The sequence below is a fragment of the Struthio camelus genome, chromosome 3 (assembly GCF_040807025.1).
Source record: "Struthio camelus isolate bStrCam1 chromosome 3, bStrCam1.hap1, whole genome shotgun sequence".
In the NCBI taxonomy this organism is placed as follows: Eukaryota; Metazoa; Chordata; class Aves; order Struthioniformes; family Struthionidae; genus Struthio; species Struthio camelus.
In genome coordinates this window covers 99,006,924-99,145,907 of record NC_090944.1, presented here as the reverse complement: position 1 = coordinate 99,145,907, position 138,984 = coordinate 99,006,924, and the positions used below count along the sequence as shown (strand labels likewise).

General features: G+C 43.0%; 2 protein-coding genes across 2 annotated transcripts; one reads left to right on the top strand and one right to left on the bottom strand.

Annotated features, from left to right (window-relative positions):
- Window positions 1-21,791: 21,791 nt before the first annotated feature.
- On the bottom strand, window positions 21,792-46,576 carry CATSPERE (catsper channel auxiliary subunit epsilon). The gene is made up of 12 exons (XM_068936511.1): window positions 46,416-46,576; window positions 45,764-45,812; window positions 43,032-43,105; window positions 41,120-41,189; window positions 39,353-39,441; window positions 36,658-36,688; window positions 35,282-35,359; window positions 34,042-34,148; window positions 28,448-28,940; window positions 27,570-28,041; window positions 23,206-23,645; window positions 21,792-21,977 (listed from the first exon to the last, which is right to left on the bottom strand). The coding sequence occupies exons 1-12, from the start codon at window positions 46,436-46,438 to the stop codon at window positions 21,792-21,794; spliced, it is 2,112 nt and encodes a 703-aa protein (XP_068792612.1). The 5' UTR covers window positions 46,439-46,576.
- A 1,641-nt stretch (window positions 46,577-48,217) lies between these two features.
- Window positions 48,218-85,984, top strand: ADSS2 (adenylosuccinate synthase 2). Its single transcript, XM_068939314.1, has 13 exons — window positions 48,218-48,752; window positions 65,437-65,539; window positions 66,776-66,844; window positions 67,599-67,649; window positions 69,937-70,003; window positions 73,860-73,967; window positions 74,193-74,274; window positions 76,049-76,175; window positions 77,395-77,549; window positions 78,004-78,128; window positions 79,626-79,723; window positions 84,520-84,669; window positions 85,426-85,984. The coding sequence occupies exons 1-13, from the start codon at window positions 48,585-48,587 to the stop codon at window positions 85,476-85,478; spliced, it is 1,356 nt and encodes a 451-aa protein (XP_068795415.1). The 5' UTR covers window positions 48,218-48,584; the 3' UTR covers window positions 85,479-85,984.
- Window positions 85,985-138,984: the final 53,000 nt, after the last annotated feature.

Below are 138,984 nucleotides of genomic sequence, written 5' to 3'. Positions count from 1 at the left end.
GCACCCTGGACTTTTGCCTGCAGAACAGCTCCATCCCTCCAGTACTACATCACAGCTGATTCAGACAGTTGGGAAAGCGTCAGCTTATTTCCTATTTCACAGAGTGAGTTTTGTTTAGAGGAAACTAGTGTTGTTGCAAAAACCTCTCAAAGGTTTAGCTGCTAGTTGTCAGAACTCGAAACTCAAGTGCCAAAGAGTCAGGTTTGTAAGCCTCAGGTCCATCTGAGCTATATGAGGACTGTTGGCAATAATGTCTTATTTCACCTTTGAACCAATAAACATGCGGACAGAATTTCTGTGACTCCTTTGGGTTGTATTTTTCATGTGATTGCTCCTTCAGCTGGCAGCTAGGAAACAAGCTGGTAGTTACTAAACCAGAAAGTTTTGTGAGAAGAAGCTGCTTCTGCATCAGAGAATACTAAAGAAAATGATATCCTTAAAACTGCATGGGACAAAAACCCTCATCTGAAAAAGGAGGAGCTCCATTTCCAATTAACACTATGCATTAACTGGAAAGGAGGAAAACAAAGTGCTGCAATGACTTCTAATGAATCACTTTCATCACTTCATTCTCTCCTGCTGGTTACCTGTCTAGAAGATGCACTGGGAAGAAAAAGAAGAAAAGGAGAGGAAAATAAAACTTTTAGCCTGTAGTGACAGAAGAGAGAGATAAATTCATATTTACATCAATATAGCTGAAGAAGAAAGCCCCAAAGTGTCATTTATTTGACTTAAAAATTGAATTTTGGTATCTTAATATTAAAATGACTACATGGAGTAGTAACACAATAGGTATGTCTTGCTCAGCGATGCAGTTTATCTCTTCATGCAGTTACCTGTGAAAGACAGGAAAAGCCTTCCTTTGAGTAAAAAGACTCAAGATAAGATTAGCTAGATATCAGATGCAACATTAAGCATGTTTTAATGCTGCAGAAAGTTATGCCTGACACTGGTATATCTCACAGCAGTTTGCATTTATCTTAGTAATTTGGAGAGTGAGAAATTACGGTATGGGGATATTCTAAGATGCCCACGAGGACCATTTGGATTTTCAAATAGTATCAGAGGTCAGCGACATGACTTTCGAGGAGATCTGGCTCCAGAGCTGTATCAGATATCTATATCTTGCCTCTCTAGCAGTGGAGATGATGAAACCCTCGGCTTAGTATGGGCATAAACAAGGACATTATTATGGATCCCACAAGAGTGGAAACTGCGTGGATGTGCACCAGTGAGGATGATAAAAGATGCCTTGATCTATGACACTACTGTATGTGCCACTAAAGAATATAAAAAATCTCTTGCCACCATGTAAATCTCTAGCACACTTAGTACCAAAGTGGAGGTGCCAAGGAAGGGGCTGGCAGTTTGGAAGTCACAGATGAGGAATCAGAAGTAGGTCGTTGATACAGCAGTAGGTACCAGCAAGGTCCTGGAACAGGAGCTGACTATATCAGGTCCTGTCTTTGTGCGGATGGCACAGAGGAGCTGAAGCTCTTGCTTTTACCTTGACATGCACAGAATCAGCAACATCTCTTCTTAGTAACTGTGATGCCCAAAGTCCGTGAGCTTCAGGGATTTCTTTGTTCCTTGAAGATGACTTCTGATCCTAAGTGGTTACAGTTTAAAAAGTCTTTCGAGAAGGACACGGAGAGGAGTCACGCCAACTCAGCTCTGTGGCAATAGTCACGTCTAAAGCCAAAGCTAAAGGGGGACTTGTGGCTCCTGCTACATCAGAGTGGCCAGTCAAAAGGCAGCAGAGAGTGCTCATGATAACTCTCCTGGAAGGCATAATTTGCAGGACATCTGAGACTTAAAAAAAAAAATGTGCAAGTACTACATTTTTCCTTGGTTTACCCCATTTTTGACATCTTAGGTAAGGGGGTAGTGAGCACTAGAAAGCACTGTTACCTCTAAAGGAGTTGAATGTGTGGACCCAGGGGCTTCTAGATTGTAAAACTGAAAGCCAACCCGCTTCAGCCCCAGGTAAGAACACAGAAAATCTTTTCAGAGAAAGAAAACAAACCAAAATCACTATCTGATTGCTAATTTATACTATATATACTGTATGTCATGAAGTTTTCCTATCTATGTTTGGGAGGAACATGGTTTCTTGTCTTTTTAGAAAATGCCATTGCCTTTTTAGTTTTCAAAAGTATAGAAATGGTGAAGAGTAGAGGAGCACCAATTTTCAGCAATAAGAGGGAACTGAGAGAAGACTAAGGCAGCTCAGATTCACAGAGAGATGGAGAGCATCCCAGGCAGCTGTTGCTACAAAACCAGCTCTATGGCCAGCGTACTGAGCATAAGCACAGCTCAGGTAGGATAAAGATCAAAGAACGAACTGGGGACTTCTTGGCTCTCATCTGTGCCCATGAGACCATTCTGTCTTAAGGGAATACTGATGTACTGCTCAGTAGGAACAGACTGCTTTCATTTCAGGTGAAATTTCAAAATTGATTTTTGATTTTTCTGATTTCTGCCTTGGTACAAAATGTACTGAAATATATGGGATATGAATCATGCAAAATGAATCAGTAACAAAGGTATAAAATGTTCATATATTCTTCATGCCAAATTTCCACAGCTTTTATAGTCTTCACAATTTGCATAAACTATGAACGTCAAATAAAATGATTATAAGAAGTTCAACCATTTATTTAAATGTAGAGCTTAATTAAACTTCTAGTTTTAGGACAAATAGAACAATTGCCATTAACAACATAAACTTTGCAAGGTAAGGTATCTTATCTTGACAATAAGAAAATTCTGGCTACAGGTATAAAACTCTCTTCATTTAGAATAAGAAGACAGATTTAAATAAAATTTTGAACTATTATAACAAACACTACAACCCTTACATTTATATATTAAAGTAGAGAATAAGCTTCTGAGAATATATAATGACCCAAATACGTATTTTTAATATAGCATTTATAGAATTAACATTTATTAAACAGAAATAAAACATGGACTGTCAAAAAAATGTCTTCAAGAATGTCTAATATTCCTTTTGTGGACTGTGCTACTCATTATGGGAAATGAGTTTGCTGGTTGCATCCCTTGGATAGAGTGGAAATTTGCAGTGTTCTGTCAGATTTTACATTGAAAAAATGTTCTAATACCTTAGGTGAGTGAGTCAGTGAAAGCCATAAAAGGTGAAGCTAACTCAAGCATGAGGGTCACAGCTGTAGCTTAGCTTAGTTTGGCTTGAAAGGTGTCTATTAAAAACTGTAAGCCACCACTGACCTGTTCTCACAAATGAAATCAATTACAGTTGTACTGAATAGCATATCCTTTATGTTCAAAACCAAATACTTGAAACAGTATTATAGAGATATAAAAGCTACCTATGAAAACAGACCTTAATAAACAATATTTCAGTTGTCGAAAATGCCACCATATTCTGACAATGTGTCATCTAGGATATCATCAGTGTAACAGTAAGACACTGGTCTTTAAGTCTTGCATTAGTCCTCTTGCAGGTCAAGTGACTGTGAGTCAGTATAACTGAGCTCTTGAAAAATTTTTTTATACCTGAAATAGCTTAAGATGAGGAAGCCCCAAAAAATGCTGAGTATGAGGAATGAATAAAACATAACTGTAGATAGATCTGACCTGAAATGCAAATGAAATTGGATTAAAATATAATTACTTTTTAGATTCCTGCCTTAGTCAGTAATATATCAGATTTCAAACTAGCAGTACATTCACATGGTACTATAATTCATGACAATGTAACTGACTAATCATTAGGTATTTCTTTTAAAACTTACGGTCATAATAGGAAAATCTAAATTATTTGCTTTTTCAGTCCGTGGCAGGATTCCTTTGATTAGGGATGAAGAATAAAATGTGACTTTACTGGGGATACTTAGAAGTTAATTTTGGTTTTAAGAAGCTTCTTGGTTCCAGGTATCTTGTGTACTCAACACAGAAAATAAAATGCCACAAAAATTGGAATGAAAAGCAGGTATTATGCAGGTTTACCCTCAGCCTGCAGGTGGATCAGGGATCTGAGCAATATCTCAACACTTTTCTCCTGGCTGAGTAAGTCTGGAAGCCTAGCCAAAGCAATTCTCTGACGTTTCCAGGTATCACCGATGTAAAATATGTTTATTCTAGACTATGGTAATGGCTAGCTTAAGAAGTGCTAAGGGATAGTGTCCAAGTTTCATTTTCATTTCCATCAAAGCAAATGTATTTTTCCTGTATTTTACCAGAAGTGCCTGGAAACTTATTTCTGTAAGAACAATACTAATGGGTGGAAATGAATCCAAGCAGTTGCAAGAGAAGCGTCCAGTTCTGTGGATCTTGTAAAAGCACTTGCATTACATCATGGAAAACCAAGCTAGGTTTGGCAGGCTGGCACACTTTCTGTTTGCTTTCAGATAAGAGGTTTTGGAAAAACTACATCAACTAAAAATGTGTGGATGAAGCCTTCTGTCTTTATCTGCAAATCACGTGCTTAGAAGAAGAACATAAAATCTTGTACCTTCGTAATTTTTTTTTTGCAATTACCTCTGTAATTTTAAGTATATTTTCATACAAATACTGAATAATAAAATAACGTAAGAACATAAGGAGAATTTAATATATTAAATAACAATTAAGTTTAGAAATATCTACTAGCTTTTACCTTTCAATTATGCCATATGTACGGACCGCAAAGAATGCTTTTAAATCACAAAAACTGAAATACATAAAAAAGCCCTGTTAGGTATTTTCACATCTGTAAAGACTTGAGAGCAAAAAAAGAGAATCATATGAAACTGTCCAGTGCCCAGCATCACCCACCCTTGCGTATTTATTTAAAAAATTAAGTTATTGATAAGCAGATTAGAATTATTGAAACCCTCTATATTCATAAGTAACACTCAAAATGAACTACCTTGTCAATTTTTAATATTGGCGATGACAATTAATAATTGTGCAGTACAGTCAACTTAAGTGAGCATTCAGGCATGTACGTATAGGTTTTTACAGGTCCTCTTCTCTGGAAAATTAACATTCTGCAAAGAGTGTTCCCAGCAGTATCAGTAAGATTTGTGTAGGGCTGAAAAGGAGGTAAGGTGTCTCTACAAAGTTGAGGCTGCAAGGGGTAAATTATGGCTTTGAGACAGGCTAGAAATAATGTGAAAACTCTTGTTTTATTTACTATAGAATTTGTGTAAGCAGGGACTATTGCAGAAACTGCAATGCATTAAGCAGCCCTCGCTGTTTTCGGTCTCATCTCTGTGCCCTCTGTGCTGGTGTTTCAAGCAAGAAGAGGCAGAATCTCTCCCATGGCAGGACCTTTTTTTTCAGTGTAAAGTTGGCTAGCCCAAGTAACCTACTGGGATATATCCGTTCTTTTCATTGATTTGTTATTGGTATGTACTGGTCTGTCTGTGTTCCCAAAATATATGGGACATGTGGTACTACACTGAATATTTTATGGGTCAATTTCTTTTTTAAATTTTTGGATAAAAATGTTGAAATTCTGAAATTGTTAATTTGAAGGAAAGGGAAAACAAATATTCTTGGATAGAAGCTATACTCTCAAAAGTTTTTTTTTAAAATATAACAAGATGCTACATTTTCAAAGGTTTTCAGATAACCTATACTCATTTACAAATAGTATGGTTCTTTTTTTTGCAAATGCCTCACTGTCTTGAGATTACGTACTCAGTATTTCTGCTGTTGATTAGTTTGAAAAATGGAAAAGTCAAGAATTTTGAGAATTACCTCTGAATTGCTTTTATGTCAGAGCTAGGCAGAAGGGCAAAATACACGTAATAGCAATGTCAAAGGAAATCCTGAGCAAAAATATTTTTAAAATATCAGTGGTAGGCATTTTATCCATTTTTACCCAACATTGCATTTTTTCACATTAAAAAAGAAAATAACCTGTAATTTGGGTCTAATATCCTCACTCTGAACACATAAATGCCACTGTGACTAGTAGCCCAAACAATGGAATTTGTAGAGGTCATGTTTAAAATCTGATACTGCTCATATAGCCCTTCATCTGTACTGTTCTGATGAAACACAAAACAGGATCTGTAATTCTGAACAGAAACAGTAAATGAGATATTTATTGTTGAACTAGCTTTGAAAAGCAATCAATCAGACACAAACACAAATTTTTTTTTAATGTGTATATAGTGGCTAAAAATGATAAATAGATTCTGCTGTGTATAGGTTCAATTAAGTACAAATTAAATGTTCATATGAACATAAATTATATAATTCAGTCCCTTGATAATGCTATTAAGAAACTGCCTGTAATTTACCAAACACAATTATCAGTCCTTGAAATAAGAATATTTCTCCTAGAGGCATCATGTTATTAGGGAACTTGCTGATCTTACAGTGGTAAGTCAGTCTGTATTCAGTCTGTATTGTATTCAGTTTCTAAATACAAGGCTACCACTAGACAGAAGAGACAGAATATAAAATATATACAGAAGTTTGAATATGCCTCAGAATTTATTTCTGATACCTCAGAAAATATTTTTATCTGTGCGAAAGGGGCAGGAAGATGCTTCATAATTATGACTTAGGTCCAGACAAAAAATTCTGGACAGACAGGACAAAGCTCTGTGGACATTATGTAACATATTCTGTCTCTACCCACTCAGCTTGGCTATTTGAAGGTAAAAAAAAAAAAATAGATGTTATGGTTCATAGATTCTTTTTACATTCTTTCAAACTCATAACACTTGTGGGTTCCTGGCATAGCTTCCAACAGGAATTTGATAATCAAAGAGCAAAAAATAAAAACAACTTATGTATCTGTAAGTGCTATCTCAAGATGTATTGTCTATGTATATGTCTACATTCACGCTATCAGTATGTATATGCAAGCTCTGTTAGTCAGAAAATTGTCCTGTTAATGTAGATAGATAAGTCACGCTAGTATCTAGGATGTAAAGGGTTGCTTCTGCAAAAGAAGAGTGAACTTTAGGAAAAAAAAGATGCATGCACGGATTTCCTGGGCTAAATAAAAGTCAAAAACCATCTTGGTTAAGAATTTTGTGTGTGTTCTAAAGGTCACGTTATATTCATAAAAAACTGTAAAAAGGTCAGCCGTGAGGGACTGACTCTTTCACCTACACCAAAGGGCCAAATTTAATCGTTACTGAAGAGGCTGTATTAGTGGACAAATTGAGAAAAGACTTGCAGTCACATATTCAAAGGATTTTCTTATTAAAAGGGGCAGAAATTAAATTAAGGTTCCATCAAGAGAACAGGATGCTGGCAGGAGAGTCAAGTCTGCTTCACTCCCTCAAAAGTGTACCAGAAAGAGGGTGGGAAAAGCAGATTAATCTTCAGATAGAATAATCTTTAACCTAGTTGTGCAAGGCTAAAAGCTGGCATGAAATTAGCTGTTACAGCTATTAGAGCTCTAACAGAGCTAATAGACCAAAATTCTTCAACTTGAATAGACAGTAAAGAGAAACTGCTTGGGGAAGTGGAGGACATTACCTTCATGAATAGGAAGCTAAAAGCCTTTTCAGCTCGTCTGTGCAGCCAGATCTGGATTCCTTTCTCCTGTTTACAATAATGTATTAACCCCAGGAGCATCCACATCCGAGTGGTTAGATGAAAAAGCATTTTGGAGGACAAATTTATTGAAAGTTGGTATAATAATGATGAAAGTATCCTGGTATTTTGGACTGAAAGCCTCATAAGATACTGAAGCCAAAGTTGATGAGGCAAAGTTAGCCTGCTGAGTCCAGCAACACTGCTTGCTCTTCATCCTACCCTACCCTGAGAATCTCCTGTGAAAAGCAGGGAAGTGGGGGAAGTGTGTACATCAGCCCTTCTACAATCAGGAATGTGTCAGATGCTGACCTGGAAACCAAGCCTCCCCTAGGGCAGACTGGACGCATATTATTGATACCTAAGGCAAAAAGATCAATATTGAGGAAACGTAAGTTCTGAAAAAGTGATACTGGTACATCTCCAGTCTTTCAGTTATGATCTAACAGTTTGGCATGATTGAGATTGTCTGATAGAGCATTCAGAGTCTCTGGTAGATGGACTGCAGACAATTTGATGGGATGATTTGGTCAGCACTTCTGAAGGATTCACGAGGTCGGGGAAAAGCTGAAAGGTCCTTGCACTACTGCTCTGATAGTCAGTGTAAAAGCTGGGGATCTGCACACAACAACCAGGGATAGGAGGAAGGCCTAACAGCCGTACCTGGCAGCTCTGAGCTCCTGCACATTAATGTGTAATTTGCAGTCATAGTCCATAGACACAGTGCTGCGTCACACTCCTACCTCCTCAGCTGAGAAGAGCTGCAGCTGAGATTACCATTCTGGATGGAAGGGGAAAACTGGAAGGTTTTTCTTTGCAAATATTAATCAAGATTCTCCATCAATATAGGCAGTTGCAGACACAATCTGCAGACATTTGCACTGAGTGAACGTTTGGTTGCTGGCTGTAAAGTCAGGTCATTGGCATCTTGTCTGGAGCTTGAAGTAAGGGCTCACAGACGTGGGTGTTCCTTTCTGCCCCTGAAGGATCAGGAGAGTTCTGGCAATATACCATGGTAAAATTCTGTATTCAACAGTTTTTCTGTGAGGGCATGGAAACAAAGGAATGCTTTGGTGGCACTTTAGCCAATACTACTCTTATGCAGTCCTAGTACTAACTGTAATTAGTAGATGTGGTTTGTTAATATTATCCTAAAATTTATTTTCATATTGTAGATATGCTTCATGCTCTAACGTATAGAAGTAGCATATTTGCCTTCTCATGTACTTCCAGCAGCTGTTGTATAAAAAATTTCCATAGGTATGACGTTTCGATAAATATAAGGAAAATATGTTGCTGAACGGACAGTTGTTTTGCATAAGGATTTTATGCTGTATTCATAACATGAAATCCCCTAACAAAAAGATAATATGAAGTTGTGAAATGTGAATAGAAAAATCTGCCAAATGCTCTGTGGCACAAAGTCAAGTTTTATAAAGCAGTGTCAGGTAAAAAGAAGGAACTCAGTACAATACTGAATGTCAGTCTCCCTCGTGAAGGTCCCCAACAGGTAAATCATCCTCCAGCATCACTCTTGGAGGTGACAGACAGACAGACAAATCTAGATTTATTGTAGCTGGACATTAGCTTCAAAAATCTTGGATCCAAGATTGAAAATCCTGCTTATACAAGACTGAAGAGGGGGTTTCAGGGCAAAACCAGCCACAATTGGCAGTCTTTGCTGAATTACTTTGTTGATATTAACTTAGTTACGAATGAGCAAAAAAAAGGTTTTGCCCTTAAAGGAGAGGTCATTCCCTAGGACCTCTTTAAAGAAACCTGCATCTGAACCTAAGTGACTTCGCGAAACAACTGCAGTAGCTGCAGACGGGGGTGTGGTACTGGAGGCAAAACAGTACCTTGGAGTGTAACTAACGGATTCTCTGTGAGGGTGCTATCAAGGTCCTTTCTCAATTCAGATAGAGGGAGGCCAGGAAAGGACTTCAGAGGGTCAATAGTTTGTGGATGTTCTTATCCAGAAGTGCTGTGTAACTAATTATATGAAACTGGATAGAGGTAGTAGACAATTCATTTACTTAAGGTCCTCATTAGCATTAAGGCTCTGGCCCAAGTGTTCCTATGCCGCTAATGAGGCAACTAACGCATAAAGAAAAACTTTGGATAAAACTTTCTTTGCATAAAGAAAAACTTATGTCTCATATGAACAGCTATGTGTAGGGGTCTTAACTGCTGGGCTGTTGTACCTCCACGAGGTAAGTGTTCTACAGAACAGTTGACCTGAGTAGGCACAGGCCTGAGCTCTGCTGTACATGCCATTTGACCACTGGATGAACTTACTAATTGTAATGGAGAAGGCTATACATGGCTCCTACTTGGCACCTGGCAATTACAACATGTGCATGTCTCATCTTATCTTGAAGTGAAGCAGCATGTTTACATATACATCCTTTTGCTTGACAGTAGAAATGACGAACAGAGTTGTTTACTTCTAAGAAAATCCTGTAATAGCTCTAAAGACTACAATGCTGGCAAACCTCACCATGGATGCAGTCTGGGCAGTGTGCTGTGCCCTGACTAGAGGTCTGTCCAGTGCTGCACAGCTTGGGATTCCCAGCATCTGAAGGGACATAAGATTATCTCTGCTACCTCCTCCTGCCTTCTTGTGTTATCTCCAATAAATGGTATTTTAAACAATACCTTTCTTTCTGGGATCCGTAACAAACCCCTGCACTAGAGCATTACAAAACTTCCTTTCTGTGTCTTCAGACATATACATGACACTAGGCTTTGCCAGATCGGATGGGCAGAATCCCAAAGAATAGGATTAACTGGCAATAACTCTGAAGTCAAAGCCTAGTGAAAGTTGTCCATTAAAGATTAAGATGCCTCCAAAAAGAGGTCCAAAGGACTATTCAGTGAAGATGCCCGCTTCTTCATTAAGAATTTATAGTCATCCTTTGCCTACTGGGAGATAAAAAAATCTGTCAATACTGAAGGAAGTTCTCTTGAAAAGAGAAATCAGAAAGTCATGAAGACAGAGAAGTCAGAAGAGAAGGTTCCCTCTGTTCGGACTTCACATTGGATGTCATAACGTCGAACTTTTGGTTGTATGGGAAAATGCAAAGAATCCACTTCATATATAGTAACATATATAGTAACATCTGTCTGGATGGTCAGAAGTAGATGGCTGATAGCCAATAAATCAGCAACTGAGGAGTTTCAAGTTGCATACCCTACTGGTGATGCAAGTTTTTGGTATTCAGATAAGCTTTTTTCTCTGTGGTTTCCTTTCATGGTGACTCAGCAGATTATGAGAAGGATCAGGAATATAAATTATTGGAGCCCGAATCAGATGGCTCAGATGTTTCTTTTTCTTTCCAAAAGGCAGAGGCTGTGGCTTTTCCAAAGATGAAGGATTTGGTTGTTGGGCTGGGTGAAATGTAATGGTCTCCTGGGAAGAGATTCGTCAAAGTGGAGAAGAATAGAGCAGACAGTGTGCCTAGTCATAACTGCAGGTCTCCTGACTTGGGAGTTTGATGCAAACGTCTGCCCAAGTAAAGCACCCCAAGGAAGCTGCAGCCTTTTCTGGCTCTGGGTTTAAATGCCAAATACTTGGCTGTGAAATGTTCTAGCTAGCATTACATATAGCTACATGACAATAATTAGCATTTAAAGTGTCCTTTTCTACTTAAAACAGCTGTGTTTAAAGTACGGCATGAAGATTTAAAAATATTTTACAAAGATAATTTCATTTATCGACAGTTGTATTTATGATAAAAAATAGATTATAGCAACGAGAAGGGTACAAATAGGTCAGATTTCTTAAATATAAGTTGATGTGTAAAAATAGCATTTTTTGGTTATAAATATATACTAATAGTAAAAGTATTTTGAATAGATAAATGTAACTGGTGTCAAATAAGACAGGTGTCAAAAGATTCACCCTAAATTTAACTATAGTTGAGTTTCTACTATCAAGACCACAGATGGACTACTAAAAATGCTTACCAAATCATAATTGCATTATGAGCAGAAGCCCAAATTTGGGGTTCTGTGCAACAGTTTTGTTGAGATGGGAAATAAACACTGTAAAGTTGATCAAACTTTCAATTAAACTATTCCTAAATAAGATATCCTAGTGAAGTCCTATCCAAATTGGCATCAGCAATAAAAGGATCTCTAGCTTTGATGGGGAGAGGCTTTCAACCAAATTTCTTTTTCTCCGAACAACACAGACAACAAGATTTTGCAGAAATTTCAAGCCATATACTCCAGCCCTGTGCACAAGAAATAAACCGATTTTTACTTTTTTTTTTTTTTGAAAGCTGTACACAATTGTTGCTGATTATTCTAGTTCCACTGGCTTCAACATGTTGTTCTTCTGACACATTCCTGCTGTGTGTTTGCATCTGAGGAAATTTTTTTTGGTTCTGTGCTCCCTTTCTGGCCTCCTGTCTAGCACTCTTCTTTGTGTTCAATTATTTTGTATTACAAAGTACTTTCGATTATTCCTACTGTTGACCACAACGAATGCTTTCGTGAGTTTTAAAATGACACCTTTGCCTTTCTTGCAATATAATAATTGATAATACTAATTAGGTATTTTCAGCATAAAATATCCTTTCAGCATGCTATACTGTGATATGAGTTTTATTCAAATGTCGATATCAATGCTTCGCTATGCCCCTCTCCTCCAGGGATATTAGTAACGTAAAAATATGATGTAAGATAACTATAGATTTTACTCAAGCTATCATCAGCTATTTCTAAACATATGTTTTCATACCTGTGGTCCCCATATTTCATCCAGTGTAGAGTTTTTACTTTCATTAAGCATCATGGGCCAAGACTGTGCTTTATACAGGCAACCTTCCTTTTAAAAATACAAATTTAAAACAACAGATTAAAATGTAGATTAAAAATGTGGACTTCAAATGTGTATCATTTGAAAATATGACACACAAGAATACAGAGATAATTGTCTTTGTCAGGGTTGCATATAAATAAGAAGAGTCGCATCCAAACCTCTGGCACAGATGCATATGTATACATAGAGGGGTACGAAAGACTTGAAAGAGTTCTTTCATAAATGGTGCCGTCAGAGGATGCTACTAAAGTTCCCATAACACTATGTGTAGATGAGGAGTCTTCACAAATATCCTTTGTCATTCTACTGAAAAAGGAAGTTATGTTCTTGTTTTAGTTATAAAGAAATTGGGCAGAATTTGTTCTGACAGGACCATGTGGATAAGAGGGATATATATATTTTTTCTTTTTGGACAGAAGGCAGTCTGAAATTTCAAAGTGATTTTGAAAATTCATTTCCCAAACCATATTCTAATGGGCAGATTTCTTTTTCTTCTCTTTGTTTACTGTATTGTTTTGATGCTTCTCACATGCTTAATTTTGAACAGTGTATGATCTTAAGACCAATACATGAAATGTTAAAATGTTATGCAATTACATACATCCATTCAGACTAAAGAGGACCAAGCAGGCATAAAAACAGCTGTACTTCATGTAGACCGTTGTGCATAAAACATATTTAAGTTACATTCTCAGCTGGCTTACTTCTTTCATGGATGAAGTGTACCCATAGTCAGTTCTGCCTTTAATCTCCCATAATATGAAATTTGTTTCAACCCTTCTAACATATTTATTGCCATCATACCTGTAAAATATATGGAATGTGTCATCTCAACAAAACAGCACAAGCATACAAACAGTATTAGGGTTCAGAGTTGTGCAGTAAGCACGCAGAGCTGCCACTGCTGCAGCTGTGGGGGAGGGTGAAACAAGTAGGCTGCTTTAAGGTATCCTGGAATTACAGCATTGGTGTGGTGCAGCAATACCCACTGGGACAAAAGCATATGTGAAAAGGACCGTAAAGACTTGATAATGTTACTCTTGCCATTGGGCTGTAATACTTTCTGCAGCTTCACATCTCTACACAACTGTGGGGGAAGAAGTATTCCTCGTGCCTCACAACGTATCAGCAATTTACTTACATAGAAATAACAGGTTGGAAATACTGTTCATAGTGAAGTTCCATTAGGCAACCATACTTATCCCAGTCATAATAGGCTATCTAAAAAAGGAGAAGTTTTATTCATGTATTGAATAGCGCACTCTGCTTCTCTTTTTACATGTAGCCCCACTAGAATGAAAACTATAATGCTCACCTGGTCCTCAGCTGTTGGAAGCCACAGAAATTTCCTAACGTAAGGAAAAATCAACAGTCATTTTGTTGAACCTCCTAAAACCTCTCTTAAAAAATTTCTTTTCTTGATAAAACATAGTTTCAGTTGTTTAGATAGAAAGATTTCAACCTGCCACTCTTCTTCCTGACTTAAAAAAATAAGAAAGCCTTTCTTTCAACTACACAGTTTTAAACTTCCTTACGTTATTAACTTTTTTAAAAAGTCAACTTATAAGTAACACTAGTTTCTAAAAATTTGTAGCCAGCTATTGCTATAAGCAGCACCCAGAACTTGTAACTAAGAATTCAGAGACCAGAACAATTACAGCCCTGAGTTCCTTTCACTGTTAATTTAACAGCACTTCGGGTGAAATCCTGAACTATAGCAAACTTCCATTAACCTATTGGGATCAGGTGCAGATATTTTGCCTTTATGGATATTTCAGACAGGAATCTGATAGAAGGAAAAATATTTAAATAGTTTCTGCCTTGATTCAATCACACTATCCTGGTAGAGAATTCTTAGAATACTAGTTTGCTTTAAATTTGTAGGTACTGTGAGTCTGTGCTGTAACAGAAAAGTAAAAGATGATAGGAACATCAGCATCAGAAAAGCCTCATTTTATATTAAGTGGTGTATGTTAAAAAAGAGCACTTGACCTTCATATGACAATATGTCCAAAATGCCTAGTCTTCTTTGGACTATTAATACAGTTTCTTACCCAGGTATTCTGTAAGTAGTAAAATTATGTTTATAACAGACTATTCCTGAAGGTCTAAAAGACAAAAAAAAAAAAAAAAAGATGATCTATATAATTTAGCTCCATTTAATCCTTGAACAGTGCAACACATGTACATGATTTTTCATTATTCTATGCTATGAGAATTATCATTATTTGTACAATATTTTTGGTTCCATCATTTTGGTACTCTTAAGCCTGTTCTTGAAAAAAAACTTTCCCAGTAACTTCAGTACGTTACCAAATTACTTTTATTATGAATTACGTCACTCATCTATTTAACCCTTCTTATCAGAAAATGCAAACTACTATAGCTCCATCCAAACTAGCAAAGGTAAAATCGTGTTATAACAGATTTTCCTCAAGCCTCAGGTTTTAAATTTTTGGAAAGCTGTTAAATATACAACTATATGTATTATATAAATGTCTAAATATTGATCTCCTCCAGAAATTGTCCTTCAATTACATGTAAATATAGCTCCAGTGTGCTGTTGTTACTTAAACGAGTAGAACAGAGTTCCTAAGGGCTCCATTCTTGGACTATTTAAGAAACTACCTTATTTTTGCTTAGTTTGATAGAAAACACATTTTTTCCTTCACTTATTTTTGATAAGAATTTTTTAAGGATATGAATTTTTAAAGAAAATATGAATAACGAGCTTTTTGGGGTGAACGTTAGGCTAGTTCCTATTTGAGTCTAAAGACATGAGAGATCTTTTGCATACGCTTTTATTTTCCTAAACTCTCTGATATAGCAGGAATCAGTGTATGAGAAAGAAGCTGAGTCAATAATGCTCTACGTTCCATCCTGGATGTAAAACGTTTTCAGAGTTAGAGTAAAATAAAGTTGAAAGAACTGTAAAAGATCATCTTGTCCATCCCGCTGCCCTAAGACAGGGTCAACTGTATCTACATAATTCTGGCTGTCCTCAGGAAGATAATGAGAACTGATAATATTATGGAAAGTGAGGTATTTTATTTTTAAATTTTTTTGCTGGTTATCTTTCTCAGAAATTATAAGCTGCATAAATCTGTGCATACTTTACAATCTGTACATACATTTTCAAAGAAAAACCTTTTAATTATTGTTTATACATTTATGCAGAGAAAAAATTTTATAAATGTAATAAATGATAAATATGAGGCTAACATATCACTACATTAGCATTTATTTCAACTACTACTCTAAAATTGCATAATCCAGAAGTAAATAAATGATTTAAACTTGCCTCTCAACAATAATATGCCTTCCTGGAGGGCAGCCAACAAAAAAGTGAGATACCTGAAAGTAAATACAAACTTTAGTGTTCCCAGGAAACCTTCCAGAGATGAACCTCATGCATGGCCTTTTGAGATGAGAGCATCTCAAAAGTCTGGTCACTTACTAACGGGAGGAATAGCTACAGTAACTGTAGCAGCAGTTTTGCATCATGGTTTATTACTATGGCTCCCTTCTTGTCCACAACCTGTTCCACATCTCATTCACCTTGGACACTTTCTGCTCAGTATGGTACTGTGAACTTTCTCTTCTCTGCCTTTCTACTTAAGCAGTTATATGTATTATATACTATACATTATATTATATATATATGATATAATTTATAATATACTATATAATTTATAATATAATATATAATTATAATTATGAAATGTATAACTTTATAATTTTACATGATTAATTTTGCATTAGTTAATTGGAATGACATGCACCAGAGTGAAATCTTGGCTGTCTTGACCCTGGCTGCCAGTGGGCCAGGATTTCCTCATAAGAATCTGAGAAGCATTGTTACTGTATTTTATCCAAATTACCATATCTCTGCATACCAAGCTACAGTGCCTACCTGACAGTGTAATTTACACGAAGTTTCAAAGACACTAGGCTGGAGTTCAACTGACATAACGCCGCTAGTTAATTCCCTACAAAAGAACCCCCCCGCCCCCCAAAAAAGAATTTGTGTTAGGATTTATTTCAAAATAAATCAGTATCACCAAACTATTGAACTGCAACCATATCAAGGTAATTTCATTTAGAGGCAAGAAGCACAGGTTATTATTATTTATTACTATTTTTTTTATTAGCATATCATCTAAAAGTCAGGTCAGTGTTTATTCCCACTGTGCAAATATAGGTAATTGTTATGATATCACAGGTGGATGTTTGAGAGACTAAGATAGTAAGTCCCAGCAGTGTGTGTTTTTTAAATGTCTATTGATTTCAGAGGGCCAAATTTGACATTATTAGACCTGCCGGTTACTTTATGAATAATATAGCAACTATCCAAGGACAGGCTACATTTTTCAATATCAGCTTCAGAACTACTCAGCTTTTGAAATTCTCAAACACATATTGCTTTGGAAGGCAAATATCACACAGATCCTATCTGATTTCACCTTTTGCAGAACTCTGGTTTGTGCTGAGACAAGATGAAAGGCATAAGACAACCTGCTGTGGCACTGAATCAGAAATCTATGAGACAGAGACTGTTGATTCACGCAGCCCTAAAACAGAATACTTAGCTGGCCTTTTCTATTGTAGCTTTTCATAAAGAAATCATTTTCAAAATATCTTCAGTCCTGAAAAAGAGTGTTGAAGACGCTTGATTGTATTTCCCATCTGTGATCTGAGATTCTGAAATGGCAAGGATTGCTCACCAGCATATTTAGCACTCCTGGAAGGAGAATACCGGAGCTGAATTGGAAGCTTGATTCAAAACTTTGAAAGATCAACCACTTCTGACAAAGGAGAAATCAGGCTACCTTGTGCTTGGATGCAGAGTACAGTGTTGATATCACCAGATGTGCATGGAGGTCTTTATGGCTCTATGCTTTGGCATATTAATGTCAAGACATCTGTCCTTGAATGTTGGACCAAAATCAACTGCATGAATTCTCTAACTCGCCAAGAAGGAATCCATTATGACTGATTTGGATGGAGGAAAACAGGGTAGAATGATATAGTCACACACACACTTTTAGGATCCTGCCACCGTTACAGGTAAGAGGTGATACTGAAAGAGAAGCTGAACAATGTGTTGGTGGGTGGGAGCAGGGAAGAGGAAATTTGAAGGAATAAAACACCCTTTTAGGAAGGGCTCAAAGATAGATTCACATCACAAAAGTGACTACAGAAGTCACATGCCTGAAAGCTACCAGATTTGACTGCACAGGGGCTCTTGAGCAAGACACACGGAGAACTGTCTCAAAAGCCACAACTAATTTCTGCTTATACTTTGCACTGTTGGCTTGAAAAATGTGCTAACCTGAGTTGGAAGGAGACAGAGAAGCATGTGTACTAACTCAAGGCATCCAGTCCCTTACAGTCCTTCTCCCTAAGTGCAGGGATCAACCTGAAAACCTCTTCAACTGCTTGCTTTCTTATGCATCACTGTTACTACCAATGGCATAGGTGACTACCATTGTAGCTAAGAGAAATTTGGTATTCTCCGCCAAGTCCTCATATTTCTGGAGAGGGAGATGAAAGATGCAGACGCCTGCAATTTAAGATTGCTTCATTCATTGACAGTGAGGGCCTCATGGGTGATGGTTGGTGGAAGAATCCAGAAGAATATAGGACAGCTTTCCAAAGTATAAAATCTGTGCTAATTGCTGAAGAAGATTTAAAGATTTTATCCTCTCTGGTATCATACTCATCTATGGTCAAACTATGATGCTTCAAAGGAGAGCTGAAAACAAATACACCCTCATGTCACAGAAAACATTTTGGCCATTGTGTACTGGGGAAAACCATACCTTTCTAATTCCTAGAAATGTTATTCCTTGATGGAACACTTAAGCCTGTCACTAAATTATATTCATTTTCTTAATGCAGAGTTGCAAACATTATGTTGAGGTCAATGACCTCTTTCTGTTATTAAAATAAGGAAAACAAACTGATGTTCTTAGGCCTCACACTGTAAAACTTTTGTTCCACTCATTGCATCCCTTTTGTGATCTTCAAGTCCTTCTCAGTATTTTAATTTAAGAGTTAAGATTCCTCTTGATCAGGGAACATCAGAACTGGACAGAATATATTAGTCTCAGCTTTATCAACACTATATACCAAAGCAAATATATCACAGAATGACAGAATGGTTTAGGTTGGAAGGGACCTCTGGAGATCATCTAGTCCAACCGCCCTGCTCCAGCAGGGTCCTCTAGAGCACATTGCCCAGGATCACATCCAGACAGGTTTTGAATATCTCCAGGGAAGGAGACTCCACCACCTCTCTGGGCAACCTGTGCCAGGGCTCAGTCACCCTCACAGGAAAGAAGTTTTTCCTCAGGTTCAGACGGAACTTCCTGTGTTTCAGTTTCTGCCCGTTGCCTCTTGTCCTGTTGCTGGGCACCCTGGAGAAGAGATTGGCCTCATCCTCTCGACACTCCCCTTCAGATACTTGTACACGTTGATGAGATCAACGATATCTTCTTAGCTCTCATTTATATTCCCTTTCTTATACATACAAAAATCCCATTAGCTCCTTTGCCAGAGAACTGTATTAAGGCTACATGTTGCAGTGGTTATTATGAGAGTTGTTGAAGTCATGCCCCATAAAGAATGAAGTGGCTTAGCAATTACAGGCTAGTAATGCGCCACACTCGCTAATCTTTTGTACATCTTTGTATGAAGAGCTCTTGGTATATATATGTAGCTCTTGGTTATATATCTTTACGGAATAAATGGTTCCGAGTCTGGAAAGGTTCTACACTGATACTTGCAAATAGGCTTACCACATGAGAAAAAAACGTTTTTTAGTGTTCTGTAGACTATTAATTTGCTATTAATTCACTCATGTACAAAAGACAACAGCATCTTGCTTGTCAAAGGGACATCTGCATTTCTAAAGAAGGTGGTTAATAGTCTGGAAGAAGGTCAGAACTGTCTCCTGAGTAACCTGAGGATCAATAACACCTTTAGAGGTGGTGAGAGGATTTGAATAAAGCTGTAGGCAAATCCAAAACGAAAGTGAGGGTGGGAGAGTTAGGATTGGTCTCCAACCCAAGATCCTCTTCGGTTAATATAACCTGGGGATGTAGATTTGTTCAACAGCTGGATGCTCATTCAGGAAACTGTGAATTCAGAAAAGCCTGTCAGCTGGAACATAAAGAATGAAAAGAAATGTTGGAATGAATCTGAGCATTACGTAAAATGTGTGTGGTTTTCTATCAGCTGGACCTTTATAAACTCTTGCAAGTGGGTCTCTGATTTACATTTTATAAATACTTTTATTTGCTTTTCCTCATCTGACTCATGTCTACTTGTATGTAAGAGAGCTGCATGGCCCTTGAAATATTGCAGCAAGAAGTAGTATTTTCCCATTAACAACTATATTATTTAATTTATGTAATAACTTTCAGGGCAGTTATAGTCCTCATGACACTTACAATTCATACTTATCAAAACTACATTATCAAGTTTATCTTATCTTTATCTTATAAATTTCATGATACTTACAATGCTTTTGTATAATTGGATTCTACAGTATAGTCAATTTCATGATAAAATGTAAATGTCTAAAAGAGACAGAATAAAGAAACTAATGAGTAAAAATCTTTAAACCACAATACCTCTACTGAGATGAAGGGTATCTTCATGATATCTGAAGCACCTGAAAAAACGTCTAATTCAACTTCTGGAGTTTATTTTTTATGCATCCACCACAATATCTATGTTAAGTGAGAGGTTGACTCTTTTCTCTACTCATGTGGTTCTGAGTTGCCCAAACAGCATAGCTGGGATTCGTCTACCCTAATTTAGATATGTAAACTATAGGTGGATACATCTGACAAACCAGGAGCCTGCATTTAGTTGAGATAAATGCCCTAGCATAAAAGGTACAGCACAAGGGAAGGAACAGCACCTAAAAACATCACAAGAAGTTTCCTTCAATAACATTCCCAAACACAGTAAAAATACACTCTGCACTTCATGACCAGGGATGAAGAGCAGGTCTGACTTTCCGCACTGGCAAACTACATGTGCCTTGTTGATCCAGACCAGTTGCATCTATGACAGGGAGAAACATCCTATAACGAAAGGCTCATTGAACCGCTAGTGGAACTGGTTAACACATTGAAGAATGCAAATGTGAAGAACACCAGCATTAGACATGCATACAGGAAGAGAACCAGAGTCAACATTTACAATTTTCTGTGGCCAAATAAACTTCACCGGGTGAAACATGCCAACTCTCTTTTCACTTTCAAATAAGGAAAAATAATTTTTCACTCCAAATGTACCCAGTTCTTTCCACATCACAGAAATGTTAAAATAGGGAGATTCCGGCTCAATTCACAGGCAGATGGGGGACACTTCTGCCCAATACAGGTGGCAAGTATAGTCAGCTCTGCATATAGTTCCTGTTCCTCAAGCAGATATTATGTAATACTAGAAAATACTCCAGAATTCTCCGAAACACTGGAAGAAGTCCCATAACAAAGAAAACATCTTTTTCTGAGACTGGAGGGGATGAAGAAAACAGAAGTGTCTTTGTCATATAGAGCCATCCCATACAGCATTACATGTAGTAAAACCAGCAGTAACTCCTGAATGGTTTTCATTATTTTTTGCCTCACCATGACTTTCTCAAATTTTCTATCATAATAAATCTCTTATTTATTGAGTACTGCCTACCTATGTGATTTTTGATTGATGTGAATTTTGATTACCAATACCATTCTCCTTGGCTTCAGTCCTCGTCTAGATGGCTGAAAATGCAGTATACAACCATATGACCTATTTGTTGAGTTCAGGATATTACTTTCTACAGAGCGTCTTCTTGTCACCTGCGTCTATGCTGCATTGTTCCAAGGCTGTCAGTGGCGAATGGTCTCATCCAGTCCCTGGGTCTGTCTGGCTCTCCCACTTTAGGAGGTTGTCTCTTCTCCTTCTGTTTGAGAGGTTGCCCGTTTTATTCTTTCAGATAGTGACAGATCATGCTTGAGGGACACATTTTGGAGGATGTCACATGCCATGACGACAGTGTTAATCCAAACTGCATGCTATCCTCAAGCTGACAAAGCCAGCACTATCATAGTTTTGGAATACTGAAAATCCACCACAGTTGCAACACTTGTCAGCATGGGCTCTTAAGTTCTCAAAAAGGGGGAGGAGCTAAAGGTGGAGAAGATAGAAGTGTTTTTTATGGAGATGGTAGAGAAGAAAACTTATTAGAATTCAATGCTCTCTGTGGCTGCAGAAGCAAGCCAGATAAGGTACAGCATCTTGTAAAGAGTCTGTCCATGCTGTCTTGGTTCAGGTGGAAGTGGGGTTTGTCAGTGCTTACCAAAGCAGTTAGGTCTTGCCAAAGTTGCCGAAACTGAAGAGGATGTTGTGGCCTGATGGGATGTTTGCATCATGAACAGACTCAGCCACTTGCAAAGATGTCTATCAAGAGGTGATGCTGAGGATGGTTGTTGCAGAAAGCCATTGCCTTCATGGAGCTGTTTTGCAGGCTAGAAACATATATGCTGGAACTGTTCGGTGATTTGCAGATGTTGAAGTTTGTCTCATAATCTGCAGCATCCTCCATTGATCTTGGAACTTGTGTGAACTGATTTTAAGGTGAAAGGTCCATAAGGAACTTATGAAGGACTCAATAAATTTGCCAAAGGCATCAACAAGCTTCTTCAGGATCAACTAGGGATGACAATAGACAGTCCGGAACTGAAAGCTCACAATGGTTAAGGCATTCTCGTGTTTATCTTGAGGAAGACAGTGATGCCTGTGACATGACTGGAAATAAATCTGTCTCAAGGAAGGCTGCAAAGGTACATCGTAGCGTTGAGCTAGAGCTGGAAACACTCTATCCACTGCTCTTCATCAGAGAGGACCACAATGCTGCATCTAGGAGGATGTTCAGGAGTGTGCTATCTGAACAGCAAACAGCAACTGCTGATTCTGCCTCCAGCCTCCTCTCATATCATCCTCTTCATCTATACCGTCCACTTCTGGTATTTTCTAGCTCTTTAAGACCAGGACCTGCCCTGAGCCTTGCCAAAACAAGCCTGCATAGCTCAGCATTTTTATACCAGTGGCTGGGCCTCAATTTCAGCCTTAACAAGGGAGTCTTGTTTCTGAGATGCCTGGGAGATAGTGAGCCTGCAGAGGGTGACGGAAGGACTTAAACCTTTACAAAACAGAAGCTGCCTCACAGCACGGTATGACTATGGTGTAGACATCTAAATTAGCAGATTAGTGCACAAGAGAGACACTATGAGTATCCATAGATCATTAGACATCCAAATGTTGACACTCATGAAACATAGCAGCAGTAGAATGGAAGGGGGCAGATAAATGAGATGAAATGCTGACAAACACTTAAAATGCCTAAAACAATTCTTATGCCTAAATTAGGGCAGATGATTTTCGGCTTATTGTGACTAATGGTTCATGTTTATTAAATTTGCATTCTTAGTGTTGCAAAATTGTGTAGCTAATTTCCAGACTTACAGTGCAGACCTGGGATGATGCAACTTAGTTAATGTGCTATTTTAATTCATAGTTAGAAGTACTGGTTTCTCTTATTGAATTATAATCCAGGAAATATATTTAAATAATAGTTCTTTTGGCAGAAAATTAATCTGTATGGATCTACCTGGGCTGCAAAGTCTTAATAGTAGTGAATGCATGTGGAAAAAAGCCTTTCCCCACTCCTTCAATGTACACATAAAGACTGTCCCAAATACCACACAAACACCACAGAATATGAAAATGTATGGCAAAATATGGCGGAAAGAAACTTAAAACTGCACAGAAATACACTTTTAAATAAAATTTACCTCGTTTTTAGTACAGATTCCACGAGCAACTTCATATTTGCTGCTTTCTTTATGTAGTAATAAGTCTGGCCTGTAGACTTTCAGATATGTACTTACATCCACATTTTCCTCAAAAACTATCTGAGACCAAAACGTCAGTTGATCTCCCATGTCCAGATAGTAGACATTGAAATCCATGTTGTGTTGAAAAGCTATAATTGAGCAAGAAATTTCAGAGCTAATTGTAGAGCTAAGTACTTCAATTTCCAAAGGATAGGTCTGGCGGTATATTCTAGAACCATCAATTAATAATATGTATACACTGGCAGATGGATTCAAATAAAGGACCATCTTTTTATTTCTATTTATCCATACAGGAAGCCGAATTAATTCTCTCAAGTCAGTTTTTGTAGAAAAGAAGATGTTGTTTTTCATTTTTATCAAAATATTTCCAAAGTAGTCTGTAAAAAGAAAAATAGAAACAATACATCTTTATTTGTGTAATTTAAATGTACAAAAGATGATGACTATATTTATTTAGAGCTCCTTTTTCTTACAACTAGCATCCTTCTCATATGGTATCTACATGTACTCCCTTCATATACATCCCAAGTTAGAGAGAAATCTTTTGAGAAGCAGTCCCCAGTGGCTGGCAGACATATCTCTTGTCCTCTAATCTCACTCCCACAGAAAAAAGAAAAACCCGCGGGACCTTGCAGGATCATTTCCTTTGTCAACTGGCATCATTTTGCTTTAGAATTTCAATGTCGCGGGGACAGAAGAGGGATCTTGGCATAGGTAGAAGCAGCACGCTTTGAAGAACGAAGGTAAACTCCTTAATTTGCTTTTAATGATTGTACAATTTTTAATCTAGTGACTCTAGCAGTATTAGCATGTGTGATCTCACATGGGGAAGGGAGAGACCAGCCTCTTTAATAAAACAGTCACTGAACAAACCAGTCTGTCAAACGATCAGTTTTTCCAAATACTTCCCATACTGCACAATATTTTGTGTAATAATGGAATATCATGTGATAATTACACAGATTTCAAATACAGGAATGTTTCTGAGAAAACACAAAGTTATTTAGCACTAACTAGTTTTCTGAGATGTACTGCCCATAGGGACATTGCCATTATGGATGCATGTGCTGTTAGTACCTGAAGCCATATAATTTGAGCAGTACTCATAAAGCATGCTTATGCCTCATCTCTTTGCATGTAGGGACATAAAGGAGAAACCACACCATATGTTCTGTAGTCCCTAAAACCCCATAATTCTAGATCTAAACAATTCAATTATGTCCTCTTCAAGAGGTATGCAAAAGGCATACACATCTCAGAGAAGTTGATTAGCAGTAAGTAGCCCTCTTTCTTACTTTTCTTTGAGTAGTACTTATAAACAACCATACCAATGGTGACTACAAGAAGTACCTCCTTCATATCCAGAGATAATATGCAGTCAACATATGTTAAGAAAAAGGACTATCCCAGGACTACTCTTAAGAAATACTGTTACCATTCACAGATGCTTTTACAATGGCATTATAAAAGGAACTCCAGATGGCTGTTTGCAGATGTCTGGGAAAGAGACATTCTTCAGTTCTGATTAGTATACCTTAATCTTTGACATCACTTCTATTTAAATAACTCTGTAAAAGGGCTTGATTCAGCTGAATAGGCTTTGTAAGGAGATTGCTGTGCTTTTGAGTCCTCTGACAACAGAAAGAATGAAAATGAAATTTATCTAAAAAATTTGGTCCTATTCAGATGAAGATAGCCCTGCTGTCCAGCTTAGCCCTGAAACAACAGAGGTTGGAAAAGAACACAGATTACATAATTTCCTAATTCACATGAAATTCAGATATAATGTCAGAAATTTGGAATGAATTCCAAAGACCACTCCACATGCAGTCATCTCATCACTGAAAGTGAGCAGATTGGTAAAGCCTGATTTTCCTTGGTAAATCCATGCTGGCTGTTTCCAGTTACTTTCTCATCCCTCCTGTGACAACAAATTTATTCCAGGAGATTTGATCAATAATCTTCCTGGGCACTGAGGCTAGGCTGACCGTCCTGTAGTTCTTCTAGTCCTCCTTCTCTCTTTCTTGGGGATGGGCGAGATGTTTGCCTTTTTCCCCTAATCACCACAACTGTACAAAGGCAATCGGAGAGTGGCCCTGCAATGAGATCAGCCAGCTCTCTCAGCGCTCTTAGATGTATCCTGTCTGATCCCATGGACTGTGTAAGTCCAGCTAGTTTAAACAGTTCCTAATTAAATCCTCCTACACTGTGGATAGCAACTCTCTCCCACAAAATTTGCTAAGAGGAATGGAGACCTGGTAGGCCTGAAAACAGTTTGTCAATAAAGACTGGGGGAGGGTGGGGAAGCACGGATTGCTTCAGCCTTTTCTGTATCCCCAGTCACTAGGTCTGCTGCTCAATTGAGCAACAGGCCCACATTTTCCTTATTCTACCTTTTGCTGCTGATGCACCTACAGAAGCCTTTCTTGTTATCCTTCATATCCCTTGCCAGCTACAATGCCAGCCAAGCTTTAGCTTTCCCAGTTCTGTCCCTTCACATCCAGGCAATGTTTCTGTATTGGTAGCCCGTCCCTGCTTCCGTCTCCTGTAGACTTAGTCTGTTTTTGAGCTCAGTCATGATCTCATGCAGAGAATATTGCTGGGCCTGATTTTGAATCATGTAGATCTGTGTAACTATAGTCTATTAAAGTAGGCTCCTGTTTTAAATGTCCCACAGTCTGCCAAGAAAAAGGCCAGAGGCTCAGGCTGTCTCACCATTTGGAGAGAGTTGCCTGTAGCCTATGCCAGTGAGAGCAGCACAACCTTTTTCAGGATCAGCTCTAGTCAGAGGCAAGGAAAGTTGCAGTGGCCATGAGGCAGAAACTCTTTCTCAACAAAGAGTGCTAGAAGCTTGATTAACAGGGTTCCCTCTCATACTTTTCCCTCCTGAGCCAGCAGGGAAATGGTACTCAGGTATAATCTTCTGTGAGTCTCCATAAACCGGACTTACACTTATGAATCCAGGCACTTTCTTTAAAAAGGACCACTAAGAAAAATCACTTCAGTACTATCAATGGGCCTCCTCTCCTGGCACTGTCAATAGACATAGCCCCTCTATAGACAACTACAGGCTATTTTAGCAGAAATATGTAGCACGTCCTCTTCAGAAGTCTTCCTGCCAGTACCCTTGGCCTGCCACCTGCACTGTGCCACAGTTGGCTAGCTCTGCCATAATCTGCCTAGCTTCTTCCTGTTCTTTGTAAGTATTCTCTCAGCTGTTACTATATTTGCATTGACGAGCTTGGCTCTCAAACCATCACTGCACAACCTTGTTAGGATCCATCTTCTTCATCACATTAGCTGCATAAAGAGGTAGGATTCTGGGCATCCCAGGAGCCTGCGGGCTTCATGTTGTAAGCCTAGTCCCAATAAGTACTTATTATGGCTTTTGGAGGTAGCCATTTTTGCCTGAGAGGGCTTTCCCGTATGATCCTGCACTCACGAAAGGGTTTTGTTTGGAACAATAGCTCATAGCTGTAGGATCAGATCTTCCAAGTTTCAGGAACAATTTTGTAGGATATGGCTGTGGTAGCGTGCAGCATGGATCTACTGAACTCTAAACTTTGCAGAGACAGATTCAGATTCGACTTTCATACAGTCACGGGGTGACTCAAGTAATCCAACAGACAGTCTGTAGAATGAATGGCACCTGCTTCGTTGAATTCCTCTTTAACTGCCCATTAAAGCTGAGCAGCTACCATGAGAGGAGACTTGATGAAGTTTCTCGAGGCTGGAATAACAAATGGAAGGACTATGCCTTAATAACAGTCATGGCCTACTTGGGAATTCCAGATATTGTCAATACGATGCCGTGATTACAGTGTGAAAGTGGGTGCCTTAAAAAGTCAGAAGGTTGCCAAATAATCTCTTTGATGTAGTGAAAAAGTTTTTGCTGTCATGCCATTTTAGTCACCTTCTCTTTAGAAACAGCACAGATTTCATGCCATTAAACTTCGAATCAAGCAGAATAGGACAAAAATAATAATCCCCCTGAAGAGTCAGAGAGCAGATACAGCTATCCTGCTGAAACAAATGCTAAGGCCAAAAGCTGTCGAGTTTTCTTAGTAGAATCATACCGAATGATAGTTAACATTACATGAAGAATAAAAAATTGCTTGATACGTCTGCCCATCTAAGTAATAATTTTTAGTCTTAAAAGGCCAATAAAATTAATAACTATTATTCTATGACTATCATTTACAATAAGAAACTCAGTAATCCCTTCGTGAAATTCCTCTTCTACTTTATCACTTAATTAATTAAAAATACTTAATAACTACTTAAAATATAATATACTTAACCAAGAATAATCTGGTGAATAGTGCTCCCATTAGACATTTCTGATAGTGACAGATTTGATCCAGATACTTGAAATAATCCATTAGTTGTGTTGTTTCTATAGGTGTAGTAAACGCTCCCACTGTCCCACAGCAGACCAGATGATAATGCTGAATTCAAATATATCATCCTCATACCAGAACTGTGAGGAGCAGGTAAGTAAAACTCTCTTAAGCCCCAAAATTGTCTGTCTTCACTATAAAACGCCAGATAAAACAGTCTGGAGGAGCTGCAGCCATTGCAGATCAGCAACACTGAAATTTCAGATGGGATTGAGTCATAGCTAACAGTCTCTATAGATAAAGAAGCTTTGTCTGGAAAATGTAAGGACTTCGCTAAGTTTGTTGTATCTGCTATTTTATTAAATATTTCATTATATGCAAGATACAGCTCACGAGATGTCCACGCTGCCAAAGTGCTTATTTGTTTTCCATTCTGTTTAAAAAAAAAAAAAAAAAAAAAGAAGAAGACCACAGTGATTAGGTAAACAATATCTTCCCTTAAAATTTATATCAAAATTTATATACATTAGGAAACGAAAATGTTATGGGATATATCTTCAGCTAATGTCATCAGCAGAGCTCCATCAGAATGAATTGACAAATTTAAGCTGTGATCCTAAAAATGGTTCCATATGGCTACATGAGCTCATGCAGAGCCACTCAGGGTATCCAGATCTCATTTCGAAACGTCCTGGAAGTAAACCTGCTGCTGTCTGGTCATTTCTAATTCCAAACCTAGCATTACCTCAGTGAAAAGTAAATCTAAAATAGATTCATCCAGACATTCAGTGAAGAGCATCTGTAGTTCAAGAGTTAAATGAGAACTAAAGATAACTTACTTGCAGTGGATAGATAGATGAACACCAGTATCTTGAATGTATTCCAGTTATTTCTGTTTCAGGAAGCTTGTGTTCTGCCCCAAGTTTAAAAAAAATAGCAGATTCTCTTTTATAAATACTTCCATTTATTAAAAATAAGATTCCATTAACGGTTAGAGCCACATCAGTTACATGATTATTTAGGTCTTGGGTCAAAGCATCTGAAGGAACTTTGATTTCTCCGTAAGTTTTGAATCCATCATTTGTATAGAAAGTTCCAAAATTTGATAATAAAACAGCTGTTGTTGGAAAACATGCAGACCATGTAATGGAGATGTCTCTATTACTGGAGGAACAGAGCGAGATGGCATTTTTCTTGCTAGGAAATGATTGTTTAGGCCTTGGAATTACAAAGGGAGTATCTAGAACAAAGCATTCCTGAAATGCTATTGCCTTTCCATGTATATTTATTATGATGTCTTCTGGTACTGCAGGTACATTGACTGTCCATAATCTGAAAATGGAAGAAACAACAGATAAACTTGCAAGATGAAACCTTACCATTGAGGTCACTGAAACAAATTCAGCTACGTGATTTGACTTATGTCACATTCTTAGAAGAACTGCACCTACAATCAAGGTCCTGAATTAGCTATTTGGGTAGTGCAGCTGTCTTCAGGATAGAGACGCTGTGTATCCACAAAAGCTCCATCTTCCAGCTACAGTGGTACAAAATTATATCCTAACTTTCTTCTAACTCCACAAGATAGAAGACGAACGGGGAGACAAAGACAAGAATTTGCCTGCAGTTAGATTTTAACTTCTAAACTTACAAAAGCAGGTATATTCTGTATCTCAGTGTTGTCTGGAAACTGCGCATTTCTGAAAGATGTGACTGAGAAAAACAAGAATATCTGGAGTTAAAAATGAATGGTTATAATGTTACAACTCCACGCAATAATACAGCATTCACTATTACGGAGGCCACCTTCTTCCTCACCTTCCCCACAACCTCCTGCACATTCTGCATAGCTCAAAGAACAAAGCTGATCAACAAGAACTAACATCAGACCCATACATGTTGCAGACGGTGATCAGGGCCACTGATAATCAGCAAGAGCTGTGTTGATAAGCAATAAGATAAAACATGGCTTAAAAAAGATAACCTACTTGTAGGATTAGGCTCTTTATAAATCCTGCAGACTGGCAAACCTGACAGCCGAAATAGTCATGAATTTTGAGAATTTCTAAGTCTTTGTGAAGAAGACCTGTTTTGGAGTCATGCAACATAAATTGCATTTCATCACCTTTATCTTTCTCCAAAGGGAAATGGAACAAGTCATCCCAACAGAAAAAAAAAAAAAAACTTAATTTTTTACAGACTGAGTGTGTGAGAATGTATGCATCACATTGGCAGTTACACAAGCATCCCTGATGCAGAAGTTCAAGCACTGACAGCAGAAAATTTAAGCAGGCTGCTTGGTAAACAACTAGCTTACAGAATCAGATAAAAAAACCCAAATCATACCCAAATCATCAATTCATGTAAATCTAGATCCTTACACTTAGATGCTTCACTTTTCCATGGTCAGTGTATTCCATGGACTCATTAAGGAGTTCTATTAATCCATTAATTAATGGATTCCATGCAGAGACCAAAAATCTGTGTGGCTCTCCCAGTCATGGATATGTAGTATACCTGTCTCTGTATTACTGTCTCTTTATTAGGATATACAGTGATATGGACATATTCTAGTAGCTCCAGTATACAAAGTCTGGAGTGAGTTTGAAACTTTAGACGTTTCCTCCTCAAATCCTCCACAGTAACTGACATTCCCAGGAAAAACACAGAGAGTGGATAATGCATGCTAATCAAGACAGAGAAATGATTTTTGTTATTTTTCCAATTAATCGTAACTGCTCAGTTTTTCAGAATTAATTCCCTAATTTCAGGTGGCATAATATGAGTGGTTGATGAAATACAAAGGATTATAAGGGATGTGACAGGGTACCAAAGGCAAACCTCTCTGAAGATGACTTGTTCAAAGATCAGGGCCCAAACAATTCTGTTTCACTACATTCAGGATACAGCAGGGCTGAAAAGAACATAAAAATGGAAAAATATAGCTCAGTAAAAAGCAGGCATGGGAGGAGTATAGGCTTCCTAGCTTTGGCCTCTGGAAAAAAATGTGTTAAAGGACAGAACCTGTTCCTGTTCCTACAAACTGTCTGAGTTCCCTAAGAAGCTGCTGTTGGCCTACAGAGGAGACTGAAGAAGCTTAATAGCCTGTCACTGATTTTTTAGCCAATATTGAGCAAAAGTGTGCATCTGTTCAAAGTCCCAAAAGTAAAAGAAGTGGTAGCTCAGTTAAGATTGGTTTTGTTTCTTTTCCTCTCATTTCACTAGAAAATAGGTAACTCCTGCAAAACTGAGCTTAAAATTTCAGTTTTCATACCCTGATATCTAGTGACGACTTCCCCACAACATCCTGTCCAGACTGACCAGAACTTGAAGTACTATGTGGGTTCAGCACTCTCAAAAGTGATGCTGAGGAGAGTCTTGCACATAATTCCTGAACACAAGTTGTTTCACCTAAAACTTACTTCAGTATTTTATTATCAACAGATTTATTAACTTCTAGACTTCTCTCAAAAAGAGGAATATTTGGAAAGGGGGAAGAAATGCAAATTCTGTTCCTGCAGATGTGAGCACAAGTGCCACTGGTTGCAATAAAAGGTGTTTCCACAAAACAGCCAGGTGTATGTGTGAGAAAATTCAGATTAATCAATAGCTTCTCCTCCCTATTTGAAGAAAAAAATGAAGCAGATTCTACTTTCTCTTACCTGATTACTCTGTACTTCAGTTGAAAAAGAAGCAGCTAATGAGATAAAAAAGTTATACCAGCACTCACATCATTGAGAAACAATTTACTGACATTGCCAGAATATATATATATATTCTTTTTCTTGGAGACTATTCTAGCTCCTTTGTGAAAAATGTGATAGAAAAAGCCCTTGTGCGGTTACAGCAACTTTTGATAAGAGGTGTTGCTATGTTGCCATCTAGTGATCAAATAGAAAGATACAACTGATAAAGCACAAACCAAAGTTCCATAAGCAGCTACTGCTCCTGTTAAAAGTCACATCCGTTTCTTGCAGTATCATAAATAGCACTAATTACAGGCTACAAGCAAACTTAGAAAAGAAGGAAAAGTCATAAAATAGCAATGTAACTTGTTTTAATTGGGTATTCAGAGAGAGCATAAAACAAGGGTAAGTATCAAAGAGACAGATGGTAAATATGTTGCAAGAAATATGCAGTAAGAAGAACCTCTCATAAAACGTAAACCAGAGTCATTCTCAGTACCTCTGTGTCAAAATTTAGCTCTGAGGTATTTGGATTAGCTTCACAAAAGGCTTATGCAGAATAAAATTTTATGCTTATAGATCACAAAACTGGTGACAAATAAGTTTGCTACACATACCTCCTTGTATGCATATTCCTATTATTTAACCACTTAACCTATTTTCTGATCAACTCACAATCAAATGAAAACTATGAATTTATGTCACCTCTAGCCTGCTGTGTTTTCACTTTACATTGCAAAGCACTGTGTAGTAAATACTCTTAGAAAGGAAAAGTAGAGGAATGGACAGCGGGAGAATCCTTATATTAGAACTAATACTCATTGTCCCAAAATACTAGAAAAAACAGTGCAGAAGTGTTTCATGATGGGCTCCAGCGCTATAGAAAGGTCACTATAGAAAGGATAGGAACTGACATGGGACGGCACTGTCCCAAGAAGTTTTTCAAGTGTCAGGTTTGTCTGGATAAACAAATTGCCTGTTTGTGACTGTCCAGACCACCAAGATGTTAACATAATGCCTTTTCTTATTTATTAGAAAATGGACATTGCTGCTTGTGAAAAGAAATTGATTCATGCTTTGAAATCCTATACAATATTCTTAAGAAAAGTTCTTATGAATGTCACCCGAGGGTGCATGCTGTAGTACAAGGAGGCACTGAGATTTCCACCTCTTTCCCCTCACCTTCCAAGCACCACTTCCTTACTTTTCTATTTCTCATGCAGAATACCGCGCCCCCCCCCAGTTAGAGCATGACTGGAAATAAACAAGCATTATAAGGAGGATTCATACTTTGGATGTAATTTTTATCGCACATATTCAGAACTATATTACCACTGCTATTGCCCCAGTACTGCTCATCACCACTAAGGGCTATAGCTAATCCTTCTTAGATGGCTGACAGAAAATGATGAACTCTTCACCAAAGAGGTGAGAGAAAATGTCTAAATTTTGGTGTTTTGTACAAATACATGAACTCAATCCTGAGCAAGCTAGCAGAGATATTGGAAGCAGTTTAACTGAACCTGATATTCCACCTGAGCTATCTTACTTCTTTTTTTAAATTAGGCCTGAAACATCAGCACATAACAGAAAAAAGTACACCACCACTTAGAAGTCTAGAGAACGGTGAAGAAGAATATCTAGGCAACATTTTTTTCTAAATGAGGATGATGTGTTCGACACGCAAGTTTTGAGTATCACGCCTGAATGGCAGGACGCTGAACTTTGAGCTGATACCTACAACTTAACCAGTAGGACTCGAAGACCACTACAGTAAAAGTTGTAGGTGATTTTTGAGTCCAATCTTGGTCCTTATTCCACGGACTTCTATACATATGAAGTAGAACAATTACATGCAGTGAACTGTACAGACTGAAAGGCTTATGTAACAACAAATGCTTTAAAAACGACGACAGATATTTAGCTCTGTAAAACGGTTAAGTTTATCCTGCTTACGCGGTTACTTAGTTTTAAGCACTATGGTGAAAGGAACAAATGGCAGATAAACCCAGCTAGCAGATGACAAGTTCATTTCTCAAGGAAAAGGAAAAAAAACAGGAGCAGGTTGTTACTGAAGCACAAAAGTTACTCCAATGTAGAAAAAGGAGGCCCAGATATGGCCATAGTCAGCCATATGAGGACACCAAGAGAATATTCAAAGGTAATTTTGAGCTGAAGTGATCTCAGGCTGCACAAGCTCTAAAAGGATATATGGGTCTCCTTGTGTTTTCCAAGTCAGGTACTTAAAAGTTGCCCCAAATCTGGAAGTTGTTTCTGATTTGCTATCAACCAACAGAAGCGCTGTGTAATCATGAAAATAGAAAAGATTATATCTTCTGGCAGAGGTCAGGCTTTTCCCTAAGGTACTCCGAAATGCACAGGATTGATTCTACCAATTTGAGGGCTTGGAAGCATCTGTCCTTCCGCAATTATCTTACCCCTTCTATGCTGCAAAATGGTTAGAAAGAAACTGTCAAGTTCTTTGGGCACTATATCCTTCTTTCTTTAAATGGTCTCTGTGGGTGTGTGGTATACAATCCTTACTTACAGCTGAATTAACAGGTGTCCTAATACTCTTCCAATATTACTTACTACAGTGTAATTAAAAAATAAACACGAAAAATGACCAAACTACTTAATATTAACTGTTATTTCTGTATCTACTTACCAACAACTGTCTGTACAGTCATGACTGTAAAATAACTTTGAATGGAATTCCATCAAAATATATAAATAAGATACTGTACCCGAAGTCTAGATACTCCTGAGGATAGTACTTGTCTTTTTTTAAATAGGTATGAACAACAGGATCCTGTCCCAAATTCCAGAACAGCTTGCTGAGTTCCTGAGAACTCTGTTTAAATGAAATAAAAGTTATTATTTAACACATTTTTCACCCAACTGGTTGCTGTATGGCCATTTCTAATTTCAAATCCAGCATCACATCAATGAATAGTAGATCTAAAATAGATTCACCTGCTGCTGAGAACCTCTCTCTTTCGAAATTCTGAAGTTAGAATGAAATTTAATTTTATAAAATATATTTCCAAACAATGACATACCATTAGAATCATTATTACTCAATCTATTCATTTTAGAATATATTGCACTCAGAGCCAAATTCAGTTTTCTTTGCGTTCTTTCCATAGCAGCAGGTGGAAAACAGAAACACGTGCCTACCACCTAGTAATCTAATAAAAATGCCTTGGCATGGAAGCTAAACATGTCAACTATTAAAAAAAAATAGAAAAAAACATTAAAAGATATAATAAGGACAAAATAAAAAAGTAATTTCTAAAATAAATTGGGGTGCCATGCATACATACCTCATCTCAGGCGCCATACCAAAGACTAAATACTTTCTGCCAGTTCATTTAGATCAGAAACCCAATCCAGATAAAACTTATTCTACACATTAATCCCTACAACTAATCCATGTGGAATAATTCCATGAATGGTCCCCTTTCACTCCCAAGATCTATCTGTGCAGATGAGTTTGTACAGAAGGGTTGTTGAATTTTTTAGGTCTTAATTAAATCAGTGAGGTACCATCCCTATTTATCATACACCAGGACTTCCACAATTTTTGTTTAAACATTTTTTCTAATAGTTTGCTATGCAGATGCATGAGGAAATCGGGAAAAAAACCAGACTTGTGTTCAATTGTCACATATTAATCTGTCACATACTAATTCCGAATACAATTTTTGCAAAGACTAAAATTTGACTGAATTACTCCAGCTTGCTAATTATTCTATCTCTGTGAAACGCACAATAGGTTTCACTTCACTCTTTATACCTGTATTACTGCTGCAGTATTAACAGCAGAGAAAATCCTGCAAATTTATTTTCCTCAATATAGTAAAGTGAAATAAATAAAGATGGGTACAGGTAGTACATTGCAATATGACATTTCCACTTTTGACTGGTAAATTTTCACGAGACATGCATTTTAACTTTTTCTTAAGTGGCATCACTTCGACGTACTTGTGAAGGAAGAATTGCAGTGTGGCTCAGTTCAGAAGCATCTGCATTTTCAGGATCGTATACCCATAAAATTAACTCCTAACAAGTGAAAAAAAAAAAAAAAAAGCAAGCTGATATTTTACTAACACTAATATTCTATCACCATGATAACATTTCTTCTTGTGACAACACATAAGATAATGTAATAATTATGTTAACTTATGCAATGCCTATGCTGTAAGATAATTTTACATGCTTTGCTTCCTGTTGATGTCAACATGCAACAAAAACTTGAGGGAAGCAGTACCTCCTTCCTCAGCAATAAAGGGGAAATGAGCAAGAGTTCATACAAAAGATTTTTTTTCCCCTCTGATGCCTTCACTCTTCCCTCAGAAGCCCTTCTTCAGACCCTCTCCATCTACATTGGCTACGCAGTTATATACCGCCTGTGCTGCTGTAGGGCAGGATGAAAGATAAGGAGGGGTTACTCCCTGTTAAAAACGATCAGAACTTGTTTCTTGTCCAGGAGATGTTACAAAGCTTTTATTAAAATGTGTATCATGTATGCTTCCATGACTGCCAAACAGCTGACTATATCGGTCTTTCAGTCAGGAAAACAACAAACACATCTCATGGTACATGCAAAGAGAACAATCAGTCAGTGAGGCACATTCACCACATTTACCACAAAGTACTACAGCATAAGGGTGTCTCACAAAGCAGCTGATGTGCTAAAAGTGCAGATCACATCCTGCGGTTTCTTACTCATCTACTCAAAGCAAAATGCCAAATCTTGCAATCTGTCCTTAGAACAGGGCAAGCTAAGTAATCATATAGCTGCTTTCTCAGAGGTGTCTGAGTAGAAGAACTTACACAGGGAGAACATAAGTTTGCTTCCACAGCTGTGGAGTTCATTTTCGGTAGGCTGCACACTACTTAGGCAGCAGCTCCCTGAAATCAATTTCTAAGTAATGACCCCTTCTTTTTTTTTTTTTTTTTTTTAAAGTTTCCTTGTTTTCCCATATGATCACAATCTCTCTCACACTCCAACAAAAAGGGAATGATGAAGTAGGAAATAATTTATGTTGTAGTCCGTTTACATTAAATTATATTAAATTTGGCAGATGCTGTGAAATAATAAATTTTATAAACAAGAGCATAGGTCACAGCAGTTTACTGTACCAATGGAGCGTTTAATCAGATTCATTGTATGACATACATTTTTAAGCTCTCAAACAAGCACACAAATTCAAAGAAATCTATAATAGGCTGGCCAAAGTCTGCCTTTAATCAGCCTGAATTCATGTCAAAATTGCATTTCATGAAAGTGAGAAAAGATCTGGAGAATACCTAGATTAAAATATACAGTCAAAGGACACAGCCAAACTTAAATTTACCTGGCTTTCATTTACTGAGAGTGGATCTGTTCTGTAGAGACAAAACAAATTATATATTACTTGAAATTACCATTAAAAAGTTTTTATCTAATAAAATTATTTCACACAATTTAAATCAATCTGCTTGCAGGAGACATATATATATAGTGTCTAGAACATGTTATAATATAATGTGTTTAACATACTGGCTTTGGCTGGTCTGCAGCATAAATATTTCAATATTTAAAGAGAGACATCCATATTTGCTGATGGTTCTCATTTAAAACACATTTCAGCCATCTTTCAAATGCTGTTTTTTAGAAATAACGCAGCTTTTCTCTTACAAAAATATGTATTAATTTAAGAAACATATTCTTCTGTTAAAGTTCATCTTATTTGAAGTTATCAGATTAAAGTAAAATTAAATTGCAAGGCAGGATACCTCTCCATCAAGCTGCACTATGGAGACTATGTCGTGCCCTATGGCAGGGGAACGTTCCCTCTGTCCAATATTGATGGGGGACAGGTCCCTCTTTGTAATTGCATGACAAGGAGCAAAGTGCTGTTTGCATTAGAATTAGGGCCTGAGTCTTCTGTGCTCTTGCTGCAGCTGGAACGGGTAAGTTCCAAGGGCTGTGACTCGAGAGGCAGAGGCAGGGAAACTGCTGTGTCTTGAATGTCAGAAATACAATAGTATTAGGATTGCATGACATCAAACCGCATTTAACCTCCTGGACAAAACCTCAGTTCCAACGAAATCATTGATTAAAAAAATCCACTGCCTTCAAAAGAAGTCAAGAATCCACCCATCAGTTTAAGTGGAAAAAATAAACTGTGCACAAGGATTAGAGTTTATAACATAGAAGCATGTTTTAGTAACAACTCAAGTAAAATGTTAAAAATCTACCAATTATCTTCAAATTTGCTGAAAGAAATCCCTGTGGCTTCCAAATTAAATTTTCAGTTTTCAGGCAAAGACATAAATAATTCTAACTAGTGTGACTGAAGTACAAGAGAAAAAAAAGTCGTCTGATCTGTAATTATTTTGGGATGGGAGATAATGTTTGCTGCTGTTGAGGCTGTCTGTGGCTTCTTGTCAATCACATTTTATTTCAGTTTGATAACCGTATTCAGCCTCTTCCTTCCAACAAAATAAAAATAAATGTATTTAATTGCTTCTTTATGCAATAATATCTGGAAATTATAGGAAGACACTCTCGGGCAACATTAACACTAATCAGAACAGAAAACATGCAAGAAAGTTTACCCTGGGATTGACAGGAAAAAAAAAAAAAGGGGACTGACTAGCCTATTAGAAACATAAAAAGAGATAAAACAGTTCTATGGCTTTGAGAGCAAGCACAGACGATGCTTTGCAGTACACAGAAGTTACCGGAAGGGTTCAAAAACTGTTAAAATTCAAGCTACTGCTATTTATTTCTACTGTGTTTACAGAAATAGGATTTTGTATACATATTTTGTAAGCAAAACATGCCATTAAAAATATTCCTGACTAGAATTATAGATTTCCCTCCTAAATAAATAAAGCAAGCCAAATACCAGCGAATTCCATGGGTCAAACAGGTGGAATACAAATTTTAGGCTAAAAACTGCTGTTTTTTTCAGAAAAATCTATAAAGCTTTTTCAGAAAAGTTTGAAGATAAGTTTGATAATAATCATTTCCCAGTGCTTCTGAATGTAAAGTGACCAAATTCTGGTACGGCTTCCTAGACTGACAACTACCAGGGTTTCCTGTTTGATGTTACTATGTTAAAATATGCGCTCTTAAACCTTACTACTCTTGTTTTCTTCATCTGCCTAGCACACTTCAAGATCATAGGCTCTGTGTATGCCACAGCTTCGCAGAAGTGGCACCTTTTGTCCAATTATTTTTTTAATTCCCACTTGTTTGAGCACACGCTTTCCAGATACAACTTCATTCTGATGTATACCTTTTCAGGGACATGTGAGAGAGAGCAAGACAGACACGTTTACTTTATAAGGCTTAAAAATCATTACTTTAGTGAGCATAACAAATACACAGATACAGACAAAAGAATAAAGTCCCTTCCTCATTTTGCTCCCTTCTCTTGAACACTCTTTAGAACCCTGTAACAGTAATCCAAGATACTCTTATTTCTACAATAATGACTGCTTTGAAGAAACGTGTTCTTCTGGCCTCTGCAATCAAAATCCTCCTGCTTTCTACACTAGATAGTAGGTTCTTCTATAACCTTCAGGCCTCTTTGACATATGTTCTTCCAAGCCTGTCTCTTTAGGTGAGTAATATACCCTTTCCTTTGTAATCTGTTGCTCATTAGCTCCCTTCTGCAATTCTGTCTTGAAAAGCTGCTTTACCTTGCGCAATGGCTACATTTTTGTTCAGCGCTACGTCTGAATCAATACCTCAATATCCTTAATTTTTAGACCTGTGCTAACTACAAAAGCTTCTCTTTTCCCTTCCCATGGATTTTAATTCAACACAGAAGAAGCAAAAGAGAGCAAAGAATTCAAATGAGACCAACATACAAAATGGAGTTCTCAGTTTGACCCAAACATATCTCTATGTAATACCCAACATTTGCTAAAATTCATAAATTCGACACTGACAGGCTTTTCATTTCTTCAGGCAGATCATTAACAATAGTACCCTGTTAGAAAACGTTATTATTAAATTATCTATTTCCAAAAACATTCACAAAGAAAAAACATTACCTGCTTGCTTGTGGAGCTGTTGTTATATACCACATGAAACAATGAGAATGGTCAGAAGCAGGCAAATACCGTTCTTTATCCTCAAACGTCTAGAAGACAGAAACTTGTTTTACTTTCATATGCTGCCTTCCTAATATAACTTACTGGTTGACATTTTACTAATATCTATAAACGCATTTATATAATGCTTTATTACTTACAGAAAAAACTTGGATTTATGACTACTCTACTTGAATTCAGTGAGATTATTTACAAATACACAAACATGCTTGAAAACAGAAGGTCTGAAAAGTCTTGGCCAGTCATTGCGTAGGTAGGCTGGGATTCATTACGTAGGTTAGGATTCATCACAGCATTTGCTACCTCTTGTTCAACCAGCAGTCCACAATGACAGCAGCAGAATCTGTTCTAGAATGACTCAAGAGATACTGGGGGGAAATGGAAATAAGGAAAGGAGAAGAGAGTTTGAACACATGGGTAAGACTTAGGGTCATTTAGACGAAAAGGGCGTGGTGAAATATGTGAGCGGGAACTGAGGTTTTGCATTAGGAACGGGTCATAAGGAGAAGAGACAGTTAAGAGGACACAAATGAATAGGCAAAAATTAGCTATGATGTTCACGAAGTAATTTGCAGCAATTCCATCTCAGAAAGCATAACATTAAGTGACATTTCTCACGTGAGTTTTTTTTAAAAGACTCTGTATATTAGATCAATTCTGACTAGCAGGCACTGTATATATGCAGCCTATCTATGTTTCTGTGCCACCTTAAATGGAGGTATACAAGGGGACACAGTCCTAACATCATTCACTTCTTTGTTAACAGCCTTATCTAATGAATAGGGATTCAACAGTATATTGCAAACTTCCTTAATCTCTTAAAAAGATACTGTGATTCTTTCTGGGCATTTAATCAACAAAAGGGATAATGTCAAGTTTTGTCAATATCTTTTCTTCTCTCCAGGATGCTACATGAACTTCTTCAGTTCCAATCTCCCAACCTACTGATTACATTCTCTACAAAAGACTGAAAAAATCCCAGTTAGTCATATCCTAAGATTTCTTTGATAAACGCAATGAAAATCTGTGACAATATCCATGTAATCTGTGCCATTCCAACGTAAGAAGCAGGAAACACTGTTCTTGTTACAAATGCATTTAAGAATCAAGAGTTCTGCCAAACTTAGTAAGAAAATGAATAGCATCCGCACTATGTTTTTTATCTCTCATTTAATTTGGGATTAAAATCATTTAACATTGTCCCATACTTTTTTTCGCTTTTATCATGCTACAGAATCTGCTATTAAAATACTCAACGTTGGTTAGAAAAACTATTACGAAAAAGCTGAGTTTTTTGCAGCTAGATGGGAAGCAGCTGCTTTTTATCATCAGAGAAGACACGGGAAGCGAGTAGGTCTGCAGAGCAAGCAGAGTAACTGGATGTTAAAGGGATATGTGTAAAATGATTATCACTTCACTAAAATAAAGGATGCTATCCAAAAACTCACAGTTCGTTGATTCAGCCTGGAAGGAAACAAACCATTACTACACTAGTCCAACTCCATTCTTATTTGGAAGTTTTTCATCACAGCCTTTACACATATAGACTTAGGTTATTTTGTAATTAGCATATTTAACTCTGGAGCTCCATTATGCAACAGGCTATGGATGCTGTGACGGATCCTTGTGTCCAAAGGCTCAGTGACCAGTGATCGCATAGTGATCAGACGACAATTAATTTTCTCACAATTTCTTTTCACAGCTTACCTCAACCTTTACTTTTGGTTTAATTCTGTAAGTCCCAGGAGTCGGACAATTCAGTGCTGTTGTTGGTGAACTAAAGTTATTTAAAAAATAAACATCATACATGACACAAAACTTTAACAATAATTAACATCAGATATAGGCATCTGAAAGATCTACTTAGACTAAATTTGGAAAACTTAAGATTTCAGGGTCCTCTTGAAGATTCTCTGCAAGAAAAGACCCCACATTTCTATTAAACATGAACAGAGAATACAATCCAGCAGTTTAGTACTGGGGTGACAGACAATCTGCATCTCTAAGACTGAAAGACAATCATTTCAGGGCATTATTTACAAGCACACTAGACCAAATAAAAGATAAAGAAAAGAAGAATGTGAGAAAAACTCGAGACAAAAGGCATATAAAATATTCATTAAGCTTTTGGCTCGTTTCTCCTTACATGTATGTGAGACAACCTAGCTGCTGTAGAGTATCACAGTGACACTTCAGGGAAAGCGAGAACTAGGAGACTACTCTCTCTCAACAGCTTTATAAACAAGCCCCCCAACGATAGCCAACTGGCAGGGAAGTTTCCCAGTCCCCAAGCTTTTTAAGGATGTGATATGGTATGGATCACTCCAGAATGCCTGCATATTCTGATCGCCTCTCTTTAAGGTCACGCTTCACCCTGTTCACCACCTTAATTCTTCATCCACCCTGTCCCAAATCATTAGATAGGCTCAACAGTGAAAAAAAAAAAAAAGAAAAAAAAAAAAGACTCAGGTATTTAGGTTACAGTTAAACAGATATAACAAAGACGTAAGTCTTTATTCTAAGCGATACTTAATAAACAAATACGATCTTAGCTGACGCAGTAGCTCTCACCCACAGTGCTTGTAGCACTCGCAAAAGATGGTGAACTAAGGGTGCTGTCTAGGAATAGATTAAGCTAACGTAAATTGGGGCTACTGTACTCCTTCCTTTGAGCTGGCACTTTTGCAATGACCCAATGCAGGGACCTCTTCTGACAAAAAATAGCCCTAGGAAAACAAAAAGACTAGCTTTCAGCCTTTTTCAGTAAAATACTGAAAAATATTTCACTTCTTGTTTTAATGAACAAAACCAAAAGGATTCATATATTCACTGTTTTTGGGGGGGGGGGGGGGGACGGGGGGGGACTACCCCTATATATCTCTTCATTGCCCTGCCCCAGAGGGAAAAAGCTGCAAAACATAAGTCATCCAAATTATCCAGCACTCACACGTACTATTAAGCTTTCAATGTCTGATGCTGTCAAAGGCTGAGACACAGTATCTTTGTACACAACAGGTAACACTCAGAAACATGGAACTTATTTACACATGCCTTTGAGAGCAAGCTGCTGTCTGGATCGCGACAAGCAACGAAATTTGGGGAGGGACACTGTAATTAAAGTGAATTTGTGCTGTATATGTCCATTTTCATAGTTAAGATTTCATAAGTAATATTTAAATTGTAATATAATACATACAGAAAATAATTTCAATTCTGCTCTCTGAAGACAGTAATTCATTTGCCATTCTTTTGGGGGAGAATGAAATATGCAGGTCTGAAGAACTCACTTGATATTTCTTTACTCTTTTTTCTTTAGCAGCATTACATAACTGACTTGTCTTCGCAAACCACAGTCTAAAAATCTCATTTCAGAGCATTTCAGTTCTGGCCTTACAAGTTTTCAAAGAACAAAAGACAGTATTTTTTTTTCTCATATATCTCCAGTCCTGACAGCTGCTGTCTTATTTGAACTTGCATACATCAATTAAAAAAAAAAAAAAAAGCACGTCCGTAAACTGTCATTGAAATTTCAAAAGTATCCTGCATTACCTTAACTATACACCCACTGAATTCAAAATCTTAATCTTATGGTAATGTTTTTCATTTATGAAACTCTTACCTTTTATTTTTAACAGTACACACGTCAGGAAATTCCCATTCAACAAATGAAGTTCCTTCGTATTCTAAATATATCTAACCAAAGAGTTGAGAACATACGCTAGTATGTACAAATGTATTGACTGCGACAACATGTACAAACATTACTTTAAAATTATAATGTTCTTAATCTATTTTTATCATGAATAAAAAAGATTAATGTTTTTAATCACAACAAAAATAGTTAAGGAAAGGTTTAACTGGAATAACTAATTTAAAAACAGTAATAAGTGCAATCAGCAGATCAAACACATTAAGCACATGCTCAAATAAGATGATGAGTATCTTGTAATATTAGCAAGAAAGCTTGTCAGGTGACGTAAATGATGCTGCTTAACACAGAACATTTTGTTTAGAGAGTCATCACTGGTCTTTGGGAAACAACTCCTTAGAATGCAAACTAGCATCTATCTTTTCTCTTTTCTCTTTCTGGGAACCCAACAGGATCTACGTTTTTTCACCATGTGAAAAGACCAGGTACTACAATGACAAAAGCCATAATAAGCGTACACTGAATACAACACAGCATTCTGGAAATGTTCTCTTCCCCAAGGAACTTGAGATACAAATAAAAACCATGCCATCTGCCCAGCATGATATTCTGATGTTTGCAACATCATCACAGACGATCAGCCGCTCTTGCTACAGCACTCTAAAGAGCGCTGATGGCACTGATGGTAAATAAATTTTCAGGGAAAGAACCACCTCTTTTGCACCATCACGCTCCAAGATATAAAAGTCATTGCTAAGTATTGTATTGTATTGTTAAGTCTGTTGTTAAGTTATTGTATTCTGTAATGCATTTCTTCTCCTATGACTTTTTACAGATCTTTTAAAAGTTTCTTCCTATATATTATATTTTTGTTTATAACTGAAGCAACAGTTTCTTTGACTTTTGTGTTCTCTGAGAGACAGAATAGACCTAATATAATCTCTCTGTGGAGAGGCTGAAAGCTTCTACGTGCTTCCTTACAATATAGTCAGCTCCCTTCCTCCCAGGGTAACCTGAAGGCATTCTGGAAAGTAGGAATTGCTAGAGATGCCGACCTTGTCTGGCACAGTGATTCTTAAACATTTTTGCACTACGGACCACTGTCAACACCTAGAACTTCTTATGAATGGCTGTACATCTTAAAGTCAAATTTAAAGCATGAAAATGCTATAAAAATGCTGTAAATAATCAGGAAGTAAAGTTAGCTTACTTTTTATTGAATATTTTAATGAGATTAATGTGATAAATTTCAACATTTTCTTGTTGAATGTAGATCCATAGGATACCTGCAGATTAGCTAACCATGGTGTTACAGACCACATTTCCGCAACCACTGCTCTAGAGTAAATAAGCGCAGCGTAAAATATATGAGTATTACATCTGTCATAGACAGAATCAGTGTTAATAGAAAACTCATCCCTTGGACCGCTTGCCCTGACGTTATAATTGTCAAGAGCTGTTTCTCTCTTCACTCGATACTTTTCCTGAAGGAAACTCAGAAGCGGCTCACAACAGGAAAATAGTACCAGAAAAATATTAAAATCCTTCAGGTGTCCTTCAATTTGAATACGAAAAATTATAGTAAGGAGGAGGAAATAACGCTGTACGACCCATCAGCGATACTAAGCATTAGCTAGCAGTCCATTTGACGTTCTTGGCTTTGTTACAGCATTTTCGCTTCATTCATGCTCATCCTTGATTTTCTGAACTACTGAAGTTCTTACGTAAAATTCTGCTCTAAACAACTTAGACCAATTTGTGTCATATTTTTTAAACACAATCAGAATACGTGGGCTCTTTCAGCAGAATAATTGGAGACATACAGATGTAATAATTCTACGTATCTCTTCAGCTCATCTGACTGAGATGCTGAAATTACCTCACATTGCTTCTGTTCTCTGTTATCTATTAAAAGTTCCTGTCTGATCTCTTGCAATTTATTGGGAGGTAGAAAACAACAGTCATGTGAAAAGCCTGAATGTACCCAAATTAAAGTGAAACATGTGATAAATACAACTGCTTCAGTTATTCATCTCCTATCAATAACATTGAACAATTCAGAAGACAATATAGTCTAAACTTTTTCATTTTACACAGCTACTGCGGGTTTAGCTTTACAAAGTCAATCCCATCTAGTAGCTTGCTAATGCCAAAAAGCGCAGCCACATTCTTTCAGTCCTTGAATGCAGACTCTTGCCAGTTTGTGCCACCTCTAAACACTCACTTGCCTGCTCAGGGAGCAGATTCAACTTGCTAAACCAACAAAAAAAGTGAATAGTTTCCCTACATGTTAGAGGGAAAAAAACCACTATTATAACACTGAATGCACTTGCTGGTTCTTTTGCTTACAGAAAACGAACCCAAATAAGTGCAATTGGGCATTTCTGCAGAGTTTTATTCCAATGTCTTGTACTACAAAAAATGCCTATTGTTGACACAGAGCATTAGGCATCAATTGCTTTTGTACCTTGGTCAAGAGTTGGCATTTTTTATAACTATATCGTAAATATAGGTAGTGAACCATATCGATAAAGAGTATTTAGTACTTTTTAAAGTATTAAAATGAAAGCTTCCATGTCATTAGTTTACAAAGAAAAGGGGATGGGAGAAAGAAGGATCCAGAACACCATATATGAAATAAAAATTCCAAACCTTGCAGTACCAACCAGTACTAATTAGCCTGACCTCCACCAAATACTTACAGTTGTTCTGGAAGTGAAGAGTTTATAGTTTGCTTCATTAGTTGTGTACCTACCAAGAAAACATACCAAAACATAAAATTCAAAACTCTTCTATTGCAAATAAAAATAGCAGAACAATGAAACTGTATGTCTGAGGCCTGTTTGGAAAGTAGCATTAAACTAATATCACATTGCTAGAATACTGCCCCGACAGACTACGGTAGTCTCAAATTCATGTTGAGATGCAAGGGACTGTCTGTGTGAAAATTTAAGATCATAAACAAACAAGCTAAATTCAAATAATCTTCTGACATTCTGAACTTAAAGTGGTATACAGCATATCTGTATAGAGAGCAGTGAAATCATTCTTAGTTGTCGATAACAGTGAGTAAGTTAGGCTATGCAGTTACACCTCAAGCGAGTTGTACACTGCTTAAGAGCACAGCTTAAGAGCATAGTGAATGCAAGATATCCAACAGTTTATGACAGAAAGCAAAGAAAATAAGTGTCAAATGAAAACTGTTACAAAGGAAGCTGGCATAAGCATTTTTAAGCTTAAAGAACAATTTTCCTGTACAGGTTGAGCAAAATCATAACCAGAAAACAAAGATCCTGCTCTTCCCTTCCAAATTCTGCCTCCTACTGCTCTGAGCTGCACACTTGCATCACTTACCTTGAGCTGCTTAGGATGACCATCTGGTCACAGGGTAAACAAACCGAATTCACTAAACTAGTGAAAAATAACTAGGCAAGAAACAGTATTTGTTTCTTTTCTTTGTAAGATCAGCAAATTTACTTGCTTTATCTTGCAATCAGGTAACTGCTACTGCTTTTTACAAGGCAGGAAGCAAATCGTGCAGCTCAAAGCAGTGGCAGGAAGAAGAGAACATTTTGTCGGCAATGGTGACATGTTAATAGGACTCAACTACATCGGGAAATCACATCCTAAGAAACAAATCAAGGTTACTCTTTAGGGAATCATGGAATCTTGTATGGCTTCAGTTTCACATTTCCCGGCAACTTCACTAGACTAAATATATTAAAACAACGTTTGCTGTTGTGTCAGCAAATCTGGAGAAATGCACTTCAGCAGCTCCTTGGGTCTATTTTAGAGACTTCCCACATGCTCTACCCCAGTGATAAGGAAATCATGGCTATCCTCTTCAGCACAAGCAGGCAAAGATATTAATAATATGAACTACACTGAGTGCCTAATGGACTACTTCCTCTTCAGAATATATATTCACAATTGCCTCACATATTGCTTGCAATTGCTCAACATGTTTGTATTAACCACAGCAAGTCTTTGCACTGAAATTCAGGAAAGCATTTAGACATTTTCAGTTATTCATAAAAAAGCCTTTCTCTATTGACTTCATAGTTCCTTTTCTGCTACATATCTCTAGCTTTACAAGACATAGTTAAACTTTTCTCCAGTGGCTTTTATAGCTCCTTATTCTTGGTGAGAGCAAACCTGAAAGAAGCAACTAAAAATTCAATGTAAACTCTGCAATCTGCCAGATCTCTGTAGACTGTCAGTGACTGCTCTGTGACTCAAGGTTTTTGAATAGCTGTCTTAGCAATAATTACATCATTCAGATTTATGCTTTTTTAACAGCTGGTTTATCAGAAAATTTCTTCCCCCTAGGGGTGTTGATTCTGTGAAGCAGGAAAGAATGAAAACAGCCACTGAGACATCAGTTCCACTTCTAAATCTCTCAAGTATGTATGATGAACGCATTTCTTTGCTTTTTTTTTTTTCTTCTTTTTCCTCACAAATAAGCTGGGGATAACGTCCCGCTGTCCCTGGAGAAAACTAAGCCTCTCATATTCAGCCCCTGGTTCTACAGACAGTAATTTACATCCCTACCACGAAGTCAGCAACGCTAAACATGTGCACAAAGTCGCGATATACGCCTCATGTTTGCGGGTTTGACATCTGTTCACAGGAGGTATGTCCTGCCCACGCATGTAACAGGGGAGGAGGCAGCTGAGCCCAGGCCGGCAGAGCCCCGAGGCACGGCGGCCGGCCCCGGCTCTGGCTCTGGGCCGGCCCCGGCCGGAGGTACACCTGCAGCACCCGCGCCTTGGGATGCGGCGTACCCAAGGAGGCGCCTCTGCAGCAAAGGAAAAGGCTCCGCAGCCACCAAACCCGCAGGCCGAGGCAGGGCCCGACGCACGCCGCCCGGGCTCCGGCTGGCCCCCACCACCCTTCGCCCTCACTCCCTCCTGCCACCTCCACAAGGCGCAGCCTCCGTCCAGCCACAGCAGGACCAGCACTGCCTGGCACCAGGGCGGCGCCATGGCCCTCGTCCGCGGCGCACCGCGGCGCCCTCCGCCCGCTCCCCGGCCCCGGCCCCCAACCGACACGGCCTCGCGCCGCCGCCGCGGGGGCGGATGGGGCAGCCCTCAAGCAACCGTCCTGCCACAGGTGCGGGGGGCCCCTCCAGGCCTACGAGCCCCAGCATGCACCGCGCCCGGGACCGCGCGGCGCCCTGCGAGGGCGGAGCGCGCAGCGCGCTGGGCAATGTAGTGCGGGCCGAGAGGCGCGGCGGAGCGGCGCAAGGGCGAAGAAGGAAAAAGCCGCCGAGGGCGGCGAAGATGGCCCCGGTTTGCCGCGGAGGAGAGGGGCGGGACCGCGCCTGAGGGCAGGGGGCTGTTCCGAGGGCAGCGGCGAGGGAGGCCGCGCTCGCGGGGCCGGTAGGCGGCGGCACCTGGATGCGGCAGCGGCATCATCGCCCCGCTGCGAGGAGGCGGGGGGAAAGGAGCCGCCGAGCGCGCCGCTCCCCTCCTGCCGCATGTGCCTGGAGCGGAGCCGGAGCCGGAGCGGGCTGCGCGAGCCATGGCGGCGCACGGCGCCTCGGCGCCCGCCATCCCTAACGGCGAGTGCGCCGCGCGCCTCCCCGGCAACAAGGTGACCGTCGTGCTGGGGGCCCAGTGGGGCGACGAGGGCAAAGGCAAAGTGGTGGACCTGCTGGCGCAGGACGCCGACATCGTCTGCAGGTGCCAGGTGAGGAGGCGAGCCGGGGCGGGGGAGGCCGGAGTGTCACCTTGAGGCGGCCGTCCCCGCTAGCGGCCCCCAACGGCCGCCCGCCCGGCCCCTTCCCGCCGCCGAGGCAGAGCGGGGCAGCGGAGCCCACCGGCGGGCGACGGCGTGCTCGGGCTGCGCAGCCCGCCTGCCTCTCCTTTGTCCCCTTCCCGGCTCGGAGGGAGCAGGAGGAGGAGGGCGCCTTGCGAGTCGCCGGGAGTTGGTGGCCAGGAGGAGGAATGCGCCCGGGGCCGTTTGCTGCGCGGCGCGCCGGCTGCTGCGGCGCCCTTTGTGTGGGCGGCGCGGGGAAGGGGAAGTGCGCGGCACCGCCGCGGCGCCCCAGCCCGCGCTCCCGCTCCCGCCCGGCCGCCTGCCCTGCCCGCGCTCCCTGCCGGCGCGGTAGTCTCAGCCCCTGTGCGCCGGACGCGAGGGTTGCGCGAGGCACGTGCGCGAGTATGCCTAGCCCTCGGCAACTTTTTCCTTCTCTCTCGTAACAGAGAGTTTTCTCTGGAGACGACAAACAAACAAACAAACAAAAAAAAAAACTCGCCTTCCCTTGGTTTAAGATCGCTGTTGTGTCTTTGAGGTCCCATTTTTCGCTCTTTACGTTCTTCTTGTTCTCTGTTGCTGTATGGAGGCCCTGTTCCAGCGAAAGAGAATACTACTTGATTAAAAAAAAGCGAGTCTAGCCTGCAAGCATAATACTGTTAAATGCCTAGCTTAAAACTGCGTGGATTTGCGGGGAGGTTTTCTTCTCTTAACGTTTCTAGTGTGGTAATCCTGCGCTGCGCAACATTACAAACTAAAGTTACTTTATTTTCTCTTGAAGTTAGAGATACAATAGCTTAAAACACCGGGAAGTACCATGGTATTATAGACTTCACTTAAGTTTTGTTGTCAGTACCCTTCTGTTGAACGTATACGTTAAATCTGCTTTTAAATAAGTATATTTTGGAAGAGTGTACTGTTTCCCTAAGAGTGCAAATATTGAAGCATTATATTATCTAATGAGAACTACAGATAAAACTGATGTCGTCCAAACTGAGGCAATTGTGAAAAAAAACTTGAACTTTGGAGGCTTTAATTTTGAAATAAAGAAACTCTTAAATATCTGGTTTTGAAAATGAATGACTTTTCCCTGTGTACCTTGCTTAAAAAAAGTCAGACACAGTGCTGCGGCATGTTTCTGGTTTTGTGGGTTGAAGAACACAGTGGCTCAGTTGATCCTTTACAACTTTGTTCTTGAAACTTGGAGGAAATTTGGGTGAGCGTGCGTGTTTAGTGCTAAGAAGTTTTGGTGAGGAGACAGAGAAGTAAATTTTGATTTGTGTGTTTAAATATATTTCTTACTTCTCCAATCAACTAGGGGGACGGGTCAAGAAAATGGAAAAGTGATGGTGTTATTTCAGGCTGCCATTTCGTGGCCAGTTCTGCCATTCCTAACAGTTTCTGCTCCTGCTGAAGGAAGGAGGTTCTTTTCCTTCTTTCTTCCCTTTCCTGTTGGCGGCTGCGCTGCCTGGCCTCTTCTTTCTAGCACTTGAACTGACTCCTGTGAGTTGATTTTAATTCACCAAAATGGTAGGAAACGATTTGTATTCAACTTATTATCTACCGTTTTAGTAAACTAAGCTGAATTTACGTAGCTTAGAGGAACGTGATGAAAAGAAGAACCCAGGTCAAGGTAAGCACAAGGAACAGTTTCTCAAAAGGAGAAGATGAATAGGAATAGTCCCTTTTAGTGGTACTGTGCTATGAAATCATCTTGCTATGTGTTGTGCAAACATACTCTTGACGTTTTTGTTACTGCTGGTAAACCAGAATATGGAAATAATTCTTGCGCTTCTCATACCAGTGCTAGTCCTGAAAGAAAGATCATAACTCACTCAGTCTGTCCTGCGCTAATATCTCTCTGTAGTCCCTGCTTCTGTTTCTTATTCCGACTTTACTCATTCTAGGATGGTTCGGTCTGTTCTTCATTCCACAAAGTTGCTAGCATACATCTGAATGAGACCAAGTGTTTCTAGCGTGGCTTCTGCAAAATTAGATTTTTTTGTATAAGGTGATAGAAAATTATGCTCGTGTGGAAAAATATTAGTACAGCTGTTTTCTTGAAGGACTTGTGAAGTTGTAGATCTAAAATGGCTTAGAAAATTGTGCTGTATTTGCAGTGAAACTCGGGGAGCTGTCATCTTGTTGTGCTTGGTTCTGCGCAGATACAGAACAAAAGGCGGTTCTGTCCCAGAACCGAGAACTGATTAGCAGTTGCTTGTACAATGCCTGTAAAGACATTGCAAGAGGTTGTACTCTGAAATCTGTGGTAGTACCTTCTTGTTTACTGGGCTGTAGGTGTCCTAATGACTTCAGTCGTTTGTTTGGCTAGCTGATTATGGCATGTGGAATGAGGTACTTGTCTACAGTACAGTTAGACAAACCAGTCTATCAGGAATGAGCTGTACTACGACTTCTAAATACCTTCCCCAAAGCATTGTTTCTTAAGTGTGGAAGTTATTGGAAAGACTCTTACACTCGGAGAAAGAGTATGGAATTTTCTTTTCAGGAGGGAGAGTCATATTTGTCAAAAGCAGTATTAGGGCTTCAAAAACAAGTGATCTTGTGTTTGACTAAAATAAAGAAGCATCCAGGGGCTGCACGTGTATAATTGCTAATACAGCCACGTTGGCAACTACTGACTGTTTTGAGGGCCCTACTAGTATAGGTTTCATATATGTTTAATACAAACATGCCTAGATGACAGGCGTAGTAGGTGCCGATTCTTCCCCTGTTAAATGTGAACTGGCATTAATTTATTTCTAGGTGGTATCTGGTAAAATGGTGCTTAATGATAAAGCACATATGTTTGTGATACTTTTGCACTTAAAGCTACATCTGGTCTTCAGTGGCTTGCAGAGCAAAGTCTATTTACCTGCTATCACATAAATCATAGCCCAGACAGTAAAACAAAACAGTGCAAGAATTAGGTTGAGATTCTGGAGTAGGTGCCAGGAAAACTGTGTTCTTGTGGTTTTTGATTGACGTATTTTCCTCTTAGTAAGTAAGTGTTTAGCCTTGCTACCCTAAAACTTGGCAACTTTAGAAAGTATACATTGTATTTTTGTCACTTCCATGGGTAATGGAAAATGTTTCTTGTTCTGATTAAGGGACTTCCTCCATTGCAAAATGAAACCAAGGTAGAGAATTTAATGACTGGAATTTCATTTTTTTTAAAGGATACAGGAATGGCAAATTAATGCAAGCCAGGTGATTTTAGATCACTTTATCAAAACAGTACAAAAATATACTGTGCATGTCTTTTATTTAAAAAAAAGCCTCAATTGACCAGTGTATACAGTGCAACAAAAACTTATTTTAATCTTTGCTGCATGATTCCATGTTCATTTACTCACTTCATTAGCAAATTTGTCAGTCATTCTCTGCTCTCACTATTAGAGGTAGCTGATTTATTCAGAGCAGGGCATATAATTCACACAAGCAGATAAGACGGCAAAGCCTGCAAATTATTATTAAGCCATGCTCCCTATGCTAAAAAATCTAATCTTCCTGCTTCTTCAGTTCTGTTGTACATCTTATTACTACTCCAAAACAGAATTGCAGCTTCTTACCAAATCTTCTCAACCTATTTCATAAAAGTCTGTTTACTACATGTTGTTATTGCTCTGCGTGCTGCAGGGTCACTCATTTCTTCCCTCTAAACTGCTAATGCATGGTAATTGCAATGTGTAGACTCTTAATCCTCTCTTTTCCTCCTCATCCCCTCAAACAACGCTTTGTATTGGGAAGCCACTGCTAATCAGTTCTTGCATGGCAATTACAGTGCAGCAGTTAGCAGAGAAGTTTCAGTGAGCAGATTCTTGGGGTTAAACAGCTGCCATTGATCAGCTGCTAACTGCTGACTTGAATCAAGTCCCCAGATCAGTGCTACCTAATACATCTGTATCCCCATACTGCATATATCTACCTCTTTTTACTAGAATTCCCCTATCCATCATCTACTAAAGCCTCCTTTTTTCTGAATATTCTCGCTCAAAAAGGTATTTTAAATCTAGAACCTGTGCAGACCCTGCAGAATTGGGAATAGCAGAACTGGTAGCTATAGCCATTGGTGCTTTTTCAGCTGCTCAGGCATTCGATACGTGACATCTGGCTAGAGCTCTTATTTTATTTAAGTGCTAGGTGCACTTTTGGACCTTGTAGTGGTTGGCAGCATGCCAATAACATGCTCTGGTGAGGAAAGAGAGGTCAGTAAAATGAGTTCTTTGGCCTGCTACTTTGCTCCAGTAAAAGAAATCTAGTGAGTCATATGCTTTACAGACCTGCTTTAGAGCATCACTGGCAGAGGTGCTCTCTTATTATTGTAAGCACTAAAACAATGTCTAAATCTTTTCAAATAAAAGAGTAGTTGAAAAAATTAATACAGTTGTGCTATTAACAGCGGAGATTGTAATAGTACTAAAGAGCAAACTGCACCTTGATCTAGCGATCTTACTGTTTCTTACTCGATTCCTTCCTGGTGTAAGCTTCTATAGTTGCTTATTAACATTTCAAATACACTTTTACTTTCTGCTGTACTACCCCACACATTTGGAAGAAGCTCTCTGTAAGTTGTCCCAAAGCCATTTTTGTTCTCCATATCCCTTCTTAACTCTAGCGCTGTGAGACATAGCAGACATTGGTGGGGTTTTGTGCACTGAAGCAACATGGCACTGGGCTAATCAGTGTTCTCAGCATTTTTCTGGTTTCGTATCTACCTATCTCACTTGATTTCTTTTATCTCTTAGCGGTAGAGCTGGTCTTTCTAAAGAGCAGTTCTTCAGAGCAAGCGCTGTCAATATTGAGAAACCTATCAAGTTGTTGGAGATGAGTAGAAGAAATTCTAGCTAGACTTAAGTAAAGTTAATGCTTTCTTTTATTTTGAGGAGAAAATAGGAGGAATAGGAGGAAATGTAAAAACGTAATCTACCTACTCATTTGTATTCCCCCTCAAACCACAGTGTTGATCTTGTTCTGACCCAATGTAGTTCTTGTACTACTCATTTAAAAATCTCTGAAATCTAGCAAAAATTTCAAGCAGTCTTTGTTAAGTATGTAACCTGACAGCTCCTTGAACTTTGTTCTACTGTTATAAGCATGAATGGATTGGCATGAATAAATGCTAGAGAAGAAAAACTGTTAGCTGCTGGGCTTTTTTAATGCTGAAAAGCAGAAGTAGGTTATACTGTACAGTTTGTTAACTGATAATTCATCCTGGGAGAGGAAGAAAAGCAAGAAACTTACCATAAAGATTTGGGAGGTGAGAGAATGTATTTGTTATCAGCTCCTTGGTAAATGGGAGTTTTGCATACTGAAGTTCAAACTAGTTTTTTGGCAGTGTGGATTGAAGAGAGAAGCAAACAGCCTAACTGCAAAGTTATGTGGTGTTGGAGTACAGACTAGTGGTTCAGATATGGGTCTCTTCAGGAGATTCTGATCAGCTTGTTAAGGATGAGTTCAGCGTTCTTAGAAGCTTGAGTTCAGCAGGGAGGAAGAACTGTGTTTCCTGTAATGGTAATATCTAGTTTTCTTGATGCATTTTTGACTTTCAATCTAAGAGTTAAATGGAAATGTTTACAACCACATGATGTTAAAGAAACGTTGACTTGCTTCTTGCCCAATTTGGCAGTCACTTGTATAACTAGTTCAGAAACAACTGTAGTTGCCATGAGCAAAAAAAAAAAAAAAATTGATGCTGGAAAGTGGTAGCAATAAAAGCAAAGCATAAAAAAAAATTGCGCATATACACACGTCTGATGGGGAGAACAGAAGAGAGCGTGTGACTCCTCTTCCTTACCATAGGCGTGAGATAACATCTCTTTAATCTAGACAACTAATTTCTATTCTAGAAGAGATGACTCGAAAGACTACTTTGCTTTACCCTGAGGCATCCTGTTTTTGAGAAAGACACTTGGCATTATCACGTTGTAAGAAAAGGCAGTAATTTTTCATTGTAGATTTATTGGGCAGATAAATGCGTATTCCATTCTTTCTACAGATATTAAATACAAAAGTATTTGAAACAGCTCTGAAAGAGCCATTCACAATGTAATTCTAATAGGAATTTTGGTCACCTCTTTTATTAACCTTTTTTTCCTATGCACCTTCACTTTCAGGCAAAATTGCAGTAATGTAGACTAGTCTTAGCAATTGTGAGAGCACTGCTGTAGGCAAGGCATCGGGGTTTGAACTGCTCTCTTGACTTAATTTGTTCATAACAGATTTGGGTATTGTAGTTACTACGCTAGCATTGAGTCTGCCCTTGCTTAATGAGGCTGTGCTCTGGAAATAAAATGGATGTTTCCAACTTACGTAGATCTGAAGTGGAGAAGAATATGCTATTGTTCCTCCATCTTAGTTTTAAATACATTATATTTCTTATGCTTTCATGCAGTAATTTCTTACTTGCAAGTTCTACCTGTGAATATACAAACGCGCCTCATGCTTAGGCGTAGACTTACTTGGCTAGCATGCATGGCACACACTTACTCTTGCTCTTTGTGCTTAACACCAATGGTACAAAGGACAGGATGTCTTATTTCCTCTTTTGTAAAAGAAGTTGTATTTTGCTTTCAGTTTGTTAACATGCAACTCTGCTTTCATTTTTGATTTTGCTAATTATGTAAGTTGGTATATAGGCTAGAATGAACTTTTTAATGCTACAAGTGGAATTTTTTTTCAGTGAATGATAATTTTAAGTTTACATGTTTTTCCTGGGAGAATCTTATGTGCTGTGAATCTTATGTACAGTGACTGCAATCCCTTCTCCTTTAGACTAGAAGGGCACACGGTAAATTAGGCCTTTGCATATTTTCAGGTAAATCAACGAGATTGGTTGCAAATCTAGGAACACAGAATGCTTCTGAGGAAACTCATTAGAGAAAGAGTTCTAGTTCAAGATTTCCCTAAAAGCATTTGCATATGTCTGTATATCATTTTCAGAGTCTCTTTGGAAAGTGAGATTCCATGCTGCTTCAACAATTGGCTTCCCTTGGCTTCAGGTGAGCTCTTAAGTTGTCAGGCATTGCGTATACAACAGAGCAGACCTTACAACTCCCAATTTGATTTTTCATTTTAATTTTTTATGTCCTTGATACATATCATTGGAGTAGATTAATGGAAAGCTAAGTAAGTTATTCTTGAATATAAAGAACTTTTTAGGAAACATCGTGGTTCATATTTAGTGTTTTGTTAATTGAATTTTGGAAATGTAGTGCCTGGTCCAGCACTGTAAAACTGACCTCAAGTCATAACTGATCAATTTTAGTGCATTACTTTAATTCAGCAAGAAAGTAACCTTTTTATCGAATAAGCACATCTCTCTCTAATCCTAACAGTAGAGGTTATGATACAAAAAGATTGGTCAAGTAGTCTTCAATTTAACCTTTTGAAGACAGGCATAAGTCACTGCTGTTTTATCAAACTGTAACTTGATTAAATTATCAAGACCTTGGCATAACTACAAAAAATAATTGGCTGTAATGGATCCAGTTAATCAGCTCAATATATATTCCCCCCAAAAAACTGGGTCAAAGGGTGTTATGAATGCTCCTTCTCCTTGCTTTGTACATGATTTGGAAAGTGTTATGCATACACACAGTGTAAGATGCTAAAGAGCTCTTGTGCTACAGGAAGTTTCCAAGCGAGAAGATTGCCTTGCTAGAGCTTGTTCATAGATTCTTTTGTTCTAGTTTAGTTCCTATGGTTGTCCAGAATACATTTTCTCCAACTATTCTAAAAGTTATTTTTAACTTCTTAGTTATCAGAGCTATAAGGAAAAAAATCATAAAACTGTAGTCAGGTAATTACATTAATATTGTGTGTAATTCTGTTCAGCTGTTTACCCAAAATATTTTAACAAGCCTATTATTTAAAAGTTACAGCATGTAAGAGGGGAAATAAGCCATTTTGCTTAGTTTGGATAAATGCTGAAATAACTTTGCCTTAAACCACAGATGTCACATTAGGAATACCATTCAGTCAATAGGTTGGAAATGTAGTCCTCCTTGATACTTTGATTAATATTCAGTACGTTTTCAAACGTTACTATCTTGACCATGGTACGCTTTCATGCTTTTGTTAGGGGTAAGTTTTGTCTTAAAGTGCTTTGATAGTGGTTTTTGGCTAGCAGGAGTCACTTATTTGTTTTGTTGGAACTTAAAAGTTTTTTCCAGAAAAATGTCCGCTAGCAGAAAGTGATTTATGCCCTTCCAAATTAATATTTTCAGTCACTCGAAACTATTGCAGAAAGGGTGGTTCTGCAGAACGTTTATCAAAAGGCCCCCAGATGTGCAACACTTGTAGCTGCTTTGCTATCTCATGCCCCCTCTGTGTGTATGTAACTGATTCTGTGCACATTTGCCAGGACAGGTATATTTCAGAATAGTGTCTAGTTTTGTATACAGTAATGGCCAAAGTATCTCAATTGAATATATGGAGGCAAATTCTTGGGTGTGGTGCTTAGCCTAAAATCCTTCTCAGTGTGCTTCATCTTATTTAGTAAGAGTTGAGGAGGGGGGGAAAAAAAAAACCCTATCCTGTTCAAAAAAAAAAAAAAAAATTTCTGAGCAGTTTTCCACTGTAACAGGAATATTTCAAAAGTGGTATTTTATGGAGAATATTTTTGGAATGAGGCTGCTAGAGAATGGGTAAATCTAAGTCTTTGTTACCATGATTGCTGTCATTCTAACACTACTTGTGTGATAATTTGTCTGTTAGTATTCACTTTTCCATCAGAGTTCTGTATACTTAGCTGTTCCACATGTTGAATAGCTTGGATATTTCAGGATTACCAGCCTAGTGGCCAGGGATCATACGCTGTTTCAAGGAAGTGACTTAAGCATACTGCAGTAGTGAAACTGGAATAATGTGTTTGCCAGGGGGTTTTCTGCATTAGTTACCTTGCAACAACAGTTTTATGCTTAAAATATTGTGGATTGGATAGTGATCTTATGCTTGATGATATCTTTGCAATTCCATTTATGCTTAATGACTTAATATGCTAAAATGATAGTATAAATTAATAGTATTAGGATGATAAAAGGAGAAAAAAATGCTACTGTGTCTCAATAGGATTTGAAATTGTTCATCTTTCAGAGCATCAAGGTAAAAAAACACCCTAAACTAAATCCGTATTTTGAAATGCATAGATCGATGCTTATTCATGATGACTTTTGCACTGTATCTCCGAATGAATGGAAAGAAACTTTCTCCTTCTTATCCAGCCGGCACCCTTTCAAGCTGAGTATGTATGGAAGCTTAAAAAAATGACTTTTGCAATAATATTAGGGAGCTTTCATGGCTAAGTGCTTTTTTCCCCCCCTGCATCTAAGGTATGATTAAAAGAGTTATTTCTAAGATTTCCAACTGTATAGTTTGGCAAACTACTGAGACTGACATTGTTGAAAGAAGAGGTGTTTAGTTCTCCTTTCAGTGTGAGCAAGCTCATGCTTCCCTTGTATCACCGCAAATGCTCAGTGCCACCTGAAGTTATGGTAGCAGCTATAGTTTCGGAATTGCCTGCAGCAGTATATAGAGGTGGCTACTACTAAATTGAAAACCAGAGATGAGGTCCAGCCATGAGCCTAAGCAGTGTAACTTCTGTATGCTCGAGAGTCTGAGGAGCAACAGTGGGACTAGGTACAAGGAAGTCAAAAGTTAAGGAATGACATGGTATTGGGCGGTCCATGTTTGTGGCAGCTCTTAAGGTTGAAGAAATTCTATTGGAGACACAATTTAATATTATTTGTAACTGGGTATGACTTCAGGCTGCTAAAAGGGGTGAACCCTCCCTCACTAAAGAATCCTTAAGGGAAGGAGAGAGAACAACTATTTTTCATGTATGGGGAGGTATGGGGAAATGAAAGGTATGGGGAGAAAAAATCAGTGCAAGGAAAGGAGAAAGGACAAGCAAACTGAATGCTTTTAACTCTTTTAACCTCCCTCGGAAGACTGCTGGTTTCTGAAATTTTAATTTTGGAAACCTCAGAGCATGCTAAAAATGTGCAATGCAGTGCCTTGATGGAGGTATACAAATAACTTATATTGCTATGCAAAACATGTCTGGGGTTTCAGGACTGTTAGCCTCTCAATAGGAGTAACTACTGCAGTTGCATTACTGGTTTTTACTGCTCTGTTTTATGGAGTAGCTGCTTTGTTGCTAGATGGGGAATCTATTTTACGTTCTTTTTTTTTTTAGCAAGGTGGGCACCAATATATCCTATGTACTCAGTTTTTCATGATGAAAAGATGACAAATCCAACTATATTTTCCAAATGTAAGGAAAACTAAAATGAGAAACAATTTTTTTAAATAACTCTCTCTCTTCTAAGTAAGCTTTATTAAACTTCAAGGAGAACATAGTTTATACTGTCACCTGAATATCTGAGTAATGTAATCTAGACAGTTATTTCCATATTAAATAAACTAAAGTTAAAATGCAGCATTATGCATATTGCATTTCTGAACTGCTTAGTTTCTGGTGTAATATTAACAGGAACTGATTTGTTCTGATCCATACTTCCAGTTCACAGCATTTGAATGTTAAATGACTCAGCCTTTGGGGCAGTAAACACCTGTTTTTCTGTTGTTTTTTCCTCTCTTTGTGTTTTTGGCATGTTTCAGAGCAGATACCTTATTAAGAAACTGTTCAGTTCAGTAGCTGATATCTTTCTAGAATGAAAAGACTTAGAATATCCCAAACCTTTTGATTCTGTCTATTGAAATGAGAATCTCAAGGTGTGTAAGGATTCTCTTATGTGTATCCAAACTTGAAATACCTGGGTAGGGGGTGTTCTTGAGTGTGCAAAATGTGGTTCATCTCCTCTGAAGTATTTGCGAGAGGGAAAAGTTGGTTCTTAAGTCACTCTTAAAGGAGCCAGCCTTATTATTTAGGTTCAAAACTTTGATTATACTGTTTTGGCAGATGACTTAAGTGTTTCGTATAATGTATCTGGTGTTGTAACATCCAGTGAGATGCAGCAGTGAATAAGGAAAACTATGTTCACAGAATGTATTTCTGATACGCACTTTCAGAAACAAGTGTGTTTTATCACCTCTAAAACATTATGGAAAAGGTTTTGGACTACTCTTAGAACAGCAGTAACAGAGCATGGAAAATCTCTGGAAGCAGAGGGAGAATACAAAGCTTTATGAAACAGGTTCAATGTGATTTTGATTCTGCTTAGCAGGGGATTTGATCTTGGACAGTCTCTTCTGGTCTTGTGTATACTGCCTGTCTTGAGCTGCTTTTTTTGGTCTTCTGCAAGTTTAGCTTACCTAAAAAATGCTAAAAGGATCTTTCTTTTTTTTCTTAAAAGCACTCTTTTTTTTTTTTTTTTTTGCATTAGGTTGTTGCCTTTGCCATCTTTTAGGATCCCTCTCTTTTGCATAATTTTGAAACTAAGTATTGCTTTGCACTGCCAAGCAAGTGGAGTTTTTAACTCTGAGATATTACTGAGTATGTCTTGCTAGTTCTTCTTCCTCTTTTTTTTTTTTTTTTTTTTTTTTTCCTCTCCTTAAACACACAGTACTCTTCCCCTGGCTCTGCCTTAACTACATGACTTCCTCCACAGCCTCCGTTCCATTTTCCAGAGGGACTTCCTGTACCGCCTGTCTGCTTAACTGGGATGCTTCCTTCCCGTAGTGAACTTAAAGTGCCACAGATGCTTTATTGTACCTCTCATGTACAAGAAGTCTACTGGGGAAATGTCTTTTTCCCTCCTCTTCTAAACCCATTTGTGCAGTCTGTGTATTTGTAGCTGAATCCAGGGCTGCCTTGCCCTAATGAGTGGGTCCTCCAGAAAGCAGAAACTGTAGACCTTTAGTACATTGGCTATCACAGATCTATGTGAATCAGCTGAGGGAGAGCTTGCCATTGTGCGTGGAGAAAGAGAAAAGGAATTAGCTGCTGCTGCGTGCATGTAGTGTTTTCCAGCCTGAGCAAGAGCAGCCTTTGCTCTTGCTTTGCACTTGGCCTCTGCCTGTGTTAACACAAGGTAAATGTTTCAGTTTTCGTGTGACCAGAAAGGAGAGAACTTTGCTGGGGCTTCTTGTGTTCCCCCAATTTGAGAACCTCAAGGGTTACCTAGATATGGTAGACGGACTACTTACTGTATCTAGTTACTGAACTACAAAGCACTGTCAGCCCGAAGAAATGACTTCTGTATCTTTGTTTCCCTCTGGCAAAAGCTTTATGCAATGTATTGAAGATCATTTGAGCGTGAACTTTGTTTAACTAATGGTGAAAATAAATTCTAGAGTTAAGAATTCTCCATTAATAATGTTTAAACATTTGAATCAAGGGAGCGTCAGCTTGAATGACCTAAATGATCCCATTTGGTTTAGTGCAACGTGGGAGGAGTGAAAAACCCAGATGGAAAGGACTCAAGCCAAAAGTGACTTAATTGGTTTCTACCTTGAATTACACCTGGAGGCAATAGTTGCATATGGTACAAAGATGTTGGCATTGTCATCCATTTCTGAAAAAAGAAACAAACAACAAAACCCACTAGAACTGAGTTCAAGTTTTTGTAGTTAGAGTTGTTCACCAAATCTGTGTTGTGCAGTGTCTGAGCATACATATGTGAACTTTAGTTCACTGTTAAGTGTATAATATGAATCAATCTCAATATATTACAACTACTGATTTTGCAACTGTACGCTTGCATTTCTGTTTGGTTAGAGCTCACCTGTAAATCAATAGCAGAATTTTGAAAACACTGTTTTCAGCCTTTCAAGTCATTTCAAAATCAAATGCTGTTGTTTTAATGCTCTCTTAAAACATAGTTTGAAATAAAAAATGTTTTTCAAAATGAAACTTTTTAAAGCAGGGTGACTTACTGTTATAACGGCTGGTTAATAGCAATAGCTGTTTTGGGGTTTTGGGATCTTGTCATGTGGTAGGCATCATAATATTACAAACTACTAAAACCTGAGGTTCAGATTTGAGTATAATCTGAAAACAATCATTTGGAAACTTTGAGGTATTAGTGTGGTGTATGAGTGTATTCATCACACATTATGTTGAGTTGTTCTTTGGTCTGTAGCAAAATCCCATAAGCTATGACTTCTAACAGTACCCAGAAGCGAATGGGTGGAAGTCGTAGCAGAAAGTAATATAATACATCTTTTCAAAGATTTCTCAGAAGCCCAATTCATGTTTTAGGAAATAGGGTTATGGTAATGGACAATAGACTTAAATAATATAGCCATTTACTGAAAATTGGAAGATGATAGATCCATAGGTAAATAAAAAGAGATTCCAGTCTGAAAGTTTTGGAGAACACTGAAGTTAAGTACGAATAACTAGAGTGAAATCTTAGAAGGTCTACTCAAAGTTTTGAGGCCTTCAAAAAAGGTGTGGATTTTTTTTGTTTGTTTTAATAAAGTTCTTTACACAGGTCTGAGCTCTTTCTAGCATGATTTACTAAATTCCTGTAATACAGCACCTTGGTCAAGTTCATGTAATTCTAATACCACTTAAAGGCAGTGATTCCATATGAGTAGTATTTTTTAAAAAAAGTGTTGCAAAGTAAACAAAACATGACTTTCACCTGAAGTTCTCTTTTATTCTGTGTATTTGGCATGACTTATAAGCATGGGCAATTCAGGAAAACCCGGTGAAAATAATTCTTACACTGCTGTATTGTCAGAGATTTCTATGTAACTGGAAGAATGGAAGAACTTGATATATGTGGAAGGACTTATTTTTCAGCTTAATGGATTGAATTCTAATGCTTGAAAGTGCTAGAGTCTGCTTCTGCCTGTTGTAAGTAACTTCTAAAGTACGAGTTGGGCTATGCATATAGCTCAAGGTTTAAGGGGTAAAATGCCATATTTACATGAAATGCCAGCCATGCGGTATTTTTAAATGAGCATGGAAACAACACACCTTCACCTATCTTGATGTTGTTCAGCAGTGCAAGGGAAATCTTGACACCATCAAAAAATGGCAGATATGTTCTCATGATTAGTACAGTCTGAGTCTGTGTGTTTTACATCCTAGTCAATAAAATGTGACCACTGAACATTATGTTACCATCTCTGAATGGCACCAGTAGCTTGGCGAACTTTAAAAGACTAAGAATTTGTTAGTCATGATCTAATCTCTATAATGGCAAGTTTTTATTTCTCTTTCTTTGAATATACCCTTGATGCTAGAAAACTATTTGTTTGAAATAACTTGTGAAGTAAAACATGAAATTAAGTCAGTCGTTGACTCTGTAGGGGATTTCAAGTTAATAATTCTTCATGCATAGTCTTTCACTAATCTGAATGTTGCTCATGGGTTAGTCCTCCTTATTTACACTACAGTGGGACAGTTTGGACTGTCTTCCATCCTTCCTCCCAGTTGCAAAATACTCCCACCTGAGTACTTCAGCATTGTACTTAGACCTATTGAACTTTCATCTAAAACACTTTACTGGTCATGTTAAATTTCTGTACACTGATCTCTACCAACGGATCTAATGGGGAGTGAAAAGTTGAAGGAATCTGCTGAGGAAGGAAACTACCATTTTCAGCAGATATGCTTGACTGTAAATGCTGCTTTTGTACATAGCTGTGCTCTTGCTCCTTCTCCCCCAAGAAAGGATTCTTTCCTAGATTCTCAAACACTCACATCAAGAACAAAATTAGTTTACTTTCTCAGATACTAAAAAAAGCTTGCATATTTTATATTTGTATATAAAAGTTCTGATTATCATGTGATTTTTGGAATAACTTGCAGTAGCCCAGGAATATCAACAATACATTTACATTAGTGGGTAGGGTATTTATTACTATTTAGCATCCTTTTAAATCAAAATTGCAACTGTGGAGGCAGTATACCAGTAAATAATCTTTCTGAAAAGATAAGAATGGACTTGAAAGGCTTGCTTTATTTATACATTTGATGTGTCTTAGTTTCACATGTTGTGAATGGAAAGTTTGACCTTTTCTGGTTAAGTCAGATCACTTGTAGTGAAAAGTATCTGTTTCCAGAAACCTTCACAACATTTTAAAGGTACCTTTGGCTACATGGAGAACAAAACAAAACAAATCTTAATATACTGCAAATTCATTTTAACTTTTTCTTAAATTCAGGCATTTTCTTTGGGTCATGGATCTCCTCTCTGCTTTCAAAGGAGGTGGGACTGGTATATGAGAGCAGATCCTCAGATGAATGATGCTGAAGCATGAGAAGTTTTATTTCCAATCTCACTAAAATGTGACCTTTACCTATGGCATATGAGTTTATATAGTGGCACAAATGTGTTTGCTGTCTAAGAATGTTCTTTGTGCAATGTCTACTGTATGTAGGCTACTACATGTAGACCACATATACTACTTGTCTTATATACTACATATACTGCATGTACTGCATTATGTAATATGTTCATGCTTTGTAAAGTTGTAGAAGTAGTGAGTTGCTGAGTCCGTTACTTAGAAAATACTTTCTGTTATGAACTACTGGAAAAGTCTTAGGTTTATAATTCTATGGATTAATATTTCAGAAACTTCCTTTTAAAAAGGTTATTTCCAGTTTGTCTTGCACTAAAAGAAGGTTTCAATTGTTAAGTCTTTCCTTCTGTGAAGCAGTTTACTGGTTTTCTAGTGCTATGTGCCTCCTCTAAATGCTATTCCTGTAATTATGGCAAGCAGAACCGTTTTGTATGTAAGCTTGTCTTGCACAAACGATTCAATCGTGAGAGCGTGTAAGCTCATTTTCAGAAATGCAACAAGGAAGAACGGGAGATATTTGGTAACCACTTCATAATCTTTTAAGTTCCATAAGCTTATCTTGACCCTTCTTAAGACTCGGACACAGGCTTCTTTTTGTATTTTAGCCATATTCCCCAATTTAACAAATCTTAATACTCTTGAACTTTATGGTAATGGAGAAAACTAGGAATGCTGAGAGCCAATTTGATGTACGTGGGTTCCCTGTAATCTAGCAAAACCATGATTGCATTTCACTTCTTAATAGCACTCTTCAGCTGTGAATGTGCTATACCATTTAACAGGTCTTTCTTCTGTCTGAAGTAGTACAGAACGGACTAGTCAACTTTGCTGATTGTCATTCATAGAAAAATATCCAAAAGACTGAGCGCCACATGCAGAGCAACAAATTTGCATGTTGCCAAACAGCTGGGCTAATCTGCCCTAATAACTCTGTTAGTATGGTTTTGTGCACTGAATTTAACTGGTGTTTGTCGTCTTTGCTGAGGTTGCAGTCAGACTTTAATGTTATGATCCCTAAGTGTATTAGGAATTTAGCAAAACTGTTGTGTTTTTTTTTCTTTTTTCAATAAACGTTTGCATGTTCTAGAATATGTATTCTTCTGTCCAGTAGTTCTTAGAAACATTTTTGTAAATCTTATTCCAAAGATGCTATACCATTGGTGAACCAAAATAGCATCCAAGGTCTATATGGCAGAAAATACTGATGCTGACATTTTCAATTTATAGAAAACAAGTTTGGCTAATTTCCTGGAGAGAAGCAGGTCTGTTATAGATCTTCTGTCTATAATAGAAATGAAAGTCGCAGGATTGGAAGTGGAGTCAGTTTATTCCATCTCTGTACTGTTGTGTTCATTTGTCTTCAGTATCAAAAACTACAAACTTCTTTATTTTCCAGGGAGGCAATAATGCAGGGCATACAGTTGTTGTGGATTCTGTGGAGTATGACTTCCATCTTCTGCCAAGTGGGATCATTAATCCGAAAGTTACAGCATTCATTGGTAAGTGGGTCATCTCTAAAACAGAAATAGATAATAATGCAGATGCGGTTCCTGACATCTTAAAATAACAACACACAATACATCTGAGAACATACAGGTTCAGGATTTTTCTTCCTCAAACCCATATAGGCCTGGACTCCAGTTGTGAAACATCTCTGCTACCTTGTTAGTATTGTCTTAACTAAATCGTGAAGCTTGGATTCTGGATATTTCTTTTGCTGTATTGTGTTGCATAGTCCATCTTTGTTCTTATCTGTCCTGTCACTGCAAACAGTTTGCTGCATGTCTTGATTCTTTTTTTTTTCTCCTTGCCTCTTTATTTTCTTTGGTGCTTATGTCTTTTAGTCCCATAATCCTTCCCTCCTCAGCCCTGCTGAGTGACTGCCAGTATATTTTGCAGCATAGATCTTTTCTCCCTTTTCCATTGCACAGTGAAATTAATGAATACGGAATCCAAGATGATTTCTCCACTCTATGGGTTTTTGTCAAATGGTCTTCTCCAGATGGTACAGCAGAAGGCTTAGGGCAGTGGCAGTACTATGTGATGTCAGGAACTCTACCTGTTGGGTAGATATTATCATACTGACAGCTTCAGCTCTACTGAGTTTGGCAAGATGGCTGGGTTTTGATGTATGGAAATGCTTGTTCTTAAACCATTCAGCAATGCTGGTTAAGTGTGTGAGCTGCTAGCTCTTTTCTGAGCAATGTGACACGGTGGCAAATCTCAGTTTCCTGTAGGAAAACAAGCTTGTTTTGATGGAGCTTTTTTCCTCTGTTCTTGCTAGTCTGGTAACAACGCCACCTCTATTTACACAATATTCTGTAGTTATTTACAGAAAAGTGCCTGAGGGATATTAATGTTTATAATGATGCTAGAAATGCGCTAAGCTTCTTAAAAAACAATTGTGTTGTTACAGTGGAGTACGAAAAGGGTAGGTAATTTTAGAAATGAGGAAGAGGAAGTTGTATTGTGGGACAGTCAGGAATACTATTACTGATCTAAACTGAAAGTTGAATTTTTTTTAAAGAGGTTGATATGTGTAGTTAGAAACCCATATTCTAGCTGTCAGTCAGTCTTTTACAGATAATACATTAGTTTTCATTCCCAAGTTTAAAAACTTAAATGAAATACTCTTCATACAAAGCATGAAGTGTCTCTGAATTGAACGGAACATTTTTTCCATGTTTAGCATAATACATTAAACTTTTTTTAATGGTAATTTGTAATTTCTTCAGGAAATGGTGTAGTAATTCATTTGCCAGGACTCTTTGAAGAGGCTGAAAAAAATCTGAAGAAAGGAAAAGGTGAGAAAATTTTAAGATACTACTTTTTAAAAAGGTGCGTAGGGCCTTCCTCAAAAGATTTGGGTAGAGGATGCCTTTGCAGAGGACATAATGTGCTCTTCGAGAACTCCCTTTACCTTCTAGCTTCTGACATGAGTCTTACTAAAAGCCTCAGGGCTCTGATGGGCAGTACAAGTGTAAAAGGAATCTTTGTACAGTTTCAGAGCAGAGCTTCTTCTAGATGTAAATTATCTGCAGGTGGTTTTTTTGTTGCTTAAAGCAGTGGAGTTATTAAGTAAAATAACTTGTTAGGAAGTGTTACCTGTTCATAATTGCTACACTTCTTGCAATACTAGTGTACAGTTTGATACATGTTAATGCAAATGAATGCTATTGGAATCGCTTGCCTCAGAACTCAGCTTTGTGATCGTTGATGTTATGTCTATGGCCATATCTGTCAGCGATCTGCTAGCAGTGAAGCAAATCAGCTGTCTAAATTATTCAAAAGGAAAAAGCTACTAATTGGTTACTGAAATTAAGAAACAAGTTAGATATCTAGGTTTTTTTCATCTGGATAATAAGCCTAATTTTCTTAGCTTTATAGGCTGATGTCAGGTTTTAATTATTGAAATCTGCTTGTCTTCTCTGGAAGGTGTTTGCTCATCCTTTAAATGTATTCACTGAAGACTAAACATGAAAAGCATTTCTCCCTTAAACGTCAAAAGAGAAAAATGCTGTACAAAACATAACTTGAACTATTTTACTTTCGTTTAAGGGCTAGAAGGCTGGGAAAAAAGGCTAATAATTTCCGACAGGGCTCATATTGGTAAGTTCCCTGATTTTATTTTATTTTTACTTTCTCTGAATTTTCCATGGCATTAAATAGATGAAAGTTTTTAGCCATCTCTTTACGTTGTTATGTAAAATTATGTGGATTAAGCCTCCATATGTTAGGTGCTGTGGCTGCTTTGGTTTGTTGAAGATCCTAGATCACTCAGGAGTCTCCCAGGTTTATATTCTAGTGACTCTTTAATCATAAGCATAATTCTAGTGATCTTTAATCAGAGCATATCCTAATCAAGAAAATGGGTTCACTTTCCAAGCCAAAGACTTAGACATGAAAATCAGTCAAAAAGCACTCTGAAAGCTGACTGGAGGATTCATTTTCCCCTTATTGTAAAAGTGATGTTGCTTTTCTTTCCTGGAATTTAGCAGCTTTTCTGGTGGGAAACCACGTGACTGTCCGTGACTTCCAAACTAGTGAGTTTCCTCCCATCTAAATTGCCACATACCTCAGGAAAGAGACTTTATAGGGATCAAGAGAATGACTTTCCCCTTTCTTGCAGGCTCCTGTCAGGGAGTTCATCAGTCAAGCTTTGATCCAAACTTATACTCCAGGCAACTCTTTGGTTTAGAGCCTGGAGTAAAATCATGTTTAGAGTCCAAACCACCAAAAGAGAGTTTCTGTGCTAGAGGCTTTTCCTGTATCACCTCTAGGCTATCGTTATTGCATAAATTCATCCTTTAAATTAGATCTTGGGACAGAATTGTTACTTAGCTGCATGCATTAGGAAATGGGCTTTTTGTTAATGTGGTAGTTATCTTCTGAAGGAAGATGCAAACTTTTTGGGTTTTAATCATAACCTTTTTTTTTTTTTTTTTTTAAACTGATCTGGTGATCTGGGTTAGCTTTGTGAGTAAACATGCTGTTTCAGAATGAATGTACTTTTACTTTAGACTAATTACTTTCCTCAGTTTGCAACAATTGAATAACTGTTCCTAAATTACTAAAATCTTTTTTGAGTGTGTGTGTGTGTGTGTGTGGGGAAATCACTGCAAGCAAATTATTTGGAGATGACTAGATTATTGGAAAAACTGTTCTGCAATGATTACATTACAATGGCAATTCTGTGAAGTTTTTCATGGGTAAAGAGGTCCTGAGTAAAAAGGACCAGTTACTGACTGTCGCCCATAATCATTCAACCTCTTAGAAGCAACCGGAGAGTTCATTAATGCTATTTAAAAGGTTTTGAAGATGGTCTGGAGATCTGTTGCCATTATAGATGCCTTATCTAAACTGGACGATGGTGATCTGTGAATTTTGCTACTAGGCTATAACAGATGATCAGCCAAAATCAGTTCAAGCTGCTAGGGATGATCTAATCCTTGAAATTATGGGGAAATGTGGAAATAAACACACAAAGAACTTGGTAAGGAAAACAAGGAAAGTAACTCTTGTTTTAGAGAGACTAGAGCACTTACTGAATGAGTCAGTGTCTTGCAAGTTTTCCATCTTTCCTTGTAATGAGCAGGTTAGTTGTTGAACTTTCCGGACATAGTGCTTAAGAAAAGTAAGTTGGTAACTTGCAGATGGTTGTTTTCTGTTAACCTGCAAAGTGCTGCAGCACTGTTTATATTTGCCATGAGTCTTGTCATATGTATTTTTTGGTAAACACAGAAGTGTTGTAAGGAGTGTTTTGCATAAACTCTTTGTTGCTGATAATATGTAATGCTAAAAAAAAGCACTACTTGCAAAGATGACTTCTGTCTTTGTCTTGTACTGCATTGATTTATGAAATCAGCACTGGAAGATTTTATCCAAATGTATTTCCACTGATGCAGTCTTGCTAAAATTAACATGATCTAAGAAGTGTTCAGAATTAATGAAAACATTCCTAAAGTCCCTACCTTAAATTTTATCAGTATGACTATTTATTGTAACCTATTTTCCAGAATGTTTTCAGTTACGCATTTTCTTTCTGTTTGTGATCTATACATTATGTTATTTTGGGCCATTACTAGACTGAAATGGCTTAGTTACCTATGGGAGATGTATACACAGCCTGTGAGTATTCTACAAAATGAACATGTTTGTTTTAAAAAAAAAAAAAAAAAAAAATCTCTCAACCACCTCAAAACCCTTTACTGTGAAGAAACATAACTTGTAAAAGAATAAAAAAGGCTCTTGCCGTTGTAGTTGCCTCTCTTTTGTGTATATAATTTTGTTCTCCACAGTGATAAGTAGGATTAGGATGGGTTTGAAGAAATAGTTATTGATATGGCTATTCATTTCATGCAAATTTTCTAATTAAGGGAATTTCTCATTTTCTTAGTATTTGACTTCCATCAAGCTGCTGATGGAATCCAAGAACAGCAAAGAGAAGAACAAGCAGGAAAGAAGTACGTAGCTCTATTATGCCGAACATGGGAAACATACATGGCTTAGTACACTGGATTTCCTTTATTGTTTGTCGTCACATTTAAAACTATATTAATTGTTCCTTGCAAGTCTTTAATGTGGAGCATGCAGGGATCATTTTTTACACTTCCATCCTGCAGTGGCAAGCAAACAATTATATCCTTAGTGAAAGGGTTGTATCTTGGTAGTGTGGGTTTTTTTTGTTTTGTTTATTTTTTTGCCATATGAAAAGTTTCTAGATCTTCATTTGCTGCACGAAAAGGGTTGCTGCTTCCCAGTATTTAAATTGTTTACCAGAGAAATATATTTTGTTTTATTAAAAAAAAAAAAATCTGTTTATAAAGTTTGAAGAACCACTTCATCATCTCCAAATAAATAAAAAGTCTGATAGGACTCATATGGTATCTAATGACTTTTGTTTTCAGTAATGCATATAAACGTTCATGCTGTCTGTTACATGCTGCTGCTGACTTTATAAAGTTTCTGTGAGTTCTAAAAACTAGGTGCTATGTTTCTAATTTGTGATTTCCAAGTAGCTTGCCAGTTCTTGGGGAAGGGGAAAGAGCTGGCAGAATTAACAGCGTAACACCTCTACAATTGGAAAGTAAAGCAGCACTATAGTTTCTGAGGTAAAAGCTTAATCTCCCTCCTGGGGAGGGGAAGGGGGTTGTGTATGTAGATGGAAATGAATTCAGTCTTCCCTACTGAGACTTCAGATAAAATATATCATCTGTGACTATAACCTTTAAGAGAATGTCTGATTTGGGCAAAGCGTAGTAAAACATACTTGTTTCACACAGGTTGTTATTTAATGCTAACTTTTTGAAAACTTTAAAAAGCAAATAGGAAGGCATTTTTTTTTATGAGCCAGTATCTGTACGTCAGCTATTCTTGAATGTTTGTGCAGTACAAACTAAAACTGATGTATGGCATCATTTGTGGTTTAAAAAACACTAAGTCACTTGGCTATTTGTGAGAGGGAACCACTTTATTAGTCAACATTAAAGACTGTAAGAGAATGCCTAATAAAGAAATAACCTCTTTCCTCCAATTAATTTGGTTTAAAGAAACCCAGATTTTTTTTCCTCATGTAATTCAAAAGGTAAAAACTTTAATTCACTCTTTAAAGTCCTGTATCTGTTCTTTCTGTGAGGATGATTTTGCTGTAGAAATTTTGCAGCAGCCATAGAGTTTTCAAGCTTGGTAAAACTGCTAATGCATTAAAAATATTAAGCTGTACATATTTCCCCCTAAAATTTTATGGGGAGCTAAATGACTGTAGCGTTGGAAGTACTATTACAGGCTGGCTAAGCACAGGAAATCAGAAATTGACTATAAAAAGCATCTTTGCTGAAGGCCCTGAGGCTATTGCCTGTTTGTGAAAGAAACTGAAATAGCCTGATAGCGTGCTGAAGTGTTGATACGACCTTTTAGCATGTTTTGTATCAAATTTCTTCTGGGTCTAATACTTTAAAGTTGGTCAGTATAAAAAAGCAATAGGTTTAATTTTAATTTAACTGAATGCTTTTATCTGTTCACCTGTAGCTCAAGAAAAACTGCAGATAAGGACCATAAAGCTTTCCTTGTAAAAACAGTATAGAAAATGGTGATCTGGTGTAGAAGGTATTACGCTTATACAGCTGTTTTAAGCTCTCAATCAGGAGACTATTTATAGATGTTAACTCTTTTATGAATTGAATGTTTTATGAAACAAAATAGGTGGAAACTAACTTCTTAAAAATATTCTCTGTGAATGGTATGAATTGGGGTGTGGGTTAGAATCAATTTAAGCCACAAACTCCTACTTAGTGAGGAGTCTCAATCTACGTTAGTGAAATGATGCTGTAGTATACAAAGTACATCAAGGTGTTTTGGATTTCAGGCTGAAGGCAAACATTACCACTCCCTGAAATAACTCAGTGTTGAATCTAATTGGAATAACCTGTTTTTTTCTAGATTATTGTTTTGAATCTACTCTAAACTTGTGACAGCAAAAAACAACTAACATGAATTATTTACTGATGTGCGTGAACTGAATTTCAGTTCACTCGCGTCTCAATTGATATCTCTAGTATAAAGTGTAGATACGGCTTTAGGATTAAACTGTACCTTCACATTGAAATGGAGTCCCTATAGAACTGAGTTTCAGTAATTTCAAGGCAATTGGAAGAAATTTGAGCCACTTCATCTGCCAGATTTTGTAGTGGAGAAAGTCAAGGCTTTGTGTTTCTGTTCAGGAAAAAAAATCTATAAAGTTAAGTGCAAAACTAAGTATGGCAATGTACAGCAAACTTCTGAAAATGCTGCACACCTGGTAGCTTCTCCTTAAAAAAAGTACTTCACTTTTGAAAGTGATAGGGAGATATGTGACAAGCTGATTGTGATGAGTGCAGTTTGCTTCCATTTTGATAGCCAACCAGCAAAGCTCTAGTGGAAATCACTTTCTCATCTTTTAACAGCTAGCGCTGTCTTTATCTATTAAAAAAAAAAAAAAAAAGGACATAAAATTGTCTTTGTTTCTAATGCCTTCCAGTGCCTGGCTTTATGCTGCAGTCACTTCAAGTTTGCCTCTGTGTTTTGTAAACTCAGTTTCTGCCTTCTTGTGACTAGTGCCATTGTTTCTAATTTTTTCTTATAGGGTCTCCTTCCTTGAGTTATGGACTTGGAAAATTTAATAAAGCTCTATTTTTCTTCTACAGAGAACCCTCTGACCTTTAAAAATGACCTTTTGTTGTATAGCTATTTTATTGAGACAACCATTTGTTGAGACCATAGTGATCACTGGGATCACTGGTTTGGTCTCTTTTCTCTGCACTTCTTCATACTGGTTGCATAAATTTTGTTTCATGGGCTGTCTCTTCATGTATTTGTAAAATAGTTCATAAAAGGCCAAAGGTCATACCTTACACTCCAGAAGTTGAAAGCCATAAAAATAAAGTGTAATTCTCTCTATGATAATAATAGGTCATTATCTGCTCTTTGACTAGAATGATGTTGCAGGGAATTTGAGTCCTTTATCTATTATAGTTCCTGGGATGGGAATCCCAGGGTTTTTGCAGACTCTTGATGTGTTTACAGAGTTTTGAAATCTAAAGAGCAGTCACTCTCGTTGTCTTTCTGTCTTGTGCCCTGCTACCACTGCAGTTTTTTTAGAGTTTGGGATCACTTTTCTCTCTCTATCAGTGTTAACCCTTTATCTTAGGTGTTCTGCCTTCTCTTAATCTTATACTGCAACCCTTTAATGATTTAAGCATGTAGTTGCTTGAGGTGTGTGTATATATATATGTGTGTGTGTATATCTTTATATATATATATATACCTTTTTATATATTATGTATATATATTACACATACAATTTTTTTAAATATATGTTATATATTAACAGTATATTAACTCGGAAAGCTAGCTGTTAATGTCCCTATCAAGTTACTATCTGTTCTGTTGCTTTATTGAGGACTTTCTTTATCTCTTTAGGAAATAACTTTTTAGGAAGGTGTTTGGTTAGTTTCAGTTCATACCATTCAAGGATGTTGTCTTGGCATTCAGTTCCTTAAGCGTAAAATCAGAGAAATTAACATTTGGGTTTTGTATAGAAAAGCATTTCACTAAAATATGAAAGATTATTGCTTTTAAAACAGAATTATGTGGAAGGTATGTCTATAAACGGTAATGTTCTGAAACTGAGTTGCATGCTATTAGTATCTTGTGGGTCAAGATTTTAAATGTTTGCAATAATAGCATTTGATTTTATGCTAAATATGTAGTAGCTTTTAAGAGAAAAAAAAAAAAAAGCTTGGTTTTATATCAAGAATAACTTGTGTTATTATCTTTTGAAAGTTTGGGAACTACCAAAAAAGGAATTGGTCCAGTATATTCTTCAAAAGCTGCTCGAAGTGGACTCAGAATGTGTGATCTTGTTTCTGATTTTGATGAATTTTCGGAGAGGTAATTTCTATATTTTAATGCACAGTTTCAAGCTTAGTTTTCAGTTTCTGGATAGGTCCCTGTGTAAACAATTACATCTGGCTGCTGATGCATTTTTTAGTATGCTGTTCAGCTTAAAAAAATATTTAAACACAAAATAATTGTAGACACTTACACCAATAGAAGCTAAGGTGGGGGAGGGAAACAAACAAACAAAAATCCTAGTGAAAAAATTTTATCTTTCAGGTTCAAAGTGTTAGCCAATCAGTACAAAGCTATATATCCCACCTTGGAGATAGACATTGAAGGGGAGTTGAAAAAGCTGAAGGTAAGCCTGCTTCTGTCTGTTGCATGATGTAATCACTCTATATATATAATTTACTGATACGTAAACCTCTAGACTCTTAAATGCGCCTATGAGGAGTTAAAGCATAATGCATATCTCATGGGAGATTGGTATGATTTTTAAAGAGTCTGATGCTTAAGGACTCTTTTGATACTGCTTTATGCAGCATTTGAAAACCTAGTTTGAAGAGAGCTATTGTAAACCTTAATTCTCCCTACATTAGACTGTTTCATCTTTTTAGCTTTCCACTTTCTCAAACACATTGACTGAAAAAATAAGATTGTAATTGGGGATGAGGTATCTTCATTGTAAAGCAGAATATGAATTCCTCTTGTTGTAACCTTGAGAATGTAGTATATTAGTATTATAAAAAAAAAACAGCCTAATTTCTTTTATGCTATTAAACAGTAACCTGATATTGCAGCAGAACTAATGAAGGCTGATTACCAACAAACTGGTCTTGTCGTTAATTAATAAATTCTGATTTGAAGTTTTCCCTATAATTGGAGCACTTGTGAGATTTATCCCTAGTGTTGATTTATTATGCTTAATAGTACAAGTTTGCAGTGCAGCCAAGTTCTTATCTGGAAAACTGTAAAGTACCTTACCTTTACCCAGCCTCTTCCTGCTCCCATGCATTTTATAGAAACTTAACTCTGAGATTTTTACCCTTTAGAAAGCTTCATCCAAATTTGACAAATGGGTTAACAGTATTGAGGTATGTGTGGAACAGGGGAGGGAGCACACGGTTACATATGCTTAATTATTTTAGAAGATTGGGCCAAAAAAATCGTCTTTAGTTGTCACTAAACTTGGTTCGCCAACTCTAGAAAGCAATGCGTGGGATTAGCGTTTCTGTTTGGCTTACCGTAAGTGATGTCACTTACACATGTTGAATTGTAAAACTTTTATCAATTTGTACACCTAAAAATCAGTTACAGTTGAATGTTTTATAATCCTTTTCAGTTTACTTCAGTACACATTTTGACTGCAGAATGTCAGAAATGCATTGCTGGGGTGAAAACATGCAGTGTAGCTTGAGGAAAACTACTTACACTTAATGTTTGTTTTATGCTAATATAATTCATTAAATTCTGAAAGAGCAAAGCTGCTATATTTCATGTGAAGTGAATCATTAGAATGAGAACTTCCATATGTTCTCATGGCAGAAAAGGCTGTGTGCCAAGTGCTAATGTGAACATTATTGGGTTCCTACACCCAGTTCCTCAAAGGTGTTTAGGTAGTTTGCCCTTAATTCCGATAAATAACTTAACAAACCAAACAAACAAACCAAAAACACCCCACAAGTGAACGTGACTTTACAGCTGTGTTTGTTTGTTTGCTTCAGATGGCCAGTAGTGGAACTCTCCAGATGCTGGTTTTGGAGGAGACTTTTTGAATGCTTGTAAATGAAATGCTGACAACAGTAAAATTCTGTGATTATACTCAAGCTTGAATCTTTCTAAAACATTTAAAATACTTCAACAGTTATGGATTTGGGTTTTTTTTCTTCCTTTCTTTCTAGGAAGAGCCTATATATCTAGTGTATAAATCTGAACCTAATGTTTCTCCTTGCTTTGCTTGCATGTTGGCACATAATTATTTAGCATTTCTTTACATTTGCTTTTTCTTTTCAAAAGGATTAAAACCCTTTTTATGAGAGAGGAGTAGCACTTAGACATTTGCATGGAACAGTTCTCTGGCTGTCTCTATCATCGTGAAACTACACTAAACACTAATCTTTTGTTTTACTCAGGGCTACATGGAAAAAATAAAACCAATGGTAAGGGATGGTGTCTATTTCATGTACGAGGCTTTGCATGGACCACCAAAGAAGATCTTAGTAGAAGGTGCTAATGCAGCACTACTGGACATTGATTTTGGTAGGTATAACCTCTTTGACATCCCCTGTTTGTACTACCTGCCAGAAGAGATAAACCTAACTACTGTTTCATAAAAAAGGTAAAGCCTTAATTAGTACTTACAAACTGCTGGTATGTATCACCTACAAATCTGTATCTTTCTCTTGAGAGATTTGAATTAAGTAAAAGAAGCCAGTGGTATCTAGTGAAGCTAGGCTTCAAAACCGCAGTGTAAAAGTCTCTGAAGGATTTTGACTTTTAAAATTGTCTCTACTGCTTTCAGTCCCTTATTTCTCAGCTATTCCTCTCTTACCCATCTCTCAGACTCTTATACTAAGGAAGAAAAAAGAAATCTGAAGCATCAAGTAGAAGTCTCTGGCTTATATGCAGTTACTGGTGCCTGAAGCATTCATTCACGATTCATGTCAGCAAAGGACTGGCTTACTATGTTTCATCTTCCGTTATTTAAACAGAAAAGTGTTTAACGGCTAACAAAATATTTAGTTTCACTCTTTTAGCTGCCTTTGGTATTCAGGCTGTTCTTTAAATGAGGATTTTTTTTGTTTTAATTTCTATTTATTATTGTTAGTTTTTTTTTTTTTTTATCCATGGAAAAACTCTCATCACTACTGAAGTAGACTATATTCCAGAAGCCTTTTTTTATATTTCCTTTTATTTTTGTTATAGAAATCATTTGATAATATAATCAAAGATTTCCTCAAATTTGACTTTTCTATGCTGTTTCTTATCCTTATATATTGTTGACTAGTTTGTTTCAGCCTATTTTTTGGTTTTTTTCCCCCAAATGAAAAGTAATAAACCTCTACTTTCTGACCAGTTAATACCATTTTCTTAAGAGTCTCTTTTCGTATACTCACTTATAGCAAAGTGTAAAAATATTTTATGTAATAGAGCAAGGCATAGTTTTATGGTGCCTCATTCCAATTTTTGACTTGTATGACCCTCCAGAGTTGTTATGTGGTCAAAGTTTGCTTCTGTGCCAGTTGATATAAGTGCTAAGGTTTCTGCTGTTTTAATAAAAAAGGAGCAGACGACGAACACACAAACTAAGGGCTCATTAAATATGTGATTGACTGTAAAATGCATTTATTATTGTTTTTTTTGTGTAAAATCTAGCTAAGTGCAGTGTAGAAATACTCCTTACTCTGTTAGATTTTTTTTTAATAGTTTAAGAATAGAATGTTTTTAAAAGTGATTTTTTTTTTGTTTTTTTAAATAGGCACGTATCCTTTTGTGACTTCATCGAACTGTACAGTTGGAGGTGTTTGTACAGGTCTAGGCATGCCACCACAGAACGTTGGGGAAGTGTATGGAGTTGTGAAAGCATACACTACTAGAGTTGGCATTGGTGCCTTTCCTACAGAGCAAAATAACGTAAGCATTATCTACACTAATGTGACCTATAACTGGATAAAATTAGTCAATGCTTCTTATGTCAAATCAATATTATTGGTTAAATGCAAGCAGATGACAGTGGGTTGGATGTGTCATTCTTCTGGTTGTAAAATGAAAATATAGGAGTGCCAGATCTGATTGTAAAATGAAAATATAGGAGTGCCAGATCTGATTGTCAGCTTCTCAAATCTTCCTATGGAATAGAAACCTAGAGAAGGAACAAGTTTTGAGAGAACTGCTCGAACAGCGTTCCCTTGAATTAGCAAGAGCGTTTTGTGTGTTTAATTTTCATCTTGATTGACAGATTTATGAAATATGGGAGGGGGAAGAAATTTTAAGGTAAACTACAATATTTTAAATGATGCTAAAATATATGATGCAGATTTATATGCAAATATGAAAAGGCTTATGTAATAGTACTCCTCTTTGTTAGGAAATTGGAGAATTGTTGCAAACGCGAGGCAAAGAGTTTGGCGTGACAACTGGTAGAAAGAGAAGATGTGGCTGGCTGGATCTTGTGTTACTGCGATATGCCTACATGATTAATGGATTTACTGCGTGAGTTATTTGTGACAGCTTTGCTGGCAGCTTGACTTGAAATCATAATATGAGACAGGTTATCGTACATGGTACATGTGCAAGTCAGTAACATTCAGACTGTTATTACTGAAAGAAAATGGACTTTATAAAGATTCGATTGCCGGTAAAGTTCCATAGCCCTAGCTATAAATGAAGGTTTTTTTCCTCCCTGAATGAGCAGATTTTTTCAAAAGGTACAACAATTAGATATAAGTTTATTCTACGATTCTGGATATTTTTGTCTAAAAGCTAGACACTAGTCTTAAATGAGACTTTCTTCGCTAAGAGAGCGTAGCACTAGAATAGGTTCCAGAGGTGGCAGAATCTCTTGGCAATTGCTTCTGTCTCGATCGGGAAGTTGGACTAAGTGACTCTGAAATGATTTTTATCAGATGGTTAGTCATCTCCAACCAACATTTCTGTTTCTATGATTCAAAAGCAATCATAGTGTCATAGAGGACACTAAAAATTAAACACATCTCACCCTTTAAAGTTAGTGTTATGATTTTTATAAAATTGCTTGACAAGGATATTCATTATTCTGAATGTATCTTTCATTCTTCTCTTTTTGAGAAATTAACTGCCCCTCATTTTCCTAGCAGTAAATATTTTATATTTTTCATTTCTGTACTCCTAAATTCTTTCTTTTACTTGTACTACATCATTTATATAAAGAGATCCAAGAATGTCTTATGGGCCAAAGTACTTGATACTTCAAGCTATTGCCCCCCTCTTCTCCTAAGCAAACCAAATCAAACACGTTACAAGGACCTTAAAGCCTGGCATAAATCAATTTTTTTTCCAGTATGAGACGGATAGGAAGCTACTGGTATATTTAGCAGTATAGGTAAACATAGAAGACTTAAACGTGATTTTTCTCTGAGATTTCAGTTAAAATGAAAAATAGGTATCTGAAACAAAACTTGTATAAAATTTCTAGTAGATCTATCAGTGTAAATATATGCTTCCTTAAATGTTCTCATTTTCCCTATCCTTTGTATTTTTCATTTAAAATAATATGCTTGGGCATGCAGCTGGGTATTTACAGAGCCAGTGCTTGATTATTTTGCTGTTCTCGCAGTGGGAAAGGAACATTTGGCAGAGAAGAGCAGACAGCAACAGGCATCATGCTACAAAACCATCTCATATGAAGGGTCATAGATGTCTTGGCAGCACCTTGACCAATTAAAATTCTACCATTTAAAAGTAGGGATTAGCCACTTTAATTGGGTCATACATGTTCTTTGAATTTTGTGATAGTGCCAGATCTAAGTTCCAACATAAGGACTGTTTAAGTCCAAAAAAACAAAGTTAAAAAATCTAGATAGATTGAACAGTGCCCTACAAGCTATTTTTCTAAGGAAAGAAAAAGATGAATTATGTGCAGGAATCTTTTTTGCTTGGTTGATTTCTGGTATTTTTAAAACATGCTGAGAATTGTGAAATGTATTTAAACAGGGTAATGTTTCTTTATAGCTTGGCTCTTACCAAATTGGATATCTTGGATGTATTTCCAGAAATCAAAGTTGGTGTTGCATACAAACTAGATGGTGAAATCATACCTCATTTTCCTGGTAAGACGTCATGTTTATAATTATTATTTTAGATTTTGATGAAATGTAATCTGATACTTAAATCGCAGGAATTCATTACTTTAGCATCAAGCCATTCCTGTCTTCTGAGATGCATCAGACACCTGTACTGTATAAAGACACCTGCACCACATAGTGTCATTTTTTTGTCGGAAGGATGTGAAATGCTTTATAAAGCTTGAGTTTTAAAACATAAATGTTATTACTGCTTTATCCCTTTTCTTTAATACAGCCTGAATTATCTTCAGGCTAAATCTGAAGCTCGTTTCACGCTCTAAATCCAGTGTCTTATTTCCACTACTGTAGTCATGCTTTCTTGTAGCAGGACAAATCTTTATTTAGCTGTCAAGTTTACTAGATAAAGGAACTGATCCCATTGAAAAGCCAGATTTTTTTCCCTCCTTCTATTAATTTTTGAATGGGTCAGTTCTCTTTAATAGTTCACAGAGCAGCCAAAAACCAATGGAAACGTGGAGGAGAGGGGAGAGACTGAGCAGCTAGTTTAGGAGAACATAAGAACATCCGTGTTTCAATGGCAGGAGCAACATAGGTCAGCCTAGCGTGATAGAAAGTGTAGTTCCTCGCTGAGGGAGGACTGTGTCATTTTAGTAAATTTACCAGAAAAAAATATATCTGGATGTTAACATATTCAAAATAGTGATTTCGTGGGTAATGCATTTTTTTTTCCAGTTTGTTGTAGTGACATATTCCAGAAACAGGAAGAACATTGACCAGTACTGAAAACTGGGCTTTCTGATTTTCTGACGTGCACGTGGATCTGTGATCCATGCTTGTTGCCACTTGAAGGTTTGAGGCTGCTTGCAGGTTATAATGTTTTAGGATAACAGTAGCAGAGAATTTTTTTGTGGGTGAGGAGAGCAAATGTAATAACCAAATGTGATTCATAACAGGATTTACAAAATATAAAGATGTAATTATGTATAAAGGAATAAATGATAAATTTTGTGTCAGTTGTCAACACTTGTCTTTTGAGGGAAATTCATAAGGAAATAACAAAAAACCTTTGCTTTTTCATGTACTTGGAGGAATTCTCTAAGGTACTTTGCCCTCCAGTATCTTCAAACAAAAGTACCAGCTACGATCTGGATGTGTATTGAATGACATGGCACGTATTAACTTTTATTTAAGAAGTTTAGCGCTCATCTTGCACTAAATCAGGGAATGCTTTTCCCCTTTTAAAGCTCGAATATTCCCACCCTGTTTGATGTCCTTACCAAAATGATAAGGAAATGGTAAAGCATATTTCAAATATCCTTTGAGCAAAATAGAGAAAGCAAGTTTGAGTTGAGGATTCTTCACTGAGTATTTCATCTGTAGCCCTCTCATCTAACCTGGGGGCTATTTGAACTGTTTCTTGCTCAAGCCATGAGAACTTTCTTTGGCAGTCTGTCATGAAAGATGACATAAATAGGTCCTCATATTTTCCAGTACTGAAGTCTTATTTCAGTGATTTGTCCAGTCAGATGTGGCTCTCGGAAGGGACCAGAATCTTGTTGCAACTCCTGAGGGCAGATTTTATTCCCTGCGTATGTCCAGGTAACAGCTGGCTGACCTTCGGTCATAGCTGCACAGCATGGCTTATCCACCAAACTATTTGTTTCTTTATTGAATTAACAATTAAGAATTCTGATAGAAATTCAATAGAAGTTGTTACCTTTGCTGCTGACTGGTTGTCTTGCTTAAGTGTCAGGGAGGAGTTTGAGTTGAACTTTCAGTAAACCAGAAGCTGCTGTCTGTCAGAGAGATGTTCCACATCTCTGCCGTGCTGCTCAACGTCTGACTGTGCTTTTGGCACGTATACTGCAGATTGCTTTTTCTCCTCACCTCTGGCATAAAAAACAAAAGGTAGCTTTCTTCCTCCTTTGCATTTTGTCCCTTGGAGAGGGGATTTATTTTTTGTGTACAGCCTGCAGAGACGTAGATGTTTTTTTCTCATTTTTGTTTTAGTTGCTACTTCCTTATTGACATCTTGATTTTGAATTTAATTCAGAAGAGTTCTAGTCTGGGAGTCTTTCACTGGCAGGGTGTTTCTCCCTCTTCCCCTCACCCCCATTCTCTTGGAGAAGTCACTGACTTATCCTTCTGGTGAGATGATTGTCTATATATTAGAAACCCTCAGAGCGCCCATTATCTCAAGGGGAAAAAAACATGCCATATTTCATGTATTATTCCTTTTTCCAGCTGGATGTCAGCATCATAGATGTCATTCAGTTTTTCAGCCTAGAGAGTTCTGTGAGGGTTTTGTGATCCTTTAAGAAAGAACCCAAAACGTCTGTTAACTTTACAGCTGGCCTTAGTTGGTATTGTGGAGGCTCTACTTTTTTGCTGTGGAGCTTGCCAGGATCCCCTTGCCAACTGTGTTCAGTCCCATGAGATTGTGAAAGACAGGCAGAGGTCTCTACCAGCTCTGAGCTGATCCAGATGAAGAGGAACGTGAAAGCCAGGGTCTAGTCCTGCCAGTGTGTCTGTACAAATTTGGTCAACAGGTAATCTCGGCACAGAAGGGCACCACCTCTAGCTCAGGAAATTTTGAAACCACAGGTTCTTAGGAAACTGGGAGAGTATTTTGGAAACGCTTCACTTCATGCTTACCTTTTTCTTATGCTTCTCCTTGGCCATCTACTGTTGGTCACAGAGCCAGGACACTGTGCTGTATGCACCCCTGGTCTGACCTGTATAACTACTTTTAAGGTCAGTTTCTGGAAGTTGCTGGAGGATCTTGCAAACCGAGATCTTTTCATGCCAAAATCCTGAGTCACAACTATTCTTTTTGAGTTGGAAGTAATATCACCCAGCTCCCTCTCCAAATTTATATATGAGACTACCAGATATCATTACATCTGCTTTCTCCGTTATCTAATACAGCTGTTGATGAAGAATGCTCCAGAAAGCCTGAAACGTAAACCCCTAAGGCAGGAGCCTCAGAGACGTCTAGAAAGTAGCTACATCTGTTAATGTACTGAGCTCAGTTCAGGGCTTGTCTTTATCACGCATCCTCTGTTACCACACCAGTTGAGGCAAGAGGAGAGAATCACTTGAAACGTCAAGAAATATATCCCTCCTTCTACCTTTCTTTTGGAAAGTAGTGGAAGTTTATAGACAAGAATAGTCTTTTCAGGTCTAAGTCCTTTCAACTTTCAGCTTTTTCCCTTCATCAGAGAGGCATCAAAGTAAAAACTGAATTGCTCATAGACTTCCAAGGTTGGGTGTTCAGTCACTCTTTCCCTTCAGAAAGAGGGAGGCTGGCATCTTATTCTGGACCATCTGCAATGCCTGGAGATAGATTAATGGTTTTGTACTTCCAGGATACTGCGTTTGTTGGCATTTGCCTTAACCTGTGAACACCTCAGTCCAAAAATTGTGTATTCTTTCCACTCTTCTAGGCTTTGAAATCGGTAGAACATAGCCCTACTCAAAGCATCCAATTCATAAAGGCCATCCTTACAGCACCACTGCTATGGAACTGTTATCTGCACCAGGACAAATTATTCAGTATTTCAAGTCTGTCTATTTCAAGTCAAGTTTGTTGGCTGCATGCATGCCAGAGAAATTAGTTGTGATTCTGTATTTGCACTTTTATTTTTGCCTCTTGCACCTGTGACAACGTTTCAGACTGGCTGGCTGTCTCTGCAGGAGTGATTTGATCAGGGTATCTGAGACGTAGAACTTAAATAACATGAATTATTAGGCCTTTGGTAGAACCCTCTGTTTTTCTCAGGCTTCTGTTTCACTGCCCAAGGTCGCCCCAAGACTGATGTTCAGATAATTACTTGGGAATTGAATCATTCCACCAATATGCTTAGTTTCTTTTCCAGTACTTGAGGGCATCACAGGATTCAGAGTTGGTGGACATCATCATAGCAAGTTGTAATGTAAAGGACCGGATGGAGTAGACTCATTGCTTCCATTCTGAGAAGTAATGGGAATGGAGTCATTGTTCATACATCGTGTGTGACTCCATACTTTCAGGTCTACAGAACCAACATAAGGGACCAACTCTGTCCCTCTACTGTTGACTCTCATGATGGTTGTTGAAAGACTTTATTTGGTGTTTCTTCCATATGTGGTGATATCCAAGAATAGACCATCCTATGTCTGATCGAGATAAACACTGCAGATTCTGCTGAACGGGGAAGAAGGCTTATAATGCGCTATTCCATGTTGGCATATTGCCAAGTATCCTGTAGCTGAGGACCTAAAGAGCTAGTGAGCTGCAGACAAACAAGGATCTGTTCTAGAGTTTTGGGGCAATGAGTCCGTGGCCATCAGAAGTAAACTATATATAAACAGTACATCTTGTGACTATGTTTGTTTAGTTGAAAAAAAAAATACGTTCCTATGCCACTGCAAAATGCATGTAACTGACGCTTGCAAGCTGGTACCTAGCTGTGTTTTCACATTATCCAAATTCCCTTGTGAAGGGAGAGCTGTATCGTGGTATTTGTACAGGGGGGAAAAAAAAAAAAAACTTGGGAATTAAATTTCCTGAAAAATACAGGTTGTGGTTCAAGCAAAATGTATTCCTGTGACTGTTGAATACCAGAATTCTTGAAGTCCAAGTGCTGATAGTTGTCAGGTTTTGTTTTCTCCATTTACATTAGTAAAAAAGGACACTTTAGTACCTTCACTGCCATTATTATCTGGTGAACAAACTTCTTCATGTAAGACGAGAATAGAAAGCTTACAGCTAATCGATTGGTGGTAGAGAATATATCAACACTGTGGACATAATAGTTTTGTTTCTGTTTCCTTCTCAGCCAACCAGGAAGTCTTAAATAAAGTAGAGGTTCAGTATGAGACACTCCCAGGATGGGATACAGACATATCAAATGCAAGGACATTTGATGAGCTGCCTGTAAATGCACAGAACTATGTTCGCTTTATAGAAATGGAGCTAGGTGTTCCTGGTAAGTAAAGCAGACTACTTTTTTTTTTTTTTCCCTCCCCCAGCTCCATGAAATCTGTCTTTTTGGTACTCTGCCTTAATGAACATTCAAAATATTCAAAATTAGATTTTTTTTTAGCTATGCTTATTCTTAAGTACCTGGTGATTCTTATAGCTACTGTTTTGCATCTCCTTTTTATCTGTCTACTTAGCTGTTGCATTGGAAGTTTTCAAAAGTTTTAGTATGTGTCCTTTGTATGACTTGTGCTATAGTTCATGTTGAACTGAGATTTTTAAAAATTGCTTACCAAGTTATAATAGGGGTTTATTTCTGCTGCCATTAAAGTCAGCGGGACTACTGGTATACGAATGTAATATTAAATATATGTAACAGAAAAAGGTTCTAAACCAACCAATTGCTCTTATGCTCCCTACTAACGATGCTCTTGTGGTTCTATCCAAAGATGGGAATTAGAAGATGATGCAAATTTTTACATTTTTGACAGATGCTATGTATCTTTTTTCCTCTATATCTGGAAAACTGATGTATTTTTTCAGACATTCAAGACTATTCCTGTTTTTGGAAATTAGCAGTGCACTCTTTCTTTCAGATCAATACACATGGTTATCATTTCTTACCATACTCATTGTGGTGTTCTTCATAGACCATAGCACTGAAGAACTTAAGCACTTAAGAAGATAAGCTTGTATCTTATCTTAAGATACAATAAGATCTTGCTTCGGATTATTTGTAATAGTTTGCTTTTCTCTCCTGCAGTTAAATGGATTGGAGTAGGGAAATCCAGGGAATCAATGATCCAGCTGTTTTAAAGGTTTCAGATGCATGGAAGAAAGCACACTCCTCAAAAGACTGCTCATTCTTAAATGCATTAGTAGCCCGCAAAGCAAAGATGTTGAAAAGATAGATTTTTGCATGGAAAGAAATGCTAGAGTTGATATCCCCAAATCAATCACTACTCCTGAAAGAGACTTTAACATGAACTTGTATCAATTCTTCGTCAACTGGAGATTTCCAGGACATTTGTTGTCATTGTTGTTCGTGGTGCCATCAGATTTTTTCTTTACCTAATATTTACTTCATAGTGTAATTCCTGTTTTAAAATCTAAGGTAGCGTTACTTTCATGACTGTTTGTCTTTGTTACCGTGTCTCTGCTTTTGGCGGTGTTACTACCTTGAAATTTTAGACAGTAAAATAATGCAGTTTTGCACAGATAGTTTTACATCCTCATTATTTGTATTCCTAAAGCTGTTGTATTCTTTATGGCTGCTCTTGTAAGTGATTAAAGAGAGGGATTCTGATTTTATAATGCTATAAGTGCTGTCTAAATTATTGTGTGATCTGCTTTTAAAAGAAAAAGAGAAAAGAAAAAAAGGTGTGATGCCAAGAAGCTGAAAAATGTCCAAGGGTTTTTTAGCTGTACAGCACAAAAAACTTACTCTTTATAACTCAGAGAGGACACTCAAGTGTTTGCCAGAAAGCGTGTGCAAAAAGCTAGAAACTTGATATTGTAAAAAGTTAATTTGCAATTATTAAAGAACAGTTCTGATTTTGAGTTAAATGTTCTAGCATTTTACTCAAATTTCTTAGTATTTTAAAAACACTGAATACCTCTACTTCCAGAGTGCTATCTCAGCTGTTTCCCTAATTAAAAGAGGTTATGTTTATATTTGATAAGTCTAGCATTTTGATGCCCTTTTAAATTCCTTTTTACATAGCCAGTATAAGATCTTTCTCTGGAGACCTAGTGAAACACAGACACTTTTATAATTCTAAATTTAAGATGGTTTGGAAATATTTAAAATATTCAACACATTTGCTTTAGATGTGGGAAAATAGTAAGTAGTCACCCCTTGACATCTGACATATATTTTGGCTTATTAGTGTTAGAAAACCTTCTGGAATGATTTTCATTTATCACCATTATGATCCAAATAATCTGATTTCTTTTGACAATAATTACATACTCTTATTCCAGATTTTTAAAGAATGACTTTGTTTTTACACATTATACTATGGTGTTCATGTACTTCTCTTTGACTCAAAAAACCCCCAAAAAACTGCTTTGTTTCCTTAAAAAAAAAAAAAAAAAAAAAAAAAAAGTTTGTATCAGGGTGGGGCAGAGGAGGATGGCTTAGTAGGCTTCAGCTGTGCAGGTGAATATAAGAAACTTCTAATGCAAAATAAAAGATATCAGACCTTCCAAACTGTGTCTTAGGTAACCATATATTTTGTGAAAGTCAATAGAGCTATTGGATTAACACTGCAGTTGAGATGTTCAACACAATGTTTATATTCTCAACTGGATGTAAGATAAAGTTGCTCATCATAAAGGGCGGAACGGGAGGGCTGAAGGATAAAGATTACAGATATTTAGGGAGCATTTCCTGTTGAACTGTTTCCACGTAACAGAGCAGTTTGCAGGGTCGGTGTATTTTACTTGCATAGTGTGTGGAAAGAGGAGGATACTACATAATGGTGGAAAATAGGCAAATACAGTGAAAGACCTTTGTATCAGTATTACATGTTAAAGACCGTTCTCTCCAATATTAAAAAACAAAACCAACCTTGTACTTGAAAAATTTTTCTGGGAGGGGATGGGCATGGGGGATCCAGTTTTGTCCTCAGCCTCGCAGTTTGGGAGAGAAACAAATCATCCCGCCCTAGTTAAGGGGAATCTTAAACTACAAAGCTGTCCTGAATTCCCTGCTGGAGAAGGGTGAGTATAACTGTTTGATACATAATTTACAAAGTTCCTTTAGAAGGTAAAAGCAATGTTAATATTTTCTAGGAGATGGAAGGAATTAGCCCTAATAGCTAATATTATTGTCTTTCATATAGCTGTGGGAAGAACTGAGGGGCTCTGTGCTGTCAGTGAAATTACCAGCCAAAGGATGGGGAACTAGCTGGTTCAAGGAGGGAGTTAATAAATGAGGGTGTGCTTTGCCTCTACAATGAGTAAATAAATGAGGGCTTACTATATACGTGTGTCTCGCTTTTGGTAAGCAGAGACCTTGAAGTTCAAGGCCTGCCTCAATTTTTCCACTGTTGCATCTCCACTGTATGAACTGCACCTTATTTTTCAGTTGGTGAATTCAGACTCCCAGATGTGGGAGTTCTAAGCGATATAGCTATAGGCTAAAATGATACAAAGTATTTGTACAATTAAAGAAACAAGCCAGAATTCAGTCTTGGATGTGCGAGTGATTTATCACCCTTTTTTACTTTCTTTTAAGTTCAGCTGTGATTTTTTTTAATCTGATTCTTCCACTCCAGTGCAGATCTGGAAAGTTGAACAACTTCCTATTAACAGTACTTGTCCAGATGGTAAGTGGTCCAGGATCTGTTGTTGGTGTGTATTTATTCTCATGACCTGGAATTAAGATTTTTTTTTTCCTCTTTAAATTTCGGGTGGTTAAACTTGATGTCTGTAAAGCTTATTACATTCTCTCAGAATGCCAGTTTTGCATGAGCCATGCTAGAGTGAATTCTTGGATCAGTGCGCTACCACTTTCCGGGGCTGAAAGAATGGTTATATCCTACCTAGTTTTTTGCTTTCTTTTTTTTTTTTTTTAATGCTGCTTTTCCTATCCCTTTTTTATTTGCATATATGGTGAAATAGCTCTTTTGGTGAAGCTAGGTTGTATTATCATCAAGCTGAATGAATGTTGTGAAAGCAAATGTTAAAAGCTATGGAGATTGTTTCGAGCTTTGTATGGTCTGCTCTTGAAACCATGCTGTGTTCAACTACAGAAGCAAGGAGGAAGAAGAGTTGTCACAGGACAGCCTAATGCTTTTTAGCAGTGGCAAAGTTAAATGGCTTTGAAGGCTCTTACAGGTTTTTCTAAAGCCAAAATTTACTGTCCTGCTTTTTTCCCCTTAATGAATCAAGTGCCCTTTAGCCTCGAAAGAATCGCCACATTCACTGGCAAAAGGCTTTCCGTTGTCTGTCGTGGGCTGCACAACTAGTAAGCTGCAATAGAAGGGAAACCTTTGTGCTTCTTAAACTTATTTTTTCAGTGACACCATATATTTCTCAGGCCCTTTCTCTATACTTCCTACCTACTGGTCTGAAGTCTCTTCTCTTCCTAACTCATAAGTGGATCGGATGGCAGTAAGCCATCCGAGCCGTAAGTGGATCGGGATAGCAGTTGAAATTGATTCTCTGCCAAGTGTCCACTCCCACTAATGGGGTGTTTGGAGGAGGCACAGGCACCTGTGAGACCTGACCAAGCTGATGACAGGCAAGGTATTCTGATCTCATGCCTTTCTCACTGCCACTTAAATATTTACTAGGTTGATACTCCTAGGCTTGTGCTGCGCTGCAGCATTTAATAGTCCTGATGTCCCTATGGTTTAGTGAGTCTGATTTATTAACCTAATAGGAGAGGAAGTGAGGGATACTTTTGCTGCCTTAGCCTTTCCAAATGTAATCCACATGTAATCAAGTTTTGGCATGCTGCTAATGGAGAAAGCCTTCAGATAAAGTGACAGACAGACATGCTGATGTAAGGCATGACAGCTGCTTTTGCCTATCATCATCCTGGAGAGGTACTTTCTAATAGAAGATCAGCATTTCCATTCTCTGTCACAGACAGCTCCCTTAACAAAACAAATAATCAAAGGTTTAGCTAGTTTAGAAAAATCGGAAGGCAAAGTTTCTGTGAATAAGGGACTACTCGAGTCTGAATTTTGTCCTCCAGTACTGCTCCTAGCCTCTGAAATAGTGAAACTATAACCTCATGTATACTAATTAAGCACACTTCATGCGTAACAGCTTCATCTATTTAAGGTAGACTGCTGTGTATACATACTTGACATACACACAGATGATGCATTATTTCCAGAAACTCAGAATTTTATACCATTCTTTGATCTGAATGTTACAACTGTATTCTCATTTGACATCTCATCTTTAAAACATCTTGCAATGAATACACATTCCAAGGCTTTTCATGCAGCTTCAAATAGATGATGTCATGTTAAATCCTAATGCTCTTCACTGCCACTTTAGAACTGTTAGATCAAATGTATGAAATCAGTATATCTGGTTATACTATTCGGTATAAATTTTTTCAATAATTGATCAATTTGTTGATCGATTCCAGGTATTCACTATTTAGGTCTTTCTATGCATACTACTGGAATCATCTACTGTATATTTGAGTAACTGCTCTATTTTTAGAGATAGCAATCTGCACAAGTATAAATGGTTTATCTTGTTCTGGTTCATTGGGAGCCTTCTGCGTATTACAGAGGGAACTGGAATACCCTGAGAGTTTGTAGTGAGGGAAGAGTATGGTTTGGAGAGGCAGGTTGTAGCTCTTCTACTAGAAGAAGTGAGACAAGACTTTATTCACTTTTTTTTTTTTTTCTCAAGGCAGTGTAAGATTATTTCATTGACTTCCTCCTCTAACTATGGAGGGTGAACCTCCCTAGTTTGTCCTCACACCCCTCTCTACCAAGAAAAAACAGTAGTGTATGCAGAACAGCATAGTTAACTTACGCATATTGAGAAATGGCAAATCAAAAGCTGCTTTGTAGGAGGTTTGCTTGTACCAGTCAGTGCTGGTCTTTTTCATGGTCTTCTGAAAACGAACGTACTGCCTGAGAGTTGAATTGTCAAAGTCGGGTTGGAATAGAGTTTCAGCTTCGTAGTTTCCTGGAGCTGGTTGCAGTTGACTGAAAGGTCTAGGCAAAAAGCATGTATCATTCTGTAATCTCATGCTGACATATGGTATGTAAATACAATGATCCAACTAAAGGATAGCCAACATCATAAATGTACTTTCTAATCTCCTGCTGAAATGAGCATTCAGTATAATGCAGCTGTAATCTAGCAGATATTAACAACCTGAGTATATTCAGTAAGACCCTAGTAATTCAGTATTGTTCAAAGGGTGCCATCTGATTGTTGTAATTAGCGTGAAAAGGATGGTATATCTTGCAGTTGAGCAACTAACTGTGTTAGTTTAATTTTATTAGAACTATTAAAGCCTCGGGTTCCCAACAGAAATGGCCTGCAACGCTAAGTGAATAAATAAAGCGTGTTTTGAAGTTGATGTGCAGTACAACAGTTTCATGAGGGGGAAAAAAGTCAATACTTATTAAAACAATTTCCATTCTGGATTCTCAGATGCCTAATGAACTCGCGTCTTGCAGCACTCCTGGTATGGCCAAAACCTTTTGGATGTAGTTTTGGTTTACTCTGCCTGCGTTCTCTTGTTCCTCTTTTTAGGCCAGAGTCCTAAAAAATCATTAGGAGTTGTTGCAGTGTTGTCCATAATGGGCATAAATGAGGAAGGCTTATTCTCAAGTTCTTACGGGTTTCATCTAACACACAAACCTACCCCGGGGCTCCTTCACATGCATGTGCCTTATGTACACGTCCTACTTGCCCAGGGTGGAATCCATAGACATCCTTTCCAAGACGAATAACTGGACTGATAAAGCAAGCAGACAAAACAAGGTTTGTGATGATACAAGCAGGACACCAGAGAGCAGGAATGCCACCGATATTGTGGCAGAGCAGGTTTTTTACATGGAAGTTGTGAAAAAGGAAATGAAGAAGTATTTTGCATCAGTACTGAGCTTATTAGCAAACAAGAGAATGACTTTGATAACAGTAAGTTCTTGTATCCTTTGGGTGGGGGGTGGGAAATAGGCAGATGAATGTACTGTTTTTTAGAAGAGCTAAGAGTTGGACAGACTTTTCATAAAGAAAAATAGCCTTCTGAAACGATAAAAACTCTTAAGCAGCTTTCTTGTATGATTGACTGATAGCCTAGTTGGTGTGCATAATGTGCGCTGTGTGTTTCCAGAGGCTTACCCTGGTGGCAAGGTTGGTGCAGGATCTATAAACTCCCTTAGTCTGGTTGCTGTGTACGACATGACAAATTCCTACAAACAATGATAAAAGGTATTAGGTTTTTGCTAAGAAGCTACTGATAGATTTTAAAATAACTTATTTACATGGATGAGTGTATTGATATCCATTCTGGCCCCCAAAACATCTGTAGAATAGCATACCTGTTCGGAGTCTTCCAGGAAATGACTAGAAGAAAAGCAGTATATGCGTGTAAAAATAAAGGTTCTAAAAAATGTTAAATTTGGCAGAGATATGGGAATTCTTAGTATGTGTTGCACAGTATTAGTAGCGGGTCTTAGAGCAGAAACAAATGCAGGAAACAGTTAACGTCTTTAAAAGAGACTTCATAATTCAGGTCAACAGTATGCTGTTCTGTGACTCAGAGTAAAATTTCTTTGCAGATTGATTCATTATACCAGTAAGCCTGATGATCTACTCATTTGTCATAATTAAGTAGTAATTTATTCTACCTCCTGAGGAAAGAAATTTGGCTGATTTGTATTAAACAGTGACTCACCAGTATTTGGAAAACAGAGTAGGTGTTTTCTGTATTTTGTTGCCCATCAGAGTCACTGAATTATGTTTTGGCCACTCCATGGCAACTACTCCACTGGAGTGTGAACTAATACTGCAGCTTGGAGAGTTAGATGTTAAAATCAGCTCTCACGAGAGATCTTAGTTGCAGACTTATTTCAAATAGTATCATGACGCTGCTGTCTTAAACTCCTTGAATACATCCATAGTTTGATTTTTGTCTAAAACTAAGACCATTGCATCTTCCACCGAATTGTACAGCACTATGTAAAAACTTTCTATGCAATTTAGTCTACAAAAGAATGTATTTTCAAGCTTTAGATAATTTCAGTCAATCTTGGAAAATGTAGCTATACAACATACAAAAGTGACAACTCCAACACTCGCACACAATATGAGCTGTTGAGAATCACTGTTATATTTACCAACATTTCCATATCCCTGTCAGCCAGTTCTGTACAACTGTTGTCCTCATCCTTGTCAGCAGCACCAACAAAGATTCCTCTCCTTTCCCCCGCTCCTCCCCATGGGGGATTATTGTCCTCTAGTTTTATTTTTAGTGCCTTAGTAGGAAGCATGGTACTCATGTACTTGTTCTTGGGAAATGGGAGAAATTGCATCCTCCTTCCTTCAACAGGAGTTATTTAGTCAGGTTGCCAAACAGTTAACTTGGCTAGTGCCAATAGTGGCTGTGGGTACCACAGACTTAACAATCTTGCTTCCAAACCTCAAGCTGCTTAACTGTCTCTCGGTATATACTTTAAAGGCTCTCTTCTCAAAATATTTCTTCTGTCTTGGGTAGATCTAGGAACACTTTAAAAAAAAAAAAAATAATAATTCTATGACGAGGTTACAGCTTTCTCCTGTAACTGTGCACATAAAACTGCTCCACAAGTCTCAGAGGCCTTTGAGACCTGATATATTAAAAAAAAAAAAAAAACTCAGCGGGCCGTGAACTAAAGTGGCCTTGGCCTAAATAGGCAAGGCACATATAGCACAGTAGAAAGGCACAAACCCTAAGACACATGTTAAATGATTCATTTAAGGGCTGCAGGAAATCCCTTAGACACAAGGGAAACTAGCACATCTAAATGCTGGAGCCATACGATTAAAATTACAGCACGCTCTGTAATCTGCCTGCTCTACCAGGGCCATCTAGCTGCTCACACTAAATAATCACCCATTAAAAAATTCTCTCTTCTTGTTTTTGAAACTACTAACTAGTTAACAACAAAAGAGGATTCTTTTTCCAGGGTAAAATCCATTCCGCTTTCCAAAGATGAGAAAGCCCATACCAATCAAGTTTATTTTACTAAGCGGTATTTTTGTTTACAAACTGGGTGAAAATTGAGGCTGTAATGTGAGCTTACCTTTTGCCCTTCACACTCAGTGAGTCTCTATGGATTTAGATAAATGACTTAAAGGAAGATTAGAAAATGCAAAGCTTGCAGGCCGAATAGAGAGGGCCTGTCTGGCCACACTCCCTTTCCCTTGCTGGGGCCGTGGGAACAAATCACTTCACCTCACTAGCTGGAGCATTGTGATGCTCCCTCCTTCCCTGGTGAGCATGTGAAAGCGGCTCCCCCTCAGCCTCGGGGCAAAGAGATGGGTCCCAGAAGTGTTATCCTCCCAGAGCCATTTTTTGAATGCTGTTTGAGCCAATTTGCCAGCAATATGGTAGTCAACTACATATAAAATAAGAAGAAAGGGGGCCTTCGTACTGGAGATGCGCATGTAAGGAGGCTAGGAGCTAGGAAGGGGAGGGAAGACCCTGATTTAGCAGCAAATCAATGGGAAGCTAGTGCCCCCCTGCTCCAGAACCAGCATCCTGAGTGCTGCTGGACTTTACCAAAGTGCAATGTGGTGTCTTCTGCTAGTCCTTGAATCATGTATGTTGTATTACTCCTAAATGTGAGTGTAGGAGCATCTCCTGACTATGATAAAATTTAAAGAAGAAATTCAAAGGGGGAGAAAACAAAAAGGCCTGACGAAGGAACAAAGACTTCAGGGTTGGATCTTTATGGAGGTAAATGTTTATCTTATGTTTTATTGGATGCGCTCTCCTGTCCATCTTATTTGCTGGAGGCACAAGGCTTTACTTAACCTTTCTGGAATTACAGCTTTGGGTGTAATCTGAGTCTGGATTTTCTTATGCGCTCTTCTGTTATATGAGCTACAAGTTACATCTCAGCACTGAAAGAGGGAGACTTCAGAGCAGTTAGGTGGAGCAAGGAAGAAGGAAGAGCTTCATTTGCTTTCTGAGACACGGACCCTGAGAGGTCCTCTAGTCAGTGGAGCCTTGTGGCGGGAGGATGGACCCTGCCTTCCCTGATTCAGGCAGACGTGTGCCTAACCTCCTAGTATGAGAGGTAATAGCCTCCCAGGCAGTCTGCTGTGGTGCTTCACTGTCGGAAAGTTTCTTGTAATCTCCACTTAAATCATTCCTGCTGCAGTTTAAGCTTGCTATTTGGTATTGTGTTTGCTGTGCGCATGGAGTACAGCTTACTCACTTTCTCTCTGCAGCAATTTTTTGTTTGTTCAGTCCCAGTCATCTTTCCTCAGACTGGTCAATTCCAATCCACTAAAGCTTTGCTTGTAGGATTTTATTTTATTTTTTTTTTTGAGATCTCTGAGGCTGTTTGTTACTCTCTTTTCATTTTTCTCTAGTTGTCACTGGGGAGTTGGGATCTGAAAACAGACACCATTCGTTCACTGATGCTTGCAAAGCTGAGTAGAAGAGATAGATGATATCGTGTATCCTGCATTAAAAAATCTAGTTATAGATTCTAGTATGTTATTTTCCATCTTTCCAATGGCATAGCTTGGCTGATTCATGTTTCATCCTATTTTGTATTTGCTCTGTTGATTTTTTTTTTCGCTTACATGTAGAATCTTGCTCATAGTCTCCTGTGTTGCAGTTTATTTTCTCAGACCATTTCTCCAATTTGTTAAAATCATTTTAAATTCTTATCCTATTCCCTAATGTACTTGCAGTTCCTCTCAGATTTGTGTCACCTGAAGATTTGTTAAGTATACTCTCTACTCTGTCACTGAGTTCATTAATGAAAATTTTGAGTCGTGTGGAACCAGGACCCGTTCACTGAATACATCTTCTGTTTTGATGGTGAACCACTTTCCAAAGTGTCATTTTTTTTTCCTCCCTAACCAGTTCTGCACCAGCCCCACAGCACTTTTATCTAGATGACATTTCTTTGTTTGCTTATGAAAACATCCTGCAAGGCTGAACATGTCACCGTTTGAGCAGGTACCAGCAGCTTGCTAATGCTGCAGAGAAACTGTCCTGAGCTTCACCCTGAGATTGTTGAGCCTTGTGCCAGACCAGTTCACCTTGCTAAAGCTAAATAGGCAGAAAATGAACAAGCAAAAAAGTAAATGAAGAAGTTTTAGCAGGGCTAGCAGGTTGACTTGGCTCCAGGAAGAGCCCAGCAAGCAGCAGAGGTGCCACAGGGGAGGAGACAGCACTGCAGCACTCGAGTGGGGCAGAAGTGGGACCTGCCCCTTTGCAGAGGTTAATTACCTCAACCACAATGTGTAACCTCACCTTGAGCCAGTGTCAGGGCCTTACCGGGGCTTAAATGAAATGTTTACTACATCTCATGAGAAGAAAGATCGAGTGTACTTGTTGAATACCGAATCGGGGGACAAATACAAATAGCGTTTTCATTAATTTCTGGGACTAATGCTTAAGTCTAAGGTGATCTTGGGTGTTCTTCTTTAACAAGATGATTTTTTTTTGTGCCACTTTTTCATGTGAGAACGCCCTGAACATGCTTGTTCAGTCAACAGTAATTCATTAATTAGTATGGATGACAGCTCTGTCTACTGAATCACTGCAAAGTGATTCCAAAAATGACATTCTCTCGTACGTGTTGTCTCTTGCTCACTTCAGTATCAGACTTTTTCTGCAACAAGAGAAAAAGTTGGATTTTCTTTGCTTCTGTCATCCAGGGCTTTCAAGGCTCCAGTCATTCCTGAGACAGGCCAGTTTAGCTCTCATCCAGGAATAGACTACGAAGGTTAGATCTACTCCTTGCATTTTGCAACCCGTTTCTCTTCAGATTTGTTTCCCCTCAGACAAAATTATAATTGTAAACCCAGTAATCTTGGCACTCACGGAGACTTGTCCCTGGAAGAGCAAGCAGGAGGCTCGCTACTGCCTCTTGCAGTACGCTACGCAGGGCAGGAGAGACAAAATACGATTGCATCAAAATACACGTGCTTCAGTCCGAACGGGAAGGCGCTGAAGTTGGCTGAGTCGCCTCTTTAGAAGAGGACAAGTGATTTACAAATTGGGCACAGTCAATAAGGAAACAAATTAGGCACAAGAAACAAAGTAAACACAGAAACCTAGAAAGTTATTTTTAGGCTCCTTGAGGACAGAACCGGACTTTAAAAGCCCGTCGGCTGTGGCGTCCATCTCCATCCTGCTTGTGGCCGTGTTCTGTGTCTGGTAGTAGCGAAGTAAGAGATTTCATTCCTTATGGTAATGGTAGCAAATCTTATACCCATTATTATTGTTGTTATTATTATTTTTTAATATAAAGGAAGGGAAAGGGAGTGAGGAGACTTACCTCTTTCCTGTTGCATTATCCTCACAGAAATTTCTCAGGCCTGCCCTTATATTAAAGCAGCCCGAAACACCCTCCCCCGCCGCATGCTGAACGTTTCTCTTGTACAGCCTCCCTGCAAAGGCCTTTCGGAGGCTGGCGAGACCTAGCGGAGACATTCCCCTCTTTGGAGGGGGGAAGGTGGCAGGTGAGTGCAGGGCTTCGCTGGGGAGGTGCTGGGAGGGGAGGCCGGGAGCTGCGGCGGCTCTGCCCCCGCTGCGGGTGAGGCTCGGCCGGGGCCGGGCTTTCAGGAGGGCAGCGGATGCGCGTGCCGGGGTATCGGTCCAAGCTCCGAGGAGCCCACGTCGTCGCTGGAGCGCTTAAGCTTGCTTGGGAGCCAAAAGAGCACTTTTTGTTCTGGCCTTTTCCACCTGAGGCCGGGTGTGAACGACTCTACCTTCAGGAGGAGACAAAGAGAGAAGCATCTGAGCCGTGTTGAGGCTGAACTTGCCAGAAGAAACCCAACAATTCTTATTTACCCAATTGACAAAATCCTATCATTGCAATTAAGGGGATATGTAATTAACTGTGTCTTAATTACAGCAGCTGCCACTTCATCTGAATGCGGTAATTTGCAGAGAAACCGGGGGAGCTGCTTTAAATTCGTGTGTGTATAACAGCGAAAGCCCAAAGAACGCGAAGCGTGTGACTCCTGGGGGCTGGGCCGCGACCCGCCGAGCAGGAGCTGCCCTCCTCCGGGGGGCACGGGGCGAAAGCCGAGGGCTGGGCGCTGCTGGCCTGGGCGGCGTTCGGGAAATCACGCGGTGGGCAGAGCTGCTGCAAATCCTATTACGATCCTAGTGCCCGAGGGTTTTCCAGGCATCTTGCTCCAGCTCAGTTTCCTCAGCCGCGGAGCTGAGCGTTGGCCAACATCACAAAGATGTTGTGACACAAAAGCATCTGTAAAGAGCTTCGTGTTCTTGACTCTGAGCCACTGCAAAAGCACGAACTCTTGTTTGTGACAAGCCGTACTGAGTGACACTAATTTCATTTTATTTTTCCCTGTGCACTTTCATGGCTTTATCATTCGTGGCAGGTGCCCGGCTGGCAGAAGCAAATTATGCAAATGGACTGATAACACACGCTCTTGCAGTGCATTTTCTTTATGTCTTATGACCTGATATACTCTAAGAGGGAATATGTTAACCAGATCCAGCTTTGGAGAAGGTCGACTTCAGTCCTGAGCGCTGCTTCTCAACGCAGTGCGCTCTTCCCTGCTGCAGCCTTTCCTGTGACTAATTTCCAGGGAGACAAATTTTTCCTATTGAATTACCGAGAAGGTTTTGTTCTGTGCATATCCACATGGGTACAAACCACCTGGGTTTCATCAGCTTTCCTGCCTGACTCAGTGGGCTGCTTGCTCCCGCTTCCTGTTTGTAGTCAGGCTTCGGTGACCGAATTCACTGTTTTCGGGTAGCGAGTTGTGATGGGATGGATGTGTTTTTCCCATGCCCAGAGAGTCAGCGTTAGATTCCCTGTTCACCTAACGCGAGAGCGACTGGGGCGCAGTGTGTAGGACCAGGGTTGGGGGCTGCCGAGACCCCTTTCCAGCCCTGCTCGCTGGCAGCCGCCCACTCAGGGCATGGGGCACGGGACTCGTTTTGTACCTCTGTGCTTTAGTTTGCTCTTTTGTAAGCTGGCTCAGAGAAGTCGCTTGACCTCTGCAAATAGCACCTGAGCGTTAATTTTAGCTCACAAATACGGAGCTAAAACCAGAAAATGCTTCCTGATGAACTGCAGCTTGGAAGGTGCTCTACCCCACTCCCCACTGCCTCCCGTGGCTAATAACTGGCACTTATGCTCCAAAGGCTAAGGACTGTGCCTGCTGAAATTAGTAGACAGCATTTGAGCTCCATAATTCAGCTGCGTTAATTTGCCCCCCACGTTTCACACGTGAAATGAAGCACAGGAAGGATATCCTGCTCTGTACCAGGCACGCTCCTCTGACTTGCTAACTGACGCTTACACCACTTTCTGCAAATTTCAGTACCTTGTTTTGTCAAAAAAGATTGGCTTATTAACACGCACATCAAGAATTAGAAAAGATGGGATGGCATCCCATCGCTATTTAAACAACTGCACAAGTTCCCATGGATGCTTGTGTGGCCAAAATTTCACCAACAAACAGTACTTAGCTGTTGAAAGCTATCTTCGCATCACTCGGCAGGACCCTAGATTGCAGTCAATGGCACTATAAGGAAAAGAAAACACAGTTAAAACTTGTCTGTATTAATCTCTTAAAAAGCACTTATTCCCAGTAGATTTACAAACTGAATAGTGCTTCACAGAACACTTTGTAAGCAAGTTTCTCCTGTCTTATTTGGGATGGAGCTCTACCCACGTGTTGTTTTTAATATCAGTTGTATTTGCATGTATGCGTGCTCTTTGTTTCATTGACCTTTGAGTTTTGCTGCCTACGGTTTTTTAAGATAAAATAATAGCATATACTGACTTAACCATTTCCACAGCACTCACTGTGGAAATGGTTAAGAATGGTTCTTCTGCTAAGAAATTAAATTAAAAAAAAAGAAGAAAACAAAGCCACCCTCCGATTTGTTTAACCAAAGCAGAGCTTCTAGGCAGAAGTAATGTAATTTTGGTAGACACTGAGCGCTTGAGCTTTCACTGGTGTCGTTTGTGGGCTCCAGCACAGAGGCCAGGCGTTTAACTTTTGATAACAGGATTTGGAAACACCACCCAAAGCTTCCATTGTTGTCCAAGCGCCCGTAGCAACAACAACAAAAGAAATACAGAAAATATGAGACACCAGAGGAGTATTTGTTTCTTCAAGTTTCTTATTTGACAGCTGCAGGGTTTTGTTGCATCCGACTGACGCTATAGTCTTCATAGGATACAAAAAATGCTGTGAGCAAAGCAGTCTGTTGAAGACCCCTCTCTACCCTCCTTCCCTAGGTAAATGAATTATGTTTATTCTCCTACTCATAAACCTGAGAGGCAAATCCGCAGTTGGTCACGCGCAGTTTATATTCAAACATCTGTTATGCAGTTTAAAATGTCCTTTTAACATCAAGCTGTTTGACCGCAGCTAACGTTTGGTGTCCGGGAGGTGATGTTGACAACGCCGTCCATCTATAAAAATGCTCCCTACTGCTACTTTTGTTGTTTTAGTGGCTGTGACGAGAACGGGCTAAGATCCCTGGATTAGAGGAACTTTCCAGACTTTGCTAATGCACCTCACATCCGACCCACAGCATCTCTGTTATCCAAATGCTGGGCCTCTCTCCGCACTAGGCAGCGGCTGCGTCAAACCGGGGGCTGTGAACAAAGTGCTGTGAGGAGCTGGAATGAGATCACCAAATCCATTTGACTTATTTGGGATTTGAGCCTAGGTCTTCTGAGTGAAAGTGAGTGTGTTAACCCATTGTGGGAGTTAATTCCTTGCCTAGTAATTATTCAGGCATCATTAAAACATGCATTGTGCTAGAGGTCAAATCAGATTACTCTAAAGAATTTGTAATGGGAAAAATGTTTTTTTTTTCCCATTGGTCTAACTGCTTAGTTATCTCAGTGTTTAGCTATTTATATTGTGCCTGTCACTGTGGCATGTCACTGTATAAACAAAGAGATGCTCTAAATCTCTTATTATTCTAATGGCATTAATGTTCTTCAGCTGGGGAAAAGGAAAATAATTTTCCCCTGGAAGATAATAGAATAAGTGATTTGAAGTCAACAGCAGCTCTGAGAAAACTGCTCTTACAGACTCACCCAGGCAGCTCTGCATTAGCTGGCCCTGGCAGCCACCCAGGTGCACCTGGAGATGTTGCTACAACATGCTCTCCTAATGCCAGAAACAAACCATGGACTCCATTTAGAAAGGCTACCCTGAAACGGCAAAAATGCAAAGGAGAATGAGAGTCTAGCCCTATTTCTTTTGCACCAATATTTAAAAAGAGAAAAGGGAGCAACATGGCATTATTCTAATCTCTCAAGCATGAGTGTCACCCTCAGCAGAGATATGCTGGGTGCCTTATTTAAATCATATATTCTAGCACCAGAGGGGAAAAACAACATGTGGGTTGGGTCAAGGAGTATTCATCTTCTGGTGATTCACAAAGGTACAGCTTGTAATTGTAGATCCAGACACATACTGTCCTTATATCAGAAAAAAAAAAAAACGCTAGGATAACAGCACTGTGTTGGAGGGGAGCAGTGAAGGCAGGAGCAGGAGCAAACTAGGGGGACAGGAAGTCAGCTTGTACCCCTTGGCTGACTTTCCTGCTGTAGCAGCAAGGGGAGAGGAACTGGAGACGGGAAGCAACCTGAAAACAGATCAGATTGGGCTATAATTGTTTAATAAGATGACAGTCCCTCTCGGGAACGCATGCTGGCTAGGAGGAAGTCTGAATACTGAGACTATTTTAGTGCTTAGAGGCAGTGCTCAGGGAGTCTTGGTGTCTGGCATGCTTCTGCGGTATTAAACTGTTCTGTGAGGAACAGGGAGAGGGCGAGAGCACGAACTGGCCGTTTCAGGGACAACTGGTAAAGGGACCCTCTTGCATCCGAAAGAAGCCTCCATAACTTTTACCTTACCCTTTTTCTTTTTAGCCTAGTTTCATATAAAAATAAGGCCTGAGTGATCACTCTGTTAAACCCCTTCAAAAAACTTTTGAACTTTCTGACTGTCTTGAATGAGGGTGATGGTCTCAAATTCATTCAGTTCCTACAGTTCAGTTGCTTTGTGAAAATAAACGTCTGGGAAGAAAAGATAAATTCAAACCTGTGGTAGTTTGAGCACAGTATTAGCTAGATGCCATACAGGAGAGAGGTATTATAAGCACCCCAGCGGCAAATGAAGCGTTGCAGAAACAGAAAGAATTGCTAAAGAGAGCACATGCGATGTGGGGTGCAATCCAGGTGCAAGGCACACAGTCATGGGGACACAAACTTCATACATTCAGCTGCCCAATAGCAACTATTCATAATCCATTTCAAATTGAATTTGAATCTTCTACGAGCTTCTCCATCCGGGGACCGTGGTATGCTTGTGAACTTTGATACTCATGAGGAGGTACGTGTTCTGAGCATAGGACTCAATGCAAGCCCCATACCTGAAGGGTTTAGGGGATGCTAGAGATGCACGGAGCTGCACTGCTTTTTGCAGATGATGCAGGAGAGCAGGAGCGAGTGGCACACGGGCCTGAAACCGGGAGAAGCTTCCTCCTTCCATCTTTGCCGTTCTTCACTTGTGAGGGGTGAGATGGATGAGAAGACCTCTTGAGATGACTTCCAGCCCCACTTGTCAAGAGTCCGCAATATAATTGAAATAGCATAACCAAAATGTCTTTGTTCCTGGCCAGTAGTGCAGAGAGCAGAGACCATTAAACACCAGCTGCATCATTCACGTTTCCATTGCATTCCAATGCATTGAACAAGTGACACAAAGAGCCCCCTGCGCTTCTAAACACCCTGATTCAGGTCTTCTCTTCATCCTGCAGCAAAGGATCCTTGAAACACAGTGTAAGAACACCTCCTAAGGAGGAAACAGCCCCGAGCATGGAGTCCTAATGGTGAAAAACACTTTTGTGCAGCGTCAGGGATGGTCCTGCTTTTGCACACATCTGGATTTCAGCCAAGGAAAAAGGGCTGATCTGTGCCCTAAGTTGGAGCAGGAACCATTTAGCAGCCATCTCCTTCTAAACACTGAAACATGCAAAACTCAGGGGAGTCACATCCTGGCTAAATTCTCAGCAGTTGCTGCTGAATGAATCTGGGGAGATGGCAAAAAAAGCCACAGAGGACATTTATTCAGGCTGCCTGAGAGGGACATAAATGCACTTGATACTGGTTGGGTGCATTCCCGGGTATGTGAAAACCAAGATCCTGGTTACAGTCTGCCCTGCTGCTGTAGCATTGTTGGACAATTCATTTTTGTTTCAGTATTAAAGAAATATTACAGAGGAATTACACCAGGACTTGGTAATTTAGCCTTTGATGGAGACCATTTAACTCCCCAGCGCAAGACCGTGATACTTAGCTCTTGTTCTCCAGCAGTTACAGTATCCAGTGATATCTTTTAAAAGATAACTGCAGCAGAAATGATGCTCGTGCTGTGAAATAGGTCAAACACGATGTGACACCTTATCTGTTTAGCTGTGAATCCCACCATCGCTACTCTGCCTCCGTATTGATTATCTGACAGTTTAAAAGTGCCCCTGAAACCTTTGCTTGTCACCTTGTGTAACTGCCTTAAGGAGTTAGCACTGAAGTGGCCCTGTGCCCTTTTAGCTTGGAGATCCAATTATTATTTCTCGTTGCTGTAATACAGGAAAACAGAGAGGGCAATCCTATTGCACAGATGGCCAGTGATTTACTTCAGGAGCCATCAGGTTAGGAAATATCCCAACAGAGACACACTACACACCAGCCTTTCTTTTATTGAACTGTCTTCAAATGATGTATAAAGTCAAAATCCTGGCCACCTGTGGCCATTAAAGATCCAGTGGTGCTTTTTGCAGGACTGTCAACACCGATGTCCTCAGCAAATTCAAAGAAGGGTGTGTGTGTGTGTGTGTGGAAATATGCACCAGCTTCCTAAATTCTTCTTCCTGATTAAATTGTACGGAAGAGGCATTATCTTCTTCCTGCCCTGAGTTTTCCTATAATGTTATTAAGCTGCAGCCAATCAAGTAGTTACTGCATGTTGCCCCAGAGCTGGGAACATTTCAGCTGCAAATTCAAGAGATCCAACTGTCTTGTTTCAGTTTGCAAAGTGCCTGGGAAAGGCAGTTACTGCCTTGAGAAGAGCTCTTCAATCCTAGAGGCATTTTTATGAGTCTGTAAAACGTCCTTGGGTCTGCTAAAGACTGAAATACTAGCAAAATAAAAATTGAATGCACTCTTAAACTTCGCTTTAAATCATTGGATTCATGTGAAAGATTAAAACAGCCACTTGGGATCTGTACTGTTAGGAAGAAGACTCAACTCCGACAATTGCAATGGTGAATTACTGGCAGTGCAGTCATATTATGATTAGGTGCTTTGTGGTGGTGTGTGCAAAAGGCTGAAAGAGACACCAAACACACTCAGCCTTGTTCTTCCCCTAATTACATGATTTTTATTGAGTAGTGCACAAAATGAGCACTTAAAATTAGACTCTGAGAGCTCTTGCTTAAAATAAGAGACTGTCAATATTTGCAGAGTGATGCTTGGGCTCACCCAGACAGTATCTGAGTGCGCTGCACTTGAATGGCTGAATAAATGGAGCGCTCTCTTCACTTTCTCTGCCTAATAAAAGGCAAAATGGGAAGAGCCTGATTTTGCTTTTCAAATTCTTTATGTTCACATTTGTTCCCAGATGCTCCTAAACCTGATCTTTACTTTTCAGTAGACTCAGTGCAGTCACATGTCTTGGCCTAAGACTGTATGAAACGCAAAACAGAAGAAACAAAAGGCTTTTTTCAAACCTTGCAGGATTCTGCCTCTCTAATCTTGCTTTCCCTCTGGACAGTTAGATGAAATACCAAGTGCAGACATTGATTGGTTCTGGAAGCAGAGCAGCAATATGTTGCCTCAAGGCTGAATTAAATTGTGGCACTGGGTGCGATCTTGCCAGAATATCTGGGTAAAGCTTCCCACACAACACCCTCTTCTCTTGCCCTTTTATCACAGACAAATCATAGTTTTGAAGCCGATGGGCATTAGTGTCCTAGGTGACTTGCATTTTCTCATGAAATTCTTTATTATACTTTACTGGAATAGTGGGATACATGCCTGCAGTTCTTGGCAATGTCATGCTTCTCAGGTAGGGTCAAACTGTTGGATTTGTAGTGCTGCAAGCTCAGCGTACCCACAGTGAAGGCTTCTGCCCCATAATCATCCTCTATTCAAAGCATTTCTTATCCATTGCTGAGCTTTTCCAGACAGATTGCTGCTCTCCCTTGTAAAATCCTCTCTGCTCTCCTTGTCTCCCAGCCCACAGGGAGGCTGATTCCCACCGTACGAGATGCAAAGTCAGGCACTCCATGGTAAATGAAGTTGCTCCCCTGCCCCATTATAGCCATCACCATTCACGTGCCTTGTTCAGTGCCTGACCTGGAAACAGCAGGAGCATGGAAATAATTCATATGACACCACTTCCCACCATTTCCCTCTGGATCTCCACTTAATAAGAGTCTCGTAGGCCTCGGAGTACTTTATAAAGCAGGCTGAGTATTATTATCTTCCCCATACAGCTGGGGAAACTACAGCTCAGATGCTTGCTAAAGGTCACATCACATGAGGACCTAGGTGTCCAGATTCCTAAATTGATATCCTGGGCATGGCACCATGCTGCACTCATCAGTTCCTTTTTTTCTTCAGCTAGCAGGTCCACGAATCTGAGGAGACAGCTGCAACCCAGCTAGGAGGGTGAATGCTCAGAAACACAGGCTGGTCCATACCTGAGGTCAGGGTCTATAATTTCCAACCCTGACTTCTTGGAACAAATCAACTGTAAAAGCAAAAATGCCTGACAAATTTGGTCTGGCACAGACTGTTCAGTGCAAATCTTAATGCAAATAAGAGAAACAGTGCTAAAAGATTTTTTTTGGAAAAAAAAATCATGTGCTGTTTTGTGGCATTTGTGCATAAAATAATGAGACCAAATATACCACCATTGAATTTATGCCAGATAGATAAGTTCATAACTTCTAATTCAGCTGGTGGATCATGACTCCATTCATTATTTAAAGTAATGCTGTGGGAAACAAAACACGGAAAAGCTAACAAGATGGTTCTTGAGCTGCCATACTCCTGACAGTTGAACAAATGCAACACGCATTTTCTTGCACCAGCAGGGAAAAAAAAGGAAAAGGTGTAGGTAACAACAAGCCTGACATCTCCTCACGATGCAGACTGAGCCTCACCACACGTTTCCATCTTCTTGTCGATCAGATTCTGTATGTTTTAAGTGACCGTGTTTCTTCAGGACCCTTTACCATAGTCTTAGTTTTGTAACATCAAACCAGGAGAAGGGCGATAGCGGAGCAGAACTATCCATCCAGCCTTATATCCAGCACAAGCCAAGGCAGATGCCTCGAAAGCCAAGTAGAAGAGCCAAGCACCTAGCAATGTTACCCCTACATACACTCCCAGCTTTCTGAAATTTGCAACCCTGGGACTGAGCCAGAGGTGGTAACTTTGCGTGTAGCAGACCTTGAGTGAGTCATTGTCTTCTATTTATCCAGTCACTTTCTGAACTCACACAAACTTTTTGGATCATATTTTTGTTGGTATGGAGATCGTTTTCTAGCCTAAGTTTTCTTTTGCTCGTTTTGCACCCCTCATTAATCTCATAACTATGGCCTGTGATGAAGCAGAAGTGATCTGGACAGAAATCGCAGCGTGGCCACAGCCTTCTTAACGCAGAGGCGTTGCTTGGTCTCTTTCTGCCTTATTTCTCCCTGGTGCTGCGCATGAAGGGTGTCACGCTCTGCTACTCTGATCGCAGTCCCTTGGGGGCAGGAACAACATGGGACACAGTTGCACCCTCTTGGAGCACCCTCAGCAGCTCTTCTTCCCCTGTCCTTGCTTGCTTGCGGCTCCTCCATGGTTCAATTGAGAGCCCACCAGTTTTGGGCACTGTTGATTTGGAGACTCTCTATTAGACTCTGCACCTTCTACCCCCAGCCAGTCGCACCAGCTCCATCAATTACCAGGGGCTGTGAGGAAAAGGGTGCTGTCTCAGCAAATGAGTCACAAAGGAAAGAAACCCCTCCAAACGGAGAAACACTTCTCCTGTTGCTCAGCTGGTCACCTTCCCCTGCTCACCCTTCCCTCCATACAGGTGCATTTGTCACTGGGGTGCCACCAGCTTGCCCACCTCCATCAGGGGATCTCCTCCTCCCCACAGAAGTCCCCCTGCCGCGCTGTGGGACACCGGTGGCACTCAGGGCCTTGCTGCCCCAGGACCGGCTCCTTTCCTGCCCCATGCCCCAGCTCGCCTGCCCCGCAACTTGGCAGCATTTCTGCTCTTTGTTGTCTGTTGTTTTGTCTGGCTTCCTGCAGAAAAAAAGAGAATTACACCCTTGCTTCATTACTCGTGCTATATAGCTGGGAGGACAAAACATTTTATTTTTCTAGGTAAAATAAAAAAAAAAATATCCTAGTCACATCATTTGTTTTCCCTCCGAGGTCTCTTTTCCAGGAATACTGACTCTTGTTTCGGGGAACTTGCGCAGCACCTCGGAGAGCTTCGTTGTGTCAGCACAGGGTCTAACTGATCCATCAAAAAGGTTGTCTTGTCTTTTCAGCATCTCCCAAATGTATGAGCTACACAGGTATAAACAAAAATGCGAAGCACAACCGAATCTACAAAAATATGATTAAGTAACTTTCCTGCAAATCAATTTTCACTTCCTTTGTCGCTACTGTTTCTCAATCTGACAAGTTCCTTGGCCATCCATTCAGTTTTCCAGGAAAAAAAGCAGGGTAAGACAAACACTGCTTTCTAAGATGGCAAAATAATTTAACTCTTCTTTTGATTCTGAGTATATGTTTCCAGTTCTCCTTCACACAAAACAAAGAACACGAACGTTATACGCGTATTTGCACATCAGCATCTGAATTTTCAAGCTCAAAGAAAAGGAGAGGAGCGGTAGGAAAGAGAAACAGTTTTGTTTAAGTGCGCCGTGTTTCAACAGATGGGTAGGAAATGAGGAAGGACAACAGCGCTAAAAGAGCTGGGAAATACCTAGAAATAGGGTGCGGGGCATGCAGGATGTGCTCAACAGCTTTTCTTGGAGGGCGACTGCTGACTCTTTGCAGGTCGAGCTCCGGAGGAAAACCTGATTTTGGCGAGAGGTGTGGGAGCCCCTGCTGTGGGCTGCGGGGCAAAGGAGGGGTGCGCCGGGGCCGTGACGCTCAGCAGGGGCTTGAGGCCCTCCGAGGTCATGGCCACAGTCTTCCTGCTCAGGCGGGAAGAGCATTGCATGGGCACAGCTCGGAGATGAGTGTTTGACTCACGCCTGCAATGCAGAGAAACCTCTACGAGGAGCACCAGCATGTTTCCTGCCCATCCAGCTGTTCCTGGTAAAGGGCAAGTGCAAGATGAAGCTCTCCGGTCAGCTGGGAAGCAGCCCCTTTCCCAGCGCTGAAGCCCACGCACCAGGTAGGGGGCCGCGGGTGGCCTGGTCCGGCCGCGGCTCGTCAGCCGAGAGCCTGCTCCTGACGGACGGGTGTCCGCGTGGGGGCTGCAAAACTCCTCGAGGTGCACTGGTCTCCTGTTTCGTTACCCGTACCACCATAAAGCTTTCTGGGCATCCAGCACAACTCTCCCTCTTGCTGCCATCTAAGTACGCTGCTTCTTTTTCGGTTTCCAGCAGGGGTGGAAAGCAGCCTATTCCCTTCACTCGCACTGCAACGGAGCCTGTGACTGCATCTCCCCTCAGGTGCCTCTTTTCATGATCAAACAGACAACATACTCTCCTGAAAAGCTATGTTCTCTGTAACGCCGAGCTGCCCGGTGGCTTGGCCGCGCGCAGAAGCTCGGTGTGAAGCGGCACGGACGCCTCGCGCAGAGTTTTGCTGCGTGCCGGCTTTGGGCTGAGCTTTGCCACGGCCCCGCGGGACAGCAGCGTGCGGGTGCCTGGCAGAGGGGTGAGGGGAAGCGCCGGCGAAGGGAGCGCAGCGGCCCACCTTATATCACCTCCGCAGCCCATGCGCCCCGCGGCTTTTGCTTTCCCGCTACTTGCACGTAACCCCGCAGCGGCCGTGCCCAGAGCCTCCCTGGGCACAGGGCCGGGCTGCGCAGGCGGCTGCGGCAGGAGCCGGGACAGGCAGGGGGACAGGGATGGGGGAGCCCGTCAGCACGCGAGGCGCTGCCTAACCATAGGGAAAAAAAAGGAAGAGGCCTCCCGGCTCCCACCCAGCAGCTGCACAAACTGAGCATTAGACAATATAGATATTTTTTTGGTTTCGAATGTCAGCTTAGTCATTGCTTTAAAACTCTTCCAGCGCAAAAGCAGCTGCCTGAGCACAAACTCTGCTGCCTTCCTGCAAGAGTTTTGTTCAGACACAAGCTTGGGAGCCCACCTGCCCCGTCCTCGCGAGGAAGATGTTGGAGCTGGAAGCTCAGATCCTCAGCAGGCACCGACCGCAGCTGCCAGCCAATTGCCTGAGGTGCTGAAGGTCTGATTTTACAAGACCTGGGGAGGGGGGAAGGCTCCCCAATCATTTGCGCTCAGCCTCTGTCAGGGGACGGATTCAGGCGTGTGGGGCAGGAAAAGCAGACACACAGCCTCCTTGTTTCAGAGCAAAGCACACGATTGCATTTATTGCTTATTTTTGTTTATTGTTTCCTGTTGATGACAAAAGTATATTTAGTGCTGTACCAAGAAAACAAAGGTTTCTACAACCCTGCGCGCACCCGCTCACTACCTGACTTCGGAGGAAGATCAGGGCCCTTTCCCCTCTCCCTGGATCAGGACGGCACTTTCAGTAAAATCACTTTTGCCTCCTACTTCTGAAAAAGTAGGAGTTGCCTTGTTTTCTGTGAGGGAGGCGGAAACTGCAGGCTGCAAGCAGGTGGTGACAGGGCTCCGGGCAGCAGAGCTCCCTTGCGCCAGGGCAGAAGCTGCTGGCAGGCCCGGAGCCAGGGTGAGGGGCGCCGCGGGGCAGCGCTCGCCTCGCCCGAGGGGAGCGGGCGGGTATGCGCCGTGTGAGCACCAGATGGTGCAGCAGCCCCAGCCATGGAAAGCCCGGGCCTGCTTCTTTTAACGCTAGAGGTCTCTAACTGTTCGTTATCAGACCTGCTCGTTTTTAGCGGATAGGAACCTCGCTCGATTTTTAAAGAGATGGGTACCCCCAGCAAGAAGTTCAAACTGCCGGCCGGCATTTTTACCCCCGTAGCCTACACCTCGGAGACCAGGGCTGTGCTGTGGGCAAGGTCTTTGCTTGCCTTACCCATCCGGCCTGATCCCCCTTGCAGTCAGCGTGAACATGCAAAGTGGCTGCAGTAGCTGGAAAACAGTGTCGTTATTGTTGGTGGCGTTTGGACTATTTGCCAACAAACATAAAAACATACTTGGGAAGGCAGGGCAGGACTGGCAGAGAGAACTTTTGTTCCGTGTTTTGCCTGGGAGGTTTCCAGACCCAAACCACGCTGGCATTTGAACTTGGGCAGGCGCAGACATGGCTTCATTCAGCGCTCCCGGACCTAGAAGGCAGGCTCCGCTGCCATGGTTTTGATCCGGTTACACTCAGTCACAGCAATTGCCATCAGAAAATGGTCAATGGGAAGCAATCGGGATGAACTGTGATTATTACGGCAAGCTAACACACAAGGCATTAATGTGCTTTTTTTTTTCCCCCTCTCTTACTTTTTATACCATACTATGCAAGGTAGATTTTCAGCCAGCTTCTAAACACTACACACAGATTTTCCTGTGCTTGAAAGAATAAAGAGGTCTCCTGAAAGCTCGGCTCAATAGGGACTGATTTAACATTGCTCAGATTCCCCGGCTATCTCCTTCGTTTCTTTGCTGGTGATTCTGCAACACAAATTTTATGCCAGCACTTTAAGAGTGGCTGCACCTTATAAGGGGAAAAGAACTAAAGCGATGATCAGTTTAAAAGGGGATTTCACTTTGCTAGTGGCTTTTAGCGCTTTGATGAGTCCAGACGATAAAACCTGACTTTGAGAACTGAATGACAATCGGGGAGTGCGGGAGCTTTTTTTTTCCAGAAGATCTGGGTTTTGTTTCAGAAACTTCATAGGCGTAGGAGCTGGCTGTAAAGGTTGAACCAAATCTCTTCCAAGTTTTATCTGCTTGACAAAAGTCATTTTGGCAGCCAGGAAACCGACAAGACCTGAATCCAAAACCCAACAGAAGTTCCATGTTAGAAACTTTAGAGGAGGCAAATGTCTAGCACTTACAAACAATGTAGGTTTCCATGTGAGCCTCTTTGAAAAGTTGTAAGTCAGTAAAAAGTTCTTGGATTAAATATTGTTTATTAACATTGCAAACTGACATCAGCCTAGGTTCTGCTACCTGATACGAACCGTCTGTAAGACCATGCAAAATAGGCTTTAAGCACATTTTTGTGTATGGCACCAGTACAAAAACCCAGTGACAAGTAACCGAATAAGTAAATGCTTTTTTTGCCGGAGTAGCTCAGTAAGTGCATCTAAGGCCATTCCTGTTCTCCTCTGTAATTTGACATTTTCCTGGCCCCTTATGCAAATGCAATCCATCCTACACTAGCAGGTATCCTGTACCCCTGTAGGGAAGCAGCATAGTCCTGTCCTAGTGCTTGCCTCCAGTGCAAATAAATAAATACAATGCTTTATCTTGTCCATGTAATGCTTCTGCTGAATGCGATTCAGACTGCTGAGAATCTGAACCTGTTATAAAACTGCCTTTTGACATCCAAGCAGCAGTGCCTCAAGCCTCACGCCGTGACCCACGCTGCCCTTCTGAGCCCTTCATACCAGTCGTTCATCCCACTGAAGGCCTGTCACATGGGGCGACAATTGCCGGGGGAGAAAATGATAGAGCCAAGGAAAGTGGACTTAGCCGTAAAGCAGACAGGGCTGCTCTTGTGTATCACTGCTTTGCCTCACAAAATACGTTTGTCTTATTTGTTATTTGAATTGCAGCAGGACCCTCTGTGCTATACCATGCACAACTATTCCGAAAAAGACAGCGTGTTTTCCACTCGATTGCTGTAGTAGTGTGCTTCCTTAACTCCTGTCAGAAGAGATCCCTAGCTAGGGTGTATCAGCCTAGCTGTGTTAAGGAAAATCTGCTCCACTGGGAACTGTGGATACAATAATTTGTGAAAAGAAGAAAAGGAAAAATTGCTCTTAATTTGTGAAATACTTAGGGGTATCACAGGAGGCTGCAAGAACAAAAAAACGGTTGGGTAAAGTATAATGCTGCAAAGAACTGGTCTGGGGAAGATTAGCTGTATAACATGGAGCTCATCGGGTCATTTGATCAGACAGGTCAGCAGCTTCAGAGAACTGATGCTGTGTGGCAGAAATCAGTAAGAAGTCTCCAGTTGTGTGGGGACATCAGGACTTGGGGAGCAACACCTGGAAGCTATTAGGCTTCATATCGACGGTTCCCTGAGCTGCTTCAGGAAGAAGGCCAATGTAAACTAACATTAACTTTCAGTATACCTATTCCATGATTATCTGGACATGGTAGCTCTTACAGGAACATCCCTGATTTTAGTACAGTATTTTACCTAGTGAATTAAAACATCCTAACACATAATCTCATGCCATACTGGATAATGGAAGAGTTTATCCATGCAGCAAGCCCGGTTTTGAAGTTGAGAAGGTCTCGTTCCAGGATGTTTTTGATGGTATATTTTGCTGCTGGTGTGTGCTATGTAAAGTGCACAGAGACATTTTTATCAGAATTTTCAGTAGATGTTTCTTGTCCTCGTGTGAGAAACCTCATCTGCATCTTGTTTCAGCTGTCCATTTTTCCCTATCTAGCAGTTGTTGTGTTGCAGAGTTTAGGTTTGAAAGTGGGAAAACTGCATGGACAGATTGCCTAGAAACTTTCTGGAAGCAGAATCAAGGCAGACACACAACTTCTTTGATGACTTCTTATATTTAAATGTTTTCCTCCTCTGCTTTATTTCTGGGTTCACAAAAACAAAGCTTTCCTATTTAATTACTTCAACTTGCAGGGCTGCTATTTAATTGTTTTCCTGTAATATGCATCTGGAAGCATTGCAGTTGCTTTTCTTCTATATTGCAGTGCCTGTGATTTGTTTTCTTGCTATCCAGCTGGATGACGCTTTTTTATAGACAGAGATTTATTTAAGAGAGAATGTGTTCCTGAATGGAGCGGCCTCGCAGTTTAAGAGGCCTCGCATTCTTGTTTTATGTGTAAAAGATCTTGAAGCCAGTCCAGGCAGTAAGAGGTAGTAATCGATGTTTCCTCCTTGGAGAGGTGTTTTCTTTTCAAGTTATTTGTGCTTTACCAGTGAGAGGCTGGCAGCCTCCCACCTTGGGGAGGGGGCTCCCGGCACTGGGGCAGCACTGGGGTTGCTTGTCCAGGCTGGTGCCTTGTCCCGGCCCGGCTGGGTGATGCTCTGCCACCAGCTGATGTTCTTCAGGGGCAGAAGTGTTGCTCGTCCTGCCGCGCGCTGGGAAAGCGCACCGGGGCCGACCGCGGCAATGTTTCTGCTGCTGCTCCAAAAGGCTTCATTCAATTTTAAGCCAAGAAATCCCTTTACTGCAGCAATTTGGGGAGGTCTCGAAAATTGGCCAATGTTGGAGCCATTTTTTTTGTTTAAAGCTTTTCTTTGAAATCTGCACCTGGGCACTCTGCGCTGAAGATGAAATGTCAGCTCAATCACTCTTCAATGATATGTTGTTGCATTTTTATTCTAAAGATACACCTAAAGGGCAACTCGTTTGCATAACTTTTTCATACCCCTGATCTTGAAAAGGCTTAAGGAGTCAGGACTACGATCTGAGGTCTAACGTGCTTACCATTTACGTTTTACTGTAGCAGAGGAAAGGAGGAAGTGTCCCTAAAAATGTATTGATTTTCTCTGAAAAATAGCATCATATAAACTAGGGAAGCCAGTCAACGAATGGTTAAAATATTAAATAGTGTTACAGCTTTGGGTTTTTTTGTTGCCTCACCCCAGGCATTTACTGTGGATTCTCTATGTGAAATGCAGTGGAATTATTGTGAAGACGTGTTGTTTAAATATTAAACATTAATGTTCTTCTTTTGATAGTTAAGCCACTATCAAAACCGTTAATTTTTCATTAAAGCGCCTAAAGCCAAATTTGTTTAAACTCTCAGTTTGCTGTCATCTTCATAGTAGAAAACACAAAATAAAAGCTGCTGTAGACCTGAGCATAAATAGGAGAGAAATGTGGGAGCCCGCTACAGACTTCCTTGCGCAGCGGAGGGGAGACGAAACGTAACGAGAGAAGCATGTACAGAGCCAAAGGAAAGGATGCGTAAGTAGTAAATACACCAATACGGTGACAGGGCAATTCAACAGCCGACTTCTGCTCCGTGACAGATGTAAACTCACGTCGCAGTCCGCTCATGTGCAGGGGATGGGTCAGGCCAGGAGCTGCTGGCGTGAGGGTGTCCCTCGCCTTGTGCCTACGGTCAGCACAGGCGGGCGAGGGCTGGGGGCAGTTCGCCAATGGGAACTAAAGACAATATAACTTCACGGCAAATTTTAGCCCCAGCTGCGTTGTTTTATCTCAGCATTATGACGAGATTACCCCAGCATGTAAGTTAATTCTTGCTCACGGTTCCCAACATTGCAGACTCCAGCGATAAGAGGGGAAACCTATAAGATTGTACCTAAGCAGGACCCTGCATCTTCGCTGTTGTTTTGAGATCATCAGCAAGGGCCAGCAGAGAGATAACTCACGGGAAATGTTTGCGTGTGATGCTTTGGAGCATAAATAATTTTAAGCTGTGGTTGGCGGGTAAAGTAGTGGCTGGGCAGGGAGATGGGAGAGGAAGCGCTGGATGAGGCTGCATTTGCCAAGCAGGGAGAAGGATTTTGCAGTAATTGAGATGTGAAAAGCTGAGAGTCTTGACAAGAGTTTTAGCTGTACAGATGGATGAGGAAGGCCATATCTCAGAGATGTTATGCAGAAGGAATCTGCAAGCGGCAGAGAGCGAACTTGGACGTGAGCCCAGGGGAGGCACCGCAGAGCCACTGCCCAGGTGACTCCGTGGAGAGGCAGAGCGGAGGGATGGGGCGAGGGAGGGAAACATGGGTGCACGCCAGGGACTGTGCAGAGCAATCAGAAACAGAGGGAGCACCCAAGGTGGAGGCGAGACGGACAGCGGTGTTTTAGCTTTGCTGGGTGCAAGCTGACGGCTAGTTGTCCACAAGAAGCTGAGAGACTTCAAATTCTAATACAAAGAGGTGATAGGTCTCCAGTAAAGCCTTATACTTGGGAGACAAAACAGCAGGCCCCAAAACTAGCATCAGTGAAAACTTTAAACACCTGCTGGTTCTGGGGATAGGAGAAGCGACCCGACTCCTTGCTAGCTGGCATGGGACATGCAGAGGTGTTTCTCCCTCTTCATGCCCCTGCACTGATGTAGTAGCCTGTCTTTTCTGGCTGACTAAGGATTGGCACAACATCCTTCTTCCAGTGAGATTTCTCAGTTATACATAAGCCCAAAAAGCAGCCTATTAATATTTAATTTAGACCATTTTATTAGAAGGATGAGGAAATCAGACCCATATTTAGCTTTTGTTATTGGACTCTTTTTTTTAAACATCACTTTTTTTTTGTTTTAACCAATCCAATTAATCCTCAGGGAAAAGTCCCATCAGATTTAATAAGGAAGGTGTTAACAAGGACCTATAGATATGTCATAGAATTCTATATGAATTACTCCAAAATCCAGGAAGTCCTGATCCACAGGTGGTGTAAAATGAGCTATCGGCACACAGCACTGAAGTAAGCAGAGTGATCATGGACAGCGGTGGGATACGGTCCAGCCAGGAGACCGGGTAATGAGTGAGCACTACTATTTTCTGTTGGACTGCATAGGGCTGCTCAGAAAATTACATCTGTCTTGTTGGTCATAGTTTGCACCTGAATTATTTAAGTCCTTTCCTATAAGGGTTGTCTCTGTGTATTTCTCTCCATTGCTCTATCTTTCCCTTCCTCTCTCCCTTACATGACCAGCTCATTTGGAACATTTCTGCTGCAATCCTGCAGAGATTCATTTTCACTTTTGTACTGAAAAATCAAAATCTTTGGAATTACAAGTTCCCAATGTTGAATTTTCAATAGCAGGTGAAAATTACACACTGCGTGATAATGAGGAGCATGATGCATTGAGCTCGGAGCAAGATGACGTGGGCGCCAATGAGCTGACGTTTGGACCACATGGGACAATCGGGGCAAGTGCTAAAAAAAATGAAAAGAAATGCAAAAGTAATTTGGGAAGTGCAGCGGAGAAAACTGGGGAAGGAAGTTTGCCCCTTGGAGGAGGATTTGCAGGAGGAATGATCTTCCTGCTGTTTGAGTCCAAAGCAAATGCAGAAGCAGGGTGCAAAGTTTCTGCACCTTGGGCATATCTATGGCAAAACATCAGGGATTTGAGGGTTCCCATCTAGGGATAAACAACTTTATAGCTGCCACCCTTCCCGAGGAACTTGGGCCTGCAGCCCCCACGCTGTGCCCTAGCGCGGGGCAAGTGGGGGACAGTGGTGGTGGGCAAAACCCTCTGCTACAGCAAACGCAGCTAAAAACTGCATCCCTTTTCTTGATAAAAATCTTCTGTCATTGAACTAACACAGATACAGCAGCAGCAACATCGCCAGCCTCACTGGCACTTGGCATTCGCTTGCTTGCTGTCCAGACTTGCTGGGAGCGGGGTGAAGCAAGGCCACGGTGGCCCCGCCAGTGCGTTCGGTGACCGACCGCCGAGGCTCCCACCGTGGGGTCTGCACCTTGTGCTTTTCCGAGAGTATCCTCCTTTCTCTGCCGGCATGTTTACGGCTGCCCGGCCGGGTGCGGGAGCGGGAGGTGAGTGTGTACGGTCACCTGCAGGAGCTGGATGCCGAGAGCAGTCCCCGCGCACTCAGGGCTCAGGTGCAGGGCTGGGACACCTCAGGTCTTCAGCAGCGTGCCGCGGCCATCCCTTACGTAAGAGTCGGCTGCTCTCAGCCAAATCCTGCCAGCTGCCCACTTCAGGCCGTCGGGTTTTTCCGGCATGTGTCATCTGCATTGCCCCAAGTGGACGGCGGTTTGGCTACCTTCGCTGGGAGTGGGGCCTGACCCTGGGCTTGCAACTACTCGAGCGAACCAAGGTCAAATGATTCCCTGGCTGATATTTCCTTAGGGTTTTTTAAAAGTTTCTTTTCCATCATGTCTTTCAAAACCTTGTCTTGCTTTTCAGTTAGTATTGCTGGACATGCAGAAGAAGGTGTCGGATGAATAGGAAGGCAGGCACAGAACTGTTGCAAAGCTCATTTGGATGACAGCTAGTAAAGGGAAAAAAGCAGATGAGAGTGTTTCCTTATGTCTTCAAGGAAGTCAAGAAATGCTTTGCAACTAACTCCCCAAGAACACACCCATGCTCAAACATTGTTTCATTTCCTGCTAAAATATTGTCACGGATGGAGGCTTTGAAGATCAGATAAATCATGTAGGTCTGAATTTCCAGCTAGTGAGATATAAGAATAATTTGGGAGGGCTATGTTTTTTTTCTCCCCCTGCCAGCCCCTTGTTAGCAGCCCAAACTTCCCCAGAGCCTGGTGCTGCTCCCTGGACATCTGGGGGAGCTTTGCTGCTTGCACTGACAACCCCCGGGCATGAAGCACCCTGCTCCAAGCACTGCGGGAGAAGGCAGGAAAACTAAACTCCCAGCACATCCCTTGAGGGCCCACGACATATAGGGCAGCATATAGCCAGCAGCAAGGATCTTGGCCTTGTTATCTGTGCAGAAAACCCTCACCAGGCCCAAACAAGCCCCTGAGTGCCCGGTCCCGCGAGGTGAGCTCACAGCAACTCCCTGACCTAGTCAAATGCCACTAGGCTTGGCTCTCGACGGGCACTTTTGGATATCATTAGCTTTCCCCCCGCCACTGCTGCGGGGTGAGGAAAAGGCACCCCATGTGTGGAGGCGATAGGAGGAAATGAGTCAGGAGGAAAAGCGTTGCTTTAAAATTTAGCTGTGGCTCCCTCCCCACCCTGCTTTGGTCCTGGGTCCGTTTCCAGCCAGCCCCAAGTGAAGCAACTGCCAGTGGCACGTGACCCACATGCTAGATGGATCGTGTGTCACCCGTACAGCTGTACATCTCTGGCACACAGGTGCTGGTTTTGTGCCTGCCAGCTGCCCAGCAGCAGCCAGATACTTGTGGCTGAGGGATGAAAGGGGAGCAAAGTCTCCTGACTTGCGCAGGGAGTTGGACGGGCAGAGTGAGGGCGGCCAGTGGAAGTAGCGCTGTGGCGAGGAGGAGAGGGATGAAGGTACCAAGCCTTTCACACCTAAACCCTTGGGGACGGGCTGTCCCGCCGGTGGAGCCAAAGCCAGCTGGTCCGAATGGCAGCGCAAGGCAGGTGTTGCCTTGCAAACCCGCTTTGTGCCCTGTTGCTGGCTCTGGGTCCTGGCACGGGAAGCGCAGAGAGGCCTGTGAGTGTCCCTGCCGCCACTGTGCGGGGACACCCCTGCTTGACGTCCTCTGTTGCATCCCTAGGGCAGACACGGACCATCTCAGTGTTAGGAAAGACAACTTGATAATTCAGACGGCGCTACTGCCGTCACAGAGAGGGTCTGCATGAGATGCCATCTTGACAGACACAGAAATTAATCATGGACATAAAAATTTGTGGTTGCTTAGATACGAAGTGATCATGACCTCATTTGGTTTGTGCGAATAAGTAAATTACAGGCCAGTAATAATTAGCAACATTCTGTGCTTACATTGCTGGAGATTATGTGCCAAATAACCTGGGAGAAAGAACATAACAAGGAAAGGGCAGGGTAACATGGGTGACACTGTTGTGGGGGTCTACTACAGGCCACCTGACCAGGAGGAAGTTGTCGATGAGGCCTTCTACCGACAGCTGGAAGTAGCCTCACGATCACAGGTCCTGGTTCTCATGGGAGACTTCAACCACCCTGACATCTGCTGGGAAGACAGCACAGCTAGGCACAAACAGTCAAAGAGGTTCCTGCAGAGCACTGAGGATAATTTCTTGACTCAGGTGGTGGAGATGCCAACAAGGAGAGGTGTGCTGCTAGGTGTCTGCTTCTACTAATGAACAAAGAAGGTCTAGTTGGAGATGTGAAGGTTGGGGGCAGCCTTGGCTGCAGTGACCATGAGATGGTGGGTTCAGGATCCTACAAGGAGGGAGCAGGGCAATGAGTAGGATTGCAATGCTGGACTTCAGGAGAGCTAACTTTGGCCTCTTCAGGGACCTACTTGGAGGAACCTCATGGGGTAGGGCCCTAGAAGGAAGGGAGGTCCAGGAGAGCTGGTTAATATTCAAGCATCACCTCCTCCAGGCTCAAGATCAGTGCATCCCTCTGAGTAAGAAGTCCAGCAAAGTGGGCAGGAGACCTGCATGGATGAGCAAGGAACTCCTGGCAAAACTCCAGCAGAAGAAGGAAGTCTTGTGGAATGTGGAAAAGGGGCCAGACCACTTGGGAGGAATATAGGGACATTGTCAGAGTGTGCAGGGAAGCGACAAGGAAGGCTCAGGCCCATTTGGAATTAAATCTGGCAAGAGATGTCAAGGACAGCAAGAAGGGGTTCTTCAAATACATCAATAGCAAAAGGAAGACTAGGGAAAATGTGGGCCCGCTGCTGAATGGGGCGGGTGCCCTGGTGACGAAGGATATAGAGAAGACAGAGTTATTGAATGCTGCCTTTGCTTCAGTCTTCACTGCTAAGGCCAGCCCTCAGGAATTCCAGACCCTGGGGACAAGAGAGGAAGGCTGGAGAAAGGAAGACTCTCCCTTGGTTGAGGAGGATCAGGTTAGAGATCTTTTGTCCAAACTTGACATCCATAAATCTGTGGGCCCTGATGGGATGTATCCACGAGTGCTGAGGGAGCTGGCGGATGTTATTGCTAGGCCACTCTCCATCATCTTTGAAAGGTCCTGGAGATCAGGAGAGGTGCCTGAGGACTGGAAGAAAGCCAATGTCACGCCAGTCTTCACAAAGGGCAAGAAGGAGGAGCCAGGAAACTCCAGGCCTGTCAGCCTCACCTCCACCCCCTGGAAAGGTGATGGCTACAAAGATGATTAGAGGACTGGAGCATGTCTCCTCTGAAGAAAGGTGGAGAGAGCTGGGCCTGTGTAGCCTGGAGAAGAGAAGACTGAGAGGGGACCTGATCAACGTGTACAAGTATCTGAAGGGAGGGTGTTGAGAGGATGGGGCCAGACTCTTCTCCGGGGTGCCCAGCGACAGGACAAGAGGCAACGGGCAGAAACTGAAGCACAGGAAGTTCCGTCTGAGCCTGAGGAAAAACTTCTTTCCTGGGAGGGTGACTGAGCCCTGGCACAGGTTGCCCAGAGAGGTGGTGGAGTCTCCTTCCCTGGAGATATTCAAAACCCGCCTGGACGTGATCCTGGGCAATGTGCTCTAGAGGACCCTGCTGGAGCAGGGCGGTTGGAGTAGATGATCTCCAGAGGTCCCTTTCAACCAACCTCAAACGTGCTGTGATTCTTGCCCGGGGCAGCCCAGCACCAGACACAGCACTCCAGCTGTGCCCTCAGCAGGGCTGAGAGGAGGGGGAGAATCACCTCCCTCCACCTGCTGACAAGGCTCCTCCTGACAATGGCCCAGGAGATCGGTGGCCTTCTTGGCCACAAGGGTGCATTGCAGGCTCATGGGCAACTTGTTGTGCACCAGGACCCCCCAGGGCTTTCCCCCAGAGCTGTTTTCCAGCACGTTGGCCTCCAGCCGGTACTGGTGCACGGGCTTATTTCTCCCTAGGTGCACGACTTGGCATTGCCACTTGTTGAGCCTCAGGAGGCTCCTCTTGGCGCATCTCTCCAGCCCTTCGAGGGCCCTCTCAACGGCAGCACAGTCCTCTGGGGGGTCAGCCACTCCTCCCCGTTTTCCATCCCAGCAGCCAACTTGCTGAGGGTGCTCTCTGCCCCATCACCCAGGCCACTGAGGAAGAAGAGGAATAGGGCCGGACCCCGCACTCAGCCCCGGTGCGCACCGCCTGTGACTTCAGTGGACACAGTGGCTTCCAACGAGACTTCCATTCATCACCACCCTTGCAGCTCTGCCGTTCAGCCACTTTGCAGTCCCCCGCACCGCCTGCTCATCTCGCCCCTCCTTCTTCAGCTTGCCTCTGAGGCCATGTGAAGGCAGGCAGCGTGGAAAGCCTTACTCAAGTCAAGGTAGGCTACATCCACTGCTCTCCCCTCCTCTACCCGGCCAATCCTTCCACCGGCGAAGGCTCTCAGGCTGGGCAAGCATCATTTCCCCTTGGTCAGTGCATGCTGCCTGCTCCTCATCACCTTCTTGTCCTTCACGTGCTTGGCAATGGTATCCAGCATCAGCTGCTCCGTCAGCTTCCCAGCCATTGAGGGGAGGTGGACTGGCCAGAAGTTCCCAGCCTCCTCCTTCTTGCCCTTTGCAAGATTGCAGGGACACTTGCTTCCTCCCTGGTCGCAGGCGCCTCTCCCCATCGCCATGACCTTTCCAAGGGCATGGAGAGTGGCCGTGCAAGGACATGGGCCAGCTCCCTCAGCACTCGTGGGTGCATCCCATCAGGGCCCATGGACTTGTGGCTGTCCACTTTGCTGAAGTCATCACTAACCCGATCCTCCTCCACCACGGCAAAGGCTTCCTTTCTCCAGACTTTCTCACGGCTTTCCGAGGGCCCGTCTTACCACAAAAGACTGAGGCAAAGGCGGCATGCATCCCTCAGCCGTTTCTGGGCCCTTTGTCACTGTGGCCCCTGCCCCCCTCAGCCGCGGGCTCGCATTTCCCCTTGTCTTCCTTCTGGTACTCAGGGCTTTAGAGAAGCTCTTCATGACCTGCACATCCGTCGCCAGATTCGCCTCCAGCCAGGCTTTGGCCGTCCCAGCCCTATCCCTGCATGCTCCAACAACGTCCCTACGCTCCTCCCAGGGGACCTGTCCCTGCTTCCACCTTCTGCACGCTTCCTTCTTCTGGCTGACTTTTGCCAGCAGCTCCTTGTCCATCCATGCAGCAATCCTGCCCGCTTTGCTCACCTGCCTGCGCATTGGCAGGGACCCTTCTGGAGCCTGGAGGAGGCGATCCTTGAATATCAACCAGCTTTCCAGGAGCCCTCTTCCCTCTCGCCGCCTACCCATGGGACACTTCCTCCTGCAGCAACACACAGCCTCGGGCGCCAGCGAGGTGCAACCTCCTGCAGTGCCACACACACCTCGGCCACGTGGCTGAGGAGAGCAACGTGCTGCCAAAGGATTTGGGCCTCCCCTCTAGAGCCCAGCATCACTGAAGGCTGAGAGAAAGAGCATCCCCGCAGCCTTCACAGCCATTTGCACTGGCACTCACATGCACACTGCACACGTGGCTACTTCCCTTGCGCTACCTGTACGCAAGCATTTCCATGAGCCTGCCTAATGTCCTGCGCGGTCTGCCTTGGAGTCTCTCTGCAGACTCGTGCGATGCACATGAGGTGAGGGGGGATTGAGCTGCCTCAAAGCCCAGGCCTACAGGCTTCTGGGTATCCCTGGGCACCCACCGCAAGCAATTTCCCAAGGCATCTCAAACAGATGCCGGTCCTGGTGTCTGGGCAACTGAATCCTGCCCTCAAGTCTTCTCTGGCTGTGCTTGGAGCCAACATTCCCACTTGTCATGGTGATGCCACATTTTGGCACCTGGCCTGGAGGTCTCCAGGCTCGGGCGGACCACCCCACCGACAGAGGGCCGAGGAAGTGTGAAAGTTGGGATTTGGGGCACCGCCTGGGCCCTGCTTCTCTAGCGGGCACAGGCCCCCTTGCTCGGCCCCTCCAAAGCGGGAGTCCTCCTGTCCCAGCAACAACAGGGCATGCTGCAGCCGGGTGGGCAAGCCGCCTGTGCATGGGGGCTTTTCACGGACACAGAGCCAGCTGCTGAAGCCGGGAGCTGCTCCAGCACCGGGCCCGTCTCCTCCGCCAGGGAGACCTGCAGCCCCCGGCCCACGCCCCGGCCCTGCCCCACGGCCCGGCCGGCGCATCACAATGTGCCGTCGTGCATCACAATGTGCCGCGGTGGCACCCGGGTGGCCACGGCCACCGGCGCCCGCCCGGCCCCAGTGCGGTGCTGTGCCGGTGCGGGGCAGCAGGGAGACGCAGGCTCCCAGCCCAGCGGCACTACTCGGCACGCGGACACCGCTCCGTGCTTTGCGCAGGCCTGACCGGCGCCTGGCGCTGCCCGGCGCAGGGCACGGACGCACCGCAGCTGCTGACCCGGCCACGGCGCCATGGGACAGGTGAACTGCTGCGGTGCCCGGGGCGCTGCCGGCCCCGCTGCCGGCACGCAGGCACGGCCCGAGGCCCCTGGCCGCGCGGCTCCTGGCGCCGGCCCCGGGCTCGAGGCCAGGGGAGCCTCCCGGCCCCCGGCGCCGCTCGGCGCCTTCGTGTCGCGCAGGAGCCCCCAGCTCCTCCTCAGCGACCGTGTCCAGGTGACCCGGCACCGGCACACCAGGGACAGGCACCTCCTCCTCTTCCCCGACACCCTCGCCATCGCCACCTTCAAGTAAGGAGAGCAGCCCCAGCCGTCCTTCCCCCGCCCCCACCCTCTGCCCCCGGGCACTGCCTCTGCCCTGCTGGCCACTGCTGCCGCTGCCCCACCACACAACCTCCACGCCGCTCCCTGCTCTCCCTCCGCAGGTGCGGCTCCACCTTCCTGCTCAAGCACCGCGTGCCTCTCGGCCAGCTCTGGCTGCTGTGCGGGAAGGACGAGGCGGCGGGCGGGCGCGAAGAGGAGGAAGAGGACGGGCATGGCCTGAAATGCACCAATGCCCTCGTCCTCGTCTGGCCCAACGACGGCTGCGTGGTCACTTTCCGGTGAGTCTTGGCGGCACGTGCAGGGCTGTGGGGGGCGCAGGGCACCGTGCTCGCCTGCAGTCCTCTCTGGCCTTGCTGGGGCTCAGCTCAGGCTGGGGCGAGAGACAGTAGGGGTCCTGCGGGGGTTTCTGACGCAGTCACAGGCACCTCCAGGCGTGCACAAGCCTCGCCCCCGCCCCCACCTCCCCCCTGCACCTCTGCTCCCCCCAGGGACACTGCGGGGGGACACCGACCGGGGGCTTGGGTGCATGGCGCTGTGCAGCAGTGCCAAGTGGGCGAGAGCTGTCCGGGGACGTGGGCCTCTCCCGAGGAGGAGCAGGAGGTGCAGGAGGAGGAGCAGGAGGAGGAGGAGCGGGCTCTGAGGCTGTTTCTCCTTTTGGCTGCAGGTCGCAGGAGGCCAAGGAGCTGTGGCTGAGCACGATGCTCAGGTGAGCCCTGGCGGGCAATTCAGCCTGCCTGCGGCGGCGGCAAGGCTGCGGGCGGTGCAGAGGTGCCGGGGCAGCTGCCCCCAGCAAAGCAGCCGGGGAGGTGGGGGAAAGGGACCCCCCTGCGCGGGGCAGCTGCCGGGCAGAGCGGCGGCAGCAGGGCCTTCGCCTTGTGCCCGCAAAGCAAGAGCAGCGGCCTGCAGCTGGCCCGGCGGCTCCTTGCCGGTGGGCAGGGGCACCGCGAGCTGCCGCTGCCCGTTTGCCCACGCAAGAGGCGCGGAGGCCGCAGGGCCGGGGCCGCTGCCGCTGCCGAGCGGTGCTGCCAGCCAGCGCCGCGGGAAGGGCTCCTGCGCCAGGGTGGCGCGGGCGCGCGGGGCCGGGGCCCGGGCAGCCAGCAGAGGGGCTGGCTGTGACGGAGCTCGGCCTTTGCCCCTGCCCTGTGCCCAGGCCGAGCCCAGGAGCCCCGGAGACCCGCGTCACCCGACTCGCCTCCCTTCGGCTCCTCGTCACGGCCGTCGGCTTCCAGGGCGCCGTAAGTGTCCCGGGGGGCTGCGCTGCGCCCCGAGCGCCACGGGGCTGCGGGCAAGAGCCCGCGCCACCGCCTGCTCACGCTGCCTCTTTGCTCTCTTGCCTAGTCGGGGTCGCTGACCGCCCGGACCGTCGAGGCCTTGGTTTCGGCGGAGGTGAGCAGGGGCTCCCTGTCCCGCGGCCCCGGCTGCGGGCTGCCGGGAGGCATGCGAGTTTCGGGAGGGAAGGCGGCCGGCCCCAAGCACCCACGTTGGGCAGAGAGGCCAGGCCGTTCCCGCACGCAAGCAACTCCTCCGCCGGCGTCCCACGACCTCGGGTTTTCCCTGCAGCCGCTCGCGCTTTTCTGCGTGGCTGAAGCACCTGGCTGGCGGCCCTGGCTGCTGCCGGGCGCCTCCGTAACCTGAACGCCTGCCTTTCTTTCTTGCAGGTTGGCACCAGGCAGAGCCCCGTCTTGGCCCCATCAGCTGCTGAAGAGGGACTTGGCCACTTGACTGGTGAGCTGCAAAGGGAAGCTGAGGAGCTGCCTCCTCACCCAGCGCTCGACAGCAGCTGAAAAGCCGCAGCCCCTCCGCTCCCTCTTGACTTCTGCTTTCCTCTTGCCTGCAGCAGATGGGACTAAGACAAGGAAGAGGTTCCTGCCATGGCCGTTTGCTCGGAGACGAGCCTCGGCCAACGGGGACAGCCCAGGGCAGCCGGACTCTGGCCTCGGGACGCCTCTCTTTGGCCAGCCTCTGGCTACCCTTTGTGGAGAAGAGGGCACCCTGCCCCAGCCAGTCCAGGTAAGGCAGCCTGGCCACGCAGCGATCCGCCCGCCAGCTTGTTGCGCGAGGCAGCATCTCCAGCACTTGGGCTGGGGCTCTCAGCACACAGGGGATTTGGGGCTTTGCCCTCCCCACGCACTTCAGCCGGCAAGGCCTGAAGGTCAGCTCCCATCACGCAAGTCCAAGGCGTCAGGTCTGTGGGCCTGTGCAGCCCACACAGCCCACACTCCACTCTGGAGCGGAGACAACCCCGGGCTCAGGCCGCTCCTCCTGCTCCCCAGGATCTCTTCTCCCACCTCTGTCTGCTTTTCTCCTGCAGGATCTCCTGGCCATCTTATACAGGGAAGGACCGGCCACAGAGGGCATATTCCGCAAAGCTGCCAGTGAGAAGGCCCGCAGGGAGCTGAGGGAGGAGCTCAACAAAGGAGGGGCCGTTGACTTGCAAAGCCAACCCGTGCACCTCTTGGCCGTCATCTTCAAGGTGGATTTCTTCTCGCTTGCAGCTCGGAGAGTACATTGCCCGCCTACAGGGGCCCACTCGAGCACCTAGCTGGGGCCAGGGGGCACTCCAAACTGAAAGCATAGGGAAGCCAAAGAACAGGTTTTCAGGTGGAGCAAAGTTTGGCCTTTGGGGTTTCCATCTGCTTTTCCGTTCCCCTGCTTCTGCTCCTGCTTTCCTGCCTGCCCAGGGGAAAGTCACCTCCTCCTCCTCCTCCTCCCCCCCAGCACCCTCCTCAGTGACGAAGACGGAGGTTTCTGGGTGCGCTAGAGGCTGATAGGCACTAGGGCCTCTTCTTGTACTCCCACAAGTGTGCCCAAGCGCGCAGCCCACTGCTCGCTCTCTCAGGGGCCAGGAGCTCCTTTGCGCATCGGTAGCTCCAAGCAGTCCGCCTCCTGGGGAGCCCAAGTGCCTGTGGATGCTCCCTCTGGCCTCAGGGGTGGTGTCCAAAGCTTCATCTCTGTATCTTGGCCTTGCAGGACTTCCTGCGGAATATCCCCTGCACGCTCCTCTCGGCGGCCCTCTACGACAACTGGATGCTGGCTCTGCAGAAGCCAAGCAGGCAGGAAAAGATTGAAGAGCTGAAAGGGTAAGTGTGTAGTCAGTCCCACCATTGCGCAGTGGCTGGCAGAGGCCGGGGCCTTCTCTGCAAATGGCCAGTCTATGCAAGAACCCAACGCTGCTATCAGCTTGCTACTGCCGATACTACACAGCTCAGCCACAGGCTTGCACGGGCCTTTGCAAAGCCTCCCGCAACATCTCCCGACAACCTCACCTTCATTCCCACTGCCCATCTACTGACAAACAGGGACTGTGCTGAAACGTCCGCCTTTCAGTCCAGATTTTCTCCTCCGAGGTCTTGTACTTATATGCTTAGCTGTCATCAGGCTTTCTCGACAGACATGTGGAAAGGCGAGAGAGAGAGAGAGAGAGAAAGAGAGAGAGAGAGAGAGCGAGCGAGCGAGCACCGGCGTTCCTCTCTCGGCAGGAAGCGCCACTTGTGGCAGTGCCTTGAGCCTTGCTCCCAGAAGCAGCAGCAGCCACTGCCCCCTGAATTCACGGTGCCTTTTCTTTGTGTTCACCTAGGGTGGCTGACCAACTGCCCAGGGCAAATCTCCTGCTGCTCAAGCCCTTGCTCGCGGTGCTCCACCGCATCAGCCAAAACGCAGGCACCAGCAGGATGGGCGCCAGCAACCTGGCCATCTGCGTTGGGCCCAACATGCTGAGCCCGGGCATGGACAGCACACTCCCACTGGAAGTGCAGAAAGAGATCAACGACAAGGTATGTTGAACTGCCCAGCCAGCTAGCGACCCCCGTCCCGGTGCAGCCAAGCCATCCCCACAGATCCCACGGCCATGGCAAAAGCGGAATGAAGCAGCACCTGGCAGCAGCGGGGGCACCCCTCAGCTGGGCTCTGTGCAATGTGACCGGCAGGTGTCTTCATGGGGCTGCAGCCCCAGAGCTACAGCTTTTGGCACAGAAACGGCACTCAGGAGCAGGAAAGACTGCTGAGCAGGTTCTCAGCCCCTTGCACTGACATCCCTGGTTTTCGCTGTGCAGGTGACAGCACTGGTGGAGTTCCTCATCGAGAACTGCACAGCAATCTTTGGGGACGACGTGGCCTATCCTTGCAGCCCCTTGGCTGAGGAGGCACCCGAGCACACGGGCAGCCCCACAGGTAGGATGATGCACAGAGCATTGGCACCGCCCAGGGCCACTGGTCCCAGTGCTTTAGCTGGCGATCGGAAGCCATCTGTGGCAATGCAGAGAGGTGCAGAGGGTGCAAGACCTTATGGCAGTGCTCTGCTCCTGCAGCACTTCCCACAAGTTCCACATGACAAGCTTCACTCAACAACAGGCATCCCACGGGTTAAACCTCTGCACACCTCTGCTCTTCACAGCGCTGCTCACAATGCACTGGGCCTGCACTCTCCCCGTGCAGGATATTGGCCCCGGCAGCACTTGTGTCTCCTGACCTGCTCCTCACCTCCAGAGGTGCTCACGTTGCACCTTGCCATGAGCCCGGGCTGCGTGCTCCCACCAGGAAAGTCCCCTTGGTCTCCTTCAGAGGCCAGGAAAAACTAGCTAACAGGCCCTTTCTCCCCTCAGCACACCCAGGGACTGCTCAGCAGGATGCTGCTGCCCACCACAGCCCCGAGCCGGAAGCTGCCTGCGGCCCTGCAACCGCTGAGCTGCAGCAGCCCCGAGGGAGAAGCCCCAGCAGGAGACACACATGTGCCACGTGCATCTCTGCCCTTCCACTGCCTCCTCTGAAAAACCTGCTCGGCACGATGCCCAGGAGGCGCTCGGAGCCCGCCCTGTCCTTCCCGGACCACTCAGAAGGCAGCAGAAGACACCAGGAACGCACCAGCAGTGCAGATAACGTTGCGGTTCAGGAGCAACAGCCAGGCTTGGGGAAGGAGGCCCTGGGAAATCCACCTGCCCCCTGGCCTGCACCATTAGCAGCTGGCTCCACACCTCCAACGTCCTCCAGCTGCTCCCCAGAGAGCTGCTGTCCTGCTTGCCAGGGTCCCTGCAGAAAGCTGCTGGGAGGAGCTGCCAATCCCGCTTCCTGCTGGCGGGCCACGAGAACAATGAGAAAGAGAAGAAGGAGAAGGAGAAGGAGAAGGAGAAGGAGAAGGAGAAGGAGAAGGTCAAGAAGAAGGAGAAGGAGAAGGTCAAGGAGAAGGAGAAGGAGAAGGAGAAGGCAAAAGAGAGAGAGAGAAAGTGAAATTGAAAGTGAAGGAGAAGAAGAAAGAGACAGAGAAGAAATGGAAAGCGAAGAAATGGAGAGAAAAGAGATGGAGAGAAAATAAAGGGGGGCGAGAAAGGAGTAAGAAAAGAGATGGGGATTAAGAGGGGGAGATAAGAGGGGTGAGAGTAGAAGGGAGTAGATAAGGAAGCGGAGAGCAAAATGCCGGGAAGAAAAGGAAGGGGAAGAAAAGAAGTAAAAAAAAAGGAAAGAACAGAAAGGCAAGGAAAAAAAACCCCCTTGGCAGCCTCTTTGCCACCCTGTAACAGCAGTAACCCCGCCGGCACGTGCAGTGTGCTTCGACCTGTCAGAGGTTGTCCTTGGTGAGCACTTAACTGCCCGCTTGGGGCCCAGGGGAGCCATGGACCAGGAGCAGGGGGGCTTCTGATTTACACCTGTGCACCTTCACTGCAATAAAGCACTTTTCTGCAGGACTCTCTGACTGCTCCTTGTCTCTTTCAAATGCTCGGGCACTACACATATCCCACTGACTTTTGCCCGCCTCTGTAGGTCCGGCGGGGCTCTTTGAGTGCTCTGGCATATGGACAGAGCGGGAGGGCAAGTGACTGAGCAGCGGTAGCCCTGCTAGTGCTGTGGTCAGAGACGGCCGGCCGAACGAGAGGGTCCCACTGCCAGTTGCAAGAGGCATTGGCCGCTCTCGGCAATCTGCAGCTCTGCAGCTCTGCAGCCTGCCATTCAGCTCTCCTTTGTAGAAACCACAAGCGTTTTGTCCTTGTGGCACACCTGGCCGCCAAGAGACGGCCTCAGCTCTCGGCCTTTCCTCATGTGAGAGAGGCTCCAGGCCCTTCCTCGTGTGAGTAGCCCTTCGCTGCACTTGCTCCAGTGGCTCCACATCTCTCATCAGCTCCTCCTGGAGGCCACCACTAAGCATGTGGAGGACAAGAAGGTGATCGGGGTAGTCAGCTTGGATTCACCAAAGGGAAATCATGCTTGACCAATGTGGTAGCCTTCTCTGATGGAATGACTGGCTGGGTAGATGAGGGTAGGGCAGCGGATGTTGTCTACCTGGACTTCAGCGAGGCTTTTGGCCCTGTCTCCCATCACATCCTCCTAGGTAAGCTCAGGAAGTGGGGGTTGGGTGAGCGGACAGTGAGGAGGACTGAGAACTGGCTGGAGGGCAGAGCTCAGAGGGTTATGGTCAGTGGCACAGAGTCTAGTTGGAGGCCTGTAGCTAGCGGTGTCCCCCAGGGGTCACTCCTGGCTCCAGTCTTGTTCAATGTGTTCATCGATGACCTGGAGGAAGGCACAGAGGGCACCCTCAGCAAGTGTGTGGATGATGCAGAACTGGGGGGAGTGGCTGACACACCAGAAGGCTGTGCCGCCCTTCAGAGAGACCTGGAGAGGCTGGAGAGTTGGGCGGAGAGGAGCCTCCTGAAGTTCAACAAAGGCAAGTGCGGGGTCCTGCCCCTAGGGAGGAATAACCAACCCCCTGCCCCAGTACAGGCTGGGGGCTGACCTGCTGGAAAGCAGCTCTGCAGAGAAGGACCTGGGAGTGCTGGTGGGCAACAAGTTAAACATGAGCCAGCAGTGTGCCCTTGTGACCAAGGCGGCCAATGGTATGCTGGGCTGCATGAGGCAGAGTGTGGCCAGCAGGTGGAGGGAGGTGATCCTGCCCCTCTCCTCAGCCCTGGGCAGGCTGCATCTGGAGTACTGTGTCCGCTTCGGGGCTCCCCAGTACAAGAGAGACACGGCACTACTGGAGAGAGTCCAGCGGAGGGCTACAAAGATGATTAGAGGACCGGAGCATGTCTCCTCTGAAGAAAGGTGGAGAGAGCTGGGCCTGTGTAGCCTGGAGAAGAGAAGACTGAGAGGGGACCTGATCAACGTGTACAAGTATCTGAAGGGAGGGTGTTGAGAGGATGGGGCCAGACTCTTCTCCGGGGTGCCCAGCGACAGGACAAGAGGCAACGGGCAGAAACTGAAGCACAGGAAGTTCCGTCTGAGCCTGAGGAAAAACTTCTTTCCTGTGAGGGTGACTGAGCCCTGGCACAGGTTGCCCAGAGAGGTGGTGGAGTCTCCTTCCCTGGAGATATTCAAAACCCGCCTGGACGTGATCCTGGGCAATGTGCTCTAGAGGACCCTGCTGGAGCAGGGCGGTTGGAGTAGATGATCTCCAGAGGTCCCTTTCAACCAACCTCAAACGTGCTGTGATTCTTGCCCGGGGCAGCCCAGCACCAGACACAGCACTCCAGCTGTGCCCTCAGCAGGGCTGAGAGGAGGGGGAGAATCACCTCCCTCCACCTGCTGACAAGGCTCCTCCTGACAATGGCCCAGGAGATCGGTGGCCTTCTTGGCCACAAGGGTGCATTGCAGGCTCATGGGCAACTTGTTGTGCACCAGGACCCCCCAGGGCTTTCCCCCAGAGCTGTTTTCCAGCACGTTGGCCTCCAGCCGGTACTGGTGCACGGGCTTATTTCTCCCTAGGTGCACGACTTGGCATTGCCACTTGTTGAGCCTCAGGAGGCTCCTCTTGGCGCATCTCTCCAGCCCTTCGAGGGCCCTCTCAACGGCAGCACAGTCCTCTGGGGGGTCAGCCACTCCTCCCCGTTTTCCATCCCAGCAGCCAACTTGCTGAGGGTGCTCTCTGCCCCATCACCCAGGCCACTGAGGAAGAAGAGGAACACGGCCGGACCCCGCACTCAGCCCCGGTGCGCACCGCCTGTGACTTCAGTGGACACAGTGGCTTCCAACGAGACTTCCATTCATCACCACCCTTGCAGCTCTGCCGTTCAGCCACTTTGCAGTCCCCCGCACCGCCTGCTCATCTCGCCCCTCCTTCTTCAGCTTGCCTCTGAGGCCATGTGAAGGCAGGCAGCGTGGAAAGCCTTACTCAAGTCAAGGTAGGCTACATCCACTGCTCTCCCCTCCTCTACCCGGCCAATCCTTCCATCGGCGAAGGCTCTCAGGCTGGGCAAGCATCATTTCCCCTTGGTCAGTGCATGCTGCCTGCTCCTCATCACCTTCTTGTCCTTCACGTGCTTGGCAATGGTATCCAGCATCAGCTGCTCCGTCAGCTTCCCAGCCATTGAGGGGAGGTGGACTGGCCAGAAGTTCCCAGCCTCCTCCTTCTTGCCCTTTGCAAGATTGCAGGGACACTTGCTTCCTCCCTGGTCGCAGGCGCCTCTCCCCATCGCCATGACCTTTCCAAGGGCATGGAGAGTAGCCGTGCAAGGACATGGGCCAGCTCCCTCAGCACTCGTGGGTGCATCCCATCAGGGCCCATGGACTTGTGGCTGTCCACTTTGCTGAAGTCATCACTAACCCGATCCTCCTCCACCACGGCAAAGGCTTCCTTTCTCCAGACTTTCTCACGGCTTTCCGAGGGCCCGTCTTACCACAAAAGACTGAGGCAAAGGCGGCATGCATCCCTCAGCCGTTTCTGGGCCCTTTGTCACTGTGGCCCCTGCCCCCCTCAGCCGCGGGCTCGCATTTCCCCTTGTCTTCCTTCTGGTACTCAGGGCTTTAGAGAAGCTCTTCATGACCTGCACATCCGTCGCCAGATTCGCCTCCAGCCAGGCTTTGGCCGTCCCAGCCCTATCCCTGCATGCTCCAACAACGTCCCTACGCTCCTCCCAGGGGACCTGTCCCTGCTTCCACCTTCTGCACGCTTCCTTCTTCTGGCTGACTTTTGCCAGCAGCTCCTTGTCCATCCATGCAGCAATCCTGCCCGCTTTGCTCACCTGCCTGCGCATTGGCAGGGACCCTTCTGGAGCCTGGAGGAGGCGATCCTTGAATATCAACCAGCTTTCCAGGAGCCCTCTTCCCTCTCGCCGCCTACCCATGGGACACTTCCTCCTGCAGCAACACACAGCCTCGGGCGCCAGCGAGGTGCAACCTCCTGCAGTGCCACACACACCTCGGCCACGTGGCTGAGGAGAGCAACGTGCTGCCAAAGGATTTGGGCCTCCCCTCTAGAGCCCAGCATCACTGAAGGCTGAGAGAAAGAGCATCCCCGCAGCCTTCACAGCCATTTGCACTGGCACTCACATGCACACTGCACACGTGGCTACTTCCCTTGCGCTACCTGTACGCAAGCATTTCCATGAGCCTGCCTAATGTCCTGCGCGGTCTGCCTTGGAGTCTCTCTGCAGACTCGTGCGATGCACATGAGGTGAGGGGGGATTGAGCTGCCTCAAAGCCCAGGCCTACAGGCTTCTGGGTATCCCTGGGCACCCACCGCAAGCAATTTCCCAAGGCATCTCAAACAGATGCCGGTCCTGGTGTCTGGGCAACTGAATCCTGCCCTCAAGTCTTCTCTGGCTGTGCTTGGAGCCAACATTCCCACTTGTCATGGTGATGCCACATTTTGGCACCTGGCCTGGAGGTCTCCAGGCTCGGGCGGACCACTCCACCGACAGAGGGCCGAGGAAGTGTGAAAGTTGGGATTTGGGGCACCGCCTGGGCCCTGCTTCTCTAGCGGGCACAGGCCCCCTTGCTCGGCCCCTCCAAAGCGGGAGTCCTCCTGTCCCAGCAACAACAGGGCATGCTGCAGCCGGGTGGGCAAGCCGCCTGTGCATGGGGGCTTTTCACGGACACAGAGCCAGCTGCTGAAGCCGGGAGCTGCTCCAGCACCGGGCCCGTCTCCTCCGCCAGGGAGACCTGCAGCCCCCGGCCCACGCCCCGGCCCTGCCCCACGGCCCGGCCGGCGCATCACAATGTGCCGTCGTGCATCACAATGTGCCGCGGTGGCACCCGGGTGGCCACGGCCACCGGCGCCCGCCCGGCCCCAGTGCGGTGCTGTGCCGGTGCGGGGCAGCAGGGAGACGCAGGCTCCCAGCCCAGCGGCACTACTCGGCACGCGGACACCGCTCCGTGCTTTGCGCAGGCCTGACCGGCGCCTGGCGCTGCCCGGCGCAGGGCACGGACGCACCGCAGCTGCTGACCCGGCCACGGCGCCATGGGACAGGTGAACTGCTGCGGTGCCCGGGGCGCTGCCGGCCCCGCTGCCGGCACGCAGGCACGGCCCGAGGCCCCTGGCCGCGCGGCTCCTGGCGCCGGCCCCGGGCTCGAGGCCAGGGGAGCCTCCCGGCCCCCGGCGCCGCTCGGCGCCTTCGTGTCGCGCAGGAGCCCCCAGCTCCTCCTCAGCGACCGTGTCCAGGTGACCCGGCACTGGCGCACCAGGGACAGGCACCTCCTCCTCTTCCCCGACACCCTCGCCATCGCCACCTTCAAGTAAGGAGAGCAGCCCCAGCCGTCCTTCCCCCGCCCCCACCCTCTGCCCCCGGGCACTGCCTCTGCCCTGCTGGCCACTGCTGCCGCTGCCCCACCACACAACCTCCACGCCGCTCCCTGCTCTCCCTCCGCAGGTGCGGCTCCACCTTCCTGCTCAAGCACCGCGTGCCTCTCGGCCAGCTCTGGCTGCTGTGCGGGAAGGACGAGGCGGCGGGCGGGCGCGAAGAGGAGGAAGAGGACGGGCATGGCCTGAAATGCACCAATGCCCTCGTCCTCGTCTGGCCCAACGACGGCTGCGTGGTCACTTTCCGGTGAGTCTTGGCGGCACGTGCAGGGCTGTGGGGGGCGCAGGGCACCGTGCTCGCCTGCAGTCCTCTCTGGCCTTGCTGGGGCTCAGCTCAGGCTGGGGCGAGAGACAGTAGGGGTCCTGCGGGGGTTTCTGACGCAGTCACAGGCACCTCCAGGCGTGCACAAGCCTCGCCCCCGCCCCCACCTCCCCCCTGCACCTCTGCTCCCCCCAGGGACACTGCGGGGGGACACCGACCGGGGGCTTGGGTGCATGGCGCTGTGCAGCAGTGCCAAGTGGGCGAGAGCTGTCCGGGGACGTGGGCCTCTCCCGAGGAGGAGCAGGAGGTGCAGGAGGAGGAGCAGGAGGAGGAGGAGCGGGCTCTGAGGCTGTTTCTCCTTTTGGCTGCAGGTCGCAGGAGGCCAAGGAGCTGTGGCTGAGCACGATGCTCAGGTGAGCCCTGGCGGGCAATTCAGCCCGCCTGCGGCGGCGGCAAGGCTGCGGGCGGTGCAGAGGTGCCGGGGCAGCTGCCCCCAGCAAAGCAGCCGGGGAGGTGGGGGAAAGGGACCCCCCTGCGCGGGGCAGCTGCCGGGCAGAGCGGCAGCAGCAGGGCCTTCGCCTTGTGCCCGCAAAGCAAGAGCAGCGGCCTGCAGCTGGCCCGGCGGCTCCTTGCCGGTGGGCAGGGGCACCGCGAGCTGCCGCTGCCCGTTTGCCCACGCAAGAGGCGCGGAGGCCGCAGGGCCGGGGCCGTGGCCGCTGCCGAGCGGTGCTGCCAGCCAGCGCCGCGGGAAGGGCTCCTGCGCCAGGGTGGCGCGGGCGCGCGGGGCCGGGGCCCGGGCAGCCAGCAGAGGGGCTGGCTGTGACGGAGCTCGGCCTTTTCCCCTGCCCTGTGCCCAGGCCGAGCCCAGGAGCCCCGGAGACCCGCGTCACCCGACTCGCCTCCCTTCGGCTCCTCGTCACGGCCGTCGGCTTCCAGGGCGCCGTAAGTGTCCCGGGGGGCTGCGCTGCGCCCCGAGCGCCACGGGGCTGCGGGCAAGAGCCCGCGCCACCGCCTGCTCACGCTGCCTCTTTGCTCTCTTGCCTAGTCGGGGTCGCTGACCGCCCGGACCGTCGAGGCCTTGGTTTCGGCGGAGGTGAGCAGGGGCTCCCTGTCCCGCGGCCCCGGCTGCGGGCTGCCGGGAGGCATGCGAGTTTCGGGAGGGAAGGCGGCCGGCCCCAAGCACCCACGTTGGGCAGAGAGGCCAGGCCGTTCCCGCACGCAAGCAACTCCTCCGCCGGCGTCCCACGACCTCGGGTTTTCCCTGCAGCCGCTCGCGCTTTTCTGCGTGGCTGAAGCACCTGGCTGGCGGCCCTGGCTGCTGCCGGGCGCCTCCGTAACCTGAACGCCTGCCTTTCTTTCTTGCAGGTTGGCACCAGGCAGAGCCCCGTCTTGGCCCCATCAGCTGCTGAAGAGGGACTTGGCCACTTGACTGGTGAGCTGCAAAGGGAAGCTGAGGAGCTGCCTCCTCACCCAGCGCTCGACAGCAGCTGAAAAGCCGCAGCCCCTCCGCTCCCTCTTGACTTCTGCTTTCCTCTTGCCTGCAGCAGATGGGACTAAGACAAGGAAGAGGTTCCTGCCATGGCCGTTTGCTCGGAGACGAGCCTCGGCCAACGGGGACAGCCCAGGGCAGCCGGACTCTGGCCTCGGGACGCCTCTCTTTGGCCAGCCTCTGGCTACCCTTTGTGGAGAAGAGGGCACCCTGCCCCAGCCAGTCCAGGTAAGGCAGCCTGGCCACGCAGCGATCCGCCCGCCAGCTTGTTGCGCGAGGCAGCATCTCCAGCACTTGGGCTGGGGCTCTCAGCACACAGGGGATTTGGGGCTTTGCCCTCCCCACGCACTTCAGCCGGCAAGGCCTGAAGGTCAGCTCCCATCACGCAAGTCCAAGGCGTCAGGTCTGTGGGCCTGTGCAGCCCACACAGCCCACACTCCACTCTGGAGCGGAGACAACCCCGGGCTCAGGCCGCTCCTCCTGCTCCCCAGGATCTCTTCTCCCACCTCTGTCTGCTTTTCTCCTGCAGGATCTCCTGGCCATCTTATACAGGGAAGGACCGGCCACAGAGGGCATATTCCGCAAAGCTGCCAGTGAGAAGGCCCGCAGGGAGCTGAGGGAGGAGCTCAACAAAGGAGGGGCCGTTGACTTGCAAAGCCAACCCGTGCACCTCTTGGCCGTCATCTTCAAGGTGGATTTCTTCTCGCTTGCAGCTCGGAGAGTACATTGCCCGCCTACAGGGGCCCACTCGAGCACCTAGCTGGGGCCAGGGGGCACTCCAAACTGAAAGCATAGGGAAGCCAAAGAACAGGTTTTCAGGTGGAGCAAAGTTTGGCCTTTGGGGTTTCCATCTGCTTTTCCGTTCCCCTGCTTCTGCTCCTGCTTTCCTGCCTGCCCAGGGGAAAGTCACCTCCTCCTCCTCCTCCTCCCCCCCAGCACCCTCCTCAGTGACGAAGACGGAGGTTTCTGGGTGCGCTAGAGGCTGATAGGCACTAGGGCCTCTTCTTGTACTCCCACAAGTGTGCCCAAGCGCGCAGCCCACTGCTCGCTCTCTCAGGGGCCAGGAGCTCCTTTGCGCGTCGGTAGCTCCAAGCAGTCCGCCTCCTGGGGAGCCCAAGTGCCCGTGGATGCTCCCTCTGGCCTCAGGGGTGGTGTCCAAAGCTTCATCTCTGTATCTTGGCCTTGCAGGACTTCCTGCGGAATATCCCCTGCACGCTCCTCTCGGCGGCCCTCTACGACAACTGGATGCTGGCTCTGCAGAAGCCAAGCAGGCAGGAAAAGATTGAAGAGCTGAAAGGGTAAGTGTGTAGTCAGTCCCACCATTGCGCAGTGGCTGGCAGAGGCCGGGGCCTTCTCTGCAAATGGCCAGTCTATGCAAGAACCCAACGCTGCTATCAGCTTGCTACTGCCGATACTACACAGCTCAGCCACAGGCTTGCACGGGCCTTTGCAAAGCCTCCCGCAACATCTCCCGACAACCTCACCTTCATTCCCACTGCCCATCTACTGACAAACAGGGACTGTGCTGAAACGTCCGCCTTTCAGTCCAGATTTTCTCCTCCGAGGTCTTGTACTTATATGCTTAGCTGTCATCAGGCTTTCTCGACAGACATGTGGAAAGGCGAGAGAGAGAGAGAGAGAGAAAGAGAGAGAGAGAGAGAGCGAGCGAGCGAGCACCGGCGTTCCTCTCTCGGCAGGAAGCGCCACTTGTGGCAGTGCCTTGAGCCTTGCTCCCAGAAGCAGCAGCAGCCACTGCCCCCTGAATTCACGGTGCCTTTTCTTTGTGTTCACCTAGGGTGGCTGACCAACTGCCCAGGGCAAATCTCCTGCTGCTCAAGCCCTTGCTCGCGGTGCTCCACCGCATCAGCCAAAACGCAGGCACCAGCAGGATGGGCGCCAGCAACCTGGCCATCTGCGTTGGGCCCAACATGCTGAGCCCGGGCATGGACAGCACGCTCCCACTGGAAGTGCAGAAAGAGATCAACGACAAGGTATGTTGAACTGCCCAGCCAGCTAGCGACCCCCGTCCCGGTGCAGCCAAGCCATCCCCACAGATCCCACGGCCATGGCAAAAGCGGAATGAAGCAGCACCTGGCAGCAGCGGGGGCACCCCTCAGCTGGGCTCTGTGCAATGTGACCGGCAGGTGTCTTCATGGGGCTGCAGCCCCAGAGCTACAGCTTTTGGCACAGAAACGGCACTCAGGAGCAGGAAAGACTGCTGAGCAGGTTCTCAGCCCCTTGCACTGACATCCCTGGTTTTCGCTGTGCAGGTGACAGCACTGGTGGAGTTCCTCATCGAGAACTGCACAGCAATCTTTGGGGACGACGTGGCCTATCCTTGCAGCCCCTTGGCTGAGGAGGCACCCGAGCACACGGGCAGCCCCACAGGTAGGATGATGCACAGAGCATTGGCACCGCCCAGGGCCACTGGTCCCAGTGCTTTAGCTGGCGATCGGAAGCCATCTGTGGCAATGCAGAGAGGTGCAGAGGGTGCAAGACCTTATGGCAGTGCTCTGCTCCTGCAGCACTTCCCACAAGTTCCACATGACAAGCTTCACTCAACAACAGGCATCCCACGGGTTAAACCTCTGCACACCTCTGCTCTTCACAGCGCTGCTCACAATGCACTGGGCCTGCACTCTCCCCGTGCAGGATATTGGCCCCGGCAGCACTTGTGTCTCCTGACCTGCTCCTCACCTCCAGAGGTGCTCACGTTGCACCTTGCCATGAGCCCGGGCTGCGTGCTCCCACCAGGAAAGTCCCCTTGGTCTCCTTCAGAGGCCAGGAAAAACTAGCTAACAGGCCCTTTCTCCCCTCAGCACACCCAGGGACTGCTCAGCAGGATGCTGCTGCCCACCACAGCCCCGAGCCGGAAGCTGCCTGCGGCCCTGCAACCGCTGAGCTGCAGCAGCCCCGAGGGAGAAGCCCCAGCAGGAGACACACATGTGCCACGTGCATCTCTGCCCTTCCACTGCCTCCTCTGAAAAACCTGCTCGGCACGATGCCCAGGAGGCGCTCGGAGCCCGCCCTGTCCTTCCCGGACCACTCAGAAGGCAGCAGAAGACACCAGGAACGCACCAGCAGTGCAGATAACGTTGCGGTTCAGGAGCAACAGCCAGGCTTGGGGAAGGAGGCCCTGGGAAATCCACCTGCCCCCTGGCCTGCACCATTAGCAGCTGGCTCCACACCTCCAACGTCCTCCAGCTGCTCCCCAGAGAGCTGCTGTCCTGCTTGCCAGGGTCCCTGCAGAAAGCTGCTGGGAGGAGCTGCCAATCCCGCTTCCTGCTGGCGGGCCACGAGAACAATGAGAAAGAGAAGAAGGAGAAGGAGAAGGAGAAGGAGAAGGAGAAGGAGAAGGAGAAGGAGAAGGAGAAGGAGAAGGAGAAGGTCAAGAAGAAGGAGAAGGAGAAGGTCAAGGAGAAGGAGAAGGAGAAGGAGAAGGCAAAAGAGAGAGAGAGAAAGTGAAATTGAAAGTGAAGGAGAAGAAGAAAGAGACAGAGAAGAAATGGAAAGCGAAGAAATGGAGAGAAAAGAGATGGAGAGAAAATAAAGGGGGGCGAGAAAGGAGTAAGAAAAGAGATGGGGATTAAGAGGGGGAGATAAGAGGGGTGAGAGTAGAAGGGAGTAGATAAGGAAGCGGAGAGCAAAATGCCGGGAAGAAAAGGAAGGGGAAGAAAAGAAGTAAAAAAAAAGGAAAGAACAGAAAGGCAAGGAAAAAAAAACCCCTTGGCAGCCTCTTTGCCACCCTGTAACAGCAGTAACCCCGCCGGCACGTGCAGTGTGCTTCGACCTGTCAGAGGTTGTCCTTGGTGAGCACTTAACTGCCCGCTTGGGGCCCAGGG

Coding starts and splice junctions, on each gene's coding strand:
- ADSS2 (XM_068939314.1), top strand. CDS start 48,585: ATGGCGGCGCACGGCGCCTCGGCGCCCGCCATCCCTAACGGCGAGTGC. Junction 73,968..74,192: donor TTTGATGAATTTTCGGAGAG/GTAATTTCTATA, acceptor TTTATCTTTCAG/GTTCAAAGTGTTAGCCAATC. Junction 76,176..77,394: donor ACTACTGGACATTGATTTTG/GTAGGTATAACC, acceptor TTTTTTAAATAG/GCACGTATCCTTTTGTGACT.
- CATSPERE (XM_068936511.1), bottom strand. CDS start 46,438: ATGGTCATCCTAAGCAGCTCAAG. Junction 35,360..36,657: donor TCTCAGTAAATGAAAGCCAG/GTAAATTTAAGT, acceptor TTCACTTGTTAG/GAGTTAATTTTATGGGTATA. Junction 21,978..23,205: donor GAATCTGTACTAAAAACGAG/GTAAATTTTATT, acceptor CCTTAAAATCAG/TTCACACAAGTTCCAAGATC.